This window comes from Pinus tabuliformis, chromosome 3_1 (assembly GCF_031772625.1).
Source record: "Pinus tabuliformis cultivar Carrire ecotype Pingquan chromosome 3_1, CPIR1, whole genome shotgun sequence".
Taxonomy (NCBI): domain Eukaryota; kingdom Viridiplantae; phylum Streptophyta; class Pinopsida; order Pinales; family Pinaceae; genus Pinus; species Pinus tabuliformis.
Window position 1 is genome coordinate 658324689 of NC_142301.1, and position 144179 is coordinate 658468867.

Genomic DNA, 144179 nt, shown 5'->3' on the forward strand with positions numbered 1-144179 from the left:
TTCATGGATTTCTCTTTAATTTTTCCACTTCAATAAATAGTTCTATCATATTTAGTGCTATATTTTTCTTTTAGTTTTTATGTTTTTTTTGAACTCGTTAAAAGGGACTATCTAGAATTTATTGAATTATTATTTTATTGTTATTGAATTTCTAAAGTTCGTCTTCATTATTCTCTTAAACATATTCACATTATTTATTTCATGTTAAATCAAACCTTCATCATTGTCTGATCTAAATGTTCCAACGTTCCAAATGTTGACCCCTGAAATAGTGATGTGATAATCCGAAAGAATTATCATTCATCATTATAAATCACAAAAGCTTGAGTTTTGAAATTTTGATTTCATTAAAAACTTTAAAGTGAAATAGAAATAATTAGATTGTTATTAAAATTAAACTTTTGAAATATGTATTTTTAGTTTCAGTTAATATTGAATAAAATTAAATTTGATATTTTTTATTTTAATTAAAAAATATGAAAATTTATATTTAATATTATACTCTTTATTTATTTATTTATATTTATATATATATATATATATATATATATATATATATATATATATATACACGAAGCAGTTTTTTTTACATTATCTTTTAAAATAAAAATTATTTCAAATTTTGTAGACTTTTTAAAAATCATATATTTAAATAATTTAATATACAAAAATTAATTGTTTTTCTAATTTATTTATACATTCAAAAAAAATTCAAATAATAAGAAATCACAAATTCACTACAAATTATATACTAAACTTTACAAACAAAAAATCATAAATATTTATATTTACGAATTTGGTTTAATTTAACACTTTGTAAAATCTTAGATTTAAAACAAGTTAAAAAAATTGAAATTGAAAGCCAAAATGTGAGATCTTTCACTTGTCAGTGCACTAAGTTTGGGAATCATTTCAAAAGCAAAACCCATCGATGTACAAGTAGGACCCTTCGGAAATCATTTCAAAAGCAAAGATAGCGAGCGGGAAACGAAAAGGACGTTGGGAATCTTTTGAAAAGTAAGGATAGCACTGAGATGTGATCTATAGATATGTTGTGTTTTTTAGCACGAAAAAAAGCTATATATTTGTATTATATTCATCATAGGAAAAATGTACAGCAAAATTTCTATAGGAACCATTAGACATGGTTCAAAGAATTGGTTCAAAGTCCATATGAGAAAAGATACAAAAATAAGCTATTTTTTGTTCTGTAACATATAGATCATAGTAGGGTCGAAATCGGTCCTATGAGACAAAATTATATGGAAGTTTTTCAAAAAGGAAGTCAATATATTGGGAAACAGAGACATACCAGATAGTCATCAAAATATTGAAATTTAAGTACCCGGAATGTGTAAGTCCTAGATCTGATGAGAGATGTTGTCCACCGTAACTACATCCTCCAGGTACCTTGTGGAATAGATAGGCCCATTTTTAATAGAGCATTTGCCTTCCCGTTTTTGTCCCTGGTGATGTGAGCAATTGTGTAGTCCCTCCTGTAGCTCCATAAATCCTCTATCATGTTCAGCGAACCAGAAAGTTTGATGTTTTTTATTGTATGTTTTCACAGTACATGATCGATGATGAATTTCGAATCTCCAAATATTTGAATCTTTTGTATGTCAAGAAAGTCACAAAGATAAAGGAGACCAACGAGGGCCATAGCTTCTGCTTTGTTGTTGGATCCAGCACCTCCATTCCAATAAATCTCATAAGCTTGACCAGCTTCTGGAATGATGAATACTCCGTAGGCACATGTACCATGTTGAGGAGCTCCATCTAAATATGCACGAGGAATATTTGTAGGTTCCAGAATCTGTGGACACCTTCCTTTTCTGACTTTGGATTGGTGAGGCATTCCAAGCGCACTATATAGGCAAAGGGCAGATTCAAAAACTGCTGAAAGTGATTCTCTTTTGGATTTGAAGATCAAACCGTTTCGCCATTTCCATATGGTCCAGATAGTTATAAATGGAATGGGCCTCCAATCAATGATCATGTTACTCCATCCTTTGAACGCCTCAGAAATAGAAGGGTAAGAGGTGTTGGTATATCCAAAGTGTGCAGCAAGATTCCTCCATATCATCTGTGATTGTGGGCAAAGGAGAAAGATGTGTAAGTTGTTCTCAGCATTAGATCTACATAGAGGGAATATGGCAAGACCACACCAATTACGTTTTGTAGATTATCCCATGTGAGGTTCCTGTTGTAAAAAACCAACCATGCAAATAAAATGATTTTTAAGGGGCAGCCCGTTTTCCAAATAGATGCTAGAAAGATGTTGTCCTTTTGTTCATATTCTGAGTTTTGTAACTGAAGGTATATATGTTTGACAAAAACAGACGAAGAGCCACCATGACCCTTCCAAATGAGGTAATCCATGTCCGCTAAGCGAAATATACCATGCGCCCGTAACGATGTAATGATAGAGTTTCACTGTCTTCCCAGTTCACCGCTTAGAAGCAATTCTATAGCTGATTTCCAAATAGGAATTGCACCTTCCCATTTTCGAATGGATTTGGCCCAGTAGAAAATGCCTCTGCTGTGTAAAGCTTTTAATAGCTGCGAAGATATATGGATCTTTCCACCCAGACCTGCAAATTCATCTAAACCAAGGATAATTTTTGTACTAGACTGGAGTTTCCAAATCATATTCCTTCTGAAGAATGGCTCTATTTTTCGGAACCGTCTCCATATCGCTGAACCGTGAGCTGTTCCAGTGATGCGCTGTCTGTACCAGTAAGTCATATCTTGATTATCCATGTATTTTGCTCTAATGGCCATACTCCAAATAGACTCTTCCATAATTGCTTTCCACATAGATTTACAAAGTAGGGCTCTTCTGAATTTATTTAGATCTAATCATGGATATGTTGTGTTTATTATTAGCATACAAAATTTGACACACACATTGTCGAGAAGAAATGCATTGGACTTGTTGCGCACAGGTAAAGGACGAAAAATTCAAAAATAGTTATAAGTTAAAATAAAAATGATGTATTAATTCATGGTATTTATTTATGATATTTAAATGGGAAAAAAAAATTTAAATAGAAATAATAATGGTATTATTAGTGATAATAATAATTATAATAACAACCATTTAAATATAGATAATAATAGTATTAAAAGTATTGTAATAATATATATATATGATATATATATATATATATATATATATATATATATATATATAATAATATATATATAATAATATATATATATATATATATATATATATATATTAAGTAGAAATAATAATAGTATTATTAGTGATAATAATGAATCTAATAGTAATGATTTTAATTCTCTATCTTCGTTTTTTTTAAATAGGGGGGGGTCAATTTATCTAGTTTTTGTTTTGATCCCCTTATTTATTGTCTTCTTGAAAAGGGTTAAACTTTTCCCTTGCCTCAAGAAAGATCCTAGTTGAGGATATTATTTTCTCCATTAAGTTTGGCATCAAGGATTTACTTGATCACATTAAAGATCTCATCAAACAAACATCATCAGACATGATTGCTCTATTGTTCTTAGGAAAACTAAACCTCTAAAGAGCAACATTAGCAAACCTGAACTGGAAGCCCTCAAAGCTTTGAACAGTAACCCCAATATTGTTGTTCTTAAAGCATATAAAAGAGGGGATGTTGTGATCTTAGATAAAGAGGACTACAGAAGAAAAATGATAGATCACTTGTGCAACAACAAGAGCTATATAAAGCTCAATAAAAACACCCTTAAAAAGGTTTCAAAAGTTGTTGCCTTTGCTATCGAATCTAATAAGTCTGTAAGCTCCATAAGCCACAAGTTCATTGAGAGAAACCCTCTCACTCCGAGAATTTATGGGCTTCCTAAGATTCACAAAGAAGGGTCTCCCCTTAGACGTATTGTAAATATGATAGGTGGGCCTACATATCTTATTGCCAATATTTAGCCTGGAAGCTTAAGCCTTTGGTTGGCCATAGTGTTTTCTTTTTTAAAGACTATTGCTGCTTTGTGAGTGAGTTAAAGGAGGTTGAATTTGAGCCTGGTGATATTATGGTTACCTTTGATGTTGTTTCACTTTACACCAACATCCCTATTTATGAGGTTGTTGAGGTAATCAATCAAATCACTGACCCTGATATAGACAAGTTGGTAGAGATTTTCCCATTTTCCTTAGCTTCGAAGGTGAATTCTATGAACAGACTTGCGGGGTTGTTATGGGCTCTCCCCTTTCTCCTGTCGTTGCCAACTTGTTCATGGAGGATTTTGAATCTAAGGCTTTATCTTCTGCTCGATTTCAACCAAAGAGATGGAAGAGGTTTGTTGATGACACCTTCATCTTATGGCCCCATGGTCATGATAAATTGGATTTGTTTTTTCAACATCTCAATAACCAATCCAGATCCATCAAATTCACCATGTAAACAAAGGTCAATGATGGCTTTCCCTTCCTTGATGTTTTAGTCTCGAAAAAAGATGACGGTTCTTTCTCTCACCAGGCCTTTCTTAAGAAAACTCACACTGAGCAATATTTGCATGTGAACTCCCATCACTTTCTAGCCCAGAAGCTAGGTGTTCTCAACACATTAGCCACTCAGACTTTGAGGGTTTTTGATGAAAGCCATATGGTGAATGAGAAAACCCATCTCCTTCATGTTTTTGAATTGAATGGCTATAAAATATACCAGGGTATCAGAGCCTTTTTAAAAGCTAGCAGAGGTCTTAGGAATAAGAAAGAGTCTAGTGAAGTGACCTCCAGTATCTATCTCCCCTTTATCCAAGGGACTTCTGATAAGATTGCTAGGATTCTTAGGAGGTACAGGTTTCTTCCTCCTTTAGACCCTTGAAAACCATTCGTGGCTCCTTAAAATCGGTCAAAGACATTGTGGAGCATAAAAACATGAAGGGTGTTTATTTGATTCCTTGTTCTTGTGGGATCCCTACATTGGTGAAACAAGTCGGTCCATAAATCAGAGTATTTGGGAGCATGTGGATGACCTTAGACATTGCAGGACTCGCTCCTCTGCTTTAGCTGAATATGCTGAAAATACTAAACACCACATTTGTTTAGAGGATTCCCAGGTCCTTGCTAAGATTGATCATTTCCATCACCGTAAATTAAGGGAAGCCATCGAGATCGAGAAAATGTCTAATACGCTAAATAGGGATGATCGATTTTAGATCAGTAGCTCATGGATTCCATCCCTATATACCTATATACCTAGGCCTTCCCCCTTATTTTTGTTTTATTATTATTATGATTATTATTATTATATTATTATTATTATTATTATTTCAATTAATTAATTAATTAATTTGTTTTATACACTTTTTATTATACTAAATAATTTTCTTCTTTTATATTTTCTTATTTATATAATAATTTTCATTAAAATAAATAATGGTTTCTTATCATTTTGAATTACTAAGTTGTTATTTCTTAGATTTTTTATTTTAAATTAATTAATTAATTTTATTATTATTTTTTATAAGGTTGTTCCTAACTTATTTATTTGATTTAGATATATTAATAATAATGGAAACTTTTTCTTTTAATTTTAATATATTATATAACTTTCTAATTTATTTTATTATTATTTAATTTCACAGCCATTTGAATTTACTCTCTACTATAAATATGTGGTGTGTTATCTTACTTTCCATTATTTTCGCGATGATGAGCCTCAATAGAGGTTCCAAACGCATTGATCCAAAAACTGATGTGATCTATCTGGAATAGTTTTGCTTGATAATCATGAATCACAGAAGCCTCCACTGAGACTCTTTAAAGGGGTTATCACCATTCTAGATCCATCTTAATTTCGGATCTACTAAGGCAGAGAGCCATCAAATCTCTTTTCATTCTATAAGAGATTTACCCTCAAGGGATTTGATCCCTATCAATACTTAATAAATCTAGTGTTAAAATGATCTAGCCTGATATTTAAGAATTTTGATTTATACTTAGGAATTTTCCTTTAAAAGAAACTACTAAATAAAGATTGGAATGAAGACACTAAAGTAAAGTATTATTTGATATCTTGGAATTGATGATTGAATTTTACATTGGTTGACATTTTCTAAAATTTATATTGTGTAATTATATTAGAATTTATATTTAAGAGTTTTTATTTTATTAAAAAAGTTAAAACAAAGTAAAATGAAAATGATTTCATTGTTATTAAAATTAATTTTCTGATATATGTATTTTTAATTTCAATTTTTTTTAACACAACCATAAAACCTACCATAACTCAGTTGTCAATCCAGTAATGGGGACAACCATGCTACTATATGTGAATGCAGGCTCACTCATCACTATTATTCAAGGAAAAGCATGCCACCTTGAATTATCCACTGGTGGTCCATAAGGGGGCAAGCTTTATGTCTTGCTAGATGTATTTCAGTGTTTGGCCATTAACCTCTTTACTTATGTCTGAGGAAGAAAAGCTCTTTGTCAAGCAAAATAAGTTTTAAGGCATTCTCAAGACACAATTTTTAATTTTAATTAAAACTTAATAAATTTATTTATTTTTATTTTAATTAAGAATTATATTTAATATTATATTTAAAATTTCGTGAAAAACATATATATACACATGTAGTCTAACTAATATATGAAATGACCCTAGTGATACTCGCACAATCAGGGAAGCACTTTCTCTCCTCGAAGCAACCACAAGAATGGTAATCAATATCCCAAAAATCAACCATATCTCCCTTTGGTTTAACTGAAAGAGAGTTGAGATCCTATATGCACTATTTTCCTTTCAATCAGGGCAATATCGAGAATGGATTCAAATACCTAGGGTTCCTCTTAAAACACAATTTTTACACAAATTCAGAGTGGAAATGGCTCTTAAAAAAGATATAAAAGAGACTCAAGATCTAGAGCACGAAATGGTTATCAAGGGTGGGTCGTTTAGTCCTAATTAAATCAATGATGGAGGCCATCCTAGTTTACTGGATGTCACTCTCCTAGATTCTAAAAGGCCCCCTCACCAAAATTCAGAATTTTTTCTATAAATTTCTTTGGGCAGAAACCTATGAACATTGTGCATCACCATGGGTCAAATGGTCCAAAATTGCCATGCCCAAAGCATGGTGAGGGTGGGAACTGAAACAACTTCCTTTTTCACTCAATCAGTGGAAGCCAAAGCAGGCTAGAGGATGAACACTTCTCGACTTCAATGGTCTACAAGAAGTACATGTTTCCACTATCCTTTGAGGATTGGATTCAAAACTCCAACAAAAATAGATCAAATGCCTTCATCATATGGAGGGCCATTGTCAACTCCTTTCCCTTAATTGAAAATAGTCTTGCTTGGAAATTTGGCGTAAGCACCAACCTCACACTGGGCATTGATCCTTGGACTAGAAGTAGTGGAGGTCATTACCTCCCCGAAGGACTAATAACATTTATTCAATCAGAAGGGATTTATACTCTAAATTAGGTGGCATCCTCCCCATATGAATCCCCTCATAAAACAAAAATGGTTTTTAGGCACACATCTGAACCTTCTGAGACATTGTAGAGGAACTTGGTCAGCCTTCACTAAATCCTTGTGAGAGGCACTCATATGCACCTTTTAGGACCCTAATGAGCTAGTTTGGACCCTCTCCTCCTTGGGACATTACACTCCAAAAGAATGATACCTAATGCTAACCTCTGAACAAGCCCATGACCCCCTCAAGTCGCAATGGAAACACCTCTGGAAGCTTAAGTGCCCATCCGATTCTAGATTGTTCATGTGGTGTGCTCTAGAAAAAAAAATACCCAAATGGGAATTTTTTCTCATAAGATAAGAAAAATAGGGGCCAAATTGGTGGAGCCTATGCAAATAATCAGAGGAATTAGACAGTCACTTTCTAATCGAATGTTCCTACACCAAAATCCTCTGGCATTAGTTTTCTTAAAAGTTGGGATAGCCATGTAAGTGGGAAGGACCAAATCTTAAAGTAGTATAGCAAGTGTGTGTCACAAATGACGGAACAAGAGACTTAATGGTTCTCCCTCTTCTATCTGGCTAGGGCACTTGGCTAGCAAGAAATAAAGTTATTTTCAGTGATAAACTAACTCCTCCTGAAAACACAACTGCTCAATCTCTTGTTATCTTGGTTTTATTTCCTAAGACGCCCTCTTCTCCTCGCATTTGAATCGCTCCTTAGACACAAATAAATAAAAATAGGCCTTAGTGCTTTGATGCAGGAGCATCCGAGCACTCTTAATCAAATTTGGAATCCAACGCTGAGAAGGAGGAGATGTGGACAAACATGTAAACTAGGGGGCAAATTCTGTTAAAACAGGGCTAAGATGATGGAATGGATAAAGTCTCTAGAAGACTTTATTAATGTAATTTAATATGCCATGTATGCATATAAAAATATTAGGGGTTTGTTGAGCGATTGTGGGAAAAATTCATGGATCATAAACAATCCCTCCCTTTTGTAACTTCTTATATAAAAGAGTCTATGTAAAGAGATAGATATATAGAGCGATAGATAGAGATTTGTGGAACCGAAGTGTAGATTCAATGTAGTCGAGAGGGGGAAGTGTGACTAAGGCTGAAATGCCTTAGAATGTAATCTAATTCTGTGTATAATATAAGATATGTGTGTTATGTGGAAATTGTCTGGTTGTATATTGTTTAGGTGTCGAAAGAGTTGAATCCTATTTATAGGTTTGTTGATTGACCATCGATCACTGTGAGGATCGATGGTGATCCGAAGTTAAATAAGCAATTGCTGTGTGAAGTGTCGTGTGTGAAAATAGAGTATGGCAGAGGAACTGTGTTTTAACGCAGATTCCATCATTAGCGAACAAAATTAAATCAAAGAAGGAATAGATAGAGTAATACATAGGAGCCATCGAATCTTATAGATCGACAATTGGTATTGGTGATCAATGGGGGAAGTCGAGGCGAAGACGATAACTAATCTAGATCGTAAGATCTACATATAGGCATGATCAGACAGATATCGGGTTGGAATAAGCACGGAAGTTAATCCTGAAACCAGACCCAAACTTTTATAGATTGAGGACTTATAATTCTCATCGGGTCCGTGAAGGCATTAAACATCGTGTAAGTGATCCTTCCAATATCATTATGGACCGTCAGATCAAATGGAGTTCAATCTATAGCATAGGATCATCGAGCAAGTCGGTTGATTGGGGAAAGATGTCAACCGTCGGATCAAGAACCAGATCGATGGCGGAGATTTAATCACAAATCGCATTCGGTAAAGAGTTTGGGTCTGCGATAAACCCAGACTTGCGATGTTGCGAAGTATTATGGACTGTTAGATCAAAGGGTTGGTCGAACGACGAAGGTTAACTCTTGCATTTCGCAGGAATCACGTGATGTGCGATGAGCTGAGAATGCGATGAAGCATCGACCGTTGGATCGCCAGCCAATCAATGACGGAGATTGAAGATGAACGATAAGGCTTGGGTAGAGTGGACCCGAGAAGTTTATGGATGCAGATCTAATTTGTTTGAGATCCAGCCTTAGGTGTTCATGAGCGAGTCTTCCATGTATTTTTGTGTATTTCTGATGATTTGTGTTGTTCAAGTTTTAAGGCAAAAGCGCCAATTAACATTTCCGATAGAAACGTGGGCCCATAACCCACAAGTCCATGATCGATAATTTAGAAATGAAAGGGATATTACCTTAGGGAAATTTCTCCTTTCATCAAGTGGAATCAGCGCAGAAGAAGATTCTGCGGAAGGAGGTATAGTTGTGTTAAAACTTGGCGAGTTTATGGTCTTTACTATCATACAAATAGCAGCAGCAGAAGGTGAGAAGACTTGCAGCAACCTAGACGGAGGAGTGCTCAATTGGTTCCAGAGGAGAGAACTAGAAGGATGCCAAAAGACTAAGCTCATAGGAGAAAGCTTGGTGAGGTATCATGTAGGAGAGAAGACTGTTACTGCAGAGGTTTGGTTGCAGCTCACAAAAGATCATGAAGGCAGTTCCACTGAGAAAGTGGGTAGAATTGCTATGGGATTAAGGAGAAGCATATGACTAGGAGGTCATAAATTTTTGTGCCTCGAGAGTCTGATGTAGGAGCATCGAAGCACTCTTAATCAAATTCGGAATCCAAAGATGAGAAGGAGGAGACGTGGAGAAACGTGCAAACCAGGGGGAAAATTCTGTTAAAACAGGGCTAAGATGATGGAATGGATAAAGTCTCTAGAAGACTTTATTAATGAAATTTAATCTACCATGTATGCGTATAGAAATATTAGGGGTTTGTTGAGCAATTCTGGGAGAAATTCATGGATCGTAAACAATCCCTCCCTTTTGTAACTTCTTATATAAGAGAGTATGTGTAAAGAGATAGATATATAGAGCGACAGATAGAGATTTGTGGAACCGAAGTGTAGATTCAATGTAGTCAAGAGGGGGAAGTGTGACTAAGGCTAAAATGCCTTAGAATGTAATCTAATTCTGTGTATAATATAAGATATGTGTGTTATGTGGAAACTTTGTGGTTGTATATTGTTTATGTGTCATAAGAGTTGAATCCTGTTTATAGGTTTGTTGATCGACCATTGATCACTATGAGGATCGATGACGATTCGAAGTTAAACAAGTCAATTGTTGTGTGAAGTGTCGTGTGTGAAAACAGAGTATGGCAGACTTTGTTTTAACGCAGATTCCATCATTAGCGAATGAAATTAAATCAAAGAAGGAATAGACAGAGTAATACACAAGAGCCGTCAGATCTTATAGATCGACGGTTAGTATTGGCGATCAATGGCGGAAGTCGAGGCGAAGATGAGAACTGATCTAGACCGTCAGATCTACAAATAGGCACGATCGGACAGATATCGGGTTGGAATAAGCGCAGAAGTTAATCCCAAAACCAGACCCAAACTTTAATAGATTGATGACTTATAATTCTCATCGGGTCCGTGAAGGCATTAAACATCGTGTAAGTGATCCTTTCGATATCATTATGGACCGTTGGATCAAATGGAGTTTGATCTACGGCGTAGGATCATCGAGCAAGTCAGTTGATCAGGGAAAGATGTCAACCGTCGGATCAAGAACCAGATCGACGGTGGAGATTTAATCGCAAATTGCATTCGGTAAAGAGTTTGGGTCTGCGATAAACCCAGACTTGCGAAGGATTAAGGACCGTTAGATCAAAGGGTTGATTGAATGGCAGAGGTTAACTCTTGCATTTCGCAGGAATCAAGTGATGTGAGATGAACCGAGAATGCGATGAAGCGTCGACCGTTGGATCGTCAGCCGATCAATGACGGAGATTAAAGATTGAACGATAAGGCTTGGGTAGAGCGGACCCGAGAAGTTTATGGATGCGGATCTAATTTATTTGAGATCCGACCTTAGGCGTTCATGAGCAGGTCTTCCATGTATTTCTGTGTATTTCTAATGATTTGTGTTGTTTGAGTTTTAAGGCAAAAGCGCCAATTAACGTTTCTGATAGAAACGTGGGCTCATAACCCACAAGTCCGCGATCGATAATTTAGAAATGAAAGGGATACTACCTTAGGGAAATTTCTCCTTTCATCATGCTTCAATGATGGAGCCACACTATGGAGATCCCAAAATATGTGGTGGCGGAGTTGTCCTGCACTTGGAAGACAACCACTCTTTCAATATGAAAATGGGGTTCAAAGAAGGGACAAATAACTTAGCAGAGCTCTAGGCTCTAAAACTATTACTAGTCTTTACTTTGGAAAAGAACATCACTTCTATCTACTGTGAGAGAACTTTATAAAAAATGGGTGTCACTGTGGACAAGATTCGTCATGGCAAATGGAGCGGTTGGATGGCGCTAGTCGGAGTGCTCCTGATTTTATTGCCTCTTATGACTGCTCAAACAGGTATGTACCATAAGAAACGTGTCATGAGTGCCGTCTTACCCGTTGGAATTTCTCTGTTTTTTCTACTTTGCGTACAACAATTTTATATCTTGTCATATTATGATATTCATGGTATTGTTTTATTAAGTAATTTCTGGTCGTGTGCAAGGATTTTTGAGTATCGACTGCGGAGGGAAAACGAACCGAACTGCAGAAAACAATATAATGTGGGTCACTGATGATAATTATATAGACGTGGGTCACAGAGGAGAGATTGGAAACGCTAGTGCTTACGGTTCTTACTTGCACACCTTGCGAGTTTTCCCAAAGCCTCTTAACAAGTCTTGCTATCAGTTGCCTGTGGTTCCTGATGTGCCTTATCTCTTAAGATTATGGTTTGCAGTTGGAAATTACAGTGGATTCAAACAACTTCCAAATTATATGTCATTTTGTATTCCTTATGTTTTGACACAAATCCGATTTGAGGTTTCATACTTTTCTTTCCATTTTCTATAAGAAAAGAATGTCGTAGACAATAGTAATCAATCCAGTTAAGATTTTGATTAATCTTGCTAGAGAACGGTCTTAAAAAAAAAAATTCTTGTAGAAACCCTTACTTACATACACATAAAGGGGATGCATAATACATAAAGGGGAATAACGCTAAGCGTTGATAGTGGATGCATAATACATAAAGGGGATGCATAATACATAAAGGGGATACATACACATAAAGGGGATGCATAATACATAAAGGGGATACATACACATAAAGGGGATGCATAATACATAAAGGGGATGCATAATACTCGCTTTAGCGTTGATAGTGGCTATCCTTGTGTATCGCAATAAATTCAAGAGAAATGAACAGGGTGTTGGCAATGAAAGAAGTGGGACGAAAAAGGAACGAAGTTCTGTTTTTTCACAAGGTTACCAAATACTATCAAATAGTAGTAGTCCCTCTCATGAAATCATGTGAATGATTTTTTAGCTTTGATTCTCATGAATTTGACCTCCGCTGAATCTATTGCAGACCACTCAATGGTTGTGGTGCCAAATCCAAAAAAATCTCAGTGTGTTCACTCTGGAAGAGATGATAGCAGCCACACAAAGCTTTAGTCGGGAGATTGGACGAGGGGGATTTGGATCGGTGTTCTTAGGCGAATTGGCTCGAGGAAGAAACATGGCAGTAAAAGTGCTCTCGCAGTTCTCCCAACAGGGAATTCAAGAGTCCCTGAATGAGGTGATGCTCATATATTTTTTTATTTCTTTAATTATATAATACGCTTTAATTTGGATTATGTAACAATGTCTATATGTCTAATTTGGATTATGTAACAATGTCTAATCATATTTATAAGCATAAAGAGTTTTTTAAAATCTACAATATTTTAAAAATATATATATCTAATTTATTTTTCTCAAAAAACCAAAACCGTTTTACTTGGGGTTGAAGTCCACCTATGCAATTTAACATGTGATTAGGGCAGACCTAATATACATGAGTGAATAAATAAATTTAAAAACCAATCTTAGCTTGTCCAAATAAGGTGATTTTTAGGTCGATTTTGGTCCTCTCGAAAAGAGGAATCTAATGAAATCATCATCTCGACCATCTGAGTTGTCCAAGGTGGAATTTGATTGGAACTGAAAAAATAACACTTTGAATGGAGTTCGGATTTTCCACAGTGTTCATGTTTTTTAGTCGACGTTTCGAGTCTGAAACTAGACTCATCATCAGGACAAAATGTGAGGAGAAAAAAAGGAGATGTAAGGTATAAATATGAAAAACCTAGGTTGTGAAGACCAATGGCCGACTCTTTACCTCATTGATGATTTAATTTATTATTAGCATCAAAAATTAAAATCTCATTTTAATCAATTAAAAAATAGCATCAAAAATAACTTACATAACAAGGATAATAAAATCTCATTTTAATCAATTAAAAAATAGCATCAAAAATATCAACAAGCATACACCATAATTAATAAAGCATAAATTTAATTATGAAGCATAATGATAAAATAAAACCAAATATAAAATTGTAATATTAATATAAAAATTAAAAATAATTACAAGGAGTTATTAAATAATTAATTATAAAATCAAAAAACTTAAAAGATAATAATAAATTAAATCATCAATGAGGTAAAGAGTCGGCCATTGGTCTTCACAACCTAGGTTTTTGATATTTATACCTTACATCTCCTTCTTTTCTCCTCACGTTTTGTCCTGATGATGAGTCTAGTTTCAGACTCGAAACGTCGACTAAAAAACATGAACAATGTGGAAAATCCGAACTCCATTCAAAAATCACACCACAGTAATCTGCAAACGAAAATAACACTTTCTTCGCATGTATCCACGAATGCCCTGGTTATCTAGATGAGTTCATAATCTGGCTCTTTTGCCACACACCAATCTTGCTTGCACCCCAGATCTCCTCATCTCCCAGATAAATTTGGATGTATAGATGTTCATTCTATAGTGTGGTAATCTGGATGCACTCCAGTTCAGGATTTATCCTTTACTCCTAATATGTCCAGATGACTTCAAATCACAAAATTTCTTAGTCATGGCTTAACTTCAAAATTACTTTTCTCCTTGATATTTGAGATATTTTCTAAGTGCCATTTACCATTGGAAAGGTCTCTGAGAGTACAAACCAACTATACACTTACAAGAGCATTTGAACTGATCCACTACATAGTAAATGTGTTCAAATATAAGCTATTAGATCATACATCAATCACTACAAGACTCTACAAACACCAAAAACAAATCAACAATGATTATTTGACATCAGTGACAACCAATGGTCATTCTACTCAATAATATCCAATCAAGCTCTCCCTAAACTTAATACTAATTGAAATCAGTGACAACACTCCCATAAGCTCCCCCTAAAATTGATACTCCTTGACATCAATGACTACTCCTTTGACATCAATGAAAACACTTTTCTCAACAACTAGTTCTAGAATATCACTTTTTCTTTTATCTGTATGAGTAGGGAACCCTTCCCTGTGCATCTTCCCTATTGCACATCCTTCACATGAAGAATTTCATTCTTAAGTACTGAAAGCCCTTATAACATTCCTCATTTTTTGTAACAGCCTTGGTGAAAATTCCATGTAAAAATATAAAAGCCCACGGTCAATGGGACACATATTCCAAGTTGAATGTTGGGCGGGACATCCTATGGGGTGTTAATTTGGTTGTTATGGCTAAGGAAATTGACAAAAGCAATGGCTAAGGCTTTGGAAATCAAAAATGACATTTTTAGCACAATTATTTATGAAAATAATGGAAATTAAGAGAAAAAGGAGATGAAAGGTCACAAGTTGCATGTGAGGAGGAAAAATGAAGGAAAATAATGTAAAATGAAGAAAATAGAGGCCTCATTAATAAAAAGGATTTTGAGGATCATTGGGCAAGACTTTGTCAGTTTAGTTTTGGAGCTCTCTCATTATTCTCTCTATCTTTCATACTCTTGGACACTTTGGGTTTCCTTCGAGCACTCTTGGAGGGTGTGCCATACTTGGATTCTTGGAGCAAGAAGGCAAAGGAAGAACATGAAAGCATAAGAGGGCATCGGGATCAAAAACTACATCAGATTTTCTTGTAGGCATCGAGTTGCATGTATGTTTTCCTTACTAGTTTTGGCATGCATGGCACATGCATGTGGTTTCTTGGTTATGATCTGTCATTGACATGGAGGATTTATTGGATTGATAATGAATTTGCGTAGCCTTGCCATTTCTGGATAGCCATGGTGTTGTGGGTTTATTTGCTTTGTTTTCTAGTTGGTTCTCATGTTTCCTTAGCTTGGGTTGAGTTATTAGTTCTTGGAAGCCTTGATTGGACAAACGCTCTGGAAGCCCTGTAATGGATTGGGTTGAGTTACTAGTCCCGTAACATTAGTTGGACAAATTCTCTAGAAGCCTTGTAACATTTTGGGTTGAGTTACTAGTCTTGGAATCCTTAGTTAGAGAAACTCTTTGGAAGCCCTTGGTGAGTTGAGTTACTAGTCGTGGAAGCCCTAGTTGGACAAAAGATATGGAAGCCCAGAAAATGTTGTGAGTTGAGTTACTAGTCCTGGAAGCCTTGGTTGGACAAACGTTCTGGAGCACGATGACAGTGATGGATTGAGTTACTAGTCCTGGGGGATGGGTTGGAACAAACACTCTAGAGCCCTGGAAGGTTGGTATAGAGACCGACCTGATGTTGGTTCTGGTGATGTCTGATCGGGTGGTGAAATCATTTTTTGATGAGTTGAGGTGGATGGCCTCTAGAAGCCCTGGATGAGTTTTGATTGATGTGTTCTATGAGATCCCACATTCTGCATGTTTGGAATATGGCACAGGGGTGAATGGCTGAAGAGAGATTTTTCTAAGCCATTCTACAGTTGGGTGGAATGTGGAAGTCCCATCTCGGGTTTGGATTTTGCACCATTAATGAAATGTTATTTCTCCTGGTAATTCTATGAGTATTATGATGGAATATATGTGGTATATATGGTTGTGATTTCATTGGCATTTCTCTTCCTATTATGGTGGTTATTTACATGTTTTATGACAACATCCATGAGTGGCTCTCATCATGTTGTTACTTCTTATTGAATGGTCAATGTATCTATGACCTAATGGATGAAATGGCAGCTAATGTGATAAGGAGACAATGCTTCATAGTGAATCTCAGATAAGTATGAGATCTCTACACTTAATTATGTTGTTACATATGTGTGTTACATGTTCACAATATGTTTGATGAAATGTTTGTCATGGCTAGTAGGAGTCTAGCTAAGGTCTTGATCATCTCATTGCTTTTGCATCATTGTTTCCCTGTAATTTCTTTGATTCTAAGCATTCATTCCATTTTGGGCAGTGTCTTGTGCTCTGGGCCTGAAAAAAGTGCCTTAAATCCCGGGATCACTGGTACAAAACTGGAAATTTTGGTCCACAATCACTGGAAGGAAGGCATATGAGAGAGACTTTGGGTTTCTAGTCACTCCCTTGCCCATAGCATGAGAGAAACTATGGCCTAACAGGTCCAGAACAACAATGGGACCCAAGGACATGTTGTATGAGTGGCTGAATTGTCTCCTGAGGGTTATGTTGATGATGTTAGATGACTGTGTGTGATGTTCCATCAATTCCATTTCCTTAAAGTCACCTAAGAGGTTGAATATGATCATAGTAGCCTCTCATCTCATGTTTACCCCAACTTCCTGGTTGCTTGGGTAGATGTGGGAGGAGGGTGTTACATTTTTGAAGTAGCAATAAAACATGATAATTAATGTGGTCATACCTTTTCTTCCAAGAACTCTTATTCTCATTGTGGTGGATGCCAATGTTTGATGACTTCTTCTTATAACATTAAGCTTAAATAAACCCCCCATTCTAACTCCTATTATAATCAACTTGAAGTGATCCTCCATAACTAATTTCACCACACAATGTGTTGGAAAATCAAGGCAGATGCAGGTTGATGTTGATTTTCCTTATCTTGATAATTACTTGTGATGTTTGTTTTCTTCTTATTAGTTAATTTAATTCTTTTTCATCAAGAAATTACCAACAATGTAACTACAAGAGACAAGACACTAAAGTGTAGGCTCCACGCTAGGGGAAAACCCCACTTCTTGGGGAAAACCCAAACAATCTCCTTCTTATAGAATCAAATCAAAATGAGACTTCTCTAGACCCAAAGACTAAGTCAACCTTCTAGCTACAAGTCAACACAAATTCCACCTTCTCTCTTCAACTTTAAGACCTCTGAAGTATCACTGTAATTCTTCTCCAATACCACTGTAAACTTCAGATTCCTTCAACACTGCTACAATTTCATATCACTGTAAGACGCATGTAAATTCAATGCAATATCGGTCTTGAACTCCGACTACAAATTTTTTACCTCTATATTTACTTCCTGCAATTTTCGGGTGCTTGTACTAACCTTGTGTAATTTTCAGGTGTTTGAAGTGCCTCTGTAATTTCGGCCCACATTAGGTGACTGTGGTATGAAAATTAATGAGCATACTCCCTTTTTTTGTGCTTCAGGTCCTCCTTCTTCCATAGGCTTCTTACTAAGCTTATAATACTTGTTCTTCAAGAAAATGAATTGCATCTTGATGTCCAAAATGATCTGAACCTTCTTTTATATATACACATCACCATAAGTCGAGTAGGCTAAAACATGGCCGACATGATCAGGATCAATGTCGATCTGCATGGTGGTCTCCAGCATTGTCACATTATCCAAGGCCTTGATAGGTACACTCTATCCCTCACAAGACTAGATCACAATGTTGGGAGGCATTCCATATGACACCATACTACCTCATCATGGTACATACTCCACCTAGGATACTCAAATTATTCCTACCACCAGACCATTCTTATCCAAGTCCATGTGACTTAGGATCTCCATCGTAATCCATCACATTACATGACTCAAGAATTTCTATCTGAGATGATTATTCAATCCAACATTATGCTTATCCATTTCTATGTAATTTGACTTAAGATATAATTCTTAATTAATCATAGTACCTGGCACAAGGAGAACCAAACAAGTCTTCATTATCCCTATTCGTGATTCATGTTGAAAAGTGTGCAACAAGAAATGCTTGTTGAGAATGCAACAAGATGATGGAGCTTAGTGAAAAGAGTCGCCTTCACTAAGTGGGCCCGCAGGCAAATTATGGCGCAAGTTCTATTTTTGATCACAGTGTGGATGACCACAGTGTGGGTGACCACAGTATGAGTGATCATAGTGTGGGTGATCACAGTGTGGGTGATCACAGTATGAGTGATCACAGTGTGGGTGATCACAGTATGAGTGATCACAGTGTGAGTGATCAAAGTCTATTTTTAGACTGGCTGTCAAAAATAGAAAAGTCAAATATTATTGTCTCATAATAATATTTGGACTATAAACTTGATCTTATTCTCTTGGAGCACTTTAGGATGAGCTACGGATGTGGTACATGAAGATCCCAGAGGGAAATACGTGGTTACCTATGGGATGACTAATATTTGCATGCAGGACTTCAGTTAGAACTCAAGTGAGTTGAGTTTAGTGGACTGGAGATGCAGTTGATGGAGTTGTGTTCAGTTTAACTTTGTTAAACTAGTTGTATTTAGTCTAACTGATCAATAGAATAGAGATGAGTTGGGTGAATTAGTTATTAATTAATTCACAAGTTATTAACTCATAATGCAACTATAGAATACATCAGTTAACTCAGTTGCATGTCAGTGCATGTTCAGTTCAGCAGGGACAGGTGTTAGAGGATCAGATTGCTATCAGTTGTGACTATAGCTGTGCATGATGATTTGCACAATCAGAGGGATTGAGTATGCCAATGAATTGGCCAATATCAAGAATTGTAGCCTGTGCTCACGTCCAACAGAGTGTGAGTGATTATTTGCAGGTCAAATACGAGTTTGGTAAGCCATTCTCATCAGTTCTTGAGTAGGTATTGAGCTGGAGAGGCAGGCAAGCAGTGGAATAGATTTGGAGATCAAATCTGAGATGTATTGTGTGTAACAGGTGGAGCTGGTACTAGATTGCTTGTGATAAGCATTGTACTTTGTAATGTTACATAATTCAATCAATATAATATACAGATAGTTGGGGTTTCTACCGAGATGCTTTCCCCGGGATACATATTGTGTTAATGAGTTTGATTGATGCTTCAATGTGCGCCTATGAATGTTTCTGCTTCTGTAAATTGATGATCAACATAGAGGAGGTTATGTATTATGCATGTTCCGCTTATAAGTGTATAATCAGGATAATCTCTATGAATATGTGTCATATTATTCAAAATTTCTACATGGTATCAGAGGTGCTTGATTTCTAGAAGAGATTTTTACAGGATATCAGGCGAGGATTGATCATCAGATCTACTATTCAGGAAGTGTTTACAATTTATTTCTTCTGGCAGAGTCTGTAATCGAGCCAGGTAGCCTCTGGATTCATCCTTCTTTTGGAAGGTGAAATATCCGGTGAATGCCCATACAGTCGATCTCTGTACAAGAAATATTGTGTTCTCACGAATCTTAGATCCGAGGCGGTTGAGTTGGTTGCTAGTGGAATTCGAATTTGCAGCAGTGTTTTCTTGGTGACAACGCAGCAATGTCTTTCAACGGATTGCGATTGGAGTATGCTCTTGAGGGCAACTCAAACTATATTGCATGGAAGGACAGGATGGAGGCAGTATTGGATGATAATGGGCTAAAGGAGTTCATAGAGATGGATGTCCCAAAGCCTACTGATGCTACTCAAGCTGATGCTTGGCAAAAGAGGACCGCAAAATGTCGAAGGATTCTGTTGGAGGGCATGAAGGATCACATTATGTCCAGCCTGCATGGAAAGACTTCTCCATATCTGATGTGGAAGGCTTTAACAGATCTATTCCAAAGCAAGAGCGATCAGAGGAGGTTGGCGCTCAAAGATAAACTCAGAAACATCAAATGCGAGAATGGTGACAGTATGCCCAAGTATCTCACGAGGTTCACTCAGTGTCGAGATGAGCTGGGAAGTGTGGGGGTTACTGTCGATGATGAGGACTTGGTGAGCTTGGCTCTCCTTGGTCTTCCAAAGAGGTGGCATTCCTATCAAGACTCTGTCAATGGTCGGGAGAAATTGCCAGGATGGGAGAGACTTTGGTCTAATCTTGTGCAAGAGGAGATCAGACAGAGCACCAGAGACGGTTCTTCATCCATGCAGGATGAGGAGAACTGTGCCTTAGCGAGTAAGGCGAAGAAGGGGAAGGGGAAGGTTTCTCTTTCCGAATCCAATTCTTCCAATGATGGGAAGAAGGTTGACAAGGCGAAGGTGAGATGCTTTCGTTGTCATGAGTTGGGTCATTATGCTACTAATTGCCCAAAGAAGAAGTCCAAGAAGGGATCCGGGGAAGGATCTGAAGGTGAGGCACTTGCTTCACAGTTTGAGTTGGATTTCACACTCTTCGCATGCATGGTTTCATCCATGATGGGAAGTGGTTGGTTTCTTGACAGTGGAGCTTCTTTCCACATGACCGATGACAAAAGTTTGTTCAGTACTTTGGAGGAGAAAGATCTCCAGATACTCATAGGGATGGGTAATGATGAGAAGTATAGTGTCTCAGGTGTAGGCACGGTTATTTTTTAGAGGGAACATGGAGCTCGCCTTACCTTGACCGATGTCAAGTATGTACCAGGACTGAAGAGAAACTTGGTGTTGATCGCGATGCTGGAAGACAAAGGCTATGATTTATTCTTCAGTAAGGGAAAGGTTTTCCTTAGACACATTATCACCAGACAGGTGAAGCAGATTGGTTCACGGGTCAAGAACCTATATGCTCTTGAGGTTCAAGATGCATGCAAAGCCTTGAGCAGCGAGGCAACTGATGGAGACTTGGTGGTTGAGAGGGATCGTATATTACCTCTCAGCATGCAGAGCCAGAAGAAGTCTCAGATGATTGTGGAGGATCCACGATTGGTGCAGCAGCTTCAGGAGGTTGTGGAGGATCCACAAGAGGGGAAGCTGAGAGGAGATCGAGTAGAGACATCTACTCATCCAGAGACCTCTAGTAGGTGGAAAATTCAAGCTAGGTGGGTTGAGGGATCGCATGCAGCCATACCTCCAGGTAGGAGGTGGGGTGATGTGGATTGATCGTCCCAAAGAGGAGGGCAAGATCTTTGAGGTACCCAACCTCTTGGATGAGACCTTGCTACGGGAGCCCCAATGTGTAGTAGCAGGAACTGATTGATTGGGTAGAGACAGATGCGGATGGAGCAGTAGAGAGAGCGACAGTGCAGGGAATCACAGGAAAACACATAGCTAGGAGGCTGCAGTAATGCGAGAGGCGCAAGTGTTTTGCACAGTGCTAGGTGGCACAGAGAGGTGTGCAATGGTGTGAGATGCATGGATATGTTGCAGTAGCGCAGATGTCAGAGAGGGAGCACTTGTCAGCAGCAGGTAGAGCTTCAGCATCAGAGGGTGTTTCTAGCCCAACAGGGAGATCAGTTGGGAGGTGTAGTGCAGATGCAATGCTGGGAGATAGAACCAGCAGCAGCATGGATGCAGTCAGAGATCAAAGTGACAGAGGCTAGAGAAGTCAGATACTGAAGAGCATAGAGATGCAGAGTCTTCAGTTGACAGAGGAAATAACAGTCAAAGACTTTGATGACAGAGCAAGTGGACCAGCTAGATGTGTTGCATGGAGAACATTGCAGTTTCAGGATTGGTTTTGAGAGGAAGCCTTTCTTGTTGAGAGGGAGTGTTGAAAAGTGTGCAACAAGAAATGCTTGTTGAGAATGCAACAAGATGATGGAGCTTAGTGAAAAGAGTCGCCTTCACTAAGTGGGCCCGCAGGCAAATTATGGCGCAAGTTCTATTTTTGATCACAGTGTGGATGACCACAGTGTGGGTGACCACAGTATGAGTGATCACAATGTGGATGATCACAGTGTGGGTGATCACAGTATGAGTGATCACAGTGTGGGTGATCGTAGTATGAGTGATCACAGTGTGAGTGATCAAAGTCTATTTTTAGACTGGCTGTCAAAAATAGAAAAGTCAAATATTATTGTCTCATAATAATATTTGGACTATAAACTTGATCTTATTCTCTTGGAGCACTTCAGGATGAGCTACGGATGTGGTACATGCAAATCCCAGAGGGAAATATGTGGTTACCTATGGGATGACTAATATTTGCATGCGGGACTTCAGTTAGAACTCAAGTGAGTTGAGTTTAGTTGACTGGAGGTGCAGTTGATGGAGTTGTGTTCAGTTTAACTTTGTTAAACTAGTTGTAATTAGTCTAACTAATCAATAGACTAGAGATGAGTTGGGTGAATTAGTTATTAATTAATTCACAAGTTATTAACTCATAATGCAACTATAGAATACATTAGTTAACTCAGTTGCATGTCAGTGCATGTTCAGTTCAGCAGGGACATGTGTTAGAGGATCAAATTGCTATCAGTTGTGACTATAGCTGTGCATGATGATTTGCACAATCAGAGGGATTGAGTATGCCAATGAATTGGCCAATATCAAGAATTGTAGTCTGTGCTCACGTCCAATAGAGTGTGAGTGATTATTTGCAGGTCAAATACGAGTTTGGTAAGCCATTCTCATCAGTTCTTGAGAAGGTATTGAGCTGGAGAGGCAGGCAAGCAGTGGAATAGATTTGGAGATCAAATCTGAGCTGTATTGAGTGTAATAGGTGGAGCTGGTACTAGATTTCTTGTGATAAGCATTATACTTTGTAATGTTACATGATTCAATCAATATAATATACAGATAGTTGGGGTTTCTAGCAAGATGCTTTCCTCAGGATACATACTGTGTTAATGAGTTAGATTGATGCTTCTATGTGCGCCTATGAATGTTTCTGCTTCTGTAAATTGATGATCAACGTAGAGGAGGCTATGTATTATGCATGTTCCGCTTATAAGTGTATAATCATGATAATCTCCATGAATATGTGTCATATTATTCAAAATTTCTACATGGTATCAGAGGTGCTTGATTTGTAGAAGAGATTTTTACAGGGTATCAAGCGAGGATTGATCATCAGATCTAATATTCAGGAAGTGTTTACAATTTATTTCTTCAGGCAGAGTCTATAATCGGGCCAGGTAGCCTCTGGATTCATCCTTCTTTTGGAAGGTGAAATATCCGGTGAATGTCCATACGGTCGATCTCTGTACAAGAAATATTGTGTTCTCACGAATCTTAGATCCGAGGCGGTTGAGTTGGTTGCTGGTGGAATTCGAATTTGCAGCAGTGTTTTCTTGGTGACAACGCAGCAATGTCTTTCAACGGATTGCGATTGGAGTATGCTCTTGAGGGCAACTCAAACTATATTGCATGGAAGGACAGGATGGAGGCAGTATTGGATGATAATGGGCTAAAGGAGTTCATAGAGATGAATGTCCCAAAGCCTACTGATGCTACTCAAGCTGATGCTTGGCAAAAGAAGACCGCAAAATGTCGAAGGATTCTGTTGGAGGGCGTGAAGGATCACATTATGTCCAGCCTGCATGGAAAGACTTCTCCATATCTGATGTGGAAGGCTTTAACAGATCTATTCCAAAGCAAGAGCGATCAGAGGAGGTTGGCGCTCAAAGATAAACTCAGAAACATCAAATGCGAGAATGGTGACAGTATGCCCAAGTATCTCACGAGGTTCACTCAGTGTCGAGATGAGCTGGGAAGTGTGGGGGTTACTGTCGATGATGAGGACTTGGTGAGCTTGGCTCTCCTTGGTCTTCCAAAGAGGTGGCATTCCTATCAAGACTCTGTCAATGGTCGGGAGAAATTGCCAGGATGGGAGAGACTTTGGTCTAATCTTGTGCAAGAGGAGATCAGACAGAGCACCAGAGACGGTTCTTCATCCATGCAGGATGAGGAGAACTGTGCCTTAGCGAGTAAGGCGAAGAAGGGGAAGGGGAAGGTTTCTCTTTCCGAATCCAATTCTTCCAATGATGGGAAGAAGGTTGACAAGGCGAAGGTGAGATGCTTTCGTTGTCATGAGTTGGGTCATTATGCTACTAATTGCCCAAAGAAGAAGTCCAAGAAGGGATCCGGGGAAGGATCTGAAGGTGAGGCACTTGCTTCACAGTTTGAGTTGGATTTCACACTCTTCGCATGCATGGTTTCATCCATGATGGGAAGTGGTTGGTTTCTTGACAGTGGAGCTTCTTTCCACATGACCGATGACAAAAGTTTGTTCAGTACTTTGGAGGAGAAAGATCTCCAGATACTCATAGGGATGGGTAATGATGAGAAGTATAGTGTCTCAGGTGTAGGCACGGTTATTTTTTAGAGGGAGCATGGAGCTCGCCTTACCTTGACCGATGTCAAGTATGTACCAGGACTGAAGAGAAACTTGGTGTTGATCGCGATGCTGGAAGACAAAGGCTATGATTTATTCTTCAGTAAGGGAAAGGTTTTCCTTAGACACATTATCACCAGACAGGTGAAGCAGATTGGTTCACGGGTCAAGAACCTATATGCTCTTGAGGTTCAAGATGCATGCAAAGCCTTGAGCAGCGAGGCAACTGATGGAGACTTGGTGGTTGAGAGGGATCGTATATTACCTCTCAGCATGCAGAGCCAGAAGAAGTCTCAGACGATTGTGGAGGATCCACGATTGGTGCAGCAGCTTCAGGAGGTTGTGGAGGATCCACAAGAGGGGAAGCTGAGAGGAGATCGAGTAGAGACATCTACTCATCCAGAGACCTCTAGTAGGTGAAAAATTCAAGCTAGGTGGGTTGAGGGATCGCATGCAGCCATACCTCCAGGTAGGAGGTGGGGTGATGTGGATTGATCGTCCCAAAGAGGAGGGAAAGATCTTTGAGGTACCCAACCTCTTGGATGAGACCTTGCTACGGGAGCCCCAATGTGTAGTAGCAGGAACTGATTTATTGGGTAGAGACAGATGCGGATGGAGCGGTAGAGAGAGCGACAGTGCAGGGAATCACAGGACAACACATAGCTAGTAGGCTGCAGTAATGCGAGAGGCGCGAGTGTTTTGCACAGTGCTAGGTGGCACAGAGAGGTGTGCAATGGTGCGAGATGCATGGATATGTTGCAGTAGCGCAGATGTCAGAGAGGGAGCACTTGTCAGCAGCAGGTAGAGCTTCAGCATCAGAGCGTGTTTCTAGCCCAACAGGGAGATCAGTTGGGAGGTGTAGTGCAGATGAAATGCTGGGAGATAGAACCAGCAGCAGCATGGATGCAGTCAGAGATCAAAGTGACAGAGGCTAGAGAAGTCAGATACTGAAGAGAATAGAGATGCAGAGTCTTCAGTCGACAGAGGAAATAGCAGTCAAAGACTTTGATGACAGAGCAAGTGGACAAGCCAGATGTGTTGCATGGAGAACATTCCAGAGTTTCAGGATCGGTTTTGAGAGGAAGCCTTTCTTGTTGAGAGGGAGTGTTGAAAAGTGTGCAACAAGAAATGCTTGTTGAGAATGCAACAAGATGATGGAGCTTAGTGAAAAGAGTCTCCTTCACTAAGTGGGCCCGCAGGCAAATTATGGCGCAAGTTCTATTTTTGATCACAGTGTGGATGACCACCGTGTGGGTGACCACAGTATGAGTGATCACAGTGTGGATGATCACAGTGTGGGTGATCACGGTATGAGTGATCACAGTGTGGGTGATCACAGTATGAGTGATCACAGTGTGAGTGATCAAAGTCTATTTTTAGACTGGCTGTCAAAAATAGAAAAGTCAAATATTATTGTCTCATAATAATATTTGGACTATAAACTTGATCTTATTCTCTTGGAGCACTTCAGGATGAGCTACGGATGTGGTACATGCAGATCCCAGAGGGAAATACGTGGTTACCTATGGGATGACTAATATTTGCATGCAGGACTTCAGTTAGAACTCAAGTGAGTTGAGTTTAGTGGACTGGAGGTGCAGTTGATGGAGTTGTGTTCAGTTTAACTTTGTTAAACTAGTTGTATTTAGTCTAACTGATCAATAGACTAGAGATGAGTTGGGTGAATTAGTTATTAATTAATTCACAAGTTATTAACTCATAATGCAACTATAAAATACATCAGTTAACTCAGTTGCATGTCAGTGCATGTTCAGTTCAGCAGGGACAGGTGTTAGAGGATCATATTGCTATCAGTTGTGACTATAGCTGTGCATGATGATTTGCACAATCAGAGGGATTGAGTATGCCAATGAATTGGCCAATATCAAGAATTGTAGCCTGTGCTCACGTCCAACAGAGTGTGAGTGATTATTTGCAGGTCAAATACGAGTTTGGTAAGCCATTCTCATCAGTTCTTGAGCAGGTATTGAGCTGGAGAGGCAGGCAAGCAGTGGAATAGATTTGGAGATCAAATCTGAGCTGTATTGTGTGTAACAGGTGGAGATGGTACTGGATTGCTTGTGATAAGCATTGTACTTTGTAATGTTACATGATTCAATCAATATAATATACAGATAGTTGGGGTTTTTAGCGAGATGCTTTCCCCGGGATACATATTGTGTTAATGAATTTGATTGATGCTTCTACGTGAGCCTGTGAATGTTTCTGCTTCTATAAATTGATGATCAACTATTGTGTTAATGAGTTTGATTGATGCTTCTATGTGAGCCTGTGAATGTTTCTACTTCTGTAAATTGATGATCAACGTAGAGGAGGTTATGTATTATGCATGTTCCGCTTATAAGTGTATAATCAGGATAATCTCTGTGAATATGTGTCATATTATTCAAAATTTCTACAATTCATGCACTAGATTCACAGATATTAGTCCTTGTCTAGTACATGACACTGGGAGAACTAGTGTCCAACCATACTCCCTCTTAATTAGGGAGGACATCCCTATTCTCATTTTAATTAGAGAATAGATCCAACTCCTATTCAAGGAGACTCCTTTTACTCCCTCTCAAACCTAGAGGAGAGTTCCAACTTTGAAGTCACAACCACAAGTCCTCTTACTTGTCTTTCAGAAAAGCGCCAACCATTAGTTAATCATAGCTTGCACGGCTCAATATTTCCTCCACATCTTATTGTACAAAACATGCTTCCTTGCATAGTATCATGGATGATGGGGCCATTTGTTCACGAGAGATTCTAGGTCATCCATATTTCGCATCACTTTCGTCTCAACTTTATCAATGAATAATTTGTATTAAACGTTCCCAAAATTCAAGTATATCATAGCTTCCCTGTGAAAGTAATCTTCCTTCTATACTTTCAAGTTATCTTCTCACACTGCTAGCTTCCAATCCCAAGATGAGCACATCTTGATCTTCATAGATGCCAAGTATCAGATGTTCATCTTTTCTCAATATCTACAGTTAAACTTGACTCAAATTGTCATCATCTATGCTTGTAACATATTTTCCTAGTAGCAAAACAACATGTTAACCATATAACCAATAATAAATATCAACCCCAAACTTACCTCACCAAAATGATCTTTTCAACAAAGCATGAATATCCTCATGATCCATCATCATATGAGTCTACCTTTATGCACCAAAGTGCCCAAGGATCCAACTTGATTACCAAGTTACCATTTTTCCTTCAATGAAATTTGATAGCATCGGTTCCCTCAGTGCCTTTACAGTTCCCTCCATTCCCCATGCTCTTCATGGCATAAGATCAACTTGGTTATCTTTCTCATTTTTCTCTATTCATTATGTACCTCCAACATTCCTTTTTTTTGGTAGGTAAGCACCCACGGGGGATTTGAACCAGTGACCTATCACAAAGAGCGCCTTAACAATTCACCCATTCACCGTCAATCCAAAGCCCCATGGGCTATGTACCTCCAACATTCATTGACAAGCACTACCAAGAAAAGTATACAAGTGCAAGAGCATGATTACATTCTTTATAATCTAGGGATTCCATGGTATCTTAGATAGGGAGAATCCTAGGGTTTTCATATCCAAACCCTAAATTCCTTGATATTTACCTATGAAACATTAGTCCTAGGGTTTAAATCTCAAATCTAATTCCACCCTCACTAGGGATTGCCATAGACCCTAGCCTATCTACAAACCCTAGAGACCAAAAGCTAGGTTTCTATGAGGGAACACAAAAATTAGGGCTATGGTTTCTCTCTTGACTAGGGTTTCTAAGTACCAAATAAGGTTTTACAAAATATTAGATACCAACGACCTTCAACAAGTTAAATACTACAAGCCCTAGAACCAAACATGTCCCAAAACCCTAATATATTACATGTGAGACCGTATATGTATAAATACAATTATAAGTACCACAACGATTACATACCTTAGTCATTCATGATTACTAGAAGCTTGATGCAAAGTCTTCATCATAATCCAGCGTACTATCACTTATACTCTTCTAAGAGCAATGAAAAATCAAGATTCTCTCCTTCTTCTTCTTTTTAGTGTTTATGGGAGAGAAAAAAAATATTCTAAGAATGTGTTCATGCTATACCATTTTCTAAACCCTTATGTTTAAAACCTAGTGTATGATACACCAATCATCATTCTAATAGTAGAGGTCCTTGACATCTTCCTTTTACTTCTTTGAGAGTTCTTCATCTTTAGATATTAAAGCTTCAGACCTTTCATTATTTTTTTTTTTCTTAGGATTCTTAGGACAATTTTCTTTGATGTGTCCATATTCATGACAACCAAAGAACTGAACTTTGGACATGTCTCTAGATTTGTTTTTCTTTTTCTTGTCAAAAACTTTCTTTGATTTTGCTGCAAAGGCTTGAGTAACTTCAACAATAGGTCAATATTTTCTTCTTTCCTTTATTCTGGATTCTTCGATTGAACATTGAGCCCATAGTTCTTTAGATGATGAAGGTTCTTCTCTTGCACAAATGTTGCTTGCAAAGCCATCCCATTCCTTATGCAAAGCATTAATTGCTACCGTAATGAATTCTGAATCAAATATTTTGTCACCAGCTTCTAGAAGTTGGTATTCGATTTTTTATAGCTTCGTGAAAAAGGTAGATATGGTATCTTTTGTAGACAGTTTTGATTGGTATAATTGAGTCCTTAAGGCAATCATGTGACCTGTTGTATTGACTGCGTATAATTTTACCAAAGTCTCATATACTTATTTAGATGTGGATAGTTCTGACACAAACGTAATGAGGTGGTCTTTAATAGACTCAAAGAGAATTCTTTGAGCATTTACTTCCCCTTTTTCATATTTTTCAACCTCTTCTTCATCACTAGAATCTAGAACATGGGCCTTTCCAAGAACATACTTCATCACATCATTCTCTCTAAGGGCTAAGTCGATTCTCTTTTCCATGCCTTGAAGTTGGATGCTCCTTCTAACTTATTGCTTTCCTTGCACATATAAGCCATTGGATTGGACATAAAGTCTTGGGAGCAAACTACTTAAAATATGCCTTCAAAAAAGTCCGCAAAAGTGACAACTACACTGATGATCTTCTTTATGTTCTCTAGATGTGGTGTCTCTTCTTTACCTTAGCTTTGATACCATGTTGGAAAATCAAGGCAGATGTAGGTTGATGTTGATTTTCCTTATCTTAATAATTACGTGTGAAGTTTGTTTTCTTCTTATTAGTTAATTTAATTATCTTTCATCAAGAAATTAATAACAATGTAAATACAAGAGACAAGAAACCAAATATAGGCTCCACGCTAGGGAAAAATGCCACTTCTTGGGGAAAACCAAAACAATCTCCTTCTTATATAATCAAATCAAAATGAGACTTCTCAAAACCTAAAGTCCAAGTCAACCTTCTAGCTACAAGTCAACACAAGAGGCCACCTCCTCTCTGCAACTTTTAGATCTCTAAAGTACCACTGTAATTCTTCTCCAGTACCATTGTAAATTTTGGATTCCTTCGACACTAATACAATTTCAGATCACTGTAAGACTCCTGTAAACTCGCTGCAATCTTGGCCTTGAACTCTCACTGCAGATTTTCATACCTCTGTATTTCCTTCCTGCAATTTTTGGGTGCATGTACTAACCTCCTACAATTTTCAGGTGTCTAAAGTGCCTTCGTAATTTCGACTCATGGTTAGGTGACCGTGGTATGTAACTTAAGGAGTAGACTTCCTTTTGTTGTGCTTCAAATCCTCCTTCTTCTATAGGCTTCTTATTATGCTTATAATAATTTTTCTTTAAGAAAACAAACTGTAGCTTGATGTCGAAAATTATCTGAACCTTCTTGTATATATACAAATCACTATGAGTCAAATAGGTTGGAACAAGGATGACATGATCAGGATCAAGGCCAACTTGAATAGTGGTCTTAAGGTTGACTTGTTAATGCATCTTAAGGTGGACTTGTTGTGCTTCCAAAGGCTGACTTGTAATGCATCTTAAGATGGACTCGTAGCTAGAGGTATAATGACTTTTTGTAGACAATATGATAATATACCCAAGAGGGTTTTACAAATGATATTGACTTCCTTTTGACTCATCACAAATCTGAAAGGTGTGCAATGGGTGCCTTGACCTATGAAGCATGAAACCCATGCTTCATAAACAAGTAAATAATTTTTCTTTCTTCTTTACATCATATATACATAATGACGTGAGTACAAAGACAATTATGAAGACCAAACCTAGTTACTTTTCCAACAGAATGTGAATTTACAAATTCTACCTTCAAATCCTAATTTGTTATGGTAGAAAATGAGATTATATTTTCCTTAATACCAAGAACATACATCACATTGTGAATTTTTTTAACACGACCATTTAGTAATGTCACGAATACATCACCATACCCTTTAATTTGGTGTGAAAGATCATCCCCAAGATATATATTTGCACCATTATTAGTTTCATCAAAGTTCTCAAACCAATGCTTATTACAATACTTATGGATGGAGGCTCCATAATCAACAAACCATGTATTTGGATAATCTATTTAAGAAAACAATGCAACATCTTTAACAAATATTCTAATTTTTTTAATTCCATCATTCATTGTTTCTCCTCTATCAAGAAAATGACTAATGTGCCTTTGTTTCTATGTTTGGAGTCATGATACTTCCTTTTCATGCAATCTCTAGAGTAATGTCCAAACTTGCTAGAGTAATGACATTTAGCTTCAACCTTTGGAAATATCATACCTAGTTGTGATTTTGCAATTGATGGCTTTCCTCCTTTATTACCTTCTCAAGGCTTCCCTTTGAAAGGTGATTTCCCCTTTTCCATCAACACCAAATCAGGACATTGTGGTATAAGGTTCTTTCACCTTTCTTCCTCTTGCATGAGTATGCCTTCCAACTCAACACAAGTGGGAGGCTTCTCCCTTACTACAAGACCTATGATGAACATCTAATACTCATCTAGCATTCCATTTAAGTTTATAGTGATTAGGTTAGTACTAGATACCATTTCACCTATATCTCCAAGTTTATCTTTAATGCCTTTTATTCTATTTTCTTTTCTAACTACACTTTAGCTCCTTCAAGGCAACACACCACTTCCGCGTTTAGTTGTTGGTCAGTTGCATGACATAGGGCCAAATGTATAACAAACAATGCACTATTGGCCATTGTTAAGACAACACACCACAAGGCCAAATTTGTGATAAAAATACACAATTGGCCGCACTTCACGTCTATGTGCCCAAGGAAACAAAGACCCACAATTTAGTTCAAGGAGATCTTTGTAGAAGAGTCACTTGCATTTTCACAAAAATCATAAATGAATTATCTACCCATAACCATTGCAACAAGTATGTGTCGCTTCCTTTGGCCCTTCGATACTCCTTTCATGTTAATAGTCAAGATCATTCTGATTTGGCATATTTCTTAGAACCTCTCCTAAACCCCAATATCACGTTGCTTCAGTATGCTATTCCCATTGTGATTTAATGCATTGATCTCCTTATATGACACATAAAGAAACACCCAATCAAGTTCTCATTGATATATATAGCCACTTATCATGCATGTTTCTGCCATTAACGTGATACAACAGGTTCGGGCATTTTAATCCAGGATTCATCCTGCACAGATTGTGCAAGTACTCACTACACCAAACATGGCCCACAATAATGACACCAAACATGACCTACTGTGACACCAAACATGGCTCTTTCACAAACTCAACTCCAACCTCGTGTAGCACAACAATCACGCCCTTAATTCTGGCACCCTCAACTTTTATACCAACTTAGAAAATATGGAAGACAAATTATTGGAAGAAGAGTTGTAGCTCACTAGTGAGATACTTGGTCACCTAGGGGAGTGCACCACTCACACTTGCATTCATCAAGCCAACAATCACATACATATATAATATTACAACTTAGTTGAGCAAATTCCTAAAATATAGGATCTAGAAACTAACAAGGACTAATTAGGTAGTCAGTCTAAACAAAAACATAACAGGGTCTAATAGTAGGAAAATCTTCTAGTTTTCTCCATTATTTTGACACACTTTACCATGGATATTCTCTACCATGCCATTGATTATCGAGTATCACAATTTATATAAAAATCATATGGAGGAAAATTAATAAGACCACTTACACTCTCTATCTATATATATATATATATATATATATATATATATATATATATATATATATATATATATATATATATATATATGAATCATATGGAGAGAATTCAATTGGACTATATAATTACAGCCTATATAGGAATCATATAGAGGGAATTCAATAAGATCATTTAGTCTTTTATCTCTTCAACACCATTCCTCAAATACAATAACACTATCCTACAATAAAATTGTTCCGCTTTCCTATAAGACAAATGGTCCAATTATTTAAACAACTACAATAAAAATTTTAAATCCAATCTACTTATAATATTATTTTAAGGATATCAATAAAATTTTTAAATCCAATCTACTCATAATATTATTTTAAGGATATCACTACAATACCCAATTAAATAAAACAATAATTTAAAATATCTAATAACACAATTACAGAAATGTAAATTACAAATAGAGTACACTTTCCATTTAAAAAAAAAGAATAATCGGTACAGTTTCCATTTACCGAAGGAAAATAAAATAAAATAAACTAAAACAAAAGTAAAACCGATATGATTTTGATGCACACTAAAATAAAAGATATTTTGAAACAAAATGTTCGGACACTGGCTGTCAACGGGTTGTAGGTAAAGAGACACTAGGTTCCTTTGTTTTCTAACTAGCTCCTGGATCTGCTTCTTATTACCTTGGATCTCACTTTTCCTGCTGGTATTGTTTGCTACAGGTTTCTTGGGTTCTTATTTGGTGTTTGTAACTGCATGCAAACGAGATTCACCCTTTTGAAATCCAAGACCAGATTTATCCAATGGTGATCTTTGGATCTCAAGAAAATTATCCAAGGCTATAATGATCTTCTCCATTTTCCACTGCTTTCTCAGGGAAACAATTTCAACTTCTAATTTCTCAACCTCTTCTACCTTCACTTGATATTGTTAACTCGTACCTTCCTCAACTTTTTCTGCTTCAGCCAACTTAATCTTTAAATTGATAATATCTTCCTTGAGTTTGGCCTCCTTATCATCATAGATCTACAATAATTTTTCTTGATATTTGCATGCAATTTTTATTCTAGAAATCTCAACTCTAAGACCCTTAATAACATTCTCATCTTCACTATTTGCTTCAGCGTGATCAAAATTTGAATCAAAGTTATAGTTAAAAAGACAATAATCAATGTTTATACCTTTGGGTTCATGATTTTCTAGTTTCTTCTCATCATCTGCTGAATCATGTGCACTTGAAGATTGAGACACTTGTGGCTGCGATTTTTATTTTTGGAGGCTCTTCTTCTTGTTCTTCCTCTTATTTCTCTTCTTCTCAATTTCCTTGGTGTTGCAGGTACCATCTCCAAATATGGATTCTAGCTTGTCCCGCATATCTTTGGCACGTTTCAAACCCACTAGTTTTTTCATATCATTATCATGCAGATTCTTGTAGATTATGCATCGTGCTTGTGCATCTTGCTACAAAACCTCATCTGCAATTGGATATTTATCACAACCTTCACATACTACTTTCTAGATGGTAGATCCACAAGATAATAATTGATATTTTACATTTTTGTGCCATACTTTGTAATATTCAGCGATGTGGACAACCATTCCAAAAAAAAAAATCAATTTCCGCCAACAAACCCCAGATCTAATCTCTAGCGATCAAGCTACAAGCAAGAGCCCCGCTCTGATAGTAATGCTGGAAACCTTTGAGTACTACTGAGAGGGGTGGGTGAATTAGTAGTGTGATCTTCTTACAATTTTTTACCAATTATTACCTCAATCACTGAATTACACATGCATGCACCAACAACTCATTAGATTATCCATCCATATAAACATATACGAATTTAAATCATAAACCATGTGAGCAACATAAACAATAACAATCCACACAATCACATCATCACATGTAAGACACAATATTTTTGGTGGAAACCCTTTTGGGAGAAAAAGCATCGTTGTTGGTGCTTCTCTGCTCTGAATTTCTATTAGTCAAGCAATTGGTCTTTTACGTAGCTTGTTGACTCCCATTAGCATGGAGACTCGACCTCATATACATAATTCCAACACCAATCCCTAGGAGACTAGATAGTATTGGTCAGCTCGGGAGACTGTTTTCTACATATCTCTATGGACTACCATCCGCTAAAGTGATCCAGGTGGACATTGGTGGCCACCTGCCAAGTCCACCTGGACCCCCACCATTGTCTTTCTCAACATTTTCAGTTTCCTTAATTGTAGCACAACTTACTATTTTTAGCAGGTTTTCGGGTCCTGAACTTCCAGAGCCGTTTTGAGGCCCTAAACGACGTTTTTTGGGGAATCCGGGGGCAACACGAGTCCATTCCATGGACTCGTGTTGCCCGTTCCAACAATGATAGTGCTCGGATAGATCTTTCTAATGAGCTATTGTACGCGTCAAACAGAGATCATATGCCAAAGTTACGACCCCGGGAAGTTGATGTACCAACTTACCCCCAAACGGGGCCCACAGTTTGGCGTTTCATCTCCTAGGGTTAGGTTTTGGAATGTTAAGGGTTTTTCCATTGCTTCTCAACAATAAATAGGCCTTCGAGCCTCATTGTAACACAGTTCAGAGGCATGTAGCCATCACATCTCTTCTCAGAGATAAGCTACCATCGCCCTAGCTAGTTAATTGCCATTTCTGTTTGTAAGCATATTTCAGTATTTTCCATTAATGAAATGAAGTATTATTTCTGCTGCATCTTTGTGTATATGGTTATCTCTGTAATTTGTTGCGTTCCTGTTTAAATCCGGATCAGTGGTATCAGAGCGGTCTGCTTTTTCTCTGTTTTTCTTTGCATGTCCCCAACAAGGTCGGGATATAAGGAGTTAGGGCTTGAACTGGTTGAACCTTTGCAAGACCAGCCTCGCAAATCCCGACGGCCTCCCATGGCGGACGAGAAGAAAGACGAGGGGGCAGGAGATCCCATCAAAATCTTGCTCGAAGAAGCGCTCGAGCGACAACGGAACGCGATGATGGACAGCTTTGCGCAGATCCTTCAGCGGCTACCCAGAAGCGGCGCATCGGCTTCCAGCAGCTCCTCTGGAAACGCCACACCCTTTAAGGTACAAGTTAATTTTGAAATCCCCATATTCGAGGGTCAGATAGACGCCGAGGCCGTAGATAAATGGTTAAATCTGCTAGAGGGTTATTTTTCTGTTCATGAATTTTCGAGTCGGGAAAAGATTGTTTTTGCTCTTCTCAAAGCAGCCCCCCACGTCAAGGACTGGTGGGAAACCTACTGCGAGCAGAAGGATGAAAGTACTGGCTCACTATTTTTAGCCGCACCCACCTGGGATTCGTTCCGGGATGCCATCAAGGAGCAGTACTACCCTGTCGGAAGCTATGAGGATGAATACATAAAGTGGACCACGCTGCGGCAGGGAAGGGACCAAGACGTACCGGAGTTCACCAATCTTTTCCATACCCTTCGCACAAAGTTGGGTATCAAGGATTCGGAGCAGCATTTGATACTCAAATACCGTGGCTGCCTGCACAAGTACATCCAGGAAGAAATACAGTTCCTAAACATCCCCTCGCTCGGCGCAGCATACCGGTATGCCGTCAAGGTCGAGCAGAAGTTTAAACAAAAGAAGCGAGACTTTGGATCTGCGAATCCAAAGCAGGGGAAAGGTGCCCCTAAACCACAGAACAAAGGACAAAGCCAAGGCGGGACAGCCCAAGACAACCAGCCGAGGCTGCAAGCAAAGAGCAACGCCGCGAAGCCGAGAAAGGACACTGGAAAATGGTGCGAGTTCCATAAGAGCTCCACTCACAACACAAGTGAGTGTCGAGCCAAGCAGTCACTGGTGGCTGAGCTAAAGGTTTCAGAATCAGATGCATGTTCCGACTCTGAGTCAGAACCCGATAAGGGGTATGAAAAAGGGAAGCAGATCATTGATGCGGATCCCAGCGCCATTGTTGCTACCGCAAAGATCCAGAAAAATGAACCCGAAGATCCAGAGGAGGAGGAGCGTCTCTTCCACTCCCAGATGTGGGTAAAGGGCTCCCCGATACAGTTCATTGTTGATAGCGGGAGTCAAAAGAACCTCATTTCGGCAGAGGTCGTGAAGCGGTTGGGCTTACCGACCACAGCACATCCACAACCATACACCATTGGGTGGCTTCACCAAGGGCGAGATCTTCGCGTGAGCCAGCAGTGTCGCCTTCCATACAACATCAAGCCCTTCACGGATGAGGTATTGTGTGACATTGCTCCCCTTGAAGTTTGTGATGTATTACTAGGACAACCATACTTGTGGAAGCGACATGCTGTGTATGAATCAAGGCCCCGTGCTGTTATTATTACATTGGGAAATAAGTTGTTCAGGATACCAGAGGTAGCACCACCTGCCGCCATCTCTTTGATTACTGCAAAACAATGCAGTAAGATCATTTCCAAAACAAGGAAATTTGTTTTCCTGATGATACGCCCTCAAGGGAAGAAGAAGACAGTGGCCGCGGCCTCCAAACGTGGTCCCTCTGCACGGTAGCTACAGATGGACAAGATTGTGGAGCAGTACAAAGACATCTTCACCTCCCCGGCAGGGGTTCCTCTGCACTGTCAAGTCAAGCACTCCATCGATCTGACCCCAGGTGCGCCGCTACCCAATGGACCAATTTATCGGAGCTCCGTTCTGGAGAACAATGAAATCAAGAGGCAGATTGAGGAGCTCCTGCAGAAAGGTCACATCCGTCCGAGTTCTTCGCCCTGTGGGAGCCCGATAGTGTTGGTACAGAAGAAGGATGGGACGTGGAGACTCTGTATTGACTATCGGGCGCTGAACAAGATCACTGTCCGTAATAGGTACCCGATCCCGCGGATTGATGACCTCCTAGACCAACTAAAGGGGGCGAAATATTTCAGCAAGATCGATCTGAAGTCAGGATATCACCAGGTACCAATTGAACCCTCAGATGTGTGGAAGACTGCCTTCAAATCCAAGGAGGGCCTCTTCGAATGGTTGGTCATGCCTTTCGGATTGACGAATGCTCCTGCAACCTTTATGAGGCTAATGGATGACATCTTGCGGCCATTCACCAACTCCTTTGTAGTAGTATACTTGGATGACATTCTGATCTTCAGCCAGAGTTGGGAAGAGCACCTCCACCACATCCGACAGGTTCTCCAAACACTGCGGCAACACAAGCTATGTGCCAATTTGGAGAAATGCACTTTTGGCATGACCGAGGTTCAGTATCTGGGATACATCATTGATGAACAGGGGGTGCATGTCGATCCAGCCAAGGTCCAAGTCATTCGTGATTGGCCCTCTCCAACCACTCTAACCGAGCTCCGCAGCTTTCTAGGTCTTGCCAACTTCTACCGCAGGTTTGTGTTGGGATTTTCTCATATTTCTTGGCCCTTGAGTCAAGTCACCAAGGGCGGGGCGAAAGCAAAATTCTTTTGGTCTGAATCTCAACAGAAGGCATTCAGGGAGTTGAAGGATCGCCTCTCCACGGCACCAGTGCTCGCGTTACCAGATTTACAACAACCATTTGAGGTCGAGACAGATGCCTCTGACTATGCTATTGGGGCAGTCCTTACTCAACATGGACATCCAGTGGCATATCACAGTGAAACACTTTCAGACACAGTCCGGAAGTACCCCACTTATGATAAAGAGATGTATTCCATTGTACAGGCCTGCCGACAATGGAAGCATTACATTTTGGGGAAGGAAACGGTCATCCACACAGACCACCGACCTCTGCAGTTCATACAGACCCAAGGGAAATTGCAGAATGATCGCCATCAGAAGTGGTCTACATACCTGCAACAGTTTCACTTGAATATCAAGTATAAAAAGGGCAGCACCAATAATGTTGCAGATTGCCTCAGTCGACCACCGATCATGGCGCTAACCACCGTGCTCAACTCTTGCGGGCACGAGACTTCTGATTGGCCACTTCTCTACAAAAGCGACCCAGAATTTGGCCACACATACCAGACACTCTTGGAGGGTCGGCAGGTTGCAGATTTTCACCTCTAGGATGCCCTATTATGCCACCTCGGTCACCTTTGTGTTCCTTCAAGCGAGCGTGCCAAGATGATTTGGGAAGCACACTACAGTCGGGTTGCTGGGCATTTCGGGGTCGAGAAAACAGTGGCAGTACTGCAAAACTATTTCTATTGGCCGAATCTTCGACAGGATGTTGGGAAGTACATCTGATCATGTACTTCCTGTGCCATTGCCAAACCGACCATTAAGAAGCAAGGCCTCTATACCCCGTTGCCTACCCCTAGTCGACCTTGGCCTTCCTTCCACTAAGCATGGAAATGACTGTGTTTTTGTGGTCGTCGACAGGTTCTCAAAGATGGCCATTATGATGGCCTGCAAGAAGAATATCACAGCAGAAGCCACTGCTAAACTCTTCTTTGAACGAGTGTGGGTGCACTTTGGGATCCCACAGTCTATCATCTCAGATCGGGACAGTCGGTTTCTCAGCACCTTTTGGTCCAGTCTCTGGTCAATGCTGGACACCAAACTCACGAAGTCCACAGCCTTCCATCCTCAAACTGATGGCCAGACAGAGGTTGTCAATAGGATGATTGTGCACATTCTGTGCATGTATAACTCAAAGCATCCACGCACATGGGACGAGAGCCTCCCCTACGTTCAGCACAGCTACAACTGAGCTCTTCACAGCTCCACTGGCCATAGCCCTTTTCAGGTGGGTTTGGGATTCCAGCCACTATGCCCCATTGATGTGGCCATGCCACTTGCAGCTACTCACATGAATTCAGCTCATGTCCAGTCCGAAACAGATAAGGCCACCAGCTTCATTGAGCGCATCCAACATATTCGCCAGCAGGTCCATGACATTCTTGAGAAATCAAATGCCAAGTACAAGCAGCGACATGATCAACATCGGGTGCCACACAAGTTTCAGGTGGGCGACAAAGTCTGGTTGCATTTGCAAAAGGAACGCCTTACTGGAGCCTATCGGAAATTGAGACCACTCTGATATGGTCCTTACACCATTACTAAGGCTATGGGAGACAATGCATTTGAGCTCAGCATTCCCCCATTCCTTGGCCTGCACCTAGTATTTAATGTGGACCGCCTTCGGCCATACTTTCCACCATTGCTAGACACATCCGACATTGCAGAACAGCTCAAACCCACAGAATTAAATCCAGATTGCATGGAACAAGCGGCAACTGATCGGATCATGGACACACAAATCAAGAACACTCGCCAACAGAATATCCAACTGTATCGAGTTGTCAAAGCGGGCCAACTCCTTCAGCAAGGCAAGTGGCTCACCAGGGAACAAGTTCAGCAGAAGTTTCCTCATCTCATGGAGGAGCTCAACGCAATGGGGACCATTGCTTCCTAAGGGGGGAGGAATGATCCAGGTGGACATTGGTGGCCACCTGCCAAGTCCACCTGGACCCCCACCATTGTCTTTCTCAGCATTTTCAGTTTCCTTAATTGTAGCACAACTTACTATTTTTAGCAGGTTTTCGGGTCCTGAACTTCCGGAGCCGTTTTGAGGCCCTAAACGACGTTTTTTGGGGAATCCGGGGGCAACACGAGTCCATGGAATGAACTGGTGTTGCCCGTTCCAACAATGATAGTGCTCGGATAGATCTTTCTAATGAGCTATTGTACGCGTCAAACGGAGATCATATGCCAAAGTTACGACCCCGGGAAGTTGATGTACCAACTTACCCCCAAACGGGGCCCACAGTTTGGCGTTTCATCTCCTAGGGTTAGGTTTTGGAATGTTAAGGGTTTTTCCATTGCTTCTCAACAATAAATAGGCCTTCGAGCCTCATTGTAACACAGTTCAGAGGCATGTAGCCATCACATCTCTTCTCAGAGATAAGCTACCATCGCCCTAGCTAGTTTATTGCCATTTCTGTTTGTAAGCATATTTCAGTATTTTCCATTAATGAAATGAAGTATTATTTCTGCTGCATCTTTGTGTATATGGTTATCTCTGTAATTTGTTGCGTTCCTGTTTAAATCCGGATCATAAAGGCCACCATGATTAGTTGATCCTCGCCCAACTACCATTAGACTATCCAAGCACCATTGGATTGACAAACTTGTTCCTTTCACTGAAGCTTCACCATCACTTCTCCTCTCTCACAAAGTCATTGCTCCTCTCCCCTATGGGAACCTCCTTTAATGTATTTCCAAATTGGATCCAAAGACACTATTCTCAATAAGAAATCAGCTCTACATACATGCTCTCAACAGTAAGATCTCATCATCAATCAAAATAAAACAATTGCACAAAACATGTGCTCTCCAATAGCAAAATTATGGCCACAATAAAACTGATATCAACATAAATCAAACCCTCACATCATAAAATAATTGTTGCATACTACAATTAGCAACATACATCACTAAGGTTATGCACCAAAAGTAATAGAAACTCATGCAAAAACATATGTGAGAGGATCACCAACATATAAATCTTTGCAAATAATCTCTACTCAAGCAACTCCAATTCTGATCTATTCGACAATATGCTTCATATATACTCATTATTTAGCCATTAAAACTTATGGAATGAAACATCTAAGCTCAAAACTAGGTCTGAAGCTTATTTCTTCAACACAACCTTAGCTCATTCACTCACTCACTAAAACCAACCAACAACCAGCTCCAAGATCAAATATATAAAACATGTCGGGTGAAATTGAGCTTGGGGTTGGGATCAAAGGTGCAAAAATTGGCCCAAATAAATCCACCAGGGTCACTACTAGTGAAATAAATGCATTCACATCATGAGAGGACCTTTTCAAACCATATGCGACCTTTTTCACTAATTTTGGAAGCCTCTAGGAATTTCTTTGACAATTAACTTCTGAACAACTCTAGGAATGCAGAGATTCTTTGGTGTTTTTCCCCAATCACACTCATAGCATTGTTTGAACTTGAATAGGGCTATAACCGCTCCCATAGGTCAGCATCCATGCGACTAGAGTATTCTAACTGCTCCCATAGGTATTTGTGCATGTGACTATGGCTAAGGAAGAGGAAAACCATCATGTCTTCAACTATGAACCTTTTCCACCTATTGGATCACCTTCTCTTGCATATCTAATAGCCTCCAGACCACTGACATGGCCTCTAACACCTCTGCAAGAAGATCAAACAAGCCTCCCAAATGTCACTTCCAAGTTCAAATCTACAAGGGCTAACAAACAAGGTTGGAAAGTGTGCCAACAAGTCCTCCACTCTCCATCAGACTTCACCAAAATCGGCAACACATTTGAACAGACCTGCAGACCTTTGTAACACCTCTACATCACCAACATTATCATCATGAAGCCATCACACTACAACAAATCATCTCCATGAAGCATAAGAATGATGACCTAGATGAAGACCTAGTTGGCAATTCAACTAGTGTGCCATGAACCATCTTCATCACATATGGATCTATATGATCAATTGTAGCAACATCAACAATCATCATGACATGTTCATCAATGTACATGCCAACACAAGCCAACTCCTCTATGACCAACATCCTACCATCAATGCCATCATGAGGTTCACATAAGTGCATGACCTCAAGAGTTGACATCAATGCCAGCACAAACATCTCATTGTCAATACATAAATTCCAACCAATAGGACCACCTAGTCAAACATCCATCGCACATGCATATGGAAAGTATGGCTATGACCATGACCTTGTTGACATCAATGCTAACACAACAATTCCAACAATATATTTGTTAAATTATTAGTTTCATGAAAGTTCTCAAACAAATGCTTATTACAAGAAATATGGATGAAGGCTCTAGAATCAACAAACCATGTATTTGAATCATTTATTTCAACAGACAGTGCAACATATATAACCAATAATCTAAGAAAAAATATTTCGTCATTCACTATTTCTTTTTTATCAACAAACTAACCATTGTTCCTTTTGTTTCTATGTTCGGACTCATTATACTTTCTTTTCATGCAATATCTAGTAATGTCCAAACGTGCTACAATAATGATGTTTAACATCGACCTTTGGAAATTTCATACCTAGCTATGGTTTTGCAATTAGTGGCTTTCCAAATGATGGATTTCCATGCGGTGAATTTCCTCCTTTATTGCCTTCCCAAGGATTCTCCTTGAAAGGTTATTTCATTTTCATCATTAATGCCAAATCAGAACTTTTAGATCTAAGGTTCTTTCACCTTTCTTCCTCCTACATGAGAATTCCTTTCAGCTCATCAAAAGTGGGAGCCTTCTCCCTTGCTGCAAGAGCAATGATGAACATATAATACTCATCTAGCATTCCATTTAAGGTTATAGTGACTATGTTAGTACTAGATATTGTTTCACCCTTCTCTCTAAGTTTATCTTTGTTGTCTTTAACTCTTGAAATGAAATTATTGACGCTTTCATTTTCTCCCATTCTAACAGAAAGAAGATTACTCTTTAAGGGCATGAGCCACTTTTTATTCTTCGAATCATACAAGTCCATGAGTTTTGTCAAAGTCTCGTTAAAGGTCTAGAAGCCTCTGATATGTGTTATAATGTTGTCTTTTACAAACATTCTCAACAACACTTTCACCTTAGTCTCTAACTTCTCTCAATCTTGAATTGATTCAGTTGCCTCTGACTTCACTTGATCTACAATTGTTATTGACTAGACATTGTATCCTTCCATTAATGTATGCATTTTAAACTTCCAATTTGCATAATTGGAACCATCCAATTTGGTTTATTCATTTAGATATGTTTCTACTAGAGGATTAGCCATTTTGAAGCACATGTTTCTCCAAATTCAAATCAATGAATATTTTTTAAGCTCACACACAATCATTGGCTATTTAAGAAGATGCATAAGCAACTTAAAAAAAAGTTCAAGTAAATAGCAGTGTCAAACTAACTTTATTCAATTTTGTAATATATTTATACAATAGCTCCACACATCAACTTACTTTCACAATTTTAACTCTTCCTTATTGATTTTGTAATAACTCCTTACTACTCCAACATCTTCATGCATCAAGGCTATCATTCCTCGATCTATCCAGTGCAGTCACTCTTCAATATTTGTACTTTGCAATTCTAATGTCCTGCAAAATTATATCTCCAAATTTACATACTTATCTATAGCTCTATCTTTTTTACTGCACTTCAGCTCCTTTAAGGATGCAACACACCACTTCATCATTTAGGTATTGGTCGGTTTCATGCCATAGGGTAAAATGTGCAATAAACAACACACTACTAGCCACTCTTCACATAGCATGCCACAATGCCAAATTTGTGATGGAAACACACACAATTGGTTGCATTTCTCTTCTGTGCATCCAAGGAAACAAAGAACCACAATTTAGTTCAGGAGATATTGATTCTTTGTACAAGTCTCACTTACATTCTCATAGAAATCATAGATGAAATATCTGCCCGTGACCATTACAACATGTATGTGTTTCTTTCTTCATCCCTTCGATACTCCTTTCACCTTCATAGTCAAGGTCCTTCTACTTTGGCATGTTTCTTAGAACCGCTCCAAATCCTAATATCACACTTCTTCAGTATGTTGCTCCCATTGGGGTTTAGTGCAATGATCTCCTTGTACATCACAAAAAGAAGCACCCAATTAAGTTCTCATTTATATATATATCCACTTCTCATGTGTACTTCTGTCATTAACATGATACAACACGCTTATGGTTCAATATTTTAATCTAGGATCCGTCTCGCACAGATGTGTAATCACTCACTACACCAAGCACGACCCACAAAAACCACACCAAACATTGCTCTTTCACAAGATCATCTCCAGCCCCACGTGACGCAATAATCACACCCTCTATTTTGGCACCCTTAGTTCAAATTATTGGAAGAAGAGTTGCAACTCTTTAGTGAGACAATAGCTCCTGCAGGAGACTGCACCGCTCACACTTGAATTCATCAAGCTAACAATATACAGTGTTACAATCCATTTGAGCATATTCCTAGAATATAGGATATAAAAACTAACAAGGACTAATTAGGGTCTAAACAAAAACATAACAAGTTCATGTTCTAATAATAGTAGAATATTCTAGATTTCTCCATTACTCGCACACTTTGCCATGAAGATTCTTTACCATGGCATTGATTCACTAGTATCACAACCTATATAACTAGTACAAGCACATTAAAAATATTGATGTGGTTGATATAACCACAGGCTTCATAAATATAACAAAAAAAACTATTACAACAAAAAAACTATTAAAACATGAAGAATGCCTTACCAATGCACACATTTACCTGATTAACCATGTATAAAAAGGTTATGGGTCATCTTTAACTTGAGAAAAAAAAAAGGAATTACACATCTTATTGTAAAATGGACCATTTTGCTAAATTAAATTTTGCTTATATATTAATTTCTCCATCTAATTAGAATATTAACTTATTAGAATTGGAATAATCACAAATCCCTAGGAAACTGGTGAGTGGGGAGCCAAGTGGCACAAATATAATTTAACTTGAGAAAAAAAAGAATTATTCTTCTTATTGTAAAATGGACCATTTTGCTAAATAAATTTTTCCTATATATCAATTTCTCTATCTAAATAGAATATAAACATATTAGAATTGGAATAATCTCAAATCTCTAGAAAATTAGCGGGCTGGTGAGCAAGAAACCATGTGGCACAACTCTAATTTTTTAAATTTATTAAAAGTCAATGCAACCTAACAAACTCTCTAACACACTACAATTGTTGATAATCACTCAGATAATAAACATTCAGAGAAAACATATGCTAACATATTTCATTGAGAATTAATCTAGATCGTCAATTTAAAATAAAAATAAATCCAAAAATGATATATAAAGATGATGTGATGCGCACTAAAATACATGGGTTGTCCTAGGTTGTATGTAAAGAGACACTTATAAAAGTAAAATACACCGCCAAACAAGTTCAAAATGGAGAGTTTCGATAATTTGGTTTGTAACATTAGGCCGTTCACATAAAGACACCCAAATAGAAGTATGATTTAGATGGCCGTCAATATAAAAGATACATTCTAATTAAAATGCAATGCAACATAAAATGATATCAAATGTTCATATTTATTAAAATTGAAATGAATTTGATTACCATAGGGATGAAATAAAGAAGCTATTTAAAAATGAATAATCCTTTAATACTTAATTAAAATCCAATACCCTACAGACTTCTATTAGATATGTATATATTTTTTCAACCTATATCAAATATCCAATATTCATTCTTACATTACAATTTTATATTAAAATTCAATACAATACAGGTTTATATCAAATATTTATATATTTTTTCCAGCTAGCATCAGATATTCAATATTTATACTCCCATTACAATTTTATACTGAGAATTATTAACCATTTTAAAAGACACCTCATGGCCCTCGGTCAAACTGGAACAGTACGTGGCCCAGAGAAAAGAGAAAAAGTCGAAGTTTTTCTGCGCTGGACCCGCGCGCTTTCTAACCATTTGAACGTAAAGATATGGCTGATTGTACATTGCATATACTCCGCCCAGGTGTTAAATTTGACGGGGCCTCTACCCGTCAAGGTATTTTTTTACGATGTTTTTATTTTTAAACGGCTCATCACATGATTTTAATATTTATTTATATAAGTTTAATTTAATTTTAAATTGTACTTATATTTGTTGCAAATTTTCTATTCTCTGTTGTATCAGACCACTCAAGTTTCATTGCTACACATTTTTAAATACCTTGTGATTAAAATATTCTACAAATTTTCCAGGCGGTTGAAATGTTCAGCATTTTATTGAAAGATGGAAATAGTGAGAAAATAGATTTAAAATATATATAGAAACAATAAAAATTAATATTATAAAGTGAAAAAATATATATATTCATAATAATTACTCTCACATGAAAATAATGAATGTAAATATTGTTGCAACAAATTTGACAGCAATATATGTATAGAAACAACAAAAATTAATATTATAAAGTGAAAAAAAAATATATTTATAATTACTCTCACATAAAAATAATAAATGTAAATATTGTTGAAAATGATGAATATAAATATTGTTGCAACAAATTTGAAAAAAATAATTCACTTAACAGAAATTGAAACACGCATACCATGTTTTCTATTTAAGTCACTACGATGTTAATCTCATTAAAAAAACAATAATTGTGAAATAAATTTCAAACCAAAAACATAATGTGCATGAAGTATGAAATCAAACAACTTAGTAAATTAAGACCCTATTCTTTTTGTTTTGTTCTTCTATATAAAGAAAAGAAACATTTAAAAAAAAAGAATAAAAGACATAACTTAACAAGAATGTCTAATGGACATGCCAAATTAAAAAGAACAAACTTATAGATATTATAAATGATCAAGGTTTCCAAGTTGGAGTACCATACTACCAAAGAGATCTGTATTGACCAAGTCCCGCAAACATAGCAAAAGTAGCAAAGTGTAAAATAAAAGCCAGCCCAAGAACGCTGCACAGATATAGGAAGATAAGATTACGCTCTATTAACAAGGTTATCCCTTGCAAGTGACGTGGAACCAGTAACATGCACAGATATAGGAAGATAATATTACGCTCTATTAACAAGGTTACCCCTCACAAGTGACGTGGAACCAGTAACATGCACTAATAGTATGATCCCAGCTTTGAAATAGATTATAAGGGTCTTCTGCGTTTCCCGCCAATGCAGTAAGGGCATCACTTGTCAGAAAGAACTTGAATTGTTTCAATAATTTAAAAGTTAGAATTAAGTTTAAGTAAAGTTGCAACTGCATTTTTTTCCATTATATATGATAAGTTTTATTTAATTTCAAATTTTATTAAAATATTTTCTGGCCGCTAAATTACTCTAAACAATTACCCACTCTTACCAGAAAAAAATAGAAAAAAATATATCATTGGTATATTCAGAATTTGGAATAATACTCATGCGTAGTTAAAAACAATAATCAAACTCACTCACGAGAATTTGGTCTCTCACCAGAATGTCTTTTTTTTCAGACGAAAAAATCAGCATGGTATTATATTGAGCAAATATAATAGGCATTACAAATGGACCAAATGTATAGCAGCTGCCAGAAACAATAAGCAGTGCCTATCCAAGCTTTATACAGGAAAAAACCGACCAAAGATCGAATCAAAGACCTAAAAAAACCTTCAGCATGTCGTCAAAAGAGCAAAAGACATCTCTGATATGAGGAGGCTATGCTTCCAAGAAAAATTGTTCTCTGTTGTGAGGAGGCTAAGCGTTCCAAGATAAGATGTGAAGAACTAATAAAAGCATACCAGAAACAGGGTAGTACTGTGATTGGAGAAATATACAAACAGCAGTTCCAAAACGCTGATCGATTCCTCCTTTCAAGTTGATTCGACCAACCAAAATATCCTCGCCGGCATCGCCCATTCTCCACGAGTCATTTTCACAAACCTGTCGGATGCATATCATCCTAGCTACGCCGATCAGAGCGGCCATCTCCCCAGCACGGTCAGACTTTAATTAAAAAGAGCTGATATGGAAAGCAGGGTTGAAAAATGGAGATTTTTTCATCTGTCAAAGAAGCAAAAAGAGGGATAAGAGCCATCATTGACAGGCAGATTCGAGCATAGCAGAGATATGCATCATAGTGGAGCTTATAGGGACCTTGGAGTCCTGAAAAATACAGGCGTTTCGCCATTTCCAGAGGCACCAACATGTGGAAATAAATAAAGATCGCCAAAGAGGACGCTGAGCACCCCACCACCGAAAAGCCTCTTGAACAGAAAGGAAAACCTGTGGAGGAAACCCGTGAGCTGTAGATAGATCGTGCCAGATGAGAGCAGATACAGGGCACTGGAAAAAAATGTGGGTATTTGATTCAGATGCATGCCCACACATAACGCATCTGCTCGGTCCAGACCAACCCTTTCTTTGGAGGACGTCCCAGGTGAGGTTCCGGTTGAAGAAGACCAGCCAGGAGAAAAGGATTGCCTTTAACGGGCAAGATACTTTCCAGAAATTGTAAGGGAAGGTTGGGGAGGGTTGTACCTGAAGAGATGATTGAGCGGCTTCATAAAGGTCCTTGACTCTTATGGGAGTAGATGAGTTCTGTTTAGACCATATCAGTTCATCACGAGTACCTGTCTTCTTGATTCCGATGTCAGAATAGTGCTTAGTTGCCAGTTCCCAATTCTGTCGAAGTGCATGAGGCATGCCAAGGGAATCAGCGTCCTTCCAGATTGGCATGGAAGAAGACCAAGACGAGATCAGTTTGTCCCAAGTGAACAGGCCCCGGGAGTGAAGAAAAGCAAGCAAATCGGGGGAAAGGGATTTTTCCATGCCCTGTACAGTAGGATCAATGCCGATGAGGATGTTTGATCCGGAGGAGAAACGCCATCTGAGAAAGGTAAAAAAGAAAGCCTTTATCTTCCTGAACCCAAGCCAGATAGCAGACCCCTTTTTTGATCCAAAAGAGTGATTCCTGAACCAGTAAACTATAGAGCGTCCCCTCATATATTTCTGTTTTATAATGTCACTCCATTTGCTGATGCCGAAAACGCCTCTGTGAAGGGAGACACAGAGAAGGGCTCTGCCAAAAGACCGCTGATGCAGAAGACCCCAGCCACCTGATTTTCTCGGTTTGGAGATTAAATCCAAATTTGCCAAGTGTAGTTTTGAATGATGGGAACGCCCTCCCCATAAGAAGTTTGCAGATAGAGCAGACAATTTTCTGGTCTCTCACCAGAATGTCGTAATCAAACTCACTCACGAGAATTTGGTCTCTCACCAGAATGTCGAGAGAACATTGGTTTTGTCCGAATTATAGCCTATATTAAAACAACATCCATTTTTTAAGATTAAGATTCAAATATATTAAAACAACATCCATTTTTTAAGATTATGATTCAAATATTGCAATGGACTCTAAGGAGACTCGCAGTCATTATCAGTTGGATCAGCGGAGGCTGAAAAGAAACTCGCCACCGCTACAGGCACCAGGATTTATGTGGTCAAAGAAGCTTCAACCAAAGTATCTGAGTAGCACAATCAGGGTTAAATTTGACGCCCGTACACTGGTATTTAGCATTTTTACACCTAAAATATTATCTATTTCAAAATTTCCATATTTGTAACTTGTCAATAATTTTTAAAAACGTCAATATGACTCGCATATTAAAAAACGAAAAATTATTGTTTTTTTTTTATATTGTTCCAACTTAGTGGACGAAGTCATAAATGTCAATTTCAATTTTTCCAGTGGTAAATGGCATAGCAACTAATCTGGTTGGTGACTTCCCATTTAACCAATGTTTAGTTATGATACCAGTGATTTGCTTGCAACTTTCAAGTGCCAAATCCCAATCAACTGTAAGTTATTGTTAGAATGTGAATTCCCGTGAGATGAGGAGAATGTCTAGTTATGATACCCAATGATTCGCTTGCAACTTTCAAGTGCCAAATCCCAATTAACTATAAGTTATTGTTGAATGTGAATTCCCGTGAGGAGCAGGGGCATAGGCAAAACTCTGCAAAGTCTGGAACTTCGAATGCTACAGAACCTAGAACTCAGCCAACCAAGTAACAAAATAACCAGTAAGTGATAGCCATACTTTGTTCTCTGCATTTTGATTATTTTGTTTCCAAAACAGTAATTGAGACAATGGTTCTCCATCATGCTTTGCTCAGTGTGTAAAACGAAAATGGTTCTCCATACTTTGCTCAATGTGTAAAACGAAAATGGTTACAATTGCAAATTAATTAATGCAAAAGAGATTAAATAATTACAGAAAATAATTACAGAAAATAATTACAGAGGATTGAATAATTATAGAGCACAACGTTTTGATATGTTAAAAAAATCGAAGTAGCCTGAAATCACACCCAGGTCCCCATCCCATATTTTAGGCTTTATTCCTCCTAGAAAATCGCCATTTATATACTGGTCCCTGATGGACCATGTTACCTATTTCTATGGAAACATGCGTTGGAACGCTCTTTCACGCCATTTTCTTGAGTTTTGGTCTATTGTTCTTCCCCGCATTTCGAGGGGCCTTTGAGCCACCTTCTCATGACTTGGAGCTTATGATAAAGCATTCACATGCACCTACCCCTAACTCTATCCCAACACCTTTTTTCCCTTCCATGGAATTGGTAAAGAAGCAAAGAAAGACGGGTAGTTTGGAGAATGATTCATCCCATGGCTTCCCTTCCATGGTGTTTTGAATACTTCAAACGAAAAAATCCGTGGAAATTGGTTGTTGTGTTCGTTAAATTTGACCGGTGCCTCTACCCTACCCATCAAGGTATTTTTTTATGATGTTTTTACTTTTAAACTACCCATCACATGACTTTTGATTTAGGTAATCATATCTTATTTTATGTTATTTACATTTAGACACAAATCGTATCTTAGATTCATAATTTTTTTTAGTGTTTTCTCTAAAGGAAAGGAAAATCTCTTAGAAATTGTAATTGAATTAGCTTAGATTGTAATTAATCTAAATGGAGGACATTCATAAAAAATATCTATGTTTGGTCTGTTGTAGTTCCTGTGGAAACCCCTGTGGAAACCCCTACTTACAGATCCCTAAGGGGGGATGCATTCTACATGATACAAAGGAGAATAAATTGAAGGTTGTCCTCGGAGCAACCCTCACCAAAATTCCCATCATCGCTTTAGCGTTGATAGTAGCTATTATTATGTACCGCAATAAATTCGGGAGAAAAGAACAAGGAACTGTGCTGGAAGAAGAACGAAGATCTTTAGCACCAGGAGGTTAGGAAATGCTTGCAATATTAGATATAATTTTAAAATAATATGAAACATACCTGTAGTTTAGAAGGATTTTTTTGCTTTGAATGTACTACAGATTACTTAATGTGTATGGTGCCAAATGCAACAAAGTTCGGTGTATTCACTCTATAAGAGATGATAGCGGCCACACAAAGCTTTATTCGGGAGATTGGACGAGGGGGATTTGGATCGATGTTTCTAGGTAAATTGCCCCAAGAAATAGACATAGCGGTAAAAGTACTGCCACAGTTCTCCCAACAAGGAATTCAAGAGTTCTTGAATGAGGTGATGCTCATATCTTGAACTTCAATCATGTAATAACCTGTGTCATAACTCGCCAATGCCTTGGCTTTGCACCAATTCTGCTTTCGTACTCAATGCTGCACAATCATCTACCTCTAGTTTATAGAGATTCTTCACCTTAATCCTTATCCTCTTGGTCTGACCCATGTCTATGTGTCTTAGGAACGCCTTTCCTTTACTGGCGACAACATTGTAGCCTTTGTCCTCCAACATCACGACCGATACCAAGTTATTCTTCAGTCCAGGCACATACATCACCTCTGTCAAGGTGAGAGGAGCTCCATGCTCCCTCTGAAAAGCAACCGTGCCCACTCTTGAAACACTATACCTTTTGTTGTCACCCAACTCTATGCGCATCTTGAGGTCTTTCTCCTCCAAGGCATTGAATAAATTTTTATCACCGGTCATGTGGAATGAGGCTCCACTGTCAAGATACTAGACACAACCCATCATTGATGACACCATGCATGTGATGAGGGTAAAGTCCATTTTGAACTGAGAGGCTAATGCCTCACCTTTTGATCCTTCCGAGGATCCCTTCTTGGACTTCTTCGATGGGAAATTAGTCGCATAATGTCTCATCATGTGACAATTAAAGAATCTTACTTTAGACATGTCACCCTTCTTCCCTCCATGAGAAGAATTAGATTTGAAATGGGAAGCCTTCCCCTTCCCTTTCCTTGCCTTACTTGTTAAAGCTAGATTTTCTTCATCATCATTCTTGGATGAAGAACCATCTCATGTGCTCCTCCTGATCTCCTCCTGCATAAGATCCGACCACAGGCATTCCCAATTCGACAATTTCTCCCTTCCATTTACAGAGTCCTAGTAGCTATTCCAACTCTTTGGAAGGCCAAGGAGAGAGAGGCTCACCACATCATCATCGACAGTAGTTATTCCCACAATGCCAAGCTCATCTCTGCAAGTGGTGAGCTTGTTTAGAGATGTGGAAATAGTATCGCCCTTCTCCATCTTGATTTTTCGAAGTTTATCCTTGAGCGCCAATTTCCTCTGGTCGCTATTGTTCTGGTAGAGGTCCTTCAATGTCTTCCACATTAAAAATGGAGTATCCTTCCCATGGAGACTCGAGACAATATGGTCTTGAACTCACTCAAGGATGATCTGTCTCACCCTTTGGCACACACTTCTTCCACTCAGCCAACTCTTGTGCATTAGTTGAAGTTGGCTTTGGGATTTCTTGATCAATGAATTCCTTCAAGCCATTGTCTTCTAATACAGCCTCCATTCTATCTTTCCATGCTATGTAATTCGAGCTACCTTCCAAGGCATACTCGAGTCTCAAGCCATAGAATGCCATTGGCCAACCTTGAAGTATGATATGAATTCGATTTGCACCTGCAACCCCGAACTTCAAACTTCGAATTCTCTTCTCACTATACTATTCACAGCTCCGAACCTGACTCTGATACCATGTAGAAAATCTGGTGGTAGGTTAACCCGATAATGCAATATAAATCAAAGCAGAATATTATAACCTACTTCTACTATCAATTTGTGGAAGCTTAAAGGTCGAGCTAAACAATATAACCAGAAGAAGAAAAATCAATGGCACAATACACATGAAAATACTTTGGGAAAAGCCTCAGCTAAAAACCCCACACTATTGTATTATCATACATGGTGGAAATACATAGGAATTATACAAAGCCTTAGCTCTCACAGCTAGCCAGCTCTCAGTACAATCCTCATAGATGCTCACAGGAAATCTTGGCTTCTCTTCAACCTTCCTCTCTGCCCTCCAATCTCCTATTTCCTTGCGTTTTTCCTTCTGGATGATTTTCCTATTACCAAGTGGAAAACCAATCCTTCAAAATTGCACAATCCTCAAGAATGAATCCTTGACTGTATGCATGAGTTTTCTCTATGAGAAAACACATGCAATTGATAGTAAACTGTCATTGAACATTAATCTCAACTGGGTCTTTCTCAGAATAAACATGCATGAGTTTCTGATGAGGGAATCTTCAATTAACTGGAGTAGCACTAGTTGAGTGCATTAATGCATCAACTCACTGTTAACTCACTATTAGTTCCTCAAACAGTTTGGAACTAATTTAACTAGACTTAACTCAGTACACTAAGTTAACTAATTACAACTCAAATATTACTCAATCTTATCTCCTTAATTTAAGGGATAACTCTTGCATGACTTTAGAAAGACTTCCAACTTGAATTTCTTCAACTAATTAATTTAAAATAAATTAATTGATTATTTCCAAGTAGCTATTAAGACTAAATTCGATTTTAGTTCACAATTTAATTCAAGGACAAATTAAATTAGAATATTCTTGTTGCCATATTTCAACAGGTCATTAGCCTATTTACTTATATTTGAGGAAGACAAGTTCGATCTTTGGCCATTAGCCTATTTACTTATGTCTAAGGAAGACAAGCTCTTCATCAAGTAGAAGAAGTTTTAAGGCATACTCCACACCCAATTTTTAATTTCAATTAAAATTTAATAATTTTTTTAATTAAAAATTATATTTAAAATTTTGTGAAAAACATATATATACACATGTAGTCTAAGTAATTTATGAAATGACCTTAGTGATTCTTGCACAATCAAGGAAGCTCTTTCTCTCCTCGAAGCAACCATAAGAATGGTAATCAATATCCAAAAATCAACCATATCTCCCTTTGGTCTAATTGATAGAGAGTTGAGATCCTATATGCACTATTTTCCTTTCAATCAGGCTAATATCGAGAGTGGATTCAAATACCTGGGGTTCCTCTTAAAACATAATTTTTACACAAATCTAGACTGGAAATGGCTCTTAACAAAGATATAAAAGAGACTCGAGATCTAGAGCACGAAATGGTTATCAAGGGCAGGCCGTTTAGTTCTAATTAAATCAATGATGGAGGCCATTCTAGTTTACTGGATGTCACTCTCCTAGATTCCAAAAGACAGCCTCTCCAAAATTAAAAAATTTTGCTATAAATTTCTTTGGGCATAAACCTACGAACAATGTGCATCACCATGGGTTAAATGGTCCAAAATGAGGGTGGCGATTGAAACAACTTCTGTTTTTGCTTAAGAAATGGAAGCCAAAGTAGGTTAGAGGATGAACACTTCTCAAAGTCTATGGACTTCAATGGTCTACAGGAAGTACATTTTTCCACTATCCTTTGAGGATTGGATTCAAAACTCCAACAAAAATAGACCAAATGCCTCCATATGGAGGGCCATTGTCAACTCCTTTCCCTTAATTGAAATCAATCTTGCTTGGAAAGTTGGCGTAAGCACCAACCTCATGCTGGGCATTGATCCTTGGACTAGAAGTAGTGGAGGTAATTACCTTCCCAAAGGACTAATAACATTTCTTCACCCAGTAGGGATTTATACTCTAAATTAGGTGGCGCCCTCCCCATATGAATCCCCTCGTAAACCAAAAATGGTTTTTAGGCAGACATCTGAACCTTTGGAGACATTACATTGGAGCTTGGTTAGCCTTCACGAGATCCTTGCGAGAGGCACTCATATGCATCTTTTAGGACCCTGATGAGCTACTTTAGACCCTCTCCTCATTGGGACATCACACTCCAAAATAAGGATACCTAACCCTCATCTCTAACCAAGCCCCTGATTGTGGTGGCACCACCTTTGGACGCTTAAGTGCCCAACCAAATCTAAATTGTTCATGTGGTGTGCTCTAGAAAAAAAATACACACATGGGATTTTTTGCGCATAAGACAAGAAAAAGAGGGGCCAAATTGGTGCAGCCTATGAAAATAATCAGAGGAATCAGTGAATCACCTTCTGACCGAATGTTCCTACACCAAAATCATCTAGCATTACTTTTCTTGAAAGTTGGGATAAGCATGTAACTGGGAAGGACCAAATATTAAGGTAGCTTAGAAAGTGTGTGTCGCAAATGAGGGAATAAAAGACTTCATGGTTCTCCCTCTTCTATCTGGTTAGGGCACTTGGTTAGCAAGAAAAAAAGTTATTTTCAATGATAAACCTACTCCTCCTAAAATCACAACTGCTCAATCTCTTGTTCTCTTGAATTTCTTGCCTAAGATGCCCTTTGCTCCTTACATTTGAATCACTTCACTGTCACAAATCAATAAAAATAGGCCTTGGGGCTTCTTTGATGGAGCCACACATGTAGATCCCAAAATATGTGGTAGTGGAGCTGTCCTGCACTTGGAAGACAACCACTATTTCAATATGAAAATGGGGTTCAGAGAAGGGTCAAATAACTTAGCAGAGCTCTAGGCTCTAAAACTATTACTAGTCTTTGCTATGGAAAAGAATATCACTTCTATCCAAATCTATGGGGATTCACAACTCATCATCAACTAGACTAAAGGTCTAAATAGATGTTACAACCTCACACTTCAACCTCCGTTGAATGATATTTCATGCGCCAAGTGAACTTTCTTATATTTTTACTATTTCTCACATTTACAGGAAACACAACACATGTGCAAACACCCTCTCTAAAGAGGTTATTCCATTGGCTTGCAGGACATGGGAAGTAACAAAACATTTTGAAGATGGAGCCTATGAGGTCAATCATAAGACTTTCATTGAGGATGACAACACCAACTATAAATGTAAACCAACAATCTTTTGTTTTTTTGTTTTTTGTTTATTTGCACTGATATTTATCATCATCCTCACATTTGACATGACCATGGGGCTACTCACACAACCCAGTTTTCCATTTTATGCAACACTCTAGAAAATCATTACTCAAAAGACTCTTATTTCAACATTGTTTTAATATGATATTCTTATAGTTATCTCAAATATGAATTGTAATCAACAACACCATCAACATAACTTCATTACTAAAGATTATTATCTATCAAACAAATACATGCATAACATGTATTAGCAAAATGTAATTTGTTTTCTAACTCGGTGAAAGAAAAAATAAATGAAATAACCCTTTTCTAAATTAGTCAATTTTATCTAACATTTAGTAGACATCTTTAAAAATTAGACAAGCCCTGCTCTCCCTATATAAATTAGTGTACTTCCTTATTAAAATCTATATTTACAAGTTTGATTTGATTTAACACATCTTAAATTTAAAATAAGTCTAAAAGATTAAAATTGAAAACCATCAAAACTAACTCTCTCTCCACTAACTTTAAGAATCATTTCAAAAGGGAGTCGTCTACCGAAGTTGAGGAATCGTTGAGACTGTCAAAAGTGGCCGGAATCCAGGCAAAAAAATCTTAAAAAATCTTGTAGAGACAGTGTTTGAATCGTGTTTTTGATGGTGGAAATGGATTCAACACCATCAAAAGCGTTTAAGACACCTAAAATTTTAAAGTTTAACAACTATAATTTAGATTTAGAAAAACCCTTACTAGATTTTTTCTAAATATAACCGGAATTTCTGTAACTTTCCAGGCAATTCCTCAAGCTCGTTAGACTACAGCTTTCAAAAGCATTAGCGATTGATGTCAAGTAGGACCCTTTGGTAATAATTTTAAAAGCAAAGATAGCGAGGGGGAACGAAAGGACCCTCGGAATCTTTTGAAAAGTAAGGATAGGACTGTCATGTGATTTATGGATTTTATTATTCAGACATACCGTAGAGGAGAAATGCATTCTACTTTCACAGAAGGCTCCCGCAGAGGCAAAGGCCCAGAAATCCCTTGTAAAGAGTAATTTTAATTTCTTTCGAAATAGGCAACCGTTTGTTCGAATCCTCCTCCATTCAATCTACTATGAGAGAACTTTATAAAATATGGGTGTCACTATAGACAAAATTCCTCATGGCAAATGGAGCGGTTGGATGGCGCTAGTCGGAGTGCTTCTGAGTTTATTGCCTCTTATGAGTACCATAAGAAACGTGTCATGAGTGCCGTTTTACCCGTTGGAATTTCACTGTTTTGTCTACGGATCATTTTGCTTCATATTTAGTCAACAACAAGGTATTGTTTTATTCCGTAATTTCTGGTCGTGTGGAAGGATTTTTGAGTATCAACTGTGGAGCGAAAACAATTCAAACCGGAGAAAACAATATAAGATGGGTCACTGATGCTAACTACATAGACGTGGGTCAAAATGGAGAGATCTGGAGCGTCTATGCTTACGGTTCTTATTTGCACACTCTACGAGTTTTCCCAAAGCCTCTCAGCAAATCTTGCTATCAGTTGCCTGTGGTACCTGATGTGCCTTATCTCTTAAGATTATGGTTTGCAGTTGGAAATTACAGTGGATTCAAAAAACTCCCCAGCTTCGCTTTCTCGATTGAGACAGAGGGTATGTTAGCTATGGGAAACGTGACGATCTCAAACCGTGACACACCACGTTATAATGAAACAATATTTGTTAGTTCTGGCAGAGTCCTGTACATTTGATTGATCCGAACCTCGGTGTCTGATGATCCCTTCATCTCTGCTATCGAATTGAGGACGCTCCGTCCAGGCATGTATGGAGAGGCTCGGCCAGGAACAATGTTGATATCGGTATGGAGATATGATGTTGGCGGAAATTCTACTGTTATGTGAATATTTTGAACTGTATATATTGATACTTCTTATTTTGAAATGTATATATGTTGGGGGAAGTAGTGGTAATGATGCTTCTTATACGGCCGATACCAAATGAAGTTTGGGATGCGAGACCCAATTTTGATGCATTACTGTTGACGAGTTGAGATTTTTTTGTTTAAGTAATGATTGAGCTGAATGGTTTTGTGTGCTTAATAAAGCAGGTTTCCTGTAGACAAGTTCGACCGGATCTGGCAATATAAATCAGCTTTAACTGTTTCTAATTCTATTTCTGTACGGTTTGTAAGTAATGAAGAGCCCATTTCAACAAACGATACCAAGGAACTTCCTCAACAAACAATACCAAGGAACTTCCTCCACCTGTTGTTATGCAAACGGCAGAGGTTATTGTGAAAAGTGGTTTTAAATTCACTGTAGGACCGGCCAATGGTCACAAATTATTACTGCTGTTACATTTTGCAGAGATTGAGAAACTAAATATGTCTGAAGGGAGATCTTTTTACATCGATATAAATGGTGAACAACGATCCGAAACCATTACTTCTCTGAGCAATTATTCTACCCGGGAGCTAACTTTCATAACCAACCAAACAGATGACATGTATTTCGCCTTGGAGAACACTAATGACGCTACCAGCGATCCCATTATCAACGCTTTTGAGAGTTACGAAATAGTTGACACTCAACCAGCAACATATGTGCATGATCGTAAGTTATCTCATTGATGTTTTGAGTCTCGAAATGTTGATATAATTATGATTCAATTTCTATTTAAGTGGTATTACAGGGAAACTTGGGAAGATAATTAGCTCTAATGGAATGACAAATATTTTGAAGAAGGAACAATGGGGTAATTTCACAATTATGTTCATTGGTTGTTCAAACATCTAAGTCATCCATTTCTCCAGATCTTGAAATATTCAATGACAATCATTCCAAGGTATTTGAGACACTTAAAGGTCCCCCACCTATTTGTGATCATGATCATGCTATTCAATTGATTCCATGAAGTGTTCCTCCAAACATGAGACCTTATAGATATTCTTATGCCCAGAAGAGTGAAATTGAACGTATGGTTGTAGAAATGCTAGAGGGAGATATAATTCAATCTATCCAAAGTTCTTTCTCTTCTCTAGTAGTATTAGTTCAAAAGAAGGATGGATCATGGTGTATGTGTATGGATTATAGAGAGCTCAACAAGCTCACTATTAAAGACAAGTTTCTCATTCCTGTGATTAATGAATTATTGGATGAACTACATGGATAAATTTATTTCACTGTCATATATTTATTCAAGATATCATCACATTAGGGTGAAGACAAAAGACATTGTGAAAACAACATTTAGAAATCATGTAGGTCATTATGAATTTTTGGTCATGCTTTTTGGACTTACTAATGCACCTTCCACAATTCAAGGTTTGATGAATTCCACTTTCAAACCCTTCCTTATAAAGTTTGTGTTAGTATTTTTTGATGATATACTAATCTACAACAAGTCTCAGAAAGATTATGTTCAACATTTTGATAGGGTGCTCAAACTATTGGAGGAGAAACAATTATATTCTAAACCCTCCAAATGTTTCTTTGGGGTATAGAGAGAGGAATATTTTGGTCATATTGTATCTCATGAGGGTGTTAAGGTAGAACCTAACAAAATTAAAGCCATTAAAGAATGGAAAATCCATACAACCTTAAGGCATCTTCGAGGATTTCTTGGATTTATAGGGTATAATAGTAAGTTTGTTAAGAATTATGGGAAAATAGTATCACCTCTACCAACATTATTGAAAAATGATGCATTTCTTTGGACTGCATAAGAAACTAAGGCTTTTGAACATCTTAAAGAGACAATCTGTCGAGCTCCAGTCTTAGCTACACCAGACTTCACAAAAACCTTTATTATGGAATGCATTGCCTTTGGAAGTGGCATAGTGTTTTTTTAATGCAAGAAGGAAGACCCGTTGCTTTTGAAAGTCGTCCAATCAAGGGAAAGTATTTACATAAACCTATTTATGAGAAGGAAATGTTGTAAATACTACATGAATTGAAGCAAGGGAACCCTTACTTAGTGGGAAGACGCTTCAAGGTAAAAAAAGATCATGATAGTCTTAAATACTTCTTGAAACAAAGATTATCTTTATAAGAGCAACGAAAATGGATCACAAAGATGTTGGGTTATGATTTTGAAATCATCTAAAAAAAAGGAAGTAATTTTTTTTTGTGGATGCACTCTCAAGAAGGGATGAGGTTGTGGAGGAATTTCTCTATGCCATTTTTATTATGCAACCTGGTAGGATAACTGAAGCAAGGGATCAATGAAAGAATTATGAAGAGGTACGGACACTCATTTAAAAGTTGTAGCAATATCTCAGTGCATATGATACATTTATTTGAAAAAATGATTCGTTGTGGTAAAAAGATCACTTATATCTATGTAAGAACTCCCAAATCAAACAAAAGGTTATTTTGGAATTCCACAGATCTCCTATAAGAGGGAACTCAATATTTTTAAAAATTACTATAGAGTCAAGAAGGAATTTTTTCGATATGGCCTTAAATCTGATATTCAAAAGTTTGTGGTAGAATGTTTTGTTTCCCAACAAAATAAAGTTGAGATAATTAAGCTCACATGTGAGTCGTTTACAATCATTAGCCATTCCAAGTCAACGTTAGGAGGAGCTATCAATGGATTTCATCACACGTTTACTCAATTCCAAAGGAAGAAAGGTCATCATAATGGTATTTGATAGACTTACCAAGTATGCAATTTTTTTTTCACTATCTCATCCTTTCAAAGCCAGTATAGTCAATACTTCATTTGTGGAAATAGTTTGAAAGCTACATGGAAACCCAAAGATGATTGTAAGTGATAGAGATCCCATTTTCACTGGAATATTTCGGATAGAATTATTTTCTTTTCTTGGTACTCAATTAGCTCATAACTTATCTTATCATCCTCAATCTGATGGGAAAACTGAGATAGTGAACAAATGTTTGAAAGGATATCTTTGTTGCTTTGTATTTGATAAACAAACACAATGGATCAAGTTGTTACCCATGGTAAATGGTGGTATAATGCGTCCTTCCATACCACACCAAAAATGACCCATTCATCACATCATCTTTAAGAGACAATTCTAAGGTTCAAGCAATGGAAGATCACATTAAGCATCAACAAAGAGTTCTCCAACTCTTAAAGGATAACATGTCTCTAGCACAGAATCAAATGAAACAATAGGCAGATCAACATCACAATGAAAGAAGTTTTGATGTAGGTGATTGGGTATTTTTACGGCTACAACCATACAAACAAATGTCCCTCAAGCAAGCTAAGAAGGATACTAAATTATCACCAAAGTACTATGGCTCTTACAATATCTTGCGAAAGATTGGTACTATGGCATACAAATTGGAGTTGTCAGCATCTTCCCCAGTACACCCATTTTTCCATGTTTCATGCTTAAATAAAGTTTACGTGACAATATCTCAGTTGAAACTTGCCATAACTTGACGATGAAGGAAAAATCATATTGGAGCCTGAAGAAATCACATAAATAAGAATTCGATAGATACAAAATAGATAAATTTCAGAGTATATCATTAAGCAGAAGAACTCACCTGCTGAAGACTACATGGGAGTGCTTAAACAATGTTTTTTTAATATACTATTTTTAAAAACCCAGTTTGAATGGAAAAAGGTAGATAAATTGAGAGTACAATTTGAATGCATAAGAAATATATATCTAGAAGAGATGTTGATACCCGTGTTTTGTTTCATGTAGGTCATCATACATTGGAGTAGATTATTTTTCTTTGCATTGACTTTTGTCCATTTCTTTCACTAGCCCTAGAGTGGTGCGTGGTTGGTTTTGTTGTTCACCTTTTGATTATTCCATCCCATTGTTCTCTTTGTATAGAAGAGTTTATGGGGGTTTTCAGACATCCATATTTTATTCTTGTTCCTTCACTTAGTAAGTAGTATAAGTTACTAGGGTCTTGAGGTGGATTGAGGTAGGCTCTACCTTATTTTGGAGCAAAAATTCAGGAATCTAAATTAACCAAGGGGTTTGTAACAGGAGGTACGTGATTGGTTAGTGATGGGGATGGTTGGTTAGGGCATGAGAGAAGGGGGTGGGATTCCTTCCTTCTTGGGAAGGAAATAAACCTAGAGATGAACACTTTTGCTAGATTAGTTGAGCTATGATAGGTTGGATAAACTTTGTAGGGTCCTTAGTTGATCAAGTGATGCACATTTGTTTCTCCATTCCACCATGTGGGTTTTCGATAAGTTTTTCTAGAAAACTTTAACTTTCTTTCCTTAGTACAATAAGCGTCTACCTGCTTTGTTTCACACTACATTGAAAGACAACCTACTTATAATCTAGCATTTGATTCCAAGTGTAATCCTTTGTCGTCATTGCAATGTGAGGAAGCCTTATTAAAATCCATATCTACACATATAGGCATATCTAGTGGTGCACCATTTCTTTGTCTCTTCACTCTTGAGGTAAAATTTGCGTATAACACTTCCTTCAGTGAATCATTATCACATAATTATAGGATAAGGTTGAGAAATTTACCCAACCAGAATAGTGGAGAGGGAATATGATGTAAGGATGAAGGTGGGAGTCCAAGGCTTCATGTAGAGTCTGGATTTACCCCAAAACCATGTGCTCGAATTAAGGATATGACCTTGATTTTATGTGAGGTCAAATTATTCTATGAAGAAACCTATCACACATCGGTTAATGTGGGATTCTTTATTTGTTTATACTTTCCAAGTGCAAGAAATCCATTATTGAAGGCTTGCTAGCACTAGCTAGACGCCATTAAATTTGCATACCTCTTTGTGAAAAAGAGACTATTTAGATACATCCCTTGCCACTTATAACAATGGAGTTGAAACGTTATTAAGAATGTGGATGCTAGGATACTCAAAAAATATCCCTCTAAGGTTCCCATTTAACACTATGTCTCCAAAGGACTTATTTGGGGCCATTGCATTTAAGGGAGGATATATGACAAAAAGAGATCTTTAGAGAAATTCTTGAGGAGAAAGACTTCGACATGCCCAAAGGATAGGGCAGAGGAAGCCACCCATGAGGTTATCGATTCAAAGGCCATTAGCAAATCTATAGTTATTGTCCTAAATGAGGAGGGGGAATTATGATGAGAAGAGGGAACTTGGTCGATTCAAAGGCCATTGGCAAATCTAGAGTTATTGTCCTAAATGAGAAAGGGGCATGATGATGAAAAAAAAAACTACATCTTTTACTAAAAAAATTATGATGAAAAGAGAGAATTACATCCTTTACTAGGAAGAGGAAAAAAAAAATATGTAATCTAAAAAAATTGGAAAAACCATTAAATATATTAATAAGTAACTAGTTAAAAATCTAAAAAAAAAACTCCACTGTAACCCCAAAAAAACCAAAAGAAAAGAAAAAAAGAAAAGAAACAAAAAAAAATGATCTACTAATATGATGATATGATAATGACCTAACAAAATAATTAAATTTATTATTTCAATTGTTAAATCAATTTGAAAATACTTAAAAATTTATATAATTTAATACTCAAATTCAATAATTTCACTAAAAATTAAATTAAATTATATTTTTTTTATAAAATAATTTAGAGTAAATAAAAGTCAATAACTTTATCCATAACAGTGTTTAAAATAAACTAATCAAAGTTTATCAAACATCAACTTATACTCATAAATGCTACGCTCAACTTTTGTGGGGTCATAAAAATAATTTTATTAACTAAAATGAGATTATCAACCATGCTCTTACGTGAAGAGATGCGTATTTCCATTAAAAATTGATTGATGTGATTGATAGCATTCTTAAAAAAAAAAAAATTAATTTCAAAAAACATTAAAGTAACTTTAAAATAAAGTAAGATTGAATTGACCATATTTACGTCGTAAGGCGTTCCCCTCTGAAATCAACCTCCCAAAATGTCTTCGTGTCGTAATCGTAGCCCTTAGATCTAGTGTTAGACGATTGGAGAAAAATGAACCGTTGATTAAGAGGTTAAAGTTTTTTAGGGTTTAGAGGGTGTTGAGGGGGCGGCCTCGAACCTGCAGAGGCGGACCTGCATGCGGATGTTGAGGGGGCGGCGGACCTGCAGAGGCGGACCTGCATGAGGGCCGCGCGTTGCGTCTGGTGTTTCAGCTGCCTCCAGGAAGTAATGGCCGCGTAGTCGATGTTTCAGCTGCCTGGAGGAAGTAATGGAGTCTTTTATAAAGCTTTTTCATGTGGCTGGTAATCCTGACAGAGATTCTGGTCACCGGTTTGGGGTTCGCACCTGCTACAGAGGAGAAGGCGCTCCTCCAAAGCCACGCTACGACAGCAGCCGGGTAATTGGTTTCTGGATTCGAATCGTAAAACTGTAATTGCTTTCATTTCCTCTGTACTGTAATTAGTCGTAGGAAGTATGTATATACCACATTTGGCATGTTGCAGAACTCAATCTTGGGTTTAATCATTAAAATATAATACAAACTACATAATATACAGTTTGCAACAGTCACCAATGCTATAAAAGATGAAATCAGACCTTCTCATTATGTTGTTATTTACATGCGCGCAGAGCTGAGTGATCCAGACCAACACCCACAGAATCTAGAGCCTGAGAAATGTGATGGATGGGAATGGGTGGAATGGTCAAACTTGCCCAAACCCCTGTTTAGGCATCTTGAGGCTTTAGTTGAATCTGGATTCACTCCCTTCTAAGCCTTTAGTGGCCGAACCTATGAAATTGCCAAATTATTTATCAACTTCACTGGGGATGTTCTTCTTTCACAGTTGCAAACAATTACAGTGTGTATGTATAACTGTGTATCCTGTTTATGGAAACTCTTGTTGCGCTGATAAAACTATCAAATGATGGACACGTAGAACACCTTATATCATTGAAATTCTTTACACAATCATCTGTAGTGTTGGTTACAGTACAGTCTACACATTCAACACTTAGAGGTATTACTTTGAATTCGCTTCTTATTCTTTTTTATTTTTCCAAAAGTGCTTCTAAGTTCTCTTAACTCCATAGGCTTTACAATTGGCCTGAATAAGTCAGCCTCCAGAAGCAGCCTGTTTTCACTTGCAACTTGCAAGACAACCCTTGAAGGGCGAATCATTAATCACGAGCACTTTCCCTTGGCTAGGCTGCTATAGTGGGCTTATTGTTTTTTTTAAATAACCTGAAATCTCCAACAACTTATGTGTGCCTCTCAAAGAATTGAATCTTGGTGGTTCGCCAACACACCAACGATCTCACTACTGAACCATGATCTCATTGGTATCATCCTTTATTTTAATTTCTCCTTGGGAAGAAACTATGTAAAGTGCATGTCAAACTCCCTTCCGGACACAAAGTTATCCAATATTGGTTTGCTAAACTGTGTAAAGTGAATGTCAAACTCCCTTCCGGACACAAGTTATCCAATATTGGTTTGCTATAGGGAGTAACCTTCACTGAATCTATTTTAGCAGAGGGCTTCTTTTATGTCATATGGTTTTATACATATTTGTGTGCAGGCCAACTAATACATGAATTCATTTGTCCATGGGTTTTGATAAATACTATCATGTTTCAAAATTCATTTGTCCACGGGTTTTGATAAATACTAGCATGTTTACAGCATCACACTCTCCTTTCATTTGTGAAAGCGTTTTGATAAATACTATCATGTTAACAACATCACACTTTCCTTTCAAGCTTATCCCAAATGAATCTTTCCTTATCCAAATTAAATCGATTCAAAATCAGGCCATTGGTATCTTTATAGGCTGGTGCACCTTGCAAGTTTTGCATCAAAATAGCTCTAATTTTGTATAACTGTGTTGCTTTCTGTCACAACGTATATAACCCAGGGTTAGGGTCTGCCCATAGACAATGCCTAATGAGTACGACATCCATTTATAATTTTGTTCATGGCAGTCGAAGTGACCTAGGTCCTTGGGCACTCTTCAAATTGCCTCCGCTCAATGGATCCAACAGTGCTGTTCACAAGAGGAGGGGGCCAAACAGATCAAGCATGTTGAGAGCTTCAAACATAGCTCCTTACAAGGATATCTTTAATGGAGCCTTCCATGTCCAAATCAAACCTGATTCAAAATCATTGCATTGGTGTCTTTAGAGGTTTTTGTGCCCTGCAACTATTGTGGCAAAATAGCTTTAATTCTACCAATGTGCTGCTTTTGGTCATGCTTTAAGTTGCAAACTTAACATAGATTCAAGGACTTAACTGTGTTGCTCTCTATCACAACATATATAACCCAGGGTTAGGGTCTGCCCATAGACAATGCCTAATGAGTACGGCATCCATTTATAATTTTGTTCATGGTAGTCGAAGTGACCTGGGTCCTTGGGCACTCTTCAAATTGCCTCCGCTCAATGGATCCAACAGTGCTGTTCACAAGAGGAGGGGGCCAAACAGATCAAGCCTGTTGAGAGCTTCAAACATAGCTCCTTACAAAGATATCTTTAATGGAGCCTTCCATGTCCAAATCAAACCTGATTCAAAATCATTGCATTGGTGTCTTTAGAGGCTTTTGTGCCCTGCAACTATTGTGGCAAAATAGCTTTAATTCTACCAATGTGCTGCTTTTGGTCATGCTTTAAGTTGCAAACTTAACATAGATTCAGGGACTTATCCATATACAAATTACAAAGCCTAGTGAATGTTGCATCCACAATGTCAATAGTGGTCTTTTTTGTTTGTTCTTTCTCTCTTGCAAATTTATTGTTTTCCCTTGTACTCATTAATGGGTAGAATGCAAAATCCTTGTTTATTCGCACATATGTGCAGGAGAGACTTGGGAGGAGTGTGCTGCACGTGAGGTCATGGAGGAAACAGGGCTTACAGCATCAAACTCTCCTTTCATTTGTCAAAGCGTTTTGATAAATACTATCATGTTAACAACATCACACATCAGAACCCCAATAGATAAATAGAGAATATATTGATGTGTGCCTCTCAAAGAATTGAATCTTGGTGGCTGGCCAACACACCAACGATCTCACTGCTGAACCATGATCCCATTGGTATCATCCTTTATTTTACTTTCTCCTTGGGAAGAAACTATATAAATTGCATGTCAAACTCCCTTCCGGACACAAAGTTATCCAATATTGGTTTGCTAAACTGTGTAAAGTGCATGTCAAATTCATTTGTCCATGGGTTTTGATAAATACTATCATGTTTCAAAATTCATTTGTCCATGGGTTTTGATAAATACTAGCATGTTTACAGCATCACACTCTCCTTTCATTTGTGAAAGCGTTTTGATAAATACTATCATGTTAACAACATCACACTTTCCTTGCAAGCTTATCCCAAATGAATATTTCCTTATCCAAATTAAATCGATTCAAAATCAGGCCATTGGTATCTTTATAGGCTGGTGCACCTTGCAAGTTTTGCATCAAAATAGCTCTAATTTTGTATAACTGTGTTGCTTTCTGTCACAACATATATAACCCAGGGTTAGGGTCTGCCCATAGACAATGCCTAATGAGTACGGCATCCATTTATAATTTTGTTCATGGCAGTCGAAGTGACCTGGGTCCTTGGGCACTCTTCAAATTGCCTCCGCTCAATGGATCCAACAGTGCTGTTCACAAGAGGAGGGGGCCAAACAGATCAAGCCTGTTGAGAGCTTCAAACATAGCTCCTTACAAGGATATCTTTAATGGAGCCTTCCATGTCCAAATCAAACCTGATTCAAAATCATTGCATTGGTGTCTTTAGAGGCTTTTGTGCCCTGCAACTATTGTGGCAAAATAGCTTTAATTCTACCAATGTGCTGCTTTTGGTCATGCTTTAAGTTGCAAACTTAACATAGATTCAGGGACATAACTGTGTTGCTTTCTGTCACAACATATATAACCCAGGGTTAGGGTCTACCCATAGACAATGCCTAATGAGTACGGCATCCATTTATAATTTTGTTCATGGCAGTCGAAGTGACCTGGGTCCTTGGGCACTCTTCAATTGCCTCCGCTCAATGGATCCAACAGTGCTGTTCACAAGAGGAGGGGGCCAAACAGATCAAGCCTGTTGAGAGCTTCAAACATAGCTCCTTACAAGGATATCTTTAATGGAGCCTTCCATGTCCAAATCAAACCTGATTCAAAATCATTGCATTGGTGTCTTTAGAGGCTTTTGTGCCCTGCAACTATTGTGGCAAAATAGCTTTAATTCTACCAATGTGCTGCTTTTGGTCATGCTTTAAGTTGCAAACTTAACATAGATTCAGGGACTTATCCATATACAAATTACAAAGCCTAGTGAATGTTGCATCCACAATGTCAATAGTGGTCTTTTTTGTTTGTTCTTTCTCTCTTGCAAATTTATTGTTTTCTCTTGTACTCATTAATGGGTAGAATGCAAAATCCTTGTTTATTCGCACATATGTGCAGGAGAGACTTGGGAGGAGTAAGCTGCACGTGAGGTCATGGAGGAAACAGGGCTTACAGCATCACACTCTCCTTTCATTTGTCAAAGCGTTTTGATAAATACTATCATGTTAACAGCATCACACATCAGAACCCCAATAGATAAATAGAGAATATATTGATGTGTGCCTCTCAAAGAATTGAATCTTGGTGGCTGGCCAACACACCAACGATCTCACTGCTGAACCATGATCCCATTTGTTTCATCCTTTATTTTACTTTCTCCTTGGGAAGAAACTCTATAAAGTGCATGTCAAACTCCCTTCCGGACACAAAGTTATCCAATATTGGTTTGCTAAACTGTGTAAAGTGCATGTCAAACTCCCTTCCGGACACAAGTTATCCAATATTGGTTTGCTATAGGGAGTAACCTTCACTGAATCTATTTTAGCAGAGGGCTTCTTTTATGTCATATGGTTTTATACATATTTGTGTGCAGGCCAACTAATACATGAATTCATTTGTCCATGAGTTTTGATAAATACTATCATGTTTCAAAATTCATTTGTCCATGGGTTTTGATAAATACTAGCATGTTTACAGCATCACACTCTCCTTTCATTTGTGAAAACGTTTTGATAAATACTATCATGTTAACAGCATCACACTTTCCTTGCAAGCTTATCCCAAATGAATCTTTCCTTATCCAAATTAAATCGATTCAACTTTAGAGGCTTTTGTGCCGTGCAACTATTGTGGCAAAATAGCTTTAATTCTACCAATGTGCTGCTTTTGGTCATGCTTTAAGTTGCAAACTTAACATAGACTCAGGGACTTAACTGTGTTGCTTTCTGTCACAACATATATAACCCAGGGTTAGGGTCTGCCCATAGACAATTCCTAATGAGTACGACATCCATTTATAATTTTGTTCATGGCAGTCGAAGTGACCTGGGTCCTTGGGCACTCTTCAAATTGCCTCCGCTCAATGGATCCAACAGTGTTGTTCACAAGAGGAGGGGGCCAAACAGATCAAGCCTGTTGAGAGCTTCAAACATAGCTCCTTACAAGGATATCTTTAATGGAGCCTTCCATGTCCAAATCAAACCTGATTCAAAATGATTGCATTGGTGTCTTTAGAGGCTTTTGTGCCCTGCAACTATTGTGGCAAAATAGCTTTAATTCTACCAATGTGCTGCTTTTGGTCATGCTTTAAGTTGCAAACTTAACATAGATTCAGGGACTTATCCATATACAAATTACAAAGCCTAGTGAATGTTGCATCCACAATGTCAATAGTGGTCTTTTTTGTTTGTTCTTTCTCTCTTGCAAATTTATTGTTTTCCCTTGTACTCATTAATGGGTAGAATGCAAAATCCTTGTTTATTCGCACATATGTGCAGGAGAGACTTGGGAGGAGTGTGCTGCACGTGAGGTCATGGAGGAAACAGGGCTTACAGCATCACACTCTCCTTTCATTTGTCAAAGCGTTTTGATAAATACTATCATGTTAACAGCATCACACTTTCCTTGCAAGCTTATCCCAAATGAATCTTTCCTTATCCAAATTAAATCGATTCAAAATCAGGCCATTGGTATCTTTATAGGCTGGTGCACCTTGCAAGTTTTGCATCAAAATAGCTCTAATTTTGTATAACTGTGTTGCTTTCTGTCACAACATATATAACCCAGGGTTAGGGTCTGCCCATAGACAATGCCTAATGAGTACGACATCCATTTATAATTTTGTTCATGGCAGTCGAAGTGACTTGGGTCCTTGGGCACTCTTCAAATTGCCTCCGCTCAATGGATCCAACATTGCTGTTCACAAGAGGAGGGGGCCAAACAGATCAAGCCTGTTGAGAGCTTCAAACATAGCTCCTTACAAGGATATCTTTAATGGAGCCTTCCATGTCCAAATCAAACCTGATTCAAAATCATTGCATTGGTGTCTTTAGAGGCTTTTGTGCCCTGCAACTATTGTGGCAAAATAGCTTTAATTCTACCAATGTGCTGCTTTTGGTCATGCTTTAAGTTGCAAACTTAACATAGATTCAGGGACTTAACTGTGTTGCTTTCTGTCACAACATATATAACCCAGGGTTAGGGTCTGCCCATAGACAATGCCTAATGAGTACGGCATCCATTTATAATTTTGTTCATGGCAGTCGAAGTGACCTGGGTCCTTGGGCACTCTTCAAATTGCCTCCGCTCAATGGATCCAACAGTGTTGTTCACAAGAGGAGGGGGCCAAACAGATCAAGCCTGTTGAGAGCTTCAAACATAGCTCCTTACAAGGATATCTTTAATGGAGCCTTCCATGTCCAAATCAAACCTGATTCAAAATCATTGCATTGGTGTCTTTCGAGGCTTTTGTGCCCTGCAACTATTGTGGCAAAATAGCTTTAATTCTACCAATGTGCTGCTTTTGGTCATGCTTTAAGTTGCAAACTTAACATAGATTCAGGGACTTATCCATATACAAATTACAAAGCCTAGTGAATGTTGCATCCACAATGTCAATAGTGGTCTTTTTTGTTTGTTCTTTCTCTCTTGCAAATTTATTGTTTTCCCTTGTACTCATTAATGGGTAGAATGCAAAATCCTTGTTTATTCGCACATATGTGCAGGAGAGACTTGGGAGGAGTGTGCTGCACGTGAGGTCATGGAGGAAACAGGGCCAAAATCCCTATTAAAATGACACATGCACTGAATTTGTCTGTAAAAACATTTGCTAAGATTATGCCAGATAAATCTTTAATATGATTTTTCCTGTTCATAGTTTTTATTTTTTCACCAAAGAACTCCAGGTAAACGCTCCACTATTGGCAATTTTAATAAGGGGTCATTTTGGCTATATAATCTTCATGATTTCTCTTGCGGTATTTCAATATGATTGGTAATTTAAAAAAAAATTGAGGCTTGCTGTTCAGACCATTTAGGACTAACTCTTTGCCATGCTCAAGTAAGACCTGGTAAGGTCTTTTTGGGACATGACTTAGCAGGCTGCAAGTCCTTGGTGATAATTGCTGGAAAAACTATAGGTCAGACCTGACAGAAGAGTCTAAGGAAGTTTGTGCTTTGTGATGCAGCTCCTCAAGTATTTTTCTTAAGGAACTTAAAAATGTCTGGTTGTAAATTTCTTCCCCTATCAGAAACAATGCCTGGGAGGTGTTTTCAGATCTCAAAACAATAACATACTTTTTATAAGCATGAAGGATACTAATGAAAATAATTGGCAATTAAATAAAGCCTATTTTCTGGAGTCTCATGATCCATTATTCCAAATATTTAAGCTATAGGTTATAGTTCAAGTGTTGAAATATGGTTGAGTTGATATTTCTGATTTCAAGAATGTGTTGGGTTCCTTGCATAAATACACTATTGCTATTGAGCTGTCATTACTATGTCTGATAGAGCTTATATATATTGTCAAGTTAGTATTTTAGTGAAGCCATGGTTGTATCATTGATGTGCTACTAAGACCTGGTAAGGTCTTTTTGGGACATGACTTAGCAGGCTGGCCTTTTAGGACCAGAGCTCTACTAAGGGCTAAGCTTATATGATTGAAGCTCTACTTATATAAAACCTTTAAGGACTTGAAGTTCTACTTACATAGGACCTTTCAGGGCGTTTCTTTTGGCAAAGGGAAGTTTATTTTTGGAAATCTCAGGAAAGACCCTTTAACACCAACCTGGTATAGTCCTTCTAAGACCAGAGCTCTCCTTAGATAAGACCTTTCGGGAGCTTTCTTTTTGCAAACGGAGTTTGAAGGAGACGAGGCACAGTGCAAGTCCTTGGTGATAATTGCTTGAAAAACTATAGGTCAGACCTGACACAAGAGTCTAAGGAAGTATGTGCTTTTTGATGCAGCTCCTCAAGTATTTTTCTTAAGGAACTTAAAAATGTGTGGTTGTAAATTTCTTCCCCTATCAGAAACAATACCTGGGAGGTGTTTTCAGATCTCAAAACAATAACATACTTTTTATAAGCATGAAGGATACTAATGAAAATAATTGGCAATTAAATAAAGCCTATTTTCTGGAGTCTCATGATCCATTATTCCAAATATTTAAGCTATAGGTTATAGTTCAAGTGTTGAAATATGGTTGAGTTGATATTTCTGATTTCAAGAATGTGTTGGGTTCCTTCCATAAATACACTATTGCTATTGAGCTGTCATTACTATGTCTGATAGAGCTTATATATATTGTCAAGTTAATATTTTAGTGAAGCCAGGGTTGTATCATTGATGTGCTGCCATCGTTTCCAGTATGAATAACTACGAGTTGATATAACTGTAATTGCTTTACGCTATGGACAATAAAGAACTGAAACTTGTGTATGTATACCTGATATACACTATGCATTGCAGCATGTAGGAGGAATGGTAGTATCTTATGTAGTTCCTTTAGACACCCATATAGAAGTCCGTCCTCCCATCAGATAAAATTTACAGACTTGACAATATCAATGTCTGTGTGATAGGAATATTCCCAGACAAATTGTTGTAAGTTAATATGCATGTAACCAATTCAAACAACCAAGAATGAGAATTGAAATTCTGTAAGTTAATATGGAGTGACCAATTCATACAGCCAAGCACATTTTAGGAGACAAAAAGAACATTATATTATCCGTTCAATATAAGTAATAGTTACAAGCATCTCAAAAGAAATAACAAACAGACAACCCATTTTCCTTCCTACATAATTGCCAAACCATAATAATCAACCCAAAACATACATATTGTAGAAATATAGTTGCCTCTTAGTTGTATGTAGTTAATCCTAAATCAATATCCTCAACCATACTTTTACAACTTGCCAACTGGGATGCTAGGTCTCCAAGAACTGAAAGATCCATCCAAGGTTATTGAGACTCGAGAGAATGAAATTCCAGACAATGTCAATAGTGGTCTTTTTTGTTTGTTCATTCCAGCCTGTCCACCTGATTCACCTCACACAAATCTGAATCATGATCTTACCAGCTCCCTGGATTAATGCCAACACTTTCCATTTTGTTGGCAGTTCTCACATATAGCCAAGCTGCTGTTAACAGTTCTTATGTAATGACATGTTGCTCTATCTTGTGTATTTGCCTCTGTTTAGGAGAGTGGACTCTAAAGTTGTTACAACGCGATATTTTCTGGCATTCATGTAATACGCAGATAGTTGTGTATTGTTTGCAGGGCTTCAGATTTAACGATCTCTGCTTCTTTGTGATCTTCTTGTAATCATGTGTTGTTCTATCCATAAACAAAAATTTTCGTTCATTGCTCCTCAAAGTAAATTGCCAAAAGTTTTGTGTAATCACTTTAAATTATGAATGTAACATCAAAAGACATTGACAAATTTCTCTAAATTTCAGCATCTAACACGTTCAGAGTTTTTTCATTTACATTTAATCATATAGTAACCAAGGCACTATTGACATGTCATATGAGGTATGCCTCTAATAACTAGATATTTGCCTGGAAGGAGATATATTAGTCTTCAGATTTTGTTATCATTTGTCTTCCCCTTATTCTTGTTTTGGTAATATTTACATGTTTCTAAGATTCAAGTCTCTGCACTTTGCAGAAGGAAAAATGTATTATGTTGTACTATGCACGTTATTGTTAAGAATTATTGGTGAAAATAAATTTTCATGGCATTAGTGGAGTAATCACTCGCCCTCTTAGGGGATTGAAGAGCTTTCTCCCTTGTGGAACAAGTATAAGCATGAAGATATCTTTGTGTGGACCTCCTAAGGTACGGTGAGAATATGGCTTGCCTAATGAGCATGGAATTGCATATGAGGCTTGAGCCATGAGCTTTGCTAGCTCAAAATCAAAATCAAAATTCCTTTCAAATGGAAACAAATTCTGTTCCTTAGTAGTGTGTGTCCTAAGTCCTCAGGGGAGCAAGGGCAGCAAACGAACTTCTTTCTAAAGAACTAACAGCAGATCTGTCTAAGCAAGTTGAATTCTGCTATGTGATGAACTAGGATTTGGTGCCTATTGTATTGATGAAATTTTTGTGTTGAGGGTTACTTTTATTTCAGATCTTCTTTTCCCAGGTTTTTTATTAGGCAAAATGTTTGTTCTTTTAAAGTAGAAATATCATTATACAGGCTTTGCTTTTATCTTTAATGAGTCAATATTTTCTTGGGCAGAATTTGGCAAAAGAAATTGTAAGATCGAGGCAAGCTATTAAGTGCCTTTATGAGAACAGGGCACAACTGAATTCGATATCTACGCACCTTGGAGAAAGTGGTGGTAATTTTTTCTTTACTACTTGTTCTCTGATCATCCTGCATGTAGTTTAATCTCTGTTCTGTTATTGAATTTGCAGTTGTTTCTCCCTACCTTTATCTGACAATATCCATTTTTTACTATGTGTCGAGCAGTTGCAAGCTAAATATGATATTAACTAATTTGTAGTTGTTGTTCAACTTTCAGCGTTGAAGGACATTTCTGGACGTTCTCCGTATTGCTTCATCTCTGGTAACAACCTTAATCTCCTTTCCGAGTTTTTGCTTCATTTCTATTTCATCCATGGACCATGATAGAAAAGCATCTTCCATCAATTGTACATTAGCCGCTGAGCAACTATAGAGTCTTACTTGAAAGCAGAAAGTGTTTTTCATGTATTTAACATTATGTATATTATAGAAGTAAAAGACGAATCTTTTGTTGGAAATAATACTGAGAGGGGGGGTGAATCAGTATTATCTAATTCTTTTAATAAATCTTCCTTATTTGTTCTTTGAATTAGTTTTGCATGTCAGTACCATAAAATAATGAGCATGAACAAAGAAAACAGATAGTCACACCAAAGAACACAAGATGTAAGGTGGAAACCCAATCTGGGTGAAAACCACCTGCTGCAATATGTCTCTATCTTCTTTCAAAAAACTCATTTTACAATGGTTTTGTACTGGTGCAGTCCTTTACCAGTACTCAGGCTGCAACCTGCAGAGAGCTACAACTCTCTCTCGTTTTCCAGTCTCTCCTGGAAGGGAGCTACAACCCCCTACTTCTTTTCTTACAAGGACCACTTTTCATAAATTTTCAAACTGGATCCATAAGCATCAAATGATCATCAAGTATAAGAGAATCACCCAATCAACTGTAGTAACCAGATCAACAATAATAGAACCAAACCCAGAACACAGCAATGATAAACAAAGATCTTAAGAGAAGTAAGCACCCTGTTCAACTGCTCGCCTGCTTACGTAAGCACCCTGCTCAACTGCTTGCCTGCTTACAGTAAGCACCCTACTCAACTGCTTGCCTGCTTACAGTACGCACCCTGCTCAACTGCTTGCCTGCTTACAGTACGCACCCTGCTCAACTGTTCGCCTGCGTACCTCGCTCTAAGTTCATTGAACTGCCTGCGGACCTCCGCACCTGCAACCCTTCTGTGCCTGCGTACCGGCGCACCTGCAACCCTTTTGTGCCTGCGTACCGGCGCACTTGAAACCCTTCTGTGCCTGCGTACCGGCGCACCTGAAACCCTTCTGTGTCTGTGTACCCGCGCACCTGAAACCCTTCTGTGTCTGCGTACCGGCGCACCTGAAACCCTTCTGTGCCTGCGTACCGGCGCACTTGAAACGCTTCGTTCCTGCGTATGCACGCACTTTTCTTTCACTGTACCTACGTACCTTCAGGCATAGATGATTTCAAGACTTCACAAATAACCCAGACAGTCAGATCTACAGATCTGAACATGCGCCGAAGAGATCTCAGTCCATCAATAGATTCGCCTTATTTAGATCTAGACCAGATCTAGCCCTCATAAGATATTCAACCCAAAACATGCTCAAGCCAAATGATCTCCTTTGCTTTATATAGGAAAGCTCTTCCTTAAAACATGGATCAATACCACGAGCCAACACCATAATAACCCAATACCATCGGCTAAATACCAAGAGTAAAACATAAGAAAACCCCACATGTGAATTTCTTTGCCTTGAAATGTGTGCACTGGGGGTACGCACCTCCTGAACGGGATAACTGCGGGTATGTACGCACTTTATGTAACACTAACCTGCGTGTACGCACCTTATGTAAGGTGTACCTGCGTACCCCTTATTTTCTTCAATATTTGATAGCTGATCATCAATCTCTGCTGCTGACTTGATCTATCACCTGAATGGGTTGCCATCGAGGACAACACTTTAGCCATAATGCCAACAATCTCCCCCTTTGGACTTGATGGCAACCTCAAAACTTCAGCTTCATTCTCCCCCTTTGACATCAAGGGTAAAGGGTTATGCTCCCCCTAAGAACATGCTCCCCCTGAATATGGACCAGATCTGCAACGAAGAACCATAATCCACCATGAAAGAGATAGAGACATATTGCAGATACTTCCAAGATCTCCTTCTGCACATCCTCCATAATGCCAACAATGCATTATATGCTCCCCCTGAACCTGTACCATCAATGAGAAGAGGTTCAGCAATAAGATGATGCATCAACAACCCCCAGCTTTTGCCTGAGGTATTCAAAAGTGTCCCTGGGCAATGGTTTGGTGAGAATATCAGCAACTTGTTCCTTAGAAGGAACATACTCCAACTTGACCTTCTGTTCAAGCACTTGTTCCTGGAGAAAATGATACTTGATTGGTATGTGCTTGGTTTTTGAATGCATAACCGGATTCTTTGAGATGCTGATTGCACTTGTGTTATCACATAAGATGGGGATATGTGGTGTACAAGTGATTTGAAAATCCTGCAAAGTCTGCATCATCCAAAGGAGTTGGGTGCAACAAGATGCAGCAGCAACATATTCGGCTTCAGCTGTAGACAAGGCAATTGAACTTTGTTTCTTGCTGAACCAAGATACCAGTCTGGAACCCATAAAGAACGCACCACCACTTGTGATTTTCCTGTCATCCACACTTCCGGCCCAATCTGCATCTGTATAAGCATGAAGTGTAAGATCTGTATCTCTAGGATACCATAAGCCATAATTTTGAGTCCCTTGAAGATATTTGAAAATTCTCTTCACTGCCTGAAGATGAGTCTCCTTCGGATTTGCCTGAAATCTTCCAACTATTCCAACTGCATGCATGATGTCCGGTCGGGTACCTGTCAAATAAAGTAAACTTCCAATCATAGATCTGTAGGTTGGTTGATGTACTGCTGCAGATTCATCATTTGCACTGAGGCTACATCCTGTGACCATGGGTGTACATACTGATTTTGCATCTTCCATACCATATTTCTTCAAAATCTGTTTGAGATACTTGGTTTGAGATAAAAAGATTCCTCCTTCTTTTTGTTGGATTTGCAAACCAAGGAAATATGTCAGTTCTCCTAGCAAGGACATTTCAAATTCTTTCTGCATGACCGAGGCAAAGCTTTGACTCATAGCTTCTTCATTGCTCCCAAAAATAATGTCATCTACATACACAACAAGTTTTAGCAATTTGTCATTTTCAACTTTTATATAAAGATTGCTATCTGCTGATCCTTTTAAAAAACCTTGTTGATGAAGATATTTTTCCAAATGGTAGTACCAAGCCCTTGGAGCTTGTTTGAGACCATAGAGAGCCTTTTTCAATCTGCATACAAGATTTGGATCATTTCCAAGAATGAACCCATCTGGCTGTTCAATGTATACTTCTTCTTCCAAGTCTCCATTCAGAAAGGTTGATTTCACGTCCATTTGAAATACTTTGAAGTTTTGAAAACTTGAGAGAGCAAGGAACATTCGGATGGCCTCAAGTCTTGCAACAGGAGAAAAAGTTTCTTCAAAGTCTATTCCTTCTTGCTGCCCATACCCTTTACAAACAAGTCTGGCTTTGTTTCTAATTACTTCTCCATTTTCATTCAATTTATTTTTGAAGACCCATTTTGTTCTGATAACATTCTTATCCTTTGGTCTAGGAACCAGCTCCCAAGTGTTGTTCTTTTCGATCTGCTCAAGTTCTTCATCCATTGCTTTCACCCAACATTCATCTTTGCATGCCTCTTTCACAGCTTGTGGTTCAGTAGAGGAGAGTAATGCCAAATAGCTTGAAGCTTCTGCAACTGTTCTTCTTGTTTGTACACCTGCTTCTTTCTGCCCCATAATCTGAGATTCTGGATGATTCTTCTGAACATATCTGGATGGAGTCTTTTCTTCTATTCTTGTTTGCTCCTCTAGTTCTTCTTGAGGTTCTTCTTCTTCATCATTCTGTCGTTGGGGGTAGCCTTCATCTTCTTCAATGTCTTCATGATGTACTTGCCTAGGAATGTATCCCATCTCATCAACCACTACATCAATGCTGTCAACAATTCTGCCAAGTCTTTTATTGTAGCATTTGTATGCTTTGCTATGTGGAGAGTAACCAAGAAGAATGCCTTCATCTGCTCTAGGTTCAAGTTTGCCAAGCTGCTCATCAGTATTCTTGATACAGCATTTGCTCCCAAAGATTTTGAAGTGCTTTACCGAAGAAGTCGTACCACTCCAGAGCTCATGAGGAGTTTGAGTGCTGTTCACCCGGACATTTGTTTTGTTGAGAATAACAACCGCAGCATGTGCAGCTTCACCCCAGAAAGTTGTGGGAGTTCCTGACTCATCAAGCATAGCACGAGCAATTTGTTGCACTGTTTTGTTCATTCTTTCCACAACTCCATTTTGCTGAGGGGTTCTTTCTGTAGAGAATTCTCTTCTTATCCCATGTTCTTCACAGAAATCGAAAAATTCATTTGAAGTAAATTCCCCACCTCTGTCGGATCTGAGGCACTTAATTTTGTGACCTGATTCATTTTCAACCAAGGCTTTGAAGGATTTGAATTTTTCGAATGCTTCATCTTTGTGCTTCATAAGTCCTAACCAGACAAACCTGGAGAAATCGTCAATGAATAATATCAAGTATTCTTCTCCTCGAGGTGTTCTTTTCCTGAAAGGACCGCATGTATCTGTATGTACTAGCTCAAGAGGCATGCTAGCTGAACCTTCTTTCTCTGGAAAGTTAGTTCTGTTTTGTTTTCCAAACTGACATGATTTGCATATGGTGTTGTCAGGAATTTTGATATCTGGAAGATCGCGAACTGCCTGATATTTGCATGCTTTCCTTATTTGTGAAAAGCTTAGATGTCCCAACCTCCGATGCCATAATCAGTGCTCATCATCCTTGCTCAGATAGCATTGTTGTTGTCCTTCTTCAAATATGTACAGATTATTTGGAGTTCTTTTGCCTTTGATCATTGTTTTACCTGTATCAAGATCACGAACAAGACATCCATTTGATCTGAATATAACCTCGGTTCTTTGATCACACATCTGGCTGACACTTAGAAGATTATGCTTCAATCCATCAACATACAAAACATTTCAGCCTTGACCTTTTAACTGAGCAATGCCTTTTCCTTTTATAGTTGCAGGAGTATCATTTCCAAAAGAGACTTTCTTTCCTTTTTCTAGAGCAAAATATGACTCAAGTTTTTCTTTATCACCTGTCATATGCTTCGAACATCCACTGTCAATGTACCATAGATTTTCCTGTCCCTCTGCATAAAATGCTATCCCACATCTTTCTGTTTGTGGTTCCTTTATTCTCCATGTTTTGGTTCTTGAGGCGTGTTCCTTTTTCTGCTGAAACCTGCTCCTGCATTCAGAGTCTTCATGACCAAAGTTATTGCAAATAGAACATTCAACTTCATTTTCAAGAACCGAAAAGTTGTTATAGGTCCTTTTTGTAATCCCGGTCATACTTCTTTGTTTTTGAGCTTCCCTAGTCATGATTGTTTTATATGCAACACATTGAGCTGCTTTGTGACCAAAGTTATGGCAAGAAAAGCATTGTCCATTGAAGAAACTTCTGCGGTTATCGAATCTACCAGCCAATTGATTGTAATTTCTTGTGTCATCTATTCTTGAACCAAATTGAGAATATTTTACCTGTGGCTGGTTGTAGCTTTTGTTCACCCTTAAGATGGATTTCCCCTGATAGTTTCTGTTTGTAATTCGTCCCTGCTTTACCTGATAATCTTCATTGTGCTTTTGCTCATTTCTTCTTGCTGCATCAAGATAACTTTTTGAGGTGGATGCTTGAGAAGTTTCTCCATTATAGCCCAGACCTGTCTTGTTTAGTGGAGATCGCTGCACATTGATAATCTCATCCAAAGTTTCAGATCCTTTGACAAACTTGAGATTAATAGCTTTTGTTTTCTCAATCTCTTTTCTAAGACCAACAATTTCACCTTCTAATTTTTCAAGATGTTTTTCCTTTTCATCAATTTGAAATTGTAGAGTATCAATGATCATGTTCTTTTCTTCTATACATCTCTTGAGTCTAGTAATTTCATCATAAAGGTTATCCACATCTATAGCATCCATATAATCATCATCTTCAAATGCCATTAACAACTTATATTCATTACCTTGTTCATCTTCATCACTGTTTGATAGACCATCACTATCTTCATGAGTGTAGTAGCTTTTCTTATTTGCGTTCTGTTTCTTGTTCCATCTAGCAGGTTCCTTTCCTTTATCCTTATAAGGACATTTTGCAGCATAATGACCTACTCTTCCACAAGCAAAGCATTTAAAAGGTAACTTACCTCTGAACCTTCCAGAACCCCTTTGAAGATTTCTGACAAAATTTGATTCTTCTTCCTCTTCTTCTGGGACGTGGCTTGCTTCATAATAATCTCCTTTGCCTGATGCCTTGAAAGCAGCTTCTCTTCTGTCTGATGGACCTCCCTTTCTCATTTCATAAGCAGTTAGAATTCCATGTAGCTGAGACATAGTAAGAATTCGTAGATTTTCCTTTTATTCTATTGCAGATACTTTAGATTCAAAATTGGGGGACAATGATCTTAGAACCTTTTCAACCACAATAGCCTCTTTTATTTCTTCACCCAAATTTTTCATACAATTAACAACCTCATCTACCCGAAGAAAATAGTTAGCCACACTTTCATCATTATACATTTTGAGAGTCTCATACTGAATTCTGAGAGTTTGAAGTTTAGCACACTTTACCTGTTCATCTCCTTCATAGTTCTTGACAATTTTGTCCCATATCTCTTTTGCGGATTTATAGTCCATTACCTTCATGAATTCTGATTGAGATATACATCCTAATAGAGTACTGACTGCTTTCGCATTTGTTTCATACTTTTTTTTCTCGGCTGCATCTGTAGGAGTAGCTGAGGGAAAAGCGTAGCCTGTCTCTACGATGTCCCAAACTTCTGTACCAAGAGATTGAAGATAGGCAATAACTCTTACCTTCCAATAATTGAAGTTTGTCCCATCAAAAACTGGTGGCCTGATTGATGCTTCTCTCTCGTAGTTGCTCATGATGAACGATCTACCTTCAAGCGATCAAGCTTCTCTGAAGAACCTGCTCTGATACCAATTGTTGGAAATAATACTGAGAGGGGGGGTGAATCAGTATTATCTAATTCTTTTAATAAATCTTCCTTATTTGTTCTTTGAATTAGTTTTGCATGTCAGTACCATAAAATAATGAGCATGAACAAAGAAAACAGATAGTCACACCAAAGAACACAAGATGTAAGGTGGAAACCCAATGTGGGTGAAAACCACCTGCTGCAATATGTCTCTATCTTCTTTCAAAAAACTCCTTTTACAATGGTTTTGTACTGGTGCAGTCCTTTACCAGTACGCAAGCTGCAACCTGCAGAGAGCTACAACTCTCTCTCGTTTTCCAGTCTCTCCTGGAAGGGAGCTACAACCCCCTACTTCTTTTCTTACAAGGACCACTTTTCATAAATTTTCAAACTGGATCGATAAGCATCAAATGATCATCAAGTATAAGAGAATCACCCAATCAATTGTAGTAACCAGATCAACAATAATAGAACCAAACCCAGAACACAGCAATGATAAACAAAGATCTTAAGAGAAGTAAGCACCCTGTTCAATTGCTTGCCTGCTTACGTAAGCACCCTGCTCAACTGCTTGCCTGCTTACAGTAAGCACCCTACTCAACTGCTTGCCTGCTTATAGTACGCACCCTGCTCAACTGCTTGCCTGCTTACAGTACGCACCCTGCTCAACTGTTCGCCTGCGTACCTCGCTCTGAGTTCATTGAACTGCCTGCGGACCTCCGCACTTGCAACCCTTCTGTGCCTGCGTACCGGCGCACCTGCAACCCTTCTGTGCCTGCGTATTGGCGCACCTGAAACCCTTCTGTGCCTGCGTACCGGCGCACCTGAAACCCTTCTGTGTCTGCGTACCGGCGCACCTGAAACCCTTCTGTGTCTGCGTATCGGCGCACCTGAAACCCTTCTGTGCCTGCGTACCGGCGCACCTGAAACGCTTCGTTCCTGCGTATGCATGCACTTTTCTTTCACTGTACCTGCGTACCTTCGGGCATAGATGATTTCAAGACTTCAGAAATAACCCAGACAGTCAGATCTATAGATCTGAACATGCGCCGAAGAGATCTCAGTCCATCAATAGATTCGCCTTATTTAGATCTAGACCAGATCTAGCCCTCATAAGATATTCAACCCAAAACATGCTCAAGCCAAATGATCTCCTTTGCTTTATATAGGAAAGCTCTTCCTTAAAACATGGATCAATACCACGAGCCGACACCATAATAACCCAATACCATCGGCTAAATACCAAGAGTAAAACATAAGAAAACCCCACATGTGAATTTCTTTGCCTTGAAATGTGTGCATTGGGGGTACGCTCCTCCTGAACGGGATAACTGCGGGTATGTACGCACTTTATGTAACACTGACCTGCGTGTACGCACCTTATGTAAGGTGTACCTGCGTACTCCTTATTTTCTTCAATATTTGATAGCTGATCATCAATCTCTGCTGCTGACTTGATCTATCACCTGAATGGGTTGCCATCAAGGACAACACTTTAGCCATAATGCCAACATCTTTTATCATATTGTTCAAGTTCCTTTGGAGACAATGCTTAATAGTAAGTGGGTATTATGGTATACATTTTTATTTGCTGGGGCACCCACATTTGCCTAGGATTTTATAACATAAGAAAACATTTAAATTCCTCCAAAACCTTCCTCTTGAGGATTAGATTGTGTGGATTATGTTGGGTTTTCTTCCCGCAAAGACTATTAATTTGCATAGCATTGTGCAGCTTATGTTGGTTACTCACACAACAATGTTAAATACAGATACTTTGCCTTGGCCTACTCTGTTTTGTCACTGGGCAATTCAGCTTTCAGCATTGAGGGACATTTCTGGGCGTTTTCTGTATTGCTTCATCTCCGGTAACAACCTTCATCTCCTTTCCGAGTTTTTGCTTCATTTCTATTTCATCCATGGACCATGATACAAAATCCTCTTCCATCAATTTTACATTAGCCACTGAGCAACTATAGAGTCTTATAAATTTCATTCAAAATTATTTCCCAATTGAAATGATTCAGTTATATATATGCTTTCTTGATAATTTAAACTTTATTCCTTTGTGTGGATAATGTTGGGTTTTCTTCCCGCAAAGACTATTAATCTGCATAGCACTGTGCAACTTATGTTGGTTACTGACACAGTAATGTTAAATACAGATACTTTGCCTTTGCCTACCATATTTTCTCACTGGGCCATTCAACTTTCAGCATTGAAGGACATTTTCTGGACGTTTCCTGTGTTTCTTCGTCTCCGGTAACAACCTTAATCTCCTTTTTGAATTTTTGCTTCATTTCTATTTCATCCATGGACCATGATAGAAAATCCTTTTCCATCAATTGTACATTGGCCACTGAGCAGCTACAGAGTCTTATAGATTTGATTCAAAATTATTTCCTAATTGAAATGATTTAGTTATATATATGCTTTCTTGATAATTTAAACTTTATTCCTTTCTGTTAAACTAATGCAAAGTGGTGCCATCGTGCCTGTCTTGTTTCTAGTGAACAAACTCTGGAAAATCTAACAAACTTCAATAGCTTTGCTTATGTCTGTCAGAATTCTTGAATAGTCATATCCCTGTATTGATATTATATTCCACTTGGCATTTTTTTGTCATCCACACATTAAGAAAGCGGAAAACAAATACATGCATGTACATTTACATTTAGAATGCATGCGGAGATTGATTTAGGACTTTGCGTGTGCTCTCTGCTCTATGTTCAAACAGTTTCGCTTCTCTTTCCTTAGTAGCTAGGATTTTCACTGCAAAAAAGAAAGTAAACGATTGTTTATCATCTTAGATTGCATATTTAGGAATTGTTTATGTACATCGCGCGATCAACCTTAAAGGAAAACTTCTTAAGAATGATTAACTGTAAAATACATTTCAATAAACATAAAAACGCTTTGGAACCTAACGCACACCATTTAGAAGTCTAGGCTAGAGACATGTTTCGGCGTCGTAAAGCCTGGTAACTATCACTTTCATCGTAGGTTGGGTGATTCCTCCTCTTTGAAATGACAAGTGCCAGTACGGACTTGTGCTCCCACGTGCCGTTGAGTATATATTGGGAGACCACAGTAGGCTATATCCTTTATCCTTAGGAAGCCGTGTCTGCCGCCCTATCGATCGCAATGCACTGAACACAGCATTCAGGAAGATTGACTGCCGTACCATAAAAAGTATTCTGCATTTTTGTGATTGGTTTGGTAATCCCCCTGTCTAGATATCCAGAGTAGTCACTTTCGTTCCTTTGCGGACTCCTTAAAAGAAAAGGACCATCTGAGCACTTGTCACTTCAAGCTCGTTAAAAATCGAAGGCGACTAGAGTCATCTTTAGCTTTTTCTCGACTCTTAAAAAATGAAAAAGCAAATTGTGTCAAAGTGTCATAAAATTTATTTAAATCGGAATAACCTAGACCATCTGAGCACTTGTCACTTCAGGCTCGTTAAAAATCGAAGGCGACTAGAGTCATCTTTAGCTTTTTCTCGACTCTTAAAAAATGAAAAAGCAAATTGTGTCAAAGTGTCATAAAATTTATTTAAATCGGAATAACCTCACTATTCCCTCGTTGGTCTTAGGGTAGGAAAATGGAGTCCACCAATCAAGGATTTCCCCATGGAGGAATCCTGCTCCCTTTTCCTCCAGGGGAGATGTTGGTGCACCTCATATGGCTACATTGACCCTTCCAGGGCTTGCAATTGGCCTGCTAATATGCTTTTTCTCGACCTCTGCCGTTCAAAACACCGTGATTCTTGAGCAATCAACTCAGCAACTAGATGATACTAGAGTTGCCCAAATCGAAGGCGACTAGAATCGTCTTTAGCTTTTTCTTGTCTCTTAAAAGTTGAATAAGCAAGTTGTGTCAAAGTGTCATACAATTTATTCAAATCAGAATAACATCATTGCTCCCTCGAAATGGAGTCCACAAAATGGAGTCCTGCTCCCTTTTCCTCTAGGGGAGATGTTGGTGTACCTCATATGGCTACATTGTCCCTTCCAGGGCTTACACTTCGCCTGATGGTATGGCTTTTCTTGACCTCTGTCGTTCAAAACACTATGATTTTTGGGCAATCAAATTAGCAACCAGATGATACTAGAGTTACCCCCAAACCTTCTATTTCATTTGTTTCTCCCTCTCCTTCCTCTACGCTTCGTGGAAGTATGCTTGAAAAAAAAATGGACGTATAAAAGTTGTTGTAATAAATATTTTTCTTCATTATGTTTACAAGCTTAGATGCCCACTCATTTAGAAAAAAACTGAACATGCTTCTTTCAACATTTTTGTGTTTTGTTTTGTACCAGAAAATGACATCAAACATCACTGAAAATGCAATTTCCTCAATGTTATCTGGATCAACTCATATTCAACCATACCTACAAATTGCTGAACTTGAGCCAATACAATCAATGCCAAATTCAACTCCACGATATCGTACTGCAATTTCAGACGGAACACATAAGAAACACATCATGCTTCCAAAAGATTTCAATGATCTCGTAGCAACAAGCTTGCTACAAAAGGGTTCTATTATAAATGTTAAAAGTTGGACTACCTCAGCTATTGGTCCTTCAACATAAGTTTGTTATAAATTTCTTATTTCAAATTTAACATTTTTTTACTTATAACACAACCGCTTCTAACAATTATGCCTTTGACTCTCATTTGTCATGTAGGTCTATAAAGCTAGTAGACTTTGAAATATCTGCTTCATATGCACCCTTAATTGGCAATCTAAAAACTATGAGTGTCCCCATCACATCTGATGAAAACTCTCCATCCTCATCGGATCCACATCCTCCATCAAAAAGGCACTGGCCTCTTCCAACTACTCCAACACCGTCCGTTCAACCGGTTCTGATTCCCATCAAATCGTTAAACCCTTACCACTCAAACTGGTGCATAAAAGGATACGTCCAAAGGAAAACATCTCTTCGACAGTTTCAGAATCAATACGGACCCGGTAAAGTGTTTGGTTTTGACCTGTTCGATACAGGGGGTGGAGAAATACATATTACATGTTTCAACAATGTCGCAGATTTGTTTTTCGACAAAATCCAAAATGGAAATGTCTACATTGTTTCTAAAGGGAATGTGAAAATGGCTAATAAGCAATACAACCACTTGAACAATGGCTGGGAAATTTTTTTGAATGCAACATCTACCATAGAACATGTTGTCAGTGAAAAAAAACATAATCCAACAGTGCGATTCAGTATAAAATCAATTGATGATATCAGAACAACAAACGTCAACTCCATTGTTGATATTCTTGGTGTTGTCACAGACATTTCCAGTGTATGCACTATACGTAGAAAAGATGGCTCTGAAGTCAATAAACAAATAGTACAGCTTCGAGACATGTCAGGGTATAGCATAGATGCAATCTTTTGGGGAGATAATTTTCATGCCGTTTCACAGGAATTCTCCTCCCTATGTGCTACAGGAAATAACCCCATCATTGCAATCAAATCTGCACATGTTGGGGAATTTAATGGAAAAAATATCGGCACTACAACGAGATCCATTGTTCTTGTAGATCCTGACATTGAAGAGGCCCATGCGCTAAAGTCGTGGTTTAAAAAAGAAGGCTCGACTGCTGCTTCTACATCTTTGACAACAAGCTCTCCTTTTTGCCACCAACAAAAAAAATAACAATTGCTGACATTTACAGTATGGATTCCTTAGAGAAACCAACATTTTTCCAATTAAAGGGCACAATAACAAAAATTGGTATGGATAGTTTTTACTACATTTCTTGCCCGTCGATTGTTGGTGGGAAAAAATGCATGAAAAAACTTATTCCACAAAATACAGGGGTGTGGTTCTGTCCAAAATGCAACGCTGAAGTAAGCGACTGTGATTACAGATACCTATTGAAAATCGACATACAAGATCACACTGGTGAATTGGCTTCAACTGTTGCTTTCGAAGACGCGGGCTCTACAATTCTTGGAAATAATGCCAAAGACTTCTATCTATTATCTTCAGATCCAGAACTAATCAAGGAAATTGTCTCTAGAGCTCTATGGACAGACCATATCTTCACACTATCAGTGAAGACAGAAACTTTTAAAGAAGTCCCACGATTGAAATGCGTTATCATAAAAGAAGAAAAACTGCATTTCATGACAGAATGCAAAAACATCCTTCGAGAAATTCAAAGCATCTCGACATTGTAGATAAATATTGCAGAATGTGTTCCTTGCTTTTTGGCAATTCCTATTGTCCAATTTTATAAATACAACTTTACAAGATATATTGTTGCATGTCTTCTTATGAAATTTTCTTATATACCATTGAAATAAATATTTGTTCTCCATTGTATCTAGCATTATGTTAGTAGACAAAATCACATTTTTTTTCCTTTTATCAGCTTTACACATGAAACTACCTACATGTATGCAGAAAAAATACTAATACGTTCTTTCAAAAACATTTCTCAAATAAAAAAATTCACATGGCACTGTTCAGAACTTAGATTTTTTTCCCCTTCTTTCGCTTTCGCTTGCATTTTTTACCGTTCTTTCGCTTTCATACAATAACATGGTTGTTGTCTCCAAATAACATTCTTCTTTTCCCCTCCCTTGCTTATAGGTACCATAAATTTTGTGAATGGCTTCTTCTTCTAATAATGAACGTGCTCGAAGATACTATGCAACAAATAAAGAACGAATAAATGCACGGCGCCGTGAGCTTTACCAAGCAAAAAAAAACATCATAGAATGTCAAAAACACAAAAAACAAAAGGGTGACCAACCTTCCTCGTCTGAAACGGCCCACCCTGAAAACAATCCTCCCTTGCAATTATCAGACTCTTTATCTTCTCAGCAAACCTCTCAAACAAATACATCCATGCCTCATTGCCCTAACCCCTCCTTTGCACATGCTTTCAGCAATGTTTATACTGATCAAGCACATCGAGATTTCCGTTCAAAGCTTGATAAACTTCCACCTAAATGCCCATGCTCCATTTGTCTTGAATCATATCCTGGAATACATATCCGCAATTCCAACCACATGTCTTGCTACTCCAGATGCGCCTCTGAAACAAAGGGTCATCGCTTCTCATTATCAAACAACATGGACCCTGGCCCTCAACCAGCTGCCCTTATGTCTCTTTCACAAATAGAAGAAATGCTCATTGCTAGGGTTAATCCTATACTGCAAGTAACACATGCACGTGGTGGCCAGTATAAATACAGTGGCCACACAATTTGTTTTCCTCAAGACATAACAAAAATCACAAACATGTTGCCACGACGTGTTGAGAACTTGGACATCCTAATTGTCACGCGTCATAGTAATGACCATAAGGCTTATGATTTCATTGTCAGTAGACATCGCGTTCTCGCTGCATTGGAATACAAATTGGCTAATGACCCATACTATAAGAATGTTCGTATTTATTCCAACGCACTGGCGTCCTTACCAGCAATCCCCACCGATGTCTCCTCCTCCCTTCGCCATTCCAATACTACAGAAACCACTATTCGCCTTCCACTTGAACCACCCCATGAGCTCACCGAAGATTTCACAGACCCATCCGCTAGCCAAACATCATCGTTCGTACCCATCATACCCAATACAAATACAGAAATCCAAGAAATCCGCCATTATTTGCATGCTTACAACCACCAATCTGATACTACAATTGAGTGGCCAACAATTGGTTTATCGCCAGTCAATGAATACAACACAGAAGGTCTACTCTCTATGGCTTTCCCTGCCCTTTTCCCGACAGGCGCTGCAATGCCAAATCAGCCAAGAATGAAAGCTGTGCAGTTACATGAATATGCACTTCATCTCATACGTTACTATGATAACAGATTTGGAAGCCACCCACGCTTTCGTTATTACATATATAATCTCATGATGCGGCATCGCAGTCAAGCAACAACGTCGATTTTTGTGAAAAAAAACATCACGGATAACTTTCCAATATCTATTCATGATCTGAACATTCGATTAGAACAATTTCCAGATGAGCAATTAACAGAGCAAGTCATGCGATTCGGTAGCTCTTTGCGTGGAACAAGGTCATTTTGGCACAAAGCTAAAAATGAACTAATGGACATGATATCTCAACTCGGTTGCCCGAAGTTCTTCTTCACATTGAGTGCAGCTGATACAAAATGGCCTGATCTTCATGCAGTCATGCCCGGGTGTCTTCCTACTGATATTGGAAAACAACAAAAGTGGAGAAATGATAACATTATCTCTAACCCACATTTAACATCACTATATATGCACCATAGATTCACAACATTTCGTGAGATTATCTTGGAGAAACACTTGAATACAAAAGATTACTGGTACAGGTACGCATTCTACCGCATTTTTTTCCCTCCAAGAACTCTAAACAACATTCCTTACCTATTGCAAAATTATCTTACAAAAACGCATACTTGTTAGGTATGAATGGCAACATAGGGGATCTGCGCACATCCATGGTTTCCTTTGGATAGAAAATGCACCTGATATGGAGAATCTCAACTGGGAGGACACAGAAGCAGTCGATATTGCAAGGCAGTTCTTCGACAAATATATTTCCGCTTGGAACCCTCGTGCTCCTTCGAATTCAAACCAACCAAATGCTTGGACAAATCCCGAAGACCCTTGCCTGTTGTCCACACCGCAAATCTTCAGAACCAATCCTTTCAGTGACTATGAACAACTCGTCAATTGTGTTGAACGTCACACAAAATGCTCAAAAAGCACGTGCCTAAGAAAAACTGGATCCTCACTCCAATGTCGTTATAAAGCACCGTGGGAATTACATCCAAAATCGGCCTTATTCATTGATTCCAATGGCCAAAAAACATACACCCCTGCTCGGAACGACGATCGACTCAATAGCCATAACCCTACCATCCTATCTATTTGGCGTGCAAATGTTGACTGCCAACCAGTACTCTCCATACACGCTGTACAAAAATATATCGCCAAATATGCATCCAAAGCAGAAAAAAAATCTGAAAGCTTCCACGACATGCTACGTAGAATTGTCCTGGCTTCACCCATTGCTGACCCAGCAACATCCGCATTTCGAAAATTTCTTGCAGAAACCCTTGTTGATCGTGACATTGGAGCACAAGAAACCTGCCATATGCTGCAAAAATTACCGTTAACATTATGTAGTCGGCCATTCATTTCTTTAAATGTAAACCAAAAAATTCTTATGCGCCTTCCACAAACGGACACCACCTCCACTACATCCCCGCACTTCATAGATACATATATCCAGCGCCCTTCTACCCTAGAGTCCACATCACTAATAGAGTTGGCAAGATCCTGGTCGTATGATCCTCGTCGCAGAACAAACAAATGGAAACAAAGGCCTACAAAAGCAATTGTTCGGGTCATACCACGTTACTCCTCCATACCATCCACAACAAAACCTTGCTACACTGACTTTTGCAGGGTTGAACTTATGCTATACAAACCTTTTCGCCGTATCGTACAAGATATAGGTGATTCTGCTACAGAATTCATCGCAAATTGGCAATCATTTCGCCATTCTACAATCCTTGGCATCAACGCCGCACACTATCTGATATTGAATCTGTCACAAATGATACCTCAACTATGAATGAAGCCAATCCAACAGACACCATGGAAATAAATGAATGGGAATTACTTTCCCAATTACACCCTACAAATGAGCTTCTCATAAACGACCTTGACATGCTTGGTCTTCATGGCTTTGATGACACCCATAACTGGAATCATACCACTATCCCATTGGATCTACAAAATAATGTAATACAATTCATTGAGAATAGCCGCTCCATCCACCGCATTCTTCAAACACATCAACATACCCTGCCGACCCTTACTACATTATCTCCAATGCAAAAAAAAGCTCTAAATATTATTCTTAATCATTTTGCTAGGAAGGATTATTTACCCGCTCTCAGAATGATAATACAAGGCACTGCTGGTACGGGAAAATCCCTCCTTATTAATTGCATCAAAGATATGCTCATAGGCCTTGCAAGCCCGTGACCTTCACTGATCATGCTCCTCGCCCCTACTGGGGTTGCTGCCTTCAACATACAAGCATCGACAATCCATTCTGCTTTGCACCTTCCTATAAAGGATCTTATGCCGTTAGAAGGTAGTGCTCTTGCAAAATTCCAAGAAGAAATCAGGCATATAAGATACATACTAATCGATGAAATGAGCTTCATTGGGCCAAAGCTTCTCAGCCATATTGATGAACATCTTCGCGAGGCATTTCCCCACCAAAGAAACACTCCTTTTGGTGGTTGTTCCATAATATTGGTTGGTGATCTCGGTCAGCTACCACCCGTCAAAGACATACCTCTATATGCAGGGACGGGCCACGAAAGCGCACTATGGAACACCTTCAACACAGTCATCACATTAGACACAATATTTTGTCAACAAGGCGACGACATCGCCCAGGTTACTTTCAGGAACATTCTCCAGAACATTAGAGATGCAAATCCAACAATCGACAACTACAACGTACTCATGTCGCGCACAGATTCCTATTTATCAGAAGAAGAAATATGTTCATTCCATGATTCCATGCATCTATTTCCAACAAATGCTCAAACAACGGTCCATAATAAGAAAATGATGAAATCTCTAAACACTCCTATTGCTCGATCCATTGCTGAAGATGACAACACATATTCCAGTCTTTCCTCTGAAGATGAGCAACTTGAGCAAATTGTATTGCTATGCAATGGCGAAAAAGTTATGTTGACTTCCAACCTTTGGGTTTCAGCCGGTCTTGTTAATGGTTCCCTTGGAAAAATTGTAACCATATTTTATAAAGAATCAACTGCACCACCACAAATTCCAACATTTGTTGTCGTAGATTTCCCCAAGTACATTGGGCCTCCTTGGGATGAAAGAAACCCCACTCACTTGCCTATTCCAGCAGTAAAAAGAAATGGTCGTGCACAAATTCCACTGAAGATGGCTTGGGCTTTAACCATACATAAATCTCAAGGTATGACCCTTCCAAAAGCAACAATTGACATTGGAAAAACAGAACGTCAAGGTCTCACATTCATAGCTATTTCAAGAGTGCCTTCTCTACAAGATCTCCGGATTAACCCCGCATTCAGTTTCGATCGTTATAGTAAAATGAAGGACAACAAAAACATTGCTCGCAGAAGACACGCAGAAGAAATTCTCCGTTCAATGCCGCCTCCAGATAATCTGCTCCAACCCATACTTTGACATCACCAGAAGGTTTCCTCCATTTATTTAACTCATTCTATTTCATGACATACTTTTCATATCTTTCAACAACAACAAACTTTAATCAATATTAGTAAAAAAACAAATACTAGAATGTCTTTGTATTGTCTGTACATCTCATTCTAACCTTTTCTTTCTTTTGCAGCAGGCCACATGGGCTCAGAAATAACATACATGCACAACTACATGTAGATTGGCAAGCAAAAAAACTGCATCTCCAGCTGTGCATTGACCTCCAATCGTGTTCAATATGTCGTTATTCACCATGCATCTTCCACTAACAATATATGGTTCCCCATAGCAAAGGTAACTTTATTTCCATTCATTCCAGATTCATTTTAACACAGCTCACCTGCAGAGTATTACTAATAAACTTCTGCACCTGATTTACATATTACTAATTCTAACATAATATAAATTTTGCAGGTCCATTGCTGCTTCGCTGCCTCCACCATGTTTTTGTACGACTTCAAATATGGAATGACAAGCACAATGTTCTTTAGACTATTATATTCCTTCTCAAACCTCTTTTGTTACAATTCACTGTTTGTATTTTCCATGTCAAACTTGAAAAAGGATGTTTCAAGATCAAATACCGTTTTCATTGTTTGTTTCCTCACAACTTTTTGTGTTTTCCATTTCAATCTTTAAAAAGGATGTTACAACACACTTTGTATTTTCCATTTCAAACTTTAAAAAGGATGTTACAATACACTATTTGTATTTTCCATTTCACGCTTAAAAAAGGATGTTTCAACATCAAATACCATTTTGATAGTTCATGTCCTCACAACTATTTGTGTTTCCCGTTTCAAACTTAAAAAGGGATGTTTTGAGATCAATGCCATTTTGATAGTTTAATTCTTCTATGAAGAAACCTATTACACATCGGTAAATGTAGGATTCTTTCTTTGTTTATATTTTCCAAGTGCAAGAAATCCATTGGTGTAGACTTGTTAGCACTAGCTAGAGGCCATTAAATTTGCATACCTCTTTGTGAAAAATAAACTATTTAGCTACATCCCTTGCTACTTAAAAGGATGGACTTGAAACTTTATTAAGAATGTGGATTCTATGATACTTAAAAAATATCCCTCTAAGGTTCCTTTTTAGCACTATGTCATTGAAGGACTTATTTGGGGCCATTGCATTTAAGGGGGGATATATGACATATCCAAAATAGATCTTTAGAGTAAGTCTTGAGGAGAAAGGCTTCCACATGCCCAAAGGATAGGGCAAAGGAGGCCACCCATGAAATTGTTGATTCAAAGACCATTGGCAATCTAAATATATTGTCTTAAATGAGGAAAAGGCACTATGATAAGAGTAGGAACTACATCTTTGCTACGAGGAAGAAAAAATATGTGTAATTTTAAAAAAGTTGAAGGAACCATTAAATATATTAATAAGTAACTAGTTAAAATTCTAACCAAAATCTTCAATGTAGTTAAAAAAATTCATCTACTAATATGATGATGATTTAATAGTTAATTAAATTCATTATTATAATTGATAAATGAAAATACTTAAAACCTTATATAATTCACATTATATATTTAAATACTCAAATTCATAATTTCTTTAAAAATTAAATTAAATTATTTTATTTTATAAAATAATTTCTTATAAATAAAACTCAATAAATTTAAAATAATCTAATCAAAATTTATCAAACATCAACTTCTTTTGTGAGTTCATAAAAATAATTTTTTTAATTAAACATGAATTATTGTGGTCATGAAAATAATTTTTTAATTAAACATGATATTATCAGTTCACCTTTTTAGGTGAAGAGATACTTATTTCCATTAAAATTTGATTGATCTCATTGATAGCATTTTAAAAGACAAAAAATTTAATTTCTTTAAAATAAAGTAAAATTGAATTGATTTTGAGCTATATTTAAAAGTTTTTTAAATAAATAAATTGACAAGAAAATAGTTTAATATGCGGTATTGTTGTTTAATACCAAATTTTTATACAAATAGCAATTATTGAATGGTTGAATAAATTCATAAATCTAATAATGAAAAACATTTGAATATGGTGAAGGGATGTAACTAAAGCAATTAATGAACTATATAGCCTTGGAGCAAAATAAAGATAGGTGTTAGATAATTACTATTTATTTAACTTTAAATTTATAGTCATCCTAATTCAACATCAAATAAATAACCTATGGTAGAATTTTTATGTCAAAAAAATCAAAGCTAAAAATTGATATGTAATAAAACAAGGGCTACATAGTAGCGAGTACCGGCTTAGTTTAAATATAACTTAATTAAACTAAAAATAATAAACACAAATAAAACAATTAATAAAAATTAAGAAATATCATTAACTAATATTGTCTATATTAACATGAATACACTTTAATATATATATTTATTATATATGTGTGCGCTTTATTTTTCATCAATATATATTATTTTTAATAATAAATTTATTAAAATATGTTTTTAATATAATAATAAGTCATTTTGGAAAATGGAATTAATAGAAAAAAATAAGAAAGTTAAATAAAATAAAATAAAATGAAAATGAGAAATTAGTAACTAACATAAATGAGAGCTCAACCGATCACCTTACAAATAAATAAATTTAATAATAATAAAAAATAACAAAAAATGATTTCGTGATGTTAAACTATGGATAAGCAACATAAATTTTTGGTCAAAGGCAAACTAATATGTAGTCAAAGTGAAAACGGAATGGTAATAGGAGTGTAATAACTAATATAAAAAATCACAATGTCTAGTATATTAAAAAAAAAAAAAGTTACACAAAGGCTTAAGTGTGAGTGCAAAAGATTCATAAAAAATAATTTTTCTATTTTCAAGTTATAATTAAAGCCGTGAATACAAAAGAGAAAATCTTGTTTATTGTAGTGTTTACTTAATTTTTATCTTTTGTATTGCATCATGATTTAAAATTGAATTGTGAAAATATATAATATAGGTAAGCTTTATTGAGGAAAACGATTGAATCAAAGTCCATTCAATAATCAAAATCAAAAGGGAAAAATAAGTGGAATATGTAGGGTTGGTACTTTTGTTATTTAAATCAGCCAATTTTTATGGTTAGTAAAAGTGTGAAACATAATGGTAACTATTTTTTAAGAAAGCATTAATTATGGACTATGGTTAGTAAAAGTATGAAACATAACAGTAACTATTTTTTAAAGAAAGTATTAATTATGGAAAAATCTATGAGTTTCCATGGTTATTAAAAGCTCGAAACATAATAGTAATTGTTTTTTTAAGAAAATATTAATTATGAATAATCCATAAATTTAGATTTTTTTTTGGAGTGATTAGATGTTTTTATCATATTTTTAATTTATTTAAATCATTTTAATTCTGAAATTTGATTTTAAACCACATAAAATTAGTCATCAACCAATTAAAAAACAAAAAATTCAAAAAATAATTTTCAATTTCTAGAAAAATATTGAATATTTAATTTTACAAAAAATTTAATAAACTTTAGAAATAATTTCTAAAAAATACAAATTAATTAAGATTCAGAATAAAGAATATATTAAATATTTATGTATTATACAGACACACTTTATTCATAAGAGAAAAAAAACACTACTTCAAAAAAAACGCTCTTTCAAAAAGGGTTGGATTTGAACCAGTTTTAATAAAAAATAAAAACACTTAAGATTCAGAATAAAGAATATATTAAATATTTATGTATTATACAGACACACTTTATTCATAAGGGAAAAAAAACACTACTTCAAAAAAACACTCTTTCAAAAGGGTTGGATTTGAACCAGTTTTAATAAAAAATAAAAACACTCTTTTAAAATAATAATAGCCAATTTTCAAAAAAATAAAATAAAGTGGATGAGAATTTATATTTTATATATTATATTTTATATTATATTTTATATTTAAGAGTTTTGGGTTATAATTTTAATTAAAAGTTGAAATATATATATATATATATTGTGTCTAAAATGTTTTTCAATAGAGAGATGTTGTAACATTTGTATTTGTGTTTTGTGGTATAATTTTATGTAATATGTAGATAGATTGACTGATGGGTAATTTCTCCATAGTATTCATGTGGAATATAGCTTATTTAAAAGGGAAAGATTACTACTCTATATCTATTTTAAGTCTAAAGACCAAGAGAAATCAAATCTCTTTTCACTCAAAAAAAATTTACACATCAAAGATTGGATCCCTCTTGACACTTGTAGGCAGATCTAGAATTGAAATGGATCTAGACTCCTATTTTTAATTTATAATTAAGAACTTTAATTTATAAGAGCCTTTTAAATAAATATTAGAATTACTTTCCTAGTCACTATAATAAAATGTTACTTGGTATCTCTGAATTGATAATTTTGAATTTTACATTAATTGACATTAAGTAGGTCTAGAATTGAAATGGAACTAGACTAGTATTTAACAGTTTTGGTTTATAATTAAGAGCTTTAATTGATAAGAGACTTTTAAATAAATATTAGAATGACTTCCATGTACAAGTAGGACCCTTCGGAAATCATTTCAAAAGCAAAAATAGCCAGCGGGAAACGAAAAGGACGTTGGGAATCTTTTGAAAAGTAAGGATAGCACTGAGATGTGATCTATGGATATGCTGTGTTTATTATTAGCCTACAAAATTTGACACACACATAGTCCAGAAGAAATGCATTGGACTTGATAAATAAAAATAAAAATAATTATAAGTTAAAATAAAAATGATGTATTAATTTATGATATTTAATTGGGAAAAAATCTTTTAAATAGAAATAATAATGATATTATTAGTGATAATAATAATTATAATAACAACAATTTAAATATAGATAATAATAGTATTAAAGTATTATATATATATATATATATATATATATATATAGATTTTAAATAGAATTAATAGCCGTATACATGATAATAATAATCGTTATATTATATTTTTTTCTTTTTCTCTTATTATATTTTTTTCTCTTTTCTCTTTCAAAAGTAGAAATAATAATAGTATTAATAGTGATAATAATGAATCTAATAGTAATGATTTTAATTTTCTATCTTTTTTTTTTTTTAAATATGGTGGTCAATTTATCTAGTTTTTCTTTTGATCCCCTTATTTATTGTCTTTTTGAAAAGGGTTAAACTTTTCCCTTGCCTCAAGAAAGATCCCGATTGAGGATATTATTTGCTCCATCAAGTTTGGCATCAAGGATTTACTTGATCACATTAAAGATCTCATCATACAAACGACATCAGACATGATTGCTCTATTGTTCTTAGGAAAACTAAACCTCTGAAGAGCAACATTAGCAAACCTAAATTTGAAGCCCTCAAAGCTTTGAACAGTAACCCCAATATTGTTGTTCTTAAAGCATATAAAGGAGGGGATGTTGTGATCTTAGATAAAGAGAACTATAGAAGAAAAATGATAGATCACTTGTGAAACAACGAGAATTATATAAAGCTCAATAAAATCACCCTTAAAAAGGTTTCAAAAGTTGTTTCCTTGGCTATCGAATCTAATAAGTCTGTAAGCTCCATAAGCCACAAGCTCATTAAGAGAAACCCTCTCACTCCGAGAATTTATGGGCTTCCTAAAATTCACAAAGAAGGGTCTCCCCTTAGACGTATTGTTAATATGATAGGTGGGCCTATGTATCTTATTGCTAATATTTAGTCTGGAAGCTTAAGCCTTTTGCTAGCCGTAGTGATTCCTTTTTTATAGACTCTTGATGCTTAATGAGTGAGTTAAAAGAGGTTAAATTTGAGCCTGGTGATATTATGGTTACCTTTGATGTTGTTTCACTTTACACCAACATCCCTATTTATGAGGTTGTTGAGGTAATCAATCGTATCACTGACCCTAATACAGACAAGTTGGTAGACATTTGCCCACTTTCCTTAGCTTTAAAGGTGAATTCTATGAACAGACTTGCGGGTTTGTTATGGGCTCTCCCCTCTCTCTCTCCCATCGTTGCCAACTTGTTCATTGAGGATTTTGAATCTAAGGCTTTAGCTTCTGCTCGATTTCAGCCAAAGAGATGGAAGAGGTTTGTTGATGGCACCTTCATCTTATGGCCCCATGATCGTGATAAATATTTGTTTTTTCAACATCTCAATAATCAATCAAGATCCATCAAATTCACCATGGAAACAGAGGTCAACAGTAGCTCTCCCTTCCTTAATGTTTTAGTCTCGAAAAAGGATGATGGTTCTTTCTCTCACCAGGCCTTTCGTAAGAAAACTCACTCTGAGCAATATTTGCATGTGAACTCCCATCACTTTCTACCCCAGAAGCTAGGTGTTCTCAACATATTGGCCACTCGGGCTTTAAGGGTTTCTGATGAAAGACATCTGGTGAATAAGAAAACACATCTCCTTCATGTTTTTGAATTGAATGGCTACAAAAGATACCAGGGTATCAGAGCCTTTTTAAAAGCTATCATAGGTCTTAGTAAAAAGAAAGAGTCTAGTGAAGTGACCTCCAGTGTCTATCTCACCTTTATCCAAGGGACTTTTGACAAGATTGCTCGGATTCTTAGGAGGTATAGGTTTCTTCCTCCTTTAGACCCTTGAAAACCATTCGTGGCTCCTTAAAATTGGTCAAAGACCCTGTGGAACCTAAAAACATGAAGGGTGTTTATTTGATTCCTTGTTCTTGTGGGACCCCCTACATTGGTGAAACAGGTCGGTCCATAAATCAGAGTATTCAGGAGCATGTGGATGACCTTATGTTATAGATATATTTGGGCACTGCAACCCCAATCACATATGTCCATAAACCAAGGGCTTCTAAGACCCTAAAAGTGTTGTTTCATACCCTAAAGGAACAAGGTTAGCTGATTACATCATTTCCCAGAAGTTCTCCCTGAAAAATGCTCAGAACTGGTCAAAACTGGACCATACAGACTGCTCCATGCTGAGGGTGTGATGCAGCTCACCTGTTACACATATAGGGTGTGATGCATACTGAAAAGCCCTTTTGTAGGGTGCGATGAGCGAGAGCAGACAAATGGCAGAAGCAGTTTGCTAGGTGGAAACCCAGAGAATATTCTAGAAACTGCTCATTTGACACTTGCTTCTCTGAATTCGCCCAGGGATGAGCAAGAGATCATGAAATCTCCAAGTGGAACCAAGAACTATCAGAGAAATGACACTAATCAAAATCCTAGAAGCTGACTCACCCACCTGCAAATATCTATATATGGATCCCTCATCCTAGAGATCCAGAGGCTGGAATTTTGTATTTTGTAAGGAAGTGATGTTGGTTTCTCTATGAAACATTGCATTGTTGGGTGATATAGCTTTTTCATGAGGTGAAGAGGGCTTTCATGCTGGGAGGATGGCACTGGATCAGACCGCTGGGTTGTAATCCTCTCTTCTACTACTTCTATCAATAAAGTTATTTGAGTTTTCCTCCATATGCTTGTATATCTCTGAATCTTGTATTTGTGTATGCATTTGTATGGTTAGTATACATCTGATCCTATATTGTTTATGGTTATAGATCTCTATGCTTTGATGGTATTTTTCTGCTTTGACTCTATAGGCGTTCTTTGAAGTGGGACAAGTGAGGAAGGAGTGGCGAAGCTCTATCAAAGGAGGGAGGAAACAAGCAAGGAGCCAAGCGAAAGACTGAGGTTGGTACTCTCTTATTCTCTCTCATCTATCTCTCATAAAGGAAAACACAAGTAACTTTGGTTTGTTTGTTTCTAAGATAGCTACCCGTCTTAGTGGGACTAGCAGCTCTGAATGGACACTAGTTTTCCCGATAGCACCTTAGACATTGCAAGAGTTGCTCCTTTGCTTTAGCTGAACATGATAAAAATACTAAACACCACATTTGTTTAGAGGATTCCCAGGTCCTTGCTAAGATTGATCATTTCCATCACCGTAAATTAAGGAAAGCCATCAAGATCGAGAAAATGTCTAATACACTAAATAGCGATGATGGATTTTGGATCAGTAGCTCATGGATTCCATCCCTATATGCCTAGGCCTTCCCCTGTTATTTTTGTTTTTTATTATTGTTATTATTTTGTTGTTGTTGTTGTTGTTATTATTATTATTAACTAATTAATTAATTAACTTGTTTTATACACTTTTTATTATACTAAATAATTTTCCTCTTTTATATTTTCTTAAGTATATAATAATTTTCATTAAAAAAAATAATGGTTTCTTATCATTTTGAATCACTTAGTTGTTATTTCATAGATTTTTTTATTTTAAATTAATTAATTAATTTTTTTATTATTTTTTATAAGGTTGTTTCTAACTTATTTATTTGATTTAGATATATTAATAATAATGGAAACTTTTTCTTTTTCTTTTAATATTTATTTTAATATATTATATGACGTTATAATTTATTTTATTATTATTTAATTTCATATCAGTTTAAATTTACTCTCTACTATAAATATGTGTTGTGTTATCTTACTTTCCATTATTTTCGTGATTATGAGCTTCAATAGAGGTTTAAAACACGTTGATCCAAAAACTGATGTGATCTATTTGGAAGAGTTTTGATTGATAATCATGAATCATAGAAGTCTCCACATTGAGGCTCTTTAAAGGGGTTATCACCATTCTAGATCCATCTTAATTTCAGATCTACTAAGGCAAAGAGCCATCAAATCTCTTTTCACTCTATAAGAGATTTACCCTCAAGGGATTTGATCCCTATCAATACTTAGTAAATCTAGTGTTAAAATGATCTAGCCTGATATTCAAGAGTTTTGATTTATACTTAGGAATTTTCATTTAAAAGAAACTACTAAATAAAGATTGGAATGAAAACACTAAAGTAAAGCATTATTTGATATCTTGGAATTGATGATTGAATTTTACATTGGTTGACATTTTCTAAAATTTATATTGTGTAATTATATTAGAATTTATATTTAAGAGTTTTTATTTGTTAAAAAGTTAAAATAAAGTAAAATGAAAATGATTTCACTGTAAAGGGTAAAGGAAGCTTGTGGCACCTCGAAGTAAGTGCAATATATGGGATGTCAAACTAATGAATATTCCTTTTGTTGTTTAGGTATATATATAACAGAAGATTGTGTGCGCATGTTGTATGTGGCAGTCAATTCTTAAACATTAGAGTTTTTTTTTTGGTAAGAATAACTAGAGAAACATGTAAGAGAAACATTAGAGTTGTTTTTTTTTTTGTAAGAATAACTAGAGAAACATGTAAGAGAACTGATAATGAGTGTGCGCAAATTGTATCTGGCAGTCAATGCTTAAACATTATAGTTGTTTTTTCTCATAAGAATAATTACAAAAACATGTGAGAGAACTCATAATGAACTTGACATTTTATATGTATAAAAAAGAGAGGCTTAGAGAGAGAAACACCCAAAGAATATATTTATATATAAAAAATTATATATTATATATTTAAATTAATTTTAATATTTGAGTATTTTGAATAAATATTAATTTTGATTATTATATAAATTATATAATTAAAAAATATTTTTTTATTATATAATATTACGACTCCTCATGCAACATAAATATTAAGTATATATTATTTTGAATGATGGATCCAATAATCTAACCGTAAATATTGTTTTAGATATAGTTCTAATAATTTTGAAAATAAGTTTAAATAAAAAACAAAATTTTACTATTTAAATCAATTTTGTTTCACTAATAAAACCTAAACAATCAATCCGAATGGTTAACTTTATTTTAACATTTCATTATTAATAAGTTAAAATAAACCATGAAAATTAATTTAAAATTGTGTACATCCTTTGCTCATTACACCTCTTGTTGTGTCAATTTGTGTAGGCGTCAAATGAAGAATCTTGATGCATCCTATCATACTTATGTATTTCTTCGGCTTTTGACCTTGGGGTTCTTGCTTCGGTCTTTTGTAACGGACTAGTGCTTGGTTTTAGTCGTTGATAGCACTCCTTAACGCTTTACTTTAACTCCCACAGGAGCTATGCACAATACAACCCACCTACAATCCCCAATTTTTATGGCCTTAGGTGCCATGCTTAATCCAATCTTCATCACACGACTGTGGCTTACAACCTAACTTGGCATTAAAGGAGCAAAGCCTTTTATTTCTCTTCTTAAACTAAATTCGCTAAGCCTCAATTTATTATACAGATGCATACCTCAGTCAACACGATTTGAGGTCCAAATGCACCCCATTTCTGTAAGCCTGGATGCATCTGTAACTAGATTTCCTATTGATCGGATGTCTAACGATGTGCTTGGATGCAATTCATAATCGTCGAACTTATCTCAATTCCATGTTCTTTGGACTTGTCCAATTTTCTAGCTGATCCCTCTCCATCTCCTTTGCTATCCATTTACATAAACAAAAAAACCCATCTGACCAATGTCAGAAAACAAACTCTCTTGATTTCTAGCATTTTGACAGTTCTGAGTCAATGCAAGTGGACCATACAATTCATGCAGCTCAACAATTTTATTATGTTCTAGTTAATTTAGGGGGTCTTGTGTTTTCAAGGAAGTTGGATTCCTATGTATCAAAATAATGTAATTATTAATGTTTTGAGTGATTAGAATAGGAATTAATTAGATATTGTGAAGATATTTATAAATGCTCTCGAATGTAGGAGAACATGAGTGATTAGTGGGGATTGAGAGAGTTAAAAATAAAGTGTAAGTCTTAGACTAGAAAGTGGTTTCATGATTCAAGGAACTAGAGAGGATTCTTAGGGATTAACTGGAGTTAAAAGTGGACTAAGAGGAAATTCAGGATTTAGTTTAGCAGATTAAGGATCTAAACCAGAATTAGTTCAACATAACCTTTTGTATAAATGTAAGCCTAAAAGGCATAGAGAATCACTATAGAGTAGTAGTTAGAGAGTAGTTACAGTAGAGAGTAGTAGAGTATTTATTCAGTCAAAGTCAGAGAGTCAGTCATTAGGCCTACAGGCAGGAGAAGGAAGGCCACTGATATTGAAGATCAGGCCGAGGAAGAAATTCCTGTGTAAATATTTATTATTAATACAGATAACTCGATTATGAGTTTATATGGTGTGTATTGAGTAATTGAATTATAACTTGTGTGTGTATCAGAGTATTTGCATAACATAAGTGTGTAGGGAATTCGGAAGGAAGACAAGAGAAAGGACAGTGCTCAGAGGAGTATTGCGATGATCAGATAATGTTGGGGTCTAATTAATTACCAAATCAAAGTTCAGGAAGGAGCGCAACAGAAGAGTGGAGCTCGATAGCACAAGAAGTGAAAATCTTAAGGCGGAAGCAAATACACAGGGAGAAAGCCGAATGGGTGATTACATAGTAAGAAACAAAAGAACGTAGTAGTGAAGCACAGGAACCGTTAGATCAATCAAATCAACGAACGAGAAGGATGGAGATAGATGGCTAAGATTAAATCGTGCAAAATATGTCATGAAGATGAATGACAGAGATTAAGACCATGTGTAGAATAAAAGAGCGGTCTTCGAAGGGGTAAGTAGTATCTCGCGCGCCCTAAAAGTGGTAAGCGGTCTTTTGAAATTCTACGCGATTACCTTTAGCAGCCAACACGTAGCATATGATGGAGAGAGAAAACCACTTTTCTCATGTGCTTTCAGAGTGATAACGATCATGCAGTTATCTGCGTGACATTGCGCGTCAACTGTTGAATCGAGCGAGATCGATCAACAGTGGAGATTTGGGCGAACAAAAGGCGATCAGGTTGCGCAATAGCCGTTGGATCGAGTAGGTTTGATCAATGGTGGAGATTTTAGTGCACAAAAGTTGATCGGGTGATGTGATAAACGTCAGATCGAGGAATGAGATCGACGGTAGAGGCTTAATGTGCTAGAGAGCATCAAAATATGTGCAAATGTTTGTGGAATGGCAGAAAGGTAAGGTTAAGTGCGGTTAATGAAATATTTCTATTATATGAGGGTTATAATAGAAATCAAGTGGGATTAAGGTTTTATGGGTTATGTTTGAGTTAACCAAAGTCTAAGGACCAAGGGTATGGTTAATATGCGCTGAAAAAGGATTAACCACATTTGATGAAGGGTCCTATAAGGCTCCGCTGAAAGGTTTATTAAATTTTAGACTTTGGGTAGCTAACCCAAACGTTTCCACTTAAAACATAGAGTTTAATGAAAGAGAACTAAACCTTGGGTTATGGAAGGTTTCACTAAGTATGGAATTTTAGCATTTATGGGCATGTACATGACAGATACATAGTGTGACATGCAATTTTATTTGCAGAGTGTGGGTATATGCGGCTTAAGCTGTATCATTATGGTATTTGAAGCTTAGGCTAGCAACATTTGGTATCAGAGCAGAATAAGGAAATTATTCATGTAAGAATTCTTTGAGAAAACTTAGAACATAGTTATGTTTTAAAGGTGTGTATGTAGGCAAGAGGAGATCAAGTTTTAATTTGACAAATAGTAGGCACATAGAGATAAAGTATAGCAAAATTTGCAGATGAAAAGGAAATAGAGAACAATCCATCCAAAGTGTAGGTGAATGGTAGAACTAGATCATGCAGAGATCTTGAAGGTGAGAAGATTGCAGCAACCTAGAGCATGGAGTGCTCATATGGTTTCAGAGGAAAGAACTAGAGAGAGATGTCAAAAGACTGAGCTGATAGGAGAGAAGCTTAGTGAGGCATGTGTAGCAAGAAGGAGACTTGTTACTACATAGATTTTGTTGCAGCTCATAAAAAGATCATAAAGGCAATTCCACAGAGGATGTGGGTAGAAATTCTAAGGAATGAAGAGAGCTGGTAAGCATTTCTGAGTGAAAGAAGAGGTGGTCAAAACCTAGTATTTCATTGTGATTGAAATACAAGAGTATGGTTGTGTTCTTAAAAGGTGCAGATGAGTTGAAGCCTAGAAGGAGCAGAGAAAAGTGCTCAAAAAGGTTCAAGAGAATAGAGAACCAAGTGCTTTCCAAAAGACCAAGTACAGAGGAAAGCTTGGTGAGGTAAGTGGCAGCAGGGAGGACTTGCTGTTGCAAAGGCTTTAATGCAGCTCATAGTAAGTGAGTAAGGAACTCATGAAGATAGAAAAGAAGATGACTATTGATAGTCATAACAGGGATAACAGAGGTTCTAAGGAAGACCACGATAGAAGAAAAGTGAAGAAGGAGGATGCCAAGGCAAATGGCAAGAGAATGAGTCAAGAGGAGTGTGACAAAGAAATCGATGAGTTAAAAGAACAACTAAGTGTATTAAGGATGATACTAGAGGAAAACCAAAGACAAGGTTGGGTCTTGAGGAAAAAGCCAGTGAAGTGGTCTAAGTTATAGAGAAGTCTACAACAGAAGCAAGTGAAGTGCTTGGTGAAAGAACTCAGAGAAGTTGAGTTAGAAATGGAATTTTCCATTTATGAAGCAGAATAGGGTGAAGTTCCGGGTAAAGATGAAGATTGGAGATCTGTGGATGATCTTATGAATCATATTAAGGATTTAAGACAACAAGGATATATGATGACTAAAGCATCAAGTGAGACCACAAGGTCTTATGTTTTTAAAGCTGATAGTTTGTCTGTGAATGCAGGTATGGTACTAAATAAGGAATTTGTTGCTATAGAGACAACTAATGACCATTGTTATGATCAAGAAGTCTTTTGTGAACCTAAAGGAAATTGGGATGATTGCTTTTCATTCCATGAAGTTGAATTTGCAGCTCAAATAGAGATGGAAGATCAGGATCTTATTCTGATGAAGAATGAATGAATATTGTCTCAAAGAGGTAAACTAATGAATTTGATTAATGTTATTAATGAAGAACAAATGTAAGAGAATATTAATGCAGATGATGGGGCAATGATAGCTCTTGGAGAAGGTAACCAACAAAATATTAAAGGCAAACTTGAAGAAGAGACTATGTTAGCTGAAAACATAGTAAAGGATCATCATTGCATCATGATGATAGGTATAGTGGAGATAACCATGGAAGCCATTGAGGAAGTCAATAAAGAAGAAGGACATCTACTGAAAGATGTTAAGAAAGAAGAAGAATATGTAAAAGATTTAGCAAAGGGAGAAAGGACATCTGATGATTGGTCAATAGCAAAGGAATGTATGGAGAATTGTGTAAAATTTCCAAATTCTACTCCAATTAAAATAATTGAGTTATATGGAAAATTAGACTTTCAAAGAAGGGAGTTGGAAAAGCAGAGGATGTATACTCAGGATAAATTTCTGAAAAAGGAAGACAAAGAAATTGTCATGAATGACAATCATAAGGAAAAGAAAATGGTAATAAAAGTTCAACAAATTGACATTACAGAAGGAGGATTTCATTATTATGAACAAGAACAAAGAGATATCATTGAAACAAATGATATGGAGGAGAGTTTAAATCAACATAATGATGTGTTGACAAAGGGATTGAAGGAAAACTTAGAGCAGCATACTGAGATGTTGTCAGAGAAGGAAAAGGTAATGAGGCCTTATATTTTTAATTCTGATAATTGTTTTATGATTACAGAAATTGATGAAGATGAGACAGACATGTTTCAAAGTGAAGAGTCAGTTTTAGAATTGAAAAATACTGGAAGTTTCCATGACAGACATGTTGATGAGGAAAATGAAAAGCATGAAGATACCATGCTTAAGGAAGTTAAACTGATTGTCAGAATTAGTCAAGAAAGTGAAGGAAAATTGCTGAGGGTTGTCAAAGAAGAGGAAGGAAAATATGCTGGAATTGATGAACAACATAGTGATGTATTGGAGGGGAATCAAGTACAAATGAAATTGGAGGATTATTTACTTTTTGAAAGTAAATTTACAGATATTGAACAAAGGTTGTTTGAACAGCAACAATAGGGTAAGGATGAAAGGGAAAAAGTAAGAATCCAACAACTTCAAAGAGAAGACAGTAAGCAATAGTTTGAAGATGAATGGACAAAGTACAAATGGAAAAGTAATTATTAGTAAAAAGATAAATTGGACATAGAGATTGAAAGATTAATAAGATTGATGATGAAGGAGCCTCAGAAGAAAGCGACAGTAAGAAGGCCAAGAAGCAATAGAATGAGAAAGACAGCAGCAAACTCTGAAAGCATAGCTAATGGAGCAAAGCAACATAAAGTGCGGAAACCTGGAGAACAACAACAAACAACAACAACAACCAAAGACAAATTACAAAACAAAGTATGGGATCCAGGAAGACAAAGGTCGAAAGCACATGATCAGGAGATCATGACTATTTTAACCTTGGGAGCCTGATGTAGGAGCATACAGCTCAACAATTTCATTATGTTCTAGTTGACTTAGGGGGTTTGGTGTTTTCAAGGTAGTTAGATTCCTATGTATCAAAATAATGTAATTATTAATGATTTGAGTGATTAGAATAGGAATTAATTAGATATTGTGAGGATATTTATAAATTCTTTCGAATGTAGGAGAACATGAGTGATTAATGGGGATTGAGAGGGTTAGAAATCAAGTGTAATTCTTAGACTAGAAAGTGGTTTCACGATTCGAAGAACTAGAGAGGATTCTTAGGGATTAACTGGAGTTAAAAGTGGACTAAGAGGATATTCAGGATTTAGTTCCGCAAATTAAGGATCTGAACCAGAATTAGTTCAACAGAACCTTTTGTATAAATGTAAGCCTAAAAGGCATAGAGAATCAGTAGAGTAGTAGTTAGAGAGTAGTTACAGTAGAGACTAGTAGAGTAGTTAGTCAGTCAGAGTCAGAGAGTCAGTCATTAGGCCTATGGGCAGGAGAAGAAAGGCCAATGATATTGAAGATCGGCCGACGAAGAAATTCCTGTGCAAATATTTGTTATTAATAAAAATAACTCGATTTTGATTTTATATGGTGAGTAATTGAATTATAGCCTGTGTGTGTATCAGAGTATTTGCATAACATAAGTGTGCAGGGAATTCAGAAAGAATATGAGAGAGAGGACAGTGCTTAGAGGAGTATTGTGATGATCAGATATTGTTGGGGTCTGATTAATAACCAAATCAAAGTTTAGGAAGGAGCGCAGCGGAAGAGCGGAGCTCGAGATCACAACAAGTGAAAATCTTAAGGTGGAAGCAAATACACAGGGAGAAAGCCGAATGGCCGATTACACAGTAAGAAACATAAGAACGTAGCAGCAAAGCACAAGAACCATTAGATCAATCAGATCAACGAATGAGAACGATGGAGATAGACAGCTAAGTTTTAGTCGTGCAAAATAAGTCATGAAGATGAATGACGGATATTAAGACCACCTGCAGAATAGAAGAGTGGTCTTTGAAGGGGTAAGCGGTATCTCGTGTGCCCTAAAAGTGGTAAGCGGTCTTTTGAAATTCTATGCGATTACCTTTAGTAGCCGATAGGTAGCATATGATGGAGAGAGAAAACCACTTTTCTCGCTTGCTTTCGGAGTGATAATGATCATACAATTATCCACGTGAGATTGCGCATCAACCATTGGATCGAGCAGGATCGATCAATGGTGGAGATTTGGGTGCACAAAAGGCGATCAAGTTGCATAATAGCCATTGGATTGAGTAGGTTTGATCAACAGTGGAGATTTGAGCACACAAAAGTTGATCGGGTGACGCGATAACCTTCATATTGAGGAATGAGATCGACAACGAAGGGTTAATGCACTAGAGAGCATCCAAATATGTGCAAAGTTTTGTGGAATGGCAGAAAGGTAAGGTTAAGTGCGATTAATGAAATATTTCTATTACATGAGTGTTATAATAGAAATAAAGCGGGATTAAGGTTTTATCGGTTAAGTTTGAGTTAACCAAAGTCTAAGGGCCAAGGGTATGGTTAGTATGCGTTGAAAAAGGATTAACCACAGTTTATGAAGGGTCATATAAGGTTCTGTTGAAAGTTTTATTAAAGTTTAGGCTTTGGGTAGTTAACCCAAACATTTTCGCTTAAATCATAGATTTTAATGAAAGAGAACTAAACCTTGGGTTATGGAAGGTTTCACTAAGTATGGAATTTTAGCATTCCCGGTACATGTACATGACAGGTACATTGTGTGACATGCAATTTTATTTGAAGAGTGTGGGTATATGTGGCTTAAGTTGCATCATTATGGTATTTGCAGCTTAGGCTAGCATCAAAATGTCTCGATCTTGGGATTTCAAATTGAAAAATTGCACTTAAAATTTCTACAACAGCTTGTTGAATAGGGGCATGATGTCTCTCTGCTTCATTTTTGTCCTACGATTGATAAACTCAGCGTCTTGCACAGAGGTTTCGGCACTATCCCCCATTATAACAGTACATAAGGTGACCCCAATTCAATCGTTGTATATCCTCGGGATTGATATCACTTCTCCCAATATTTTTCAACCATCCTTTCACTAGAGTTTTCTTGAAGAGGTAGTGGAGTTCAGGAACAACTACCATGACCTTAAACAATTGCCTTTTGAATGGTTGAAAAAATATACTCCCAACATTGGAGTCTATAACGTAGGAGATGATTAGCAGGTAGCACGACAGATTCCGCTTGAAGTCACTCTCCATGTATAGCCGCTCCTGATAGCCTAAGGATTCGATTTGTGGTATCCAATGTTGGAAATAATTACTCCTGACAACTCACTACCACCACCACATTGTACACCACATCACTGTCATCACCATGACCTGCTCAGACTTGAACGAGCACATCACCATACTTGTTGGGTTTCGAAGAGCCATCACCACCTCAACCTACTTAGTGTCGAAATTGTAAATAACCGACTCAGTTTTTGTATAAATGTAGATGAGGCATAGTTGACTCAATTTTTGCATAAATGTAGATGAGGCATAGTCCGAAAGCATGGAGTCCGAATTGTACGTAGTTGTAGCTGCTTTACCTTTTGCAAATTAATGTTTGGCTTTATGTGTTATTTAACAGCCATAACTGTTTTCTTCTCTTCTTGTTCTGTTTTCGTTGTTTACTCTGAATTCCTTCAATTGGTATCAGAGCGTTGTGCACTATTTCTTTTAATTGGTATCAGAGCCAGGTTAGATGAGAAGCCACAATGTATTGAGTAAGTGTGAAATAGCATGGTGTGAATGTCCAATGGAACTATTACAGAGTGAGGTTAGAGTTGTTGTTGGCTTTGGACAATGGTGATTTGAGTGAAGTCTGGTGGAGACTCACAGAGGGCGATGTTGTGTGTTGTATGGTTTTGTTTTTTGCAGCTTTAGTTGATTGACAACTGGATTATATGATTTAGTAGATATGTGCATCTTCTTCATGGTATGGATGGAATGCATAGACAATTGCTTTATTACATAGCCGAGATAAGGTGGAAATTCAGAATTATTTTTGTTCTAATTTTATACTGCAACCTATCGACCTATTTTTATTTTTTCTATATTTGTAATGATCATTGAGGCATCGCCATAGTTACTACCTCCATTTGACGGGTTTCCTCCATTTCATTTTTGTTAAATTGTGTGTAGTTTCGGAGATAGAGGACTCGTCAAGATTTTCAAGCGTGGAGTATATTATTTCCACAAGTTTCTGCCTAGATGTTGAAGGAGCTTGGAATTTTTTGAATTTTTCACATTCGAACATATTCCCTTTCAATTTTGTATTTCCTTCTATCACGAGATCACCTTCTTCTCCATTTAGAAGAATTTATTTAGTTTCAATATTTTTTTATTTCACACATATTAAAGCATGGAATGTTGAACTTGGTAGAAGTTGGAGAATGTGTTGCAATCGGTGTCTTAAGTTCGGTATGGTTGTAATCGTCAGTCCCAGATGGTTTACAAATGAAGTTGAGTCTTAAGTTGACTTTAGTTTGCACTATTGACGCATTGAAGCTTGAGCTTGCTATCTTCCTATCTTAATTGGAAAGTTAATTATAACGACCTTGGAATTATTTTATCTGCAACTCCGAATGGTCTGGTAATATAGTTTGGCAATGACCATATGAATGAAGGAATTTAGAATAAAATTCTATTTACTATGGCACTGGAATTTTGTCTAACATAGTTTTGAAGGTTGGTTTATGTGACATCCATATATTTTAATTTAATGGCATGCATATGTCGATTTCGAGATGCTTTGTTGTGAAGTTGAAAGAAGTTAGAGAAAGAAGGAAAATGCAGAGAAGCTTTGAGTTTGGAAGTGTCAATGTGATAAAGAGCGTGGAACCTGTAGTGTTCTTATTAAACAAATGGGAAAAGCAAAGAGGTTGAGAAGTCTAGCAAAAGACAAAGAAGAAATTGAAGGTGATTGGTGTATCTTTGATCTACTACCACCACCTATGTTTACTGGTAAATATTTTGATTTATGGGTTATTAGAATGCTAACTTTTCTTCAAGCTAAAGACTTAATTGAACATTGGTCTAATAACCCATATGATGAAGTATGTGATGATTTAGCATTAAATTTTATAAAACAAGGATTGGATGAGAAGTTTTTGTGCAAGGTAGCAGAAGCTACAACTTCCAATGAAGCATGGAAGATCCTTGAAGCAGAATTTGGTGCAAGGGGGAGTAATCAAGTCGAAGACAATAGTGTTGTTCAACCTATTGTAGCAATGCTTGAAGATGAGAATGAAGATGGATTTGTAGTAACGAATATACAGAAAGATGAAGGATTTTATGAATCTCACTTGAAAGTGGATCACAATGTTGATGATATGTTATCAGCAGATGCTGATTTTGGCAGAGATAGTGTTGAAAATGGAGAAGCATCTGGTTTAGTGGATCCAACAATTGAAATTGCTGATGTTAACTTTGATAAAGAGCAATTCACTAGTGATGAGTGGTTGCATATGATACAACATAAATGTCTTATTGATATGATGTTATTTGGTTAGAGAAGCCCACTTGTATATGGAAACCAAGTGAAAGAAAACCTAATTGAAGAAGCAAAGGTAGAGAATCAAGTTTATGAGGCATCAACAAAGTCGAAGAAGGAAGAAGAAGAGAAGAAAGCTCTCAGTCTAGAACAGAATGACCATAACCAATATGGTTCTTAAAATGTTTTTTCATATAAACTTAACATTGATTTTGTGTGTGCAAATGTTAAAAGAAACCAAGAAGAAGTAGCAAAATATGAAGAAGAATTGCAGTTTCTTGAAGCATGGCTTGAAAAACCATGTGTTGATGATGTTTGCACAGAATTTGCAGCAATGAATGTTGAATACAACATGGACGATATTGAAAATGAAAATGTCAATGAAATTTTCATGTATTGGAGTCTTGAAGAGATAAAATTCTATTACGAACTTATGTTGTGGCAAATTGATAATCAGAATATTGATGATGAAGAACAAACTATAGAAGATGGCATGTGGTAGTAATCCAAATACAAGCAAATTTTGAAGACGTAGAGGACATCCATGGACATCCTCAAATGGTTTTCTATGTTTTTATAATGAATAAAGATATAGCGATGGTAGAGCTACAACAAAAAATGAAGAAATTGAAATTTGGAACCTACACCAAAAAGGAAAAGATGAAGCAGTTCAGAGGATACAGGATCTGGAAGAAAAGGAAAAAGAAATCTAGCTAAAAGGCTGATGTCCAAGTTTTGAGTCATTATAAGCCTAGCTGAGACTTAGACTAGCAGGAATGCTTTTAGTTATGTTAAGTCATGGTTAAGTTGTCAGTCGTAATTAAGGGGGAGCGTTGGAAATAATTACTCCTGACAACGCACTACCACCACCACACTGTACACCATATCACCATCATTGACATGACCTGCTCAAACTTGAAGGGGCACACCGCTATACTTGTTGAGTTTCGAAGAGCCATCACTACCTCAACCTATTTAGCATCGAAAGAGAAAATAACCGACTTAGTTTTTTTTAAATGTAGACAAGGCATAGTCCGAAAGCATGGAGTCAAAATTGTACGCAGTTGTAGCTACTTTACCTTCTGCAAATTAATTTTTGGCTTTATGTGTTATTTAAAAATCGTAGCTGTGTTCTTATATTCTTGCTGTGTTTCTGCTATTTATTCTGAATTCCTTCAATTAGTACTAGAGCGTTGTGCACTGTTTCTTGGTATCAGAGCATTGTGCACTATTTCTTTCATCCAATTGATGTAGAAGTGGAGCTTGCATGGTTTGTTCATAGCTTGCTCTATAACGTAGGAAATGATTAGCAGGTATCACAACAAATTCTGCTTGAAGACACTCTCTATGTATAGTTGCTCCTGATAGCCTAAGGATTTGATCTGTGGTATCCAATTGATGTAGAAGTGGAGCTTGCATGGTTTGTTCATATCTTACTGATTTGCACTACATTCACTAGTAAATGACAAGGTGGTATTAGTTCTACCATTCTACTAGTTTTCCTTTTAGGCCATCCCACTTTCTCATGATTTTTTATTTCAGTGCAACTTCATCACTTTCACTTCATTTTCAGAAAAATTGTGGTTGAACGCTGCATTATCTTGGGAGAAAAAGGAGATTGAGCGGTGAAAATTAACAAAGCTGCATTTGGATTGAGAGAAAAAGGAGATTGTGCAGTGAAAGTTAACAGAGCCGTATTTGGATTTAGTGCAGGTAAACACTAACAATAATTATTGGCATATTTACAAGCAACATCGTACCTAGCAGAAATAGATGAAAATGGTGGCACAATAACAAAAATCATAGACAATATGTTGGGCGAAAGTTACGACATGAAATCCATGACTTGTGTTGCCAAAGTAGCAATGAGATGTGTTTAGGCTGGACGCTCTTGTAGACCTAGGATGAGTGAGGTAGTGGTGTCGAGGGACAAAGTCCCCTAGGGTCTTGGTTCAATACCTTAGCAGATCGGGGGTTATTTACAATGAAAAACAAGCATTCCTCACAGCCATGATACTAATATATGTAAACGATGTGAAGAGAGGTGCACTTGGGGGTCCTTCGTTCGAGTAGATCTAGCAAGGGTCCAAACCCTCTTGGAGTTCCTTTCGATCCTTCAGCCTACAAACCAACCAATTCAAAGAAGCATATTAGTATATGGACCAAGCATCATAAAGAAATCAACTTCATATCATATTGAAAGGTAGTTAATTATACAATTGAAACAACTATTCATATGAAAACCATAGTGACAACATCATAAGCATGAAGAAAAGTAATTTTGGGAACAAGACAATTGTTTCTTTATTGAAGATAACTAAAGTAAAAAAAAAGGAATGATATCACTTGAATCTTCTTCCCACAGGCTCCAAGCGGAACAGTCCTCCGAATTCGTCCAATCCCAAGTCTTCAAAAGGCTCCTTCCATGACTCACACAAGGATATCTCAACTAGTGAAAAGACATCATAGCTCAAGGAAACAAGGGTTTCCTATAATGGGGGAAGTGCTGGAAGCATAAGGATCTTCAGACCTGATCAGGGATAGTCTCAGCAGAGTGATTTTTCTCTCTATTCTCTCCTCCTTTAGGCCTTCCCATTGAAGCCTTTTTATACTTCTCCCAAAATTAGTTTTTTAGTTGGGAATTCATTGGGAACAGTTGGGCCACGGGCACTAATAGGTAATCAACAGGTAAAACCTGTGATCTCTTCCCGAAATTAAGGAGATTTTAATTTTTTTAAGTGTTTTAAGACATATACGCGGGTTGGGTATACACAGACCCGCGTACACACGTGTTTAGCTCAGGGCAATGTCATGTATAGGGAGTAAAACACTGTTTTATAAGTATTTGGACCAAGTCTGGAAGGAGGGGTTGCCCTAGGCCATGAGTGCAGCATCACAAACATCAAGAGTGAGATTTGGAGCTATAACAGATGCCCCTTAATATATGAGGTCGGAAGGGGTACATGATGGCCGCATTGTATTAAGTGAGTGCATGGAAAGGAAACCTATCAAAAACTGAGAAGGACTTCACCAGAGTTCAGCCTGCCAAGCCACAAAAGGAGATTAGAAAGAAACACTGTCTGAGGTGGGCATACCCATGCTCAAAAAAAGTAAATCATGTCCGCATATCAAGTACAAGTGGATCCACTAAGTATATAAGTATAGAAGACTGGAAAATACATAATGGATCATCTGATCACGATGGAACAAGTACATGTCTGAATATCACATATAAGAATGTCAATGATGCTGAAGGATGGAGCTGATCACTGATATCAAATACTGATCCCAAAAGTACCAAATGAACATGATGGAGTAAGATGGTACTACACTACAAACTCAGGTGCCAGCATATAGAATGTCGCCATGAATAACTGTGACACATAAGGTGGAGTGGTATCAACTAACAGCAATAGGAGCAACTGTCAAGTGAAACAATGAATGTTGATGCAACCTGAGGTCTTCACTAACCGCCGTGGTACATTTCTACACTATGGGAATAAATGATCTGAAGTCAATGATGTGAGAAATCATTTGATTACCGGTCATTGATGTATACCATTAACAAACGCGAGACTATTCACCGATAATGATAATGAGCGTCAAGGTACCCAGTAAATTTAACAAGTGTGAATAGATGAGCTAGAGTTGAACACCTATAAGAATCTATCAATCAGGAGACAATGATGGTCTCCCACTGTCTATAGCGAAGGCTCTTCCACTAATGACTGCAAACCCCGAGGTACTGCCAAATGGACTCTAGATCTTTGCCCCAAAGCAATGAGTCGTAGTCGATAGGGAAAGATCCACTAGAAGGAAGGCATTGAGGCATCCTTCATCAATCTAGCGCGAGTGTAACTTGTAGGCCAATAATGTGGAAGGAATCAGAAGAAAAAGATGTAGTAACCCGACCGAAGCACGTTTCCGGCATACACAAGATGTGGCTAGTGCACGACAGAAACCCTCTGAACCAACCAATAATGAAAGCTGACATAGAGGCGCGGTATCCACCGATAGGGTCAAATGGAAACCAATGTACTGCATGAATCCCAATGTGTGATAGTGTAAGCTGATGTCGAACACAAGGGAAACCACTCAGTTAAAGACCCATGATACTGATTGATGTTGAGCACAAGGTGACCTATCAATAATGAAAATAGGTCTAGGGTGTGGTTCTAGGCCTGTCCTTAGAGCAAGATGTCGTCGTCGATAAGGACAAGACCCGCCAGCAAGAAGTCAATGAAGACCCTCTCAAACTGGCACGAGTAAAGGACCAATATAACTGATGTGATGATAAACAAAATACTGACAACCAGGGATGGTTGACTGAAAAATGAGTCAAGAGACACCGCAGAGAGGCCGACTCAGGCTAACTTCCCTTGAGCAAAAGCACGACTCAATGTGACTATGTGGCAGCATATGATGACTATGTATAAGTTCGTCATGCAGGAGACACGAATAAACCCTCCATATGATTGGAATAGATAACCAATCGGCGAAGAACTGACTCAATAACAAGGTTAAGGTGAACCTAAGTCAAACTAAATCTCACCCAAATGAAGGAGACTTTGTTTTGAGTGCTTTGTTCAAGGGTGACACGACTAACTCTAGCGGCCAACAATAAGTGGAAATATTGTCCCATTCCTGCTCTTTTTTGGAATATATAATTCTTTTGTCTTTTTCTTTAAGATAGAAAAAGAATAAAAGAATGCTATAGTACAGTGGAAAGAACGAGTGTCGGTGAAACAAATGATCTAGTTCCTAGGATTGGAACAATCCTATGCTCAATGCAAGGAGGCGAAAACTGGTCAAAGACACTCAAATATGTGTTCCTTCCACGGGTCAGGGTGTGTCAAGTTGCAGAAGTCAAGGGGATGCAAGTTTGATTTTGCAGACGTCATGGTCAAAAGTTGGCTTAAACACGAGTCCAAGTGAAGCCGGCTCAAGGCCAAAAGGTGCAAATGGTCAAAATGCAATGCAGTAGTACAACTCAACACGAAGAAGCCTCTAGGGTATAAGCCTAGAACGAAATGAAGAAGCAAAGAGGAATGAGTCTTCATCGCATAAGTCATGGCGGGACTACAGAGGACTCCCGAGCCTACTCAAATCGAAGCAGCATGGGCAACAGATGTCAGTGAAGTGCACGATGCCCAAGAAAAGGATGGCTCTACCATTGTGTCATGATTTAAAAATTGGCGAGTGAAGATGGTTTACGAACCATAACCCAATGGGATCGACCCTATGGCAAGTGTATCGACAAATGGAGGCTAGTATGCATAATGCAACGAAAAAATGGCTTCTGTAACCTATATGCCAGTGAGAAAACGATACCTACCATGACGGGTCAGTAGTCATGGAACCGTCTCGAAACTGTCGAAAAAGTGTCCAAAATGTCCTGAAAATCAAACCATTCTCGACATTCCAAGCTCCCAATTTAAAAGTTACATGAGACAAAACAAAATCAGGTTTTGAAAAAAATTGAAATTTTCAAATATTATAAAATAGTTTTTCGACTCACCATTATCACCGTTTGAGTTGAGAGCACAAGGAGTGAAGAAAAGAAGCAAGCTTTGCCATTTGCTGAATTCGACCATTCGAATCTTCCCAAAATCACCAGGTAACCCTTAAACTTATCTTGCATTCATTTGTGATTGGTTTTAAAATTTTTAATCCAATTTTCATCGTTGAATTTATGTCAAAAAAAATTTCGCGGTTTATACGCAGGTTGGCTATGTGCAACCCGCATATACACAGGTCCTAGACGTGACTGTGTATGAAACGGACCCATGTATACACCGTGAAAACTTCAAAACAAAAATCTAACGGTCCAAACTTGTTTTTTCTTCAGGATGCCAGTCACTTGGAGGGAAAGAGAGCATGCCACAGTGGATGATGAGGTTATGAACGATCCTCAGGCCTTGGATGCCTTAAGAGGATGCGGTTTGCTAAAGTTCTTCAAAATGCCAAACATGAAAGCAAACACTCGCTTGCTCGAAATGCTCATTCACTACTGGAGCATCGATGATGACTCATTCATGATTGATCAAATGCCACTCAAGATAGAGATTGAGGATATTTATTTCATCACAGGCCTTTCCCAGAGGGGAGAGGTAGTACATTCCACAGGCAGATCACGAGGTAGTCTCTCTATCGAGGACTACGTGCATATATATTGCCCAGGTCATCCAGAAAAGGTTGGAAGTCAAATTCCAATCAAGAATGTGGAGAGTTTATCATTGAGGATCATCTTGTTCACTATAGCCAGAGTGAACGGATCAACTACCTTATACCAGGCTTCACGGTTGGCCATGAGCTTGGCGGTAGACTGTCTCACCATAGTATTTGATTGGTGTACTCCTCTTCTTGCCAACTTGAAGAGCCAACTTACTTCTATCAAAAAGGGCCAGACCAAAAACTTCAGGTATGGAACTATTTTGTGCTCTTTCTTCTTTGAGAGGGTCCCAGTACTCCGTCCTAGAGTATCAGTTTTGATTAGCACCCCATGAGATCCACGGATGGGCAGGTGGGCTAACCTGATGAAACGAATAGGAGGTGGGGACGTTCCACGGACTACTTTCGACGATGACTTCTTCTCCTGGTGGGAGCAGCAGATCATCCCAGTGTATGATTACCCTTATGCCGGCCTAGACTTCTGAGGAGATCCTGATTTAGCTTTACTACCAATTGTGGCATGGGGCAATATAGGTAACAAATGTTTTTGATTTTATGATTTTATGATTTTTCAAATATAAAAATGAACTTTGAAAAATATTTATGATAGGATTCAAATGACTAATATGATGACCATGTTCCAGATCTTGGGCCAGTATGATCAGATGGGTTCACATGGCATGGACTTCGCGGCCGAGGTGCTGAAGAGGTGGCTATCGACACAGAGTGACTCCTACACACAGTTCAGCGGCACTTGGTGAGACTAACTCACCGAGTACCGATGGAGGCTGTAGAGAATCTCCCTATAGACATGCAATGTCATGTGGTTGGCATACCACGAGATTGGGTTCGCACTCTTAGGCGTGTGGCCAAAGCAGTAGTCGCATACTTAGCCGCTCATCCTGAGGTGGGGCATTAGATGTACTGGACATGATTATGGGCATTTGAGTCCCAATTTTTGTATATTATTTTGGACACACTTTTGTACACTCGAGATATTTTATGACATATATATACAGTTTCGACTTTTTGATGCTTGATTTTATTGTGATGAATGAATGATGTGCCAGTCTATTGCTTGATTAGCGATAGAATCAACTAACCAACTATGAGATCTTGGAATGTGCAAATAATTAATGTAAGTAAATGATCTTTGCAACAGCCTCACCCTTAAATATTGGTGATATAAACACGGATCCCTTACCCGATAAATGTTATTCAATTGTGAAACTATCAGTTGTGAATCAAGATAGACTACCAACGAATCGATTCCATAAGAAATTGCTTCGGATAGTAAATTAATAACAAAAGTATACTTAGCCATATTATTTGAAGCGGGGCTAATGCATACTCCCCTTGACACCATCAACTGACCAGTTCGATAGTAGATTACCCAAGTTGCAGAAGCGAGGTTCCGAGTGTATCGACTAGCACCATCAGCGAATCCAAAATATACCAAGTCATCCATCAACACCTACCACAACAGACCAAAAAGTGTCGATATCAAAAACTCCCGATGATATATGTACAAAAGTACAAAATGTACAAAGAAGCCATTGCCTAGCTGGTACTTAAGCAAAGTACTTCTTGAGGTAGAGTCTGTTTTGGGGCTCTGCCAACTTGTTTCCTTCAAAATCGACTAACTCATACACCCATTTTTCTAAAAATCATTTAATTATAAAGGGACCATACCACATAGGCTTGAACTTGCCTGTCCCCAAGGCGTCCTTATCTTGGTCATAAAACAAGACAAGGTCACCTTCAGAAAAGACTTGAGGACGAACAACTTTATCGTACTGAGTTTTAACACTTTTCTTATGAGCCTCATTGATTGTGGTGGCATCTCAACGCTGCTCATCGAGATGTTCCAGATGAAGGAGGTGTTCTTCGAGACCAGAGGTCTCTGGAAGGAGCTTAATAGCTAACTTAAGAGATGGAATTTCCCATTCAACAGGGAAGATAGATTCCATCCCATAAACTAATTGAAAAGGTGTAAAACCTGTAGTAGTCTTTACGGAGGTTCGGTATGCCCAAAGAGATGGATACAACATAAGATGCCAATTGGACAAATTTTTGTCGATCGTCCTTTGCAGGATCGTCTTAAGGGTTTTGTTCACTACCTCGACCTGTCCATTGGCCTGAGGATAATATGGAGATGAGTGCTCCTTCCAGAAACCCAGTTTAAGAGCCAATTCAGACATTAGTTGGTTCTGGAAATGACTGCCATGGTCAGTGGCAATCTCTCTTGGGATACCGAACCTTCAGATAATCTGATTAAAAAGGAACAATGTCGTTGTTTCACTATCGTTTTTATAAGTAGGCATGGCCTCAGCCCACTTCGTGAAGTAGTCTACGACCACGATAATGTACTTATGATTCACTGTTGAAGGCGGATTACAAGTTGTAAAATCAATACCCCACTTAGTAAAAGGACCGACAGTGACAATGGGGAAAAGAGAAATTGGATGTGTGCACATATTCCGAGTATAAACTTGACAGGGGTGACAACATTTGACTGCTTCAACACAATCTTTTGAAGAGCGAATGCCAAAAATAGTCGGCACGTAAGATACGCTGGGTTGTAGCAAGCCCTGAAAGATGACCACCACAAGCTCCACTGTGGCAATCATTGAGCACTGACTCTGCTTCCTCTAAGGTTAAACAACGTCGAAGGATTGAATCAACCCCTCGACGATATAATGTATCACCAATGATGACATAGTTCTTAGCCAGGTGATGTAATTTTTGGCGTTCATCCTTAGAGAAAGTAGAGGGAAACTTCGAAGTCTGGAGATAGACAATGATATCTCCATACCAAGGGTCGAGTGAAGAGATGAGGAATAGATGTTCGTCGGGAAAACTTTCCTCATAAACAGTATCCTCTCCACAAGGCAGCTCGGAAATTAACTCCGCAAAAACCATAGATTTCTTAGACTTGGCGGACAAGAACTCGAGATCGAATTCTTGTAAAATGACTATCCATCGATTATATTTGCCCCAATCACTTGCCTACTGAGGACAAATTGGAATGGATTGACTGCCGCTAAGATAAAAGTTTTGTGTAGCAAGATATAATGGCGGAGCCGCTGGACAGCATGGATAGCTGCCAAAGCCAACTTCTCAACAGGAGAATAGCGAAGTTCAAGACCTACCAAGCCTCGGCTCAAGTAATAAATCACATGCTCCATGAGAGCATCGTCTTCCTGAACGAGAACCATACCTATGGTTGATTCTGCAGCAGTGAGATATAAAAGGAAATCCCTACCATAATCCGATGGACTCAAAAGCGGGGCAGAGACTAATGCCTTTTTCAAGGCATCGAACGACCGCTGCGCAAAGTCGTCCCATACATATGGAACTCCTTTCCATAGCAAACGCATAAACCCTTTAGTGATCTCGACATAATTCGCTATAAACCTTCTTAAGAAATTAGCCTTCCCTTGAAGACTTTGAAGTTGTCGAATTGAGGATGGGGGAGGCAACTGAATTATTGCCTCTACCTTGAAGGGATCAACTCAAATCCCTTCAGTTGACAGAATGAACCCTAATAACAGACCAGATGTAACTGCAAAAACACACTTATTGGGATTCAGCCGGATCTTTTAAAATCGACATCGCTCAAAAACCAATCGAAGGTGACTAAGATGATCAGTTCTCTTCCAAGAACAAGCAACTAAATCGTCCAAGTATGCTTCGATGATATGTTTAATGTCATGGAAAGCATATGACATGGCCCACTGGAAGGTAGCTCCAGCATTTTTAAGACCAAAAGGCATCTTTCTGTATGCAAAGGTACCCCAGGGACATATAAAAGTTGTCTTATGCTGATCTTCAGGACGGATAGAGATCTGATTATAACCGGAAAAACCATCCATGAAGGAGAAAATCTCATTACCCGCACACTCATCAATAATTTGATCAATAAATGGCGTGGGGTAATTATCTTTGGGACAAGCTTTGTTTAGGTCTCTAAAGTCAATGCATACTCAGATTGTTCCTTGCTTTTTATCTACAGGGACTAGATTAGAAACCCAATCCGTAAGAGGAACAGGGTATATAAAACCCGCCTTGAGCAGCTTCTCTACTTCAGCTTTAATAGCTGCTGCTTTCCTAGGATTAACCGGTCGAAGCTTCTGACAAATCGGCTTAGTGTTTTCATATGTCTTGATCTCATGTTGAACTATGGATGGATCAATGCCAGGCATTTCTTCATAAGACCAAGCGAATACATCTCGAAACTCCTTAAAAAGGTCGGTGTAAATTTGAATTTCTTCAGGGGAACATTCGGCTCCGATGAAGAGATTCTCGATCATGTTAGGGTTCCTAGAGATGTTTATAGATATCGTTTTTGAAATCACCGACATATTACCTTTGGCACGAAAGTGTGCTGGAGCCAAAGGATTTGACACCGTACAAACATCACTAGTAAACAGCTCAGAGAACCTAGATTCTACTTCCTGCAACGGAGGAAGAAAATATGAACGATGGTGTAAGTCTTCCCAAGGTCGATCTACACCCATCATTACTTCTAGGATTGCTTCCTCGAATGGTAAAACCGTATCTAAGCAGTCCATAGCGGAGGTAGAATCAAGGGTCCAAGCCGAGGCCACATCACCATATAACTCCTCCTCAGAGAAAGGAGTAGAATGGTTGTCTGCAAAGTTGACGATAGACTGATATCTAAGCTCTGCTGTAGACATAGGAAATGCCATTCCACCAACTTTTCCTTCATCTAATGTGGTCATAGGTGAAGGCAAGGTCCAAGGGTCTGAAAAATAATGAGTTTGGAAGAACTCTTCCCGTGAAGACTCCTTGGATGATGAAACAACATTGATTCTAGTGATAGGAGAGGGAAAATCAAATGTACCCATCAATGAAGAATACATCCCAACTCCTAGATTCTCAGTAGGTGGACGAGGGTTATCCACCAAAGGAACAGTAGAATCCGAAGTTGCTTGAGGATCAACTGGAGAATAATCCAGTTGATCAACCTTGACAATTTACCCTCATGAGGAAAGCAAATGACACGAAACAGAGTCGAAACAATGGAATCCATTTCGTATACCTAGTTCCTTCCTAAGAGGAGATTGTAATCTAGGTTAGCATCAATGACTTCTAGTACGATATTGACAAATTTTTCCCCAACACATATGGGAAAGGCCGGGATAATCCCATGCAGCTTATGAGAATTCCCGTCAAATGTTGTCAAGAGGGTAGGTGAAGGAACAGCTAAAGGCAATCCAATGGCCTTCCAACATGACATTGACATGATGCACGTGGAATCTCCCTCATCAATAACGGTTCGAAAAATGTTAATTTTCCAGTATGTAGACTTTATTTGAAAAGCCATGTGATGAGGGAGTCGCTTTTTGACATTAAGCATGTCGAAAGTGAGCACTAAAGAGTTATTTGGATCAACTGCCCCTATCGCCGAAAGTAAAGCACTTCGTTGAGCTGGACACGACTGGAGGACCTCTAAAGCAGACATAGTGCATGGAATCTGAGCCAAATCCTCAACAATGGAGTAATTCTGGGCAGCCCTAGCATTAGGATTGATAGTCGCGCGTTTAGCGGAACCTTTTGGTATCTGTGGTATATTCTCGATAGAGGGTCACTCAATATGAAGGTCGGTAGTTCCGGGAGCAGTTTTGTCCTTGGATGTTTCAGTTTCACCATAATCATGTGACCGAGTGGCCACATGGACATTAGAACCCATCATGAAAACATTTGATGATTTCTCCCCTTCCTAGTTGCCCCCTACAGAGGTACCAGGATTTGAATTCGTGCTAGCAAGCATCTGCTGCCCTTGGGGAAAAGGGTTGGTTAACACATCTTGAGAGCTAGAAATCCCTTGCTTCCCTAACAAGCGTTGAGCGTCTTGAATCTTTGGGCATAGATGAGTTAAATGGTCTCCACTAAATAGCTTGCATGGACACTTGACTTTATTTCTAGACTCATTCCCACCACCAGCAGCATTATTGCTAGGTTTATTTGCGCCAGTCTTCCCATCTTGACTCTTTTTCTTACCTCGTCCTTTATTTTTCCCATTGGAATTTTGAATTCCTTTGGGGTTGGAATATTGGACGGCATTAACGGAAGAGGGTTGAGAATACGAAGGGTTAGACGACGTGACCTAATTGGTAGGAGCAGTTTGCAAAGACAACTGTTGCAATTGGCTCAACAGGTTCACCGCATTTGTCTCTACGGATCCTCAGAATAGACCCCAGACATAGAGACATCCTTAGAGATTCTAGGTTGTAAGGACTTCAAAAACCATTTGAGACGGTATTCAGGAGGAATTTCGGTTTTAATGAGCCTCTTTCTTCGTCTCCATTCCTGAATATGATCAGAAATGTGAGTTGCCGTGTCCTAACGAAAATTGGCCAGAAGTTCAGTTCCGGCATCATAACGGACGGGCAACTGGAAATGATTTAGGAAAATGTTAGCCAAATCGGCGAAAGATGTAAAGCTGCCCCCTAGAAACTCTATATACCACTTGGCCGCATTGCTAGTTAAGGTGCGTTGAAAAAGTCTCAACCTAACTGAGTCATCAATGAGGGAGTTTGATGAGCACCACAAAAGGAATGTGGTTACATGGTCACCCGGGTCTTCACCACCCTTCCCCTTGAGCTTTGGGATGTCCGAAGGGAGTTTGGTTGGGACCAGAGGCCAGACCGGATTATGACCTAGGTAACCCAAAGAGGTTTTCCCGAACTCACACTTTGACAATTTTACAAAGAGTTTTTCCTTTTTCAGCACATCAAGCACTTTCTATACATGACACACATGTTCAGAACAACTCTTACTAAAGACAAGTATATCATCTAAATATACAAGAACAAAATCATCAATGAAAGGCTGAAATATATCATTCATAACCCGCATAAAGGTGGCTAGAGCGTTATAAAGCCCAAATGGCATCACCATCCATTCGAACAGCCCCTGCTCGGTTTTGAAAGTGGTTTTCCACATGTCCTGCTCCGCAATTATGAATTTGGCGATAACCACTATGCAAATCCACCTTTGTGAAATAAACAACACATTTTAATTGGTCTAATAAATCATCTATGCATGGAAGGGGATAATGATTTTTCACCGTTATCTTCTTGAGCGTGTGGTAATCCACGCACATCCTCCAGCTATCGTCTTTATTTAGCACTAATACAATCGGTGAACTGCATGGAGAGGTGCTCAACCTGATGGTCGGAGGAAGGACTCATATACATATCCATGAGCAAGAAGAGCGATCGGCGATCGTTTGATCACCGATCTCTCTGCCTGCTCACCGAAATGTATATAAGTCCTATTGGGGTTTCTATGTTATTTTGCATAATGCTTCGTTATCTTTTGAGATTTATGCTGAACAATATGCTAACGATGATGACTTTAAGGAGGTTTGTGCAAATTAACCCATGGTTCACGGGTGGACAACTATCACTTGTAGGGGAAATTGTTGTATCACCTTGGTAAATTGTGTATTCCCACAGGGGAAAGAGTACATGTAATTCAAGAGGCCCACACCTCTCTTGTTTCTGGACACTTTGCTGTCGAAAATACTTTATGTCATGTACAAAGATTTTTTTTTTGGCCTCATATGAAAAACATTGTGACTCGCTATGTAAAGGGTTGTGTGATGTGTTCTGTTTCAAAGCCCTGTAATAGAAAACTTGGTCTCTACACGCCACTCCCTATTCCGAGTCGTCCTTGGGAAAGTGTGTCAATGGACTTTGTAGGAGGTTTACCTTTGTCTAGGAAGGGTCATGACTATTTGTATGTTGTCGTTGAATATTTTAGCAAGATGTGTATTCTTATGCCTTGTAAAAAGTAGATTATTACATAGTAGATTGCTTCTCTTTTCTTTCAGCATGTTTGGGTCCACTTTGGATTACCCACATCAATTGTGTCGGATGGAGACTCTCACTTTCTTGGAGAGTTCTAGACCAGCTTGTGGAGGATGATGGACACCAAATTGGAAAGAAGCATGGCGTTTCACCTGGCCCTCAAAATCTGGCGAAAAAACCATTTACCCAGACCTCAAAACTGGTTAAATCGGACATACATTCCTTATCAGGTCTGAGCCCGAGGTCTCAATCAGCATATCAGTGTTTCTAAAGTCCAGTAATCGGGAATTTCAACCGCCGATCGCTGATCACATCGGCATCCCGCTCATATATCGCTCCGGTGTCCCGATAAAAATCACGCCGATCATTTTATTGTCGATCGCTCTGCCTGCTCGCAAATATGTATATAAGTCCTTCCTCCGACCATCAGGCTGAGCACCTCTCTGTGTGGTTCACCGATTACATTAGTGTCAAAGCCTCGACCATAAATAACATATAACCCGAAAATTTCATGCATTCTTTGCTCATTTCGAAATCAAGGAGATAAGGACTAGCTTGGGAAGCCATCGAAAAATCTAAACCTTTCTCTGGCCATCCTATAGGAGGCAACTACAGGAAACTACTACAGTAAGAACAAAACCTACACAAAGCTACAGGAACCACTAAAATTCCACAGGAAGTCTACAAGGGTGTGCGTAGTGTCAACTTGGTCCTCAATTGTCAAAATCCTAGGCATTACAGTGAGAATTAAATGGCCTCTCTCTCCTCTATTCATGGTTTACATAACTGATACACTCTACACTATATTAGTAATTATAGTCAGCTTGGAAATTAAAAAGAGTTTGGGGCTATAAAAGAAAAAAATGTGGCTATAAGGAGTTGTAGTAATTTGAGTCATCCACTAAAACTTTTAGCTCTTGGCTACCCTGAAATTCATATTGAATCTATCCCACAAAACCTCTTGCATTTAGCTGAAACCAGAGAAGAAAATGGGACGGGGATTCAATAGGAGAGAGCCCACAAATACATCAAGAATTCACCTTCATCCCCTTGTGGTAGACATCTTTAGGAGGCATCACTAGTTAGGCTTCTTTGAGTTTCTCAAGGGATATGATGATGATATAAATTATGAGTTTTCCATGGCACTAAACCCTCAAGAAAGAACAAGTGCTACCATTGTGGTAAGAGGGTTGTCCATTACCATCAATCCTGAGTTAATCAGCAGAGTGACAACACTTCCTCTAGGGGTCAATTGGAGAAGGGAAGACAAGGCCAACAACACCTTTTCTAAGAAAAATTTCTTCACCAATGATGAGAGACCAATTGAAGACAAAAATGGGGTCAGAAGGGAGAGTCTTCCCTATCCATGGGATGAGGTAGCCTACCACATCCTTAAATACATTTCTTGTGAAGGGAGACTGAGTGTAGTCTATGGCTACCAGTTCAGGTTGGTCCATGAATTGAGATTTTGAACCAGGTTTCCCATAGCCCAAAGATTAAGTGTGCCCTATTTTCTACTACAGTTAATCATAAACATGAGTCATAAGGTGAAGGCAGAAAAGCCACAATAGTTAGCACACCATGGTATCATCAAGTTGATAGTAGATGATTCTTTGAGTAGATTAAGAGTCCCGTTCCTCTGATCCACATTTAGATATATGGAATGAGAAGCATTCCTGGATACCGAAGTCCTTGCACTTGGTGAGAACCCACCTTCAAGTGAAGAAGAAGAAGAAGGATGAGAAGAAGGAGAAGAGGTAGAGATAGAAAAAACAGAGGAAGAAGAGAAGGAAGAAGAAAAGAGAGAAGAATAGGAGGAGGAGCAGAAACACACCAGCCTTGAGAAGACCACTGTACTTGAAGAGGAGGAGATATCCCCATATTAGGGAAGGTTGTCTCCTGAACCCACTGAAAAGGAGGTAGTTGTTGCCTTAGCTTCTTTGAGCACACCCATCAAAGCCACAAATAAAAGGTAGAGGCAAACTCCCCTTTATTTCAAAACAAGAATAAGCAATAGGATTATGCAGGGGAGGCCACAAACCCCCACAAAAACCCTTATTATAATTGAAGAATCACCAAGTAAAAAGGAGGAGCTAGAATCCATGGGAATGAAGGTTGAGAAAGTCACATCACTAGGAGCAACCCCAAAGGCTCCCATTACCTATGTCAGGAAGCCTATCACCGGGTCAACCTAAACCAAGTAGCCCAAGGCACTGTAACACTCCAACAGAAAGGAAAAGTCTTATTGTAGGATCCCAAAATAGTGTTATAGGAAACACGGACAGTGCTACAAGAAAGGCAGAAAGTGCTACAGGAAGAGAAGCAAGGGAAAAAAGGATGCAAATAAGAAACACCACAAGAACACGAGGGGGAAACTTGTCCAAAGATAGTTGAGGGAGATTTTACATAGCTACAAGAGCCTAGTCCAAAACACAACTTGAGCTCCTACTACAAGTTCAATGAAGGAGGAAGAGTGATCCCACAAAAATTTACAATCCCTCTTTTCTTTGAACTTGAAAAAGAAAGAGGAAGGAGACATTGATGGATGTATATTTCTAAATCGAAGAAAGTAGAAGATGTGGGCCTTATGGAAGAAAAAATCCTAGATATGGGAAGGAGTTGAGTGAATTGAGAGATAGAGAATACACCATGAAAACATAGCTGCATGCAGAAAACACATGGTTGAGGAGGAAATTGCAAGAAAAGGAGACCCAATTGTCCACCATGGCAAACCTCCCCATGGAGGCACTTAAATGCAGAGTTCCATCAAAATCCTATGCACTTTACCTCAAGGACCAATAGATGCAATTCCAAATTAATACATTGACACAATATGGGACCATGCAATTCTAGGATTACAGAGAGTTCATTGATTGGTGTGACAAGAGTACCCTTGAGGATAAGGCCAAGGTATCTAAATTCTTCTTGCACAACCTTTCCTTAACAGAGTTGAATGTTTACGACCCCAATGCAAAGTTGGGAGCCCTAGGAGTTGCAACATTCTTGCTGCAATATTTAGGCTCATTAGTAGGGATGAATCTGACTAGGTTAGAAGTCGGGGGTCAGGTTGTCTAGTAAAGGTTACGACAAGCGTGTGGTAGGAGCGACTCCGACTAGGACATATTTTGGGGTTCAGGTGGACAGATGGGAACATGTAGGGTATCCTAACAGTCTGTGCATCTAATCTATTAGGTAGGCTTATGGAAACATCCACATGGAAGTAATAAATGGGGTAAAGAAGGGGTATATGTACTCCGATTTTCAATATATATATAATAAAAAAGTATAGAGAGAGAGAGAGAGAGAGAGAGAGAGAGAGAGAGAGAGAGAGAGAGAGAGAGAGAGAGAGAGAGAGAGAGAGAGAGAGAGAGAGAGAGAGAGAGAGAGAGAGAGAGAGAGAGAGATGGTCAAAATTTTAAGGTCCCTATCCCACGACTGTACTATGGAAGATGGACATGCATAGTGACCAGTCCTCCTATTGGGAGCGAGTGGGTTGGGTGTGTTACATGGCACTACTACACTAAGCGAGCATTCCCATAAATTCAAATATTGAAGGTTGTTAAGCTCAGCTAGAACTGGAAACTCTTCTATTGATTTGCATCCTTCCATGAACATATATTTAAGCTTTCAAAGGCCACAAAGCCCCATTATTTTCTTTAATGCACAACAATCCCTTGAGTGAAACCATACCAGTGTTTTTAGAAATGTTCCAACCTTCACAAGATCATCAAAATGACTGAGATTGAGATATTAGAGGATTGGAAAAACACCTTCACCAAATTATCTTTTAGTTATTTTCATCTTCGATAGATCTAACAGTCTGAGTCTAGGCATGCAGCTTCCAATATTAGAGTCCAACAATCTGTGACCTCCTAGGAAATTTTCGACACTGGAAAACAACACCACAAACAGAGAAGAAGTTAGTGAAAATTATGTCAAATGTTTCAACTCACCAACCAAGTCAGGAAAATATTTCAAATTTCTAATGCAAAAAGTCAATTTCTTTAAGTTCGTGAGATTACTGAACGAATGTGGTAAGATTTCCAGCGAAGGGAAATATAGAGACAAAATTTCCAAATTTCTCATCTCTAATGCCACTAGGAAACTATTTTAACTTTGTATCTTCCAAAATTAGTACTTCTAGGGACAGCTAATGTCTGACTTAGAGAGACAATACTTCAATTTTGCGACACCTCGAAAAATTTAACTTTTCAAGCGTACTAATTTTCCCAAGTGTCTCATCAGAGAGGGTCAAGTTGGAGTAGTTGTTGAAATCGAGATGTTTAAGTCGAATCAGTTTCATGAAGGAGTCTCGTAGAATCCTCAACTTCACACACCCCTCCATTTTAACATGTAGGATATTAGTTAAATTTCCAAGGGAAGGCGACAAAATTTCCAAATCCTTGCACCTAGAAAAGTCAATATGATGGAGATTTGTAAATTTCCCCAAAGAGTCTGACAACCACTTTATACCTGTTGTAAGTCTCAAGTTATTCAATCAGTAGAGATGAAAGAACTCTTCTGACAATGTTCCTTTGAAGTTTTGCAGTTCAATCTTTTCTAAGTATTTCAACTGCGTTATGGACTTTGGTAACTGTGAAAGGTCAACATGAATATTCCACTCCCTCAACTGGAGTGGTGTATACATTACACGATGAAAATTTTAATATGATTATTTAGAAATTATACCACTACCTCGTGGGACCAAATATTTTTATTAAATTGGAAGACAACTTTACTTGTACGTTGCTTTCAGTGTTCCACAAATCTCCCAAGGCTAGAATCGGTTGTGGAGGGAAGGAACTCTGCCAAGAATGACCTCCCAATTCTACTAGTTCTAAGATTCTTAATTTCTTTAATTAAATCAACAAAGATAGAGAGGAGTTTGAATCCTATATGGAAGTCCACGAAGCTAGAGGGGATTCATATGTCTCATAGCAAAGCCATAAAAATTTTGTATGTCTCATCACCTTGAATCAGCTTTCAAAAAAATTATTTGGACTTCTAAGTAGCTACAACATGCTCATATCAATACGATTGGTAAACTCCGCAGTACTTTGAAATGATTCACCAGATTTTGTTGAACCATGCTAATTCCTTGCACCTAAATTGTTACAGGAAAGTTGTTGGAAACAAGATTGAAATCTTTGAAAATTTCAAGAAATTACAATCTGAAAGACATAATTCTCTAAGCATAAATTTGAGAACACAAAATAATGTCTAGAGATTCAAAAACTCATCGTGGATTGAGTAGGCACATTACGAAAAAGGTTTCCATTTGAGCGCCAAAGACGATGTGGACATCCGCGAGGTTCTTTCTCCACCAAATCTCTCCCTAGGTCTTGGAGGTGATCATGCATTCTTATACAGTTTTCACTGTCGAGTGTTAAAAGACACTTTCTTTCTAGAGTCCTAAGGCCCAACGGTCCTCCCCAGTCAGATCCATCCCATAATTTTATGATTGCATCCTTATTTATTCCTATGAAGAAACAAGCGATATTTAAGAATATATCCTTCTCATGTTCCTCGAGACTGTCGTAGCTAATTCTAAGCTTGTTTTTTATATCTGTCGGAATTATATTCCATATTTTAGACATTTGGGCTTCCCAATACTTTAGGTCAAGCCTTCCCATGTAAAGTAGCACTCCAATCACTATGAGAGACAAGGGAAATCCTTGGCACGCATTTAAAAACTCTTCAACCAATTCCTCATACCCTGCAGTAGGATAAGGATGGTGGAGGGAGTATAAGTAAAAAAAATTGTTCAGAATGTTCAAGATTCAAGCCTGTCATCATGTAAATGGATGACTCCTCTAACCTTCCAAATATTCTAAGAACGTCGTAAATATGATATGTAAGAAAAATTAAACTACCAGAATGAAGGATGTCTTTGAAGGGTGAAAATAATGCATCCAATTGCTCCACATCGTTCACGTCATCCAATATTATTAAAGCCCAAGAGCTAGAGAGATTTTTGAACATCGATATACCTTCATTAATGCTATGTATTGACCAATTTGATCCAGTCAAATATTTGTAAAGCTTACTCTACCAGGATGGTAAGAGGTGCCTAGCTCCAACGTCTCTGATGTGAGGCAAAAATCAAGACTGCTCGTAATCTGATCCCTTCATGTTGAAGAATAATTTTGCTAGGGTGGTTTTCCCCACCCCACCAGGACCCATAATTTCCACAGGTTTCCGTCCCTCTTTGTTGTGTTTTTTCTCCGATAACAACATTGTTTCAAAGTCTAACAAATTTTCATTTAATCTAGTTGGATGCTTTTCCATATGCAATGCTGCTTTTCTAACCCTTTTTTGCACTTGTCGCGCTACCGCTTTGACAAGCTTGCCTTCATCATTGGTTACTGGAAAAAAAACTTAGAACAACATAACTATTTAAAGCTTCTCTTATCAATACAGTTAAGCTAATACAAATAATGAGAGAATAGTACTAACCCATTACAGGCATCCAACTCAAAACCACTTATATGTGAAACTTCATACAATGATTTTCTCCAAGAAAAAAGAGTTTCTTCGGTGTATCTCCCTTTCTTTTCAATATTTAGAAGGTATTCCACATACACTCTATCTCTTCCTATCCATTGGATAAATCTTAGGGCTTGAGAATACACTCTAACCCTGCCTGTCGACCGTAAAAACCTCAAGGATTGAGTATATAGTCTATCCCTGCCCATCTGGTGGAGAATTGTTAGGCCTTACGCATACACTCCATTGGTGTCTTTGAGCTTGTCCTTCAATTGTAAATCAGAGGCCTTAACTTTGTAAAATACTAGAATAATAGTGGCACCCGACTTCAGCATCAAGACCAACTCATCTAGACGCCATCTTGATTTGGCGTATCTAGGTGAAAAATATCCACGTCGACGGAAGTGGTTGCTATAGCCCCTTCTATTTGAGGGCCTATATTTTCTTCACGTTGCAATTTCAGCTGGTCAAGAAATATGTGCATTCCCTATGAAAGAATACGAAGGTACAAATGGCTTGTGAAAATCTTTTTAACATCTGTCTCGCGATGATTTAAAAAAAAATCATACCTGTAATTCCTTTGTTCAGATGTAGAGGTGGAGGTGAAGGCAGGAGATGGTGTGAGAGACATTGTTATGAATGCATTCCAGTGATCCACAGAGAAAAAATATTATGATAAAGATCGACCGAGAAAATGCCAACGCAGATAAACATGTAAAATATATTTCTCTCTTGTTCATATGACGAGCGATTCTGCCTAATTTAGCAGTAACGACTCTTCATGCTGCCAGATACTATCTGACCTACAGCCATATTAATGGTTGGAGTGTGCAATTGACATTAAATCATTCTTGTTTTTTAATTACATTTTCAATTCACAGAATCTCCAACAAATGTCTAACACATATATATTTTTCTTCTTCTAAATTGCAAAAACTAAGTACATGCATTCATATATAATCATATATCTAATTCCTCTTCTATCATTACTAAAATTACTAAAATTTAGATATGTTGGAATTTTCTAAAAAGGAATCCAGGCTCCCTGTTTTTCTCTAAAAATTCTTAGCTTTCTTTCGATTTTTCCTCCTACAAATCTAGTCTATCTTTTAAACTTAATAAAAAAACTACTTCCATCTATATCCACAAAAGAGAATAAGATTTCTTATTTTTTTCTAACATCTTTTCTATCCAAACTTTCTGATATTTAAACTAAACAAAAATAATTTACTAATAAAATAAAGGAATCTAATTCAATCCACATTTCAATTGTTTTTTTCCAATTTCGAGAGTAAGATGCTCTTGCATCAGACTCCTAGGGAAAGAAATGGTCCACGATCTCTCGAACATTTGTGCAATTCCTAGACATCTCTACAATAGTCATCCAAGTAGAATCCTCCAATGGTTTATTTATCCACTTCACCAAACACTGAAAGTACTCTTTTCCTCTAGTTTTCTTCAACACTTTTCAATCTAAATGTTGTTCAATTTCCTTTGGAGTTTCTTTTGGAAATTGTTGCTTCCATTCAACAACCTGATCTACTTCACTGGAAGACACATCATATGGAACTTTTCGTGTTCCTTGAAAGGAATACAAATTAGAAACATTAAAATTTTGGGAAATACCAACATTGCTTAGAAGCTCCACTTCATAAGCATTTTAGAAAGAATTCCTTAAAACTTTACAAGGTCTAATCTTCTTGAGTTTTAGTTTGTTGTAATTTGCTTTAGGAAATATTTCTTTCTTCAAACGTACCATCACTAAATCACCAATCTGAAAGTTTTGTTGCCTTCTCTTCAAATCAAACCTTTGTTTGTATTTGTTGCTCCTTTTTTGTAGCTGTTTCTTAATTCTTTCTTGCAATTCTTCCATGCTCACTTCAAATTGAGTCACCTTCTGCACTTCTTATATCTTGTTTTCCAAAATTCCTCAATTCATATACTCCCCTTGGATGCATTCCATACAATATATGGAAGGGACTCATACCTATACTTCTGTTGGGTGTATTATTGTATGCAAATTTATCCTAACCAAGGACATGATCCCATTGTTTGGGAGTTTCACATACCAAGCTTCTTAGGATGTTTCCCAAGCTCATATTCACAACTTTTGTTTTCCCATCAGTTTGTGGGTGATAGGCTGAGATGAAATTAAGGTTAGTACCCAACTTATTTCATAATGTTCTCCAAAAATGACCGACAAACCTTGTGTCTCTATCATATACAATGCTTCTAGGCAATCCATGCAACCTTACGACCTCTTTAAAGAACAAATTGGCAACATTGGTGGCATTAATAGTTTTTCTACAAGGTATAAAATGTGCTATTTTAGAGAATCTATCAACCACAACATAGATAGAGACATTACCTCTTTGAGCCCTTGGAAATTCCAATATAAAGATCATGCTCACTGAATCCCATGGCCTAGTAGGAATCAGTAATGGATGATATAAACCTATGTTTTGTCTTCATTAGTGGATTTTTGAGGTCTAAAATGGGCCTCTTAAGGAAATTATAAAATAATAGTGGAAATAATAAAATAATATTAGATTACAACAACAAATTTTAGAGGGAAAAAAGACAAAACTATTTTTTCAACTCATATTTTCAACTTATCTCCATATGGGTTTACTCAAATTTTGAGTGTAAACACTTCTTCGATGTAGAATTTGATTCCTCATACAAGGAGTACCCATGTTGCATACTTTCGATGGACCCTACTACATGAGAAATGAGAAATACATTAAAAATGTGATTGTAGTCACATTTTTTCATGTATTTCTCATTTTTTGTGTAGTAAGGTCCATCGAAAGTATGCAACATGAGTACTCCTTGGATGAGGAATTAAATTTTTCATCCAACAAGTACTCCCGCCCTAAATTTGAGTAAAAAAATAGGGAGATAAGTTGAAAATATGAGTTGAAAAAGTAGTTTTATTATTTAATTATTTTTTAATCTTTGTACTTTTTTACTCAAAAAATGGTGAATCATCCACCATCGTTGAAATCATCATCTTGAATCCTATTGGTCCTTATAAAGTTTATTTTGGTTGTACATTTTTCTTAGGAGGCCCATTTTAGACCTCAAAAATACCCTAATGCTTCCCGTTGCATGCTGGAAGATCCTACATTTTACAACAAACCTTTTCACATCAACTTGCATTCATGGCCAAAAATAAAAACCGTTCAATTGAGCAAAAGTTTTATCTTTCCCAAAATGTCTTATTAATCCTCTGATATGCTTTTCCCTTATATGATTTTCTCTCATAGAAATTTGGGTATGCACAATCTGCTATCTTTAAATAACAATCCTTCCCGCAAACATAAATCTCAACCATGGAGTTCTATCACCACTAATTGTATTTTTACAAGCAACATATGCATCTTTAAAATCAACACCTTCCTTATACATCTCCTTCATTTCATCAAACCCTAAAGTGGTGATTTGAAACTCATGCAAAATCAAATTTATTCTACGTAATGCATCAACAAACTTATTTGATTTACCACTTATATGCTTGATGACAAATGTGAAATTTTACAAGAAATCCACCCATTTAGCATGCCTATGATTCAATTTGTCCTAACTGATAAAATGCAGAGCATGGTTATCAATATAAAAAATAAATTCGTTGGGCATAATATAATGCCTCCATTTTTTGAAAGTTTGAACTATAGCATAAAATGCTTTATCATTAGAGTAATACTTTTACCTTACTTCATTTAAATTTTCACAGAAATATGCAATTTCTCTTCCTTCTTCACTTAGAATAACTCCAATAGCAGCTCCACTTGCATTTGTCTCAACTTGAAAACATTTATTATAATATGGTAAGGCTAATACAATCTATTCAATTATTGTTTGCTTCAGTATTTTAAAATTTCTATCAGCTGCTATACTCCATTTAAATGATTTCTTATTCTCCTTGATTGTGTCAGCAATGGGTGCACACAAACTACTGAAATTATTTATAAAATTTCGGTAGAAAATTGCAAGGCCATGAAATCTTCTTACCTTAAACACATTCCTTGGAATATGCCACTTAATGATTGTCTTTACTTTACCTGGATCTATCTTCAATCCTTCTTCTGAAATCACAAATCCTAGGTATACAGACTCATTCTTCCTGAAGCTACATTTCTTTAAATTTATCAACAACTTCTCTTGTTGCAGAGTGATCAAAACTAATTTTATATTCTTGATATGCTCTTCTTTTTTTTGGCTATACACTAAAGTATCATCTAGATAAACAATAACAAATGTTCCTGTAAATTCCTTCAAGAATTTTTTCATCAATCTCATAAATGTGCCAGGTGCATTAGTAAGGCCAAAAGGCATTACACACCACTCACACAACCCATTATTTGTTTTGAAAGTTGTTTTCCATTCATCCCCTCTCTCTAATTCTAATATGGTGATAGCCACTCTTGAGATCAATTTTAGAAAAGTACTTAGCTCCGCTAAAACAATCATCAAATCTTCAATGTGGGGAAGTGGAAATCTATACCTGATTGTAATTTTATTGATGGCCCTTGAATCACCACACATCCTCCATCCACCATATTGATTTCTTTGGGATGAGGACAATGGGAACAACACATGGGCATAAGCTCTCCTTTATTAATTTTTTTCCAACAACTCTTGCATATGTTTCTTTTTCTCTTCATTTTCTTGTGGTGTCATGCGGTATGCTCCTTTGTTAAGAAGACTTGCCCCTAGAATTAGATCTATATGATGACTAATTCTTCGAAAAGGAGGCAAATTACTTGGAAACTCATCAACAATTATATCTGCAAACTCATCCAACATAACCTTTACCTCTTCAGGAAAATCCATCCAACATAACCTTGACCTCTTCAGAAAAATCATTTAAACTTGTGTTGGTAAGAATTCCCTTGGGCTTACCAATCAAAGAAAAATGAATTTCTTCTTTCTTTTTGAGCTCTTGCAACAGTTCCTTTTTTTGTCCATAAATAGCACACTAGGACCAACTTCCTCTTTGGGCTGTTAATCCTCCAAAGGAAATAGAAAATGTTTTTGGCCATTCTTCTCAAGAGTGTAGGTGTTCCACCTGCCATCATGAATGGATTTCCTATCATACTGCCATGGTCTTCCCAACAATGCATAGCACACATCAATTAACATTATATCACATAATACCTCATCCTTGTAATTACCAATCTGGAACTTGTTGGGTCCTTCATTTTTGAAGGAATAAAAGTTGTGAAGGACATTTTAGACAAATATGCCAGAAGCAGAGAACTGGAAAATCAAAGTGGAAGCAAAATATGTGTTTTGGAACTTGCACAATGGAGAATAAGGGCACACACTAAGAAATCATGAGTCATTTTTGATATAGTCAACAGATAACCAAGGTAATGGCCTTAGGTATTGGAAAACCAGGAATCAAGTGAGAAACAGACCAAAAAGACCAAATAAAGTGAGCGTGGCTATAAAAGAAGACAAAAGGCAACAAGAAACAAGTTTAGTTGGCCTTGGAAAGTTTAATCAGTTGCAGGAAGTTTTTAGATAGTGTTGTATAATTGGAACTATATCAAAATTTTTCAATGTTATGTAATGGTTGAGATCCGAGTTGTAATCATTTGTTCTGTTACTAGTTCTAAGTTGTATTCGTTGCGCACAAGTCTGTAATGTGTTGTAAGCTATAGAATAAATGTTATTGTAACTAGGCTTTGATGCTTTGATAATATAAGGAAAATGGGAATTTTTTTAATTGTCTGTGTAGTTTGTGGCCCCTTTTTAAGGTTTTATGTGTATGTCTATTTTATGTTAAATGTTTTAGTTAAATATCTGTGAAGGAATGTGTCAATGGTTGCGGAAATCTCTTAGATAATTAAATCCAGATCCCTTACATTTTTCTAAGGTTCTGGTTCACCTCGGGTGACATGCTCATTTGTTTCAAAGGAGTGAAAATGTCAGTGAAGTTCTAGACCACACGACAACCTTTGTTGGCACCATTAGTTGAACCCTGGGTCAAACTTCAATCGAAATTTTCCGCCAACAAATGTTTCCGTTATCGGGACCTCGAGTTTATTAAGGGGACCTTGATCACGTGACCTTGGTAGATTTGTTGGGACATTCAAAAATGGTGGCATGAAAGGGTTGATTACTTTGTCTTGCAACAAGAATAATTGAGATAGAAGGATATAGAGTGGATCAAAGAAGAGATTATGTATGGCGAGCCTGCTTGTGATCAGTACGAAATATTTTGGTCCGAATTTCCTAAGAAACTAGAAAATTGGTTGACTTGACTTCATCATAGATCGAGGGTTGTGGTACAACCAAGGTTGTACAGAATTTGGATTACAGTTGATCTAGCTGATCTTCATCGGTTAGATACAGAATTAACGAGAGCCGTCAAATTTTGGGTTAACGCGACTCTTGAGGGCTACATTATTGAATTTGCAACCAAGAAGCACTAGTTTTTCTCTCGTGCAGAAGCTATATTCAAGTTTGGGATAAGGGGAAGACTGTTGAAGACAACTTATTGGTGTTTCCATAATATCATTTGGAAAATTAATATCTTAGTACTAGGGGAATGGATTAGAGGAGAGGAATGTCATGTAGCTACGGGAGAATGAGGAAGCTATTATGATGAATCAAGAAGAGTTGTGGAAGGAAAGATATTTTAGAGCATTGTGGAGGGCAAGAATAACTTAAGAGTGGCATGAAAGAAAGTTTCGGGAGATTAGGGTTAGAAGAATGGAACTGCAATGCATAGGTGACACTATAAGAAGTTCGACTAAGAGAAGTATGGAAATGGAGACTCCGAAGTCATGGAAAATAAACGAGAAAGAAGGCAATCCCTCTGGAAAATTAGGAGTTGCTATTGAAGGTGAAGCATATAAGTTAGAAGTGGTTAATATAGTATGTGATGATTCAAAGGGATTTTAGATGCCTAAGCCAATTGTCCAACTGATTATGCTACCAGATGAGCACACACCAACAGATGATGATTTTCATTTTGCAATGAGAAGAATTTTCTTCCAAGATGATCTGGTATCAGAACCTTAAATCCCACAAGGCAACAACATGACTCCTCCTATCCTTAACATTCCCCTGGTGCCATATCAAAGTCCTGATTTCCTCTTTTCAAAGGTACGTAAGTTTATTAAAGTTCAACTATTGCATAAGGTAAAGGTAGTTGTAGTAGTATTGTTCAACCATGTTCAACTAGTTTTTCGTAACCAGGTTCCCAAGGATTTGTACTTGTGTCTTCCCAACAATAAACTATGGCTGGAGTCATAGCCCATTCTCTTACTAGATATCCAGAGTTTGTAGGAAGGGGGGCTGAAGATGTTTAGCAGCATTGGTAGTTATGTGAAGCTATGTGGAGAGCTCGTGAGACCCCTAACACTACCAAGCTTAGTGAGTTCTAGACTATGTTGCGGGATAGAGCATTGCGATGGTTTATAAAGTGGATTGATGATAACCCGAATGTTTGTATATATATGGTTAAACAAGAATTTATTCAAGAATTTAAGTTACCGCAATCAAATCAACAGGGAGTAGCGGAATTGTTGGATATTCACCAATGAGAGGGAGAATATTATTAGCAATGTATGTAGTGGTTCAAAGATGCTATTAGAAAATTATCTTATCCCACTGATCCGCACCATCAGAGAGATTGCTTCATCAAGGCTCTGTTTCCCATGACCTGTATTCTGTTATCTCAATAGAATATCAATACCCTCCAGGATGCCTTAGAACAAGCAATTCAGATAGAAGCTATGGTTGGTTATCCACAAGATTGTAGAACTAGTGGTTCCTTAACAAATCCTTTTATTATGGGTCTTCATAATCAAATTTCTACTTTGGAAGATAGATTAAAAGGCTTTGCACCTATGTGGTCAGCGAGACCTCATGTTTGGTGTACTCACTATCAGGTTGAAGGACATCATGTTACAGAATGACCGATATTGAGGGGGGTTGGACTGTCTAGTGCCCTTATGGGACCTCATCCACCGCAGCTTCCTGGAGTTGCATAAATTTCATCCTCTCTTCCTTTTCAGGGTCATACGCAATTCCAGTCCTTTCACATCCCTCAAGATATGTGCGTAAACGATTATTATGAGATCGGTCGAAGTTTTGGTCATTTACCCCAGTTGTGTCTTATTCTATAGAGGCATTCCAATGCTCGAAATAACTTTTTTTGTGAGCTTTGTGGATCACCAAACCATCATACGGATCAATGTCAGTCCTTGGATGCTTTAGTGGACCGCCTCGACTATTTTTCTTTCCGTGTTAATGTGACTCCTCGAGGATGAGGAGGAGGAGGAGCTCCCAGGGGAGGAAGGACATACAGAAGTGGCCCGATTAGGTGCTATAACTATGATCAGGAAGGTCATGTGGCGAGTTAATGTCCTATTTTGTAGAGACCATGCTGTTCATACTGCCGAGTAAATATGCATGCAACTGAAGACTTCCCTGAACTTATTGTTTGGTGGGAAGAGCGAAACCAAGCTAAAGGAGCTAATTTAGTATGTGCAAAGCCCTTAGATCCTAGTCCTTCAACGCAACCTAATATTAATGTTGTTATAAGAGGAGGAAAGAAGGAAGGATATGATATTGGAACTCTTGATTAGCTGGTTTTTATAATACCGACATCTCCAAAGAAATATTATCATCTAAATAAGAAAAATAAGTATTATAGGGATGTAGCTGAACTTTTCCGTCAGTTAATTTCTTCACAAGGATCTCTAGTGAATCACAGGAGAAAGTAAAGGCACATGAAGAGAATCATTTCACATAACCTTTCCAACCTATAATAGATTGGTTTAAGCTATTTTTACAAATTATGAATGATGAGCATCTCACTGGTCAGTTGGGGAAAATGTTGAAGACTATTGTTAAGGATGATGTGTTCTCTAAGGAAGAGATTTCTGCAAACCTACCTGAGCAACATTCTAGAAGGGTATAGAGGAATAAGAAGTGGGTTAGAAGGGAGTTTTGGGTAGATGCTCAGATTGTAGGTTTACAGATCAAGGATTCCATGTTGGATTTGGGCTCAGATGTCAATAGTTTACTAAGGAAACCTTAGGAAGCTATTGGAAAGCCTAAGTTAGCATTTTACCCTATTCACTTGTGGATGGTGAACCAATATTGTATTCTTCCTGTGGGTAGATTGGAGGATGTCGAATTGGACATTGTTGGTGTTAAAACTTATGCAGATTTTGAGGTCATTGATATTATTGGGGATAAAAAACCATATCTAGCTTTATTGGGCATTGACTAGGCTTTCAAGGATTATGCAGTCATTGATTTGAAGTGGAAAACTATGATTTTTGAAGTAAATGGAATGCGGGTTATGCAAACTCTTGATCCATATCAGGGCCAAAGATTTACTGAGTCGATGGACAATGTTGAGTCACCTAATCTATTTGATCAACTATATCAACTGACTGCTGGGAGGAGAGAAGAGTATATCAACCCTACAACAGCTGAATCTATCAATTGAAAAAGTGTTCAAAGTACTTAAGTTGATTTTGAAGCTATGATGGAACACTGACAACAAGGTGCTCATGAGCTTCATTCTCGACATTGCACCACTATTAGATGTGTTCGTTGGATTGGTACTGAGGTATGCAAGTATCCTAATTTCAATGGTATTGATTCTGTTGACAACTTTATTAAAGAAATTGGTTCCTATATCAAAGAAATTCAAAATATTCCTTTTATGAATGTTGATTTGCAAGCGACTCCCACAAGATGGTGGGAAACTCATTGGTACCAACTTCAATACTGGAGCATAGTTAAGGTTGTTATCCTTTATCGTTTTCTCCCTTCACAGGAAATTTTAAGTAACATCCCTACTTATGATGGTCATTGTTGTTTGCAACAATGTATTGTGCATTGTTGTTATGTATGGAAGAATAATGGCTGAGTAGTTGATATGTGGCCACATATATTCATTCATTCTTTGGGAAATATTTCACAAGCTTGGTATTTGCAGGAGGAGTTAAAACACAAAACAACAGATTGGGAGGTGTTGTCTACCTAGTTTTGTACATAATTTTCCTTCTTTGATGCTAATGAAAAGATATTGCAAGCCCTCAGAGCTATGAGAGGAGTTTGTTTTCCTGTGGAGGAACTTTAAATGAATGCAGTAGATATGGAGACTTTGTGCACCAATATGAATCAAGGTTCCATGAAGTTGTGGTTTGTAGAAAAGTTAATAAAGACCTAGATGATGATCTGGAGGGGCTCTGACATTTGTCTTTTCAAGAGTCTGAAGGAGAACGAAAGATAAAGGAGGATCCAGTACACGATGCTTTGCATCTGCAACCTCTCAAATTGAAGAAGATGAATATTGGGACAAAGGAGAAACCAAAGCTCACTTCCATTAGGGATTACTAGGATGATCAAACCACTCGAGAAATATTTGACATGCTTAAAGAATATGAAGATTTATTTCCCTGTTCATTTTCAGAATTAAAGGGGATTAAAGGAGACCCGGGTGAAATGAAAATCGCACTGAGGCCAAATGTGAAACTAGTTAAGCATCAGTCCTATAGA

General features: G+C 37.6%; 1 protein-coding gene and 1 long non-coding RNA gene across 2 annotated transcripts; both read left to right on the top strand.

The window, feature by feature from the left end:
- The first annotated feature begins 11708 nt into the window (after positions 1–11708).
- Positions 11709–58741, top strand: LOC149188791 (putative LRR receptor-like serine/threonine-protein kinase At5g48740). The gene is made up of 3 exons (XM_089413099.1): positions 11709–11842; positions 57863–58400; positions 58611–58741. The coding sequence occupies exons 1-2, from the start codon at positions 11740–11742 to the stop codon at positions 58252–58254; spliced, it is 495 nt and encodes a 164-aa protein (XP_089269225.1). The 5' UTR covers positions 11709–11739; the 3' UTR covers positions 58255–58400; positions 58611–58741.
- Positions 58742–64533: 5792 nt separating this feature from the next.
- On the top strand, positions 64534–93648 carry LOC149188792 (uncharacterized). The gene is made up of 3 exons (XR_016256308.1): positions 64534–64777; positions 74980–75082; positions 93557–93648. It is a non-coding gene; the product is annotated as an uncharacterized LOC149188792 (long non-coding RNA).
- Positions 93649–144179: the final 50531 nt, after the last annotated feature.

What these genes read in the sequence shown, in the direction of transcription:
- LOC149188791 (XM_089413099.1), top strand. Translation starts at nt 11,740, where the DNA reads ATGGGTGTCACTGTGGACAAGATTCGTCATGGCAAATGGAGCGGTTGG. An exon ending in TCTTATGACTGCTCAAACAG is followed by an intron (nt 11,843 to 57,862) that starts GTATGTACCATA and finishes GTCGTGTGGAAG; the next exon opens with GATTTTTGAGTATCAACTGT.